Here is a 144,179-nt window from a genome sequence, read left to right as displayed (position 1 = left end):
TGGCTGCAACCTTCTGACGAACTGTACACTGCAAGGGCCAGGAAGCGAGTGGGTAAGATCATCTCTGACCCCTCTCAACCTGGTCACAAACTCTTTGAATCACTTCCCTCTGGAAAGCAACTCTTACTGTGAAAGCTCCCACAGCCAGACATAAAAACAAAATTTTCCCACAAGTAGTTGCTCTACTTAATAACCAAAAATCTGTAACCTCCTTTTGCTCTGATATTTTATTTAATTCACATGTTTAATCAATAATGTTTTATTATTAATGTTTAATGTTTTATGTTTCATTCTTAACTGTCACTGTATGTCATTTTGTCACTTGTGGGCGGAGCACCAAGGCAAATTCCTTGTATGTGAATACTTGGCCAATAACATATTAATTAATTCATTCATTCATTCATTCATTTGTGAAGCCATCATAGCCTAACCCAGTCCTTATCCTCAGTTAGATATGGTATTTTATCATCTTTAAGCTTGACACATTTATTTTTAATCTTCATATATTCCAATCCTCCACCTGCATAAACTGCAGCTTGTTCAAAATGTTGACTGTTACTTTCTTACTTTCTTACTTTCCAGGGTAGGGTGCTGGTCATAAACCAGCTGGTGGCCTCCATGTTATGGTACAGGCTGGCTACTCTTTTCCCGCCCTCTATCTTTGCAATTACATTACAGAAGAAGCTGGTGGATTTATTTTGTGGAAATAGAAAGCACTTGGTTTCCGCAGCGGTCCTGAGTCTCCCGTTAGAGGAGGGTGGCCAGCCCTTGGTATGCGTGTGTACCCAGGTGGCGGCTCTCACTCTCAGGACTCTGTGGAGGTAATGTATGTGGAGCACCCCCCCAGATGGCAAGCTCTGGCCATATAGTTTTTCCGCCGGGGCCGTGGCCTAAGGGGGGGTTTCGCAGCTCCCAGTGGTGGGCATCAGTCGACCCACCACACAGGGTCTGTCTAGCTTCTACCATGATGTGTTATGAGTGAGGAATCTGGTCTTTTTCAGTTGCTCCTCAGGGGGGTATTGTAACTGCAAGGGGGACCGGTCCTCACCCTGTCACGGTGGGTGTCGAGGAGAGGCGTGAGCCCGGAGCGATTCTGACCGAGTTTACCCCCCCACTCCACCGGAATTGCTCATCGCGCCCAGACTCCAGAATATTTCCCAGGCGCCGGCCCCACACTACATGAGCCACCTTTCCGAGATGCCCAGCGTACCGTTCCGTGACGCGGAGAGATGTACTGTACAGGACGCTCCTGCACACTCTACACATCCTTGCCTTCGTCTTCCATCCGGACACGCCTTGGTGGTCCGTGTTACCACCTGACGGTGGGGGTGGTCCCCAGTGGAGGTCTCTCTACAAGGGAGTGCTCCCCCTTTACATCGGGGACCTGGGGTGGAGAGTGTTGCAGAGCTGTGGTGTGTAATAAACATTTGAGTCGGTTCACGGGCTCGCCGGCCGCCTGTAACTTCTGCGGCGAGGAAGAGACCGTGTTCCACATGTATACGGAGTGTGTGAGGTTGCTGCCCCTGTACGAATATCTGAAGGGGCTGCTCCTCAAGTTTTGGCTGCATTTTATTCCCACGATCCTGGTGTTTAGACACAAGGGAGGGAGTGGGGAGGGCCGATCGAGGGGGTGGGATCTCCCTGTCGGTTTGCTCCTGGGCCTGGCCAAGATGGCCATTTGTGGGGTCCAGGCAGCGGGTGGTCGACGGTCACACCAGAGTCGGCTGCCTGCCCCACCTCCGGATCTATGTCCGTGCTCACGTGTCTCTAGAGAAGGAACACGCGGTGTCCACGGGGACGCTGGAAGCCTTCCGTGTTCGCTGGTCATCGCGGGGGGGGTCGAGAGCATTGTTTTTTTATTTTTTTTTAATTTATTTATATAGATTTATAGTCAATTTTCATGACCCCAAAGTGGACATATAAAAATGTTCCACTGCATTGATGGGTATTGTAACCATGTGAACATTCATCACTGTGGTGGAAGGTACAAGTTTTTTGGTCCACCATTGGATTATATAGACTGCTTGATGTATTGTAACCATTGAATGTTTATGTAGTTTTGGTACACTGTGATATGCAATTGCTGACTAAAGTCCTTGGACAGGAAAAAATAAGTGATAAAGGCAAAGAGACTGGAACAGTTGAAATGGGAGATGACAATGGTGTAGTAATGTGGAATGAATGGTCAATGAGTGTGGAAAGCATGTGTTGAAATGCAAAGCACGGAGGAACTTACAGATGAAGATGAGGTGGGAAATCACATTAGTGTATGACAAAACCAGGAGTAATATGAGAATGGTGAAATATGGTGAAATAAGATGCAAGCATTGGTAATTTAGACAAATCTGGCAAAGAATGTGTTTTATGGGGGCTATGAGTGTCCTTGATGGTCTACATTGTTATCTGCTGTATGTACGTGCATTAGAGGAATGTCACACAAGAAAATCAGAAATAAAAACAGTAAATGCAGGAAATCTTCAGACAGAGAAAAAGAGTTTGTTTTCAGATGGATGACCTTACACTAAAATGGTTCTGATGAACCTTGTACTGCCAAGCACATCTTCTGAAGGAGGAAGGGCTTTCCTTTCTCATATACACACCACTGTTAAAGGGAAAGTGCACAACTTTAACATTATTTGCTGGTTGATTTCTAAGATTGCTAAGATACTAGCAATGATTTCCTTGGCGATTGCTAAGATACTATTAGGATGTTTGTGCTTTCACGGGTTATCGAGTTACAAAAAGTTGTCGTGAGTGGCATGGCAGGAATTGAAGGATGTTGTTGCGACCAGGACTTCAATACCCACAAGCTGCCACACTTGCTGCCTGAACGATGTCAAGGAGCATACAAGGGATCTTCCTAAACACTTCCTTCTGCTGAGTTTAAAGTCCACTATTTCCAGGTGGAAATGGTGCCATCTGCCAAGGACATTCCCATCATCCAGTGGGTGAAGGAGTCGTACAGTTCCCATTGGACACAGCATCTCTCATTGTGCTCCTTTACAACGCCAGTGTAACCAGACAAGAAGCAGCTTAGAGGGAGGGAGCTAGTAGCTCTGTGGAACTAGAGAGTGCTGTCGTTCACACTTTAGACATACAGTGCGGAAACAGGCTTTTCAGTCCACCAAGACTGTGCCGATCAGCGATCACCCCATACACTAACACTATCCTCTACACTAGGGACAATCTACAATTTTACCAATGCCAACCAACCTACAAACCTGTACGTCTTTGGAGTGTGGGAGAAAACGGGCGCACCTGAAGAAAACCCACGTGGTCACAGGGAGAACATGCAGACTCCAAACAGACAGCACTCATGGTCAGGATCGAACCCGGGTCTCTGGCGCTGTCAGGCAGCAACTTACTGCTATGCCACCGTGCCACCCCTCTCCCGATCTAAATTACATCCTGCGTAGATGAATGTTAAAATCTAGGGGGAGGTGATGGGAGCGACGGAAGAATAAATACAACATTAATTAAGATTTGAGGTAAAGGGGTAGTGGAAAGTTGGCATGGAATTGATGTGCCGAAAGGCGTGGTTATGTGCTAAATGACTCATTGGCAGAATCCCTGCACGGATCCCTACACCTACTCCATTGTGTCAAATGAAACGGTACATTGCCAGCTGTCCCATTCATTACCAGACTGTTCGCATCTGGATAGTACTGTCACCTCCTTTTGCACTCACTGAACTGGAGCCAGACTTCCACCAGCCTGAGTGTAGTAACTGTGAAGACACTACATTATAAAAGTAGATTCCAGCGCTTGGGAAACTACCAATCGGGGCACAAATATGATTTGTCCCAAGGACAGCGTACTTTCTAAATTTCCATTCAGTAAGAGAGCCAATGTTTAATATTCTTGAAAATGTGACCAAGTTGTGAATTCTAAGCCATCCATGAAATATGCACATGGGGTGACAAGGTAGGGTTTGGAATGATGGAATTCTGCATGATCAATGTTTGTCAACCTTTACAGCATGTTTCCGATCAGTGCACAAGGATCAATGTCAGCTTCCAGTCACCTTTCATGGCAGTCCTCTGTCCTCCTACACTCAGACCTCTCTACCTTTGGCCACCCATACTGTTCTAATGATGCCTAATTTAAGTTTAGTTTAGTTTAGACACACAACATGGAAATAGGTCTCTTGCCCACTGAGTTCACGCCAGCCATCGATCACCCTTTCATGCCACATCTACGTTATCCCTCTGTCGCATCTACTTACACAGGAGGGGAGCAATTCACAATTAACCTACAAACCCGCACATCGTTGGAATGAGAGAGGAAACCGGAGCACCCAGAGGAAACCTACATGGTCACTGGGAGAACATGTAAACTCCAAGGTAGACAAAAATGCTGGAGGAACTCAGCCGGTGAGGCAGCATCTATGGAGCGAAGGAATAGGCGATGTTTCGGGTGGAGACCCTTCTTCAGACTGATGTGGGGGGTGGGAAATAGAAAGGAAGAGGCGGGGACAGTAGGCTGAGGGAGAGCTGAGGGAAGGGAAGGGGAAGGAGGGAGAAAGCAAGGACTACCTGAAATTGGAGGTCAATGTTCATACCGCTGGGGTGTAAACTGCCCAAGCAAAATATGAGGTGCTGTTCCTCCAATTTGCGGTGGGACTCACTCTATCCATGGAGGAGGCCCAGGAGAGAAAGGTCGGATTCGGATTGGGAGGGGGAGTCGAAGTGCTGAACCAGGTCGGTTAATGCGAACAGTGCAGAGGTGTTGGGCGAAGCGATCGCCAAGCCTACGTTTGGTCTCACCGATGTAGAGCAGTTGACACCTAGAGCAGCGGATGTAAAAGATGAGGTTGGAGGTGGTGCAGGTGAACCTCTGCCTCACCTGGAAAGACTGCTTTGGTCCTTGAATAGAGTCGAGAGGGGAGGTAAAGCGACAAGAGTAGCATTTCCTGCAGTTGCAAGGGAAAGTGCCAGGGGAGGGGGTGGTTTGGGTGGGAAGGGACAAATTGACCAGGGAGTTAGGAGGGAGCGGTCTCTGCGGAAAGCTGAAAGGGGAGGAGATGGGAAGATGTGGCCAGTGGTGGGATCCCTTTGGAGGTGGCGAAAATGTCGGAGGATTATCTGTTGTATGTGACGGCTGGTAGGTGGATGGTGAGGACAAGAGGGACTCTGCCCTTGTTATGCGTGGGGGCATGGGGAGTGAGAGCGGAGCTACGGGATATAGAGGAGATCCTGGTGAGAGTCTCATCTACAGTCGAAGAGAGGAACCCCCGTTCCCTAAAGAATGAGCACATCTCCGATGCCCTGCTTTGGAATACCTCACCCTGGGTGCAGATGCGGCATAGACGGAGGAATTGGGAGTAGGGGATAGAATTCTTACAGGAAGCAGGGTGGGAAGAAGAGTAGTCTAGATAGCCATGGGAGTCAGTGGGTTTGTAGTAGATGTCAGCCAGTAGTCTGTTACCTGCGATGGAGATGGTGAGGTCTAGAAACGGTATGTAAACTCCATGTAAGTCAAAGGAGCATTTCCTAATTTTCCATCTGGACAAGTAGGACTGAGCAATTTCAGGTAATCATCTTTTTTCCAATGGGATTTTACCATTATGTTTCCACATTGGCCTTGAACCTCGTGCAGATGTTCCCATTTTTCGCATCCCTGCCTGCAACTTAAAACACACATGGTTTCTCCTGATCTGAAACATCTCTCCATTGATTCTGCTTAACCTGCTGAGTGCTTTCAGCACTTTCCCTTTCTGTTAATTTTGCTGGTCATCTTTATCCTTCAATCATTGTGTATGTGTGTAATGGGCATATCAGGGAAGTGACCTAGCTTTGTATAATGGCCACAATTGAGGAAACTCCCAGAGCTCTCCTTTTCCACAATTGCTTGCATGTTGGACAGGAGCAACGTGCTAACCTTTTTCAGCCCGAAAAACCCCCCATCAGTCTGAAGAAGGGTTCTGGCGGAGGAGCGCTGTCTGTGCGATGAAGAGGAAGGTAAACGGTTGCCACAGAGTACCGTAAGTCCTTCAGAGAGAAAGGGAGAGAGAAGAGAGACAGAAGGGGAGAGAAGGTGGAGAGAAGAGGGAGAGAGAGGGGGGGGGGGTAGAAGGGGAGAGTAGGGGAGGAGAAGAGGAGAGAAGCGGAGAGAAGGGGGAAGAGAAGAAGGGAAGGGGAGAGAAGGGGAGAGAAGGGGAGGAGAAGGGGAGAGAAGGGGATAGAAGGGGGGGGGAGACACTTTTAAGAAGTTTAATAAAGTTAGCTTGTATTTTACCAACAAGTAGGTCTCCCGAGGTCGTGAAATTCCAATGAGTCATTCAAAATGGCCGGTCTGCAAAGAAGATGGCCTATGGCTGCCCTCAAGTGCCTGTAAGTAAATAGCGACCTCACTCCACTGCACTACGAGTGAAAAAGACCCAATCCGACCAAATATTACTCGCAGAAATATTTTCAATATCCTGAAAAAATATCTGCTACCTAGCTGAGGCTGCGAATAGGCAGGAACCTCCCTCGAGCATGAAAGAGAATTCCAGCCACCTCATACGGACCTCCTAGGACCTCGTATCGACCATGCTGTCAGTTTGAGTCCAGGGCAACCTCTTCCAAACTCGCAGCATAGGTCGCCCGTGGGACAGGCCCTTTACTTAGCGGGTCGGGCAGCATCTCTGGAGAAAAGGAATAGGTGACGTTTCAGGTTGGAACCCTCCATCAGGCTGTCTGTGGTCCATATAATTAAAAGTCTCATCTTGACCACTTCCTGTCTGCGCTGTATATTGATTTTAGAAAAAACGCTACCATATATTGCAATGATTTTTGGTCATCTTACACAGAGTCCTCCTCTGCTGAACAGGCCCAGAGGATTTTTCCCATCGATGAAAAATAAAAAAGTTATGAGTGTTTAAATAATCTTGAGATCCTCTCGCCTGTCAATCACTCAGGGGTGGGGGGGGGCAGGACTATAAAACTCTGGATGCCTGGACATGACTCGGTCACTCTGCAAGATCATGAGGGAGAGACCACGACTCTCATTCTAAGCTGCGAATCAACTGAACTGTGAGTCTGCAATGTACTTGCAATAAATGATTTGTTAGCCCTTAATGACAATGCCATGAGTTGTTTGGCCTGCTGCCCTGCCTGTGCTTGAAACTGCAATGCATTATTAGGTCTGACTGTGTTTGGTTCAAATGTCATTTCGTGACTTCCGCTTTGTGGACAGGTCGCCCTGATTGCGTAATTTCCGGTGAGTGCAGAGGTCACGCTGATTGCATAATTTCCAGTAAGTGCAGAGGTCACTCTGATTGCGGAGGTACCGCTGACTGCGGAAGCCCCAAAGGGGAGAGGCCGCGCTCAGCCGTGTGAGTATTCAAGAAAGTTTACTGCCATATATATGGTGTGTGAGTCAGTGAGTGTGTGTGTTTGTGTTTGTATGTGTATGTGTATGTGTGAGTGTGAGTGTGAGTGTGTGTGCGCGTGCGTATGAGTGAGTGAGTGAGTGAGTGAGTGAGTGAGTGAGTGAGTGAGTGAGTGAGTGAGTGAGTGAGTGGTCTCAGTGACTGAGCTGCCAGTCCAAAAATCCATTCAGACCCACAATATCCATACTGGCCTTCTGGAAACCACTCCCTTTGGCCCACAACACCATGCTAGCAGTCCAGATAGCCCCCCCCCCCCCCCCCCCCCCCCACCTCCCACTGGCCAGCAATAATGGAATTGGTGGAGAGGTGAAATATTGCGTTGGGGGACTAGCCCTCCCATGTGAAGCAGGGACCCAACGGGTCCCACATAGTCTAGTATATTTTAAGATGTTTCTCTATTCACATGAGAATGTTATAGACAATAGACAACAGAATCAAGGGCAGGCCATTTGGCTCTTTGATCCCGCACTGCCATTCAATGTGATCATGGCTGATCATCCACAATCAGTACCCCGTTCCTGCCTTCTCCACATATCCCTTGACTCTGCTATCTTTAAGAGCTCTATCTAACTCTCTCTTGAAAGCATCCAGAGATCTGGCCTCCACTGCCCTCTGAGGCAGAGAATTCCACAGACTCACAACTCTCTGTGTGAAAAAGTGTTTCCTCATCTCCGTTCTAAATAGCTTACCCCTTATTCTTGGAAATTTTGGAATTTTTGGGAAATTTTGAGGCTGTTTGGTTTGCTGGACCTCAGCTTCTCGTGTTGCCCCAGAATAGTAAGATTAAACGAGTACTTACCAGTACGAAGTTTGATCTGTATTTTATGAGGAGTTACGATGAGGGATTACGTGAAGAACCCACCCAGCGCGCAGGCGCGGCATACTTCCAAGCAGCGGTGTGGAATCACAGATAGACACTAGTTGAAGTAAAGATAGTGAAGACCAACGAGACATTAGTCCGAATTTGATCTATATAATGAGGGTGGGAGCGGAGGGCACGTAATCCCTCATCGTAACTCCTCATAAAATACAGATCAAACTTCGTACTGGTAAGTACTCGTTTAATCTTACTATTTTACTTCGGAGTCACGTGAGTGACTACGTGAAGACTTCAAAGGTCTGTGATTTCAAACCGTGTAACAGTTATATCACTCACTGCCGAAAGATCATCGAGGGAGGAAGTGGTAGCTAGAGACCAACAAGTTTGTTTAGTTATAAAAGAAATATTTATTAACTATAACAAAAAACAAAATAGCTCCCATGGGCTTTAAATCATAACTTTGCGGTTTTTAAAACGGTATCCGCAAAGACGTCCTGTTCCATCAGCGGTTTGTTGTAAAATCGTTGGAATGTCGATTCCCTTGACCATCCCGCTGCTCTGAGGATGTGGTCGAGGGGAACCTGCATCCTATCCGCCGCTGAGGTGGACGCTGCCCTGGTTGAATGGGATTTTAAAAACATTTGTGTTAATCCCTGCCATGCTGAGGACCTGTTTCAACCATCTGGATAATGTTTGGCTGGTTACCCGTCCAAAAGGCTTTCTGTGGCTAACCCATAAGGCTTTCTCTCTCCCTCTTAGCGTTTGGGTTGTGTCTAGATAATGATGAAGGTGGGTCACCCCACACAGCCTAGGTTCTGGAGGGTAAGCCCGGAAGATCAACGGGGTGTTTGATGTACCTGGTCTACTTTTGTTTTTTACCAACCCCGGCATGGTGAAAGTAATGGTATCTGGGGTGGTCACCATGTAGTTCAGATTAAGCTGATGGAGCGACTGAACCCTTTGAGCTGAGACAAGCGCCATGAGCATGAGGGTTTTGTAAGTGGCCTGTTCCAGGCTCAGGGATCCCACCGGAGGCCAACCTCGAAGGTGTGTGAGAACTACACTCACATCCCACATGTGAGTGTATCTAGGTGTAGGGGGTTTGGTATTAAAGATCCCCTTAAGGAGTCTGATGACTAGAGGGTGGGATCCCACACTATGCTGTTCTATCGGCATGAGGTATGCGGACAGTGCGCTCCGAGCCGTATTGATGGCACTGTAGCTCATCTTGAGATCATGGTGCAGGTGGGCCAGGAACTCCAGCACATCCGAGATCGAAGTCGTCGTGTAGGATGTCCCTGCGTCCAGACAGTACTGTTCCCATTTCCTGATGAAGGTCAGGTACTGTTTCTTGGTGGAAACTCTCAGGGATGCCGACATGGTGGTGATTGTTCTGTCTGATAACCCCAATCCCCGGTAAGGCCTGTTCAAAATCTGGAAACCAGGAGTTTCAATTTTTGGTGGCATGGATGGCTAATGCCAGTTACCGGGTGAGTCAATAATTGGGGGTGGTGTTGAAGGACCATTGGTGTCTCTACCACCATGTCGTGGAACATTGGGAACCATGGTTGGGTAGGCCAGTCGGGCACGACCAGAATGCCAGAGGCTGAGTCTGCCTGAATTTTCTGGAGTACCCGACTGATGAGGCAGAAGGGAGGGAAAGCATAGAAAAAAAAAAATTTCCCCAGTCCAGCGTGAAGGCATCTACCGCTGCTGCCTCTGGGTCTGGTTCCCAAGCCACATACATGGGTAGTTGGTGATTTAACCTAGACGCAAACAAATCTATATCTGGCGTACCATATTGCTTGATAATTTTAGCAAATAATTTTGGGTCCAACATCCATTCGATGTTGTCGTTGAATTTTCGTGACCTGGTGTCCGCCACTAAATTTAGTTTGCCTGGTAAATAGGCAGCTGATAGCCAAATATGTCTCTCGACACACCATTGCCAGATTATAGCAGTTAATTTGTCGCATGATACTGATTTAATGCCACCCATGTGCTGGATATAAGATACTGCCGTAGTGTTGTCGATCATAATTCTAACATGCACGTGTCGCATACCAGATGCATATGCTTTTAGCCCATAAAAGGCGGCGAGCATTTCCAAAAAGTTAATGCCCAGTGATTGTAGTAGCGATGCCTCTGAGTTAGTCCATCTGCCACCTGTGCTGTCTTTGGAGTTAGTAGCTCCCCAGCCTAAAGCACTGGCATCCGTTGCAATGGTTATGTTAGGATTGGTTACGGTGATAGGACTGTGACTGTGCCAAATATTGTCAACCCACCACTGAAGTTCTGATTTGGCTTCAGCGGGTAAATCCATTTTGCGATCATAATGCCCCCTATGAAGGCGTAATGCATGAGTCCTTGCTCTTTGTAAATTTTGATAATGCAAGGGCCCATGTTGGGCAGCCGGAAATGCTGCTACTATAGAGCCAATAACTCTGGCTACATGCCGTATTCTAGGTTGCGGTGTGGCAATTAAATGGCTACAAGCTTCAATGAGTGAAACTGTTTTGTTTCTGGGCAGAGTGACAGTCATGTGAATCGTGTCAATAGTGAAGCCTAAGTAATCCATGTTAGTAGTAGGCTCCAATATTGATTTATCTGGGTGGAGGATAAAACCCAAAGTTTCAAGGAGTTGTTTAGTGGCTAACACTCCTGCGACAGCTTGTTCCCGTGTTCTTCCTAATATGAGAACACCGTCCAGATAGGCCACTACTAAATGTTTTAGTTCTCTCAATTTCTTCATGGCCACTTTAAGAATTTTCGTAAATAGTCTGGGAGCTGTCGTTAAACCATTGGGCAAAGCTCGGTACTGCCATAGCTGGCCCCTCCAGATAAATTTCAGATATTTAAAGTAATCTTTATGAATGGGTACCAAATAGTAAGCATCTTTGATATCTATGCTTGCCATGTAGTATCCCTTGGAGATCAGTTGTCTGGCAGTGACAAATGTCTCCATTTTGAAATGTTGATACTCAACAGACTGATTGAGTGATGTCAGATCAATAATAATGCGACATCCACCATCTTTTTTGGTTTTGAGAAAAATATTTGATACAAATTCTTGCGGCTCGTGTGTGGTCATTTCTATGATGCCTTTAGCCACGAGCCGATCAAGTTCAGCTTGTCCTTCTACCTTCTCAACTGCCGAGGGAAGGAACACCCTTTGGGGCATGTGCTGAACTGGCGGGCGGTTCTACGCCTGGTTTGAATTCAATCTTGTATCCACTAATACTGTTGAGTATAAACTGATTGTTAGTAAGGGAGCACCAAACATGCTTGAAGAACCTCAAACATCCCCCTGTTAATACTACACCCTTTGTCTGTGTATGTTGACAGGAACCAGACCCACCTACCTCCATGTTCACTTGTGGGGTCGTTTCCGGTGGGTCTGGCCCAAGGTTGTCCGTGTTGGTGCTGCGGTGGGGCGGCGCATCTTCCCACGGCTCCGCCCTGGGCCCCGCTCTAAAAAAGAGCACTGGGGGTAGTGGGAGGCGGTCACCAGGCTTTCACCAGCTCGGTACCTGCTGGTGGATGCCGAGGCGTGCGGCCAACTGGGTGTCTTCGCCCTGCTCGGTCCTGGCCCTGCCCTCATGAGGCCTACTGGTTTTGCCGCCTCTTCCAACTCCTTGAGCCTTTTGGCCAGATCCGCACCAAATAGCAGCGCCTGTCGTTCGGGCGCTGGAGCTTTACAGAGGCCGGCATATGTTGGGTTGAGGGCAGGCCTGATGTTGTCCCGCCGTAGGTTGTTTAGCTCATACGTGGTGCTGCACATCAGTGCGAGGGCATCCTGCTGGGGTATGGTCAAGTCTTCATCCCCAACGGACCGAGCAAAGGCGGTGACGGCTGCTGAGTGGAGCTTCAGGACTCGCTGCATTTTGACCTCCTGAGCCCTTATGTGCTGCCCCAGCTGGTTCCAGATCTGCCCATTTACCGTCTTGACCCTCAGCGCCTCGCAATTTTCGGGCGCGATGTAGTTGTCAAGGGCCTGCTGGACAGCCTTGTCCTGCAGCGGGTTGTTGGACAGCCTGTTTATAGTTGCCGCCATTCTGGGTGGCAACACCATCCCAGTTGTTGGTGGTGCCGCATATCGGCCCACTACACCCAGTAGCTCTTCTTCCGGCACGCCCGGCATGCTGACGATATCCTCCGCCTGCCCTTGGGATAGGCCAGCCCAGTCCTGGCCTCCCTTACTGCCCTCGAATATAGAGGGTACAGAAGGGTGTGGAGAGGAGGAGGCCAAAGCCCGTCCTCCTGGGAGATGCCGCATCTCCTCATTAATCATACGCTCGAGGAGCTGCCTCATGCAGCTTATCCGAGCGTCTCCCCTTTTCGGTGGGGGAGAGTGTTCCCGTTCCTCCGAATCATCGGAGGACACCGGCCGGTCGGTTTTCTGTGTCGCCTTCCTCCCTGTGCGGGGCGTTGAGATCTGCAGCACTGGGGGCGGCTCGGTGTCGGGTGAGCGGGAGCGTTGAAAAAGCTCCTCCGCTGCGAGAGGCTGCCGTCCCGCTATGGACCCGTCCTCGGGTGGAGTAGGGCAGGCAGTCCTCCTGGCTGGTCGCTTGCGAGAGGCATTATTCTCTCTAGCGCGACTCTGTAACAAAAAAGGCACTTACCTGAGGTCTCGTCTTTATGCTGCAGCTGGAGAGCCTGGCTCCAGCTGCTGCCGCTGTTGCACTGCTGACGTAATGCCGCGCCTGCGCGCTGGGTGGGTTCTTCACGTAGTCACTCACGTGACTCCGAAGTAAAATTCACAGCCTGTGGCTGCTCCTGCTCTTTTAAAATTGGATCTACATTTTAAACGTAGTCAATTTAAAATGAGCGGACCTTCAACATAGTATCAAATCAATGTAGACTGCTCACAAATGCGAGGCAAAGCTAATTTTAAAATAAGCGTGGGACAGTTCATGCACATCTTAAGTGGACAATTGTTTCCCCTAAGCCAACTTTCTGTTGCTCTCTCTGTGCTGGTTCTGGTTTCAGTGTTCATTCTGTTCATTCTTTTTTTAAACAAGCCCTGCGGACTATCGGGGGGTGTTGATTGCAGGTGGTGCACTTCCTGTTCCTCTCCCACGCACAGACGCAAGTACAGCCACATCATTCATTGCACGACAGTCCAACAGTTGACCGCTGCTGACCCACTGACTGCAAGCAGATCCACCATCCAGATTTTTCAGAAAGTTTGCAAATTAAAGCAACTGCCAGAGGCAGATTTAATAACTTAACAAATAATTTCCACAATAGTGCACATGATACCACATAACTATTAAAAAAACAGTTATCTTATTGCAACTTAATTTACAGATACAGCATGGAAACGGGCCCTTTGGCCCACTGAGTCTGCGCCGCCCACCGATCGCCTGTTCACAGCAGTAATATGTTATCCCACTTTCACATCCATTCCCTACACATTGGGGGCAATTTTGCCGGTCAATTAACATACAAATCCGCGCATCGTTCTGATGTGGGAGGAAACTAGAGCACCTGGAGGAAATCCACAAGGTCACAGGGAGAACATCCAAACTTCACACAGACAGAAACAATGGTCAGGATCAAACCCAGGTCTCTGGCACTGTGAGATAGCAGCTCTACTGCTGCACTACAGTGCCACCACTGTGCTAATTCACAACTGATGGAAAAGTGTTGAGTTTGAAGGCTCCAGACAGTGTACTTCATTAAGAATGACTTACAATTCACTGAGATGTCATAAACACATTATTTCAGAAAGATGGGAGGAAATGATAAGGGGATACTTGGTTTAATTATGACTTATAACTAGCCTAGAACCGCAATGAAATGATTCCTTCCGAGGATAAGAACACTGTAAAACTGTCTTATAACCTCTAATTTTCCTAAAAGACATCACATGTGACCACGACCTTTATGAGTGTGGTCTGTCTGAACTCATATCCTGGTACAATGTACAGCCAGTTTACACTCTGATGACCTCCAATAAATTCAACTTCAACATGTGTAATCTTTCTCCCTAGTTCCTTTGACTCATTTTTCATTTTCTCTTCGGATTTCACAAATGAGAGATGGACTGAGAGTCAATAAAACCAGACCCCAGCAGGTAAAGTGAAATCCAAATAATGTAAGCTAAATGCAAACAATATGCAGCCAGAAAGACAGATGAGTAATAAATGTTAAGTGTTATTATAAACCTTAGAGAACATCAAAGCACACAAAAGTTTGCTTTTACATAGCCTTTTAAAAATACAATTCTGTTGTTTCTCGGAGCTTGATGGAACAAATTATCTAATGGAAAACAAGTGGAGTATTGTCATGGGACTCTATAGGAACAGCTAGTTCTGGTATTGACCGGCAGTAGGGGGAGAGGGGGGGGAGAGAGGGGAGTTGATACAAACCCCACATACCTTAAATGCACCAAAAAGTATGATCGCAAATCAAGTAAAATGATTTTTTGTGGTATTTATTATTAAAACATTTCAAGATAAATAACTCCCAAAAATAATGAAAATCTTTACTCTGTCTAGACTGAAACATGTTTGGATTTATTTTGTTAATTACAGCATAAGCCAAAGAACAACACAGTGAAATGAGTTGTAAAGCATTGTTGCACTTACTAACTTTTGGTCATTTTAAACACTTGCACAGTTTATACTGCTCCAAGCTGTCCTTCTTACTCAATGAGCTCCCTAGCATGCTTTAACTTAAAAATTCATAAATATGTTATATATGTTGCTTCATTAGACCTTCTTGTGTGGATGTGATGTGGTCTCACACTTGCTCTAGAGTATCCCTGGCAATGCAAGGTGGAATTATAGTGAATGTGGACTCTTGCACACCACTGGAATGAATCAATATCTATCTATCTATCTACAGTATCTATCTATCTATCTATCTATCTATCTATCTATCTATCTATCTATCTATCTATCTATCTATCTATCTATCTATCTATCTATCTATCTATCTATCTATCTATCTATCTATCTATCTATCTAATCATATCATATCATATACTTATTAGAAGTGATCTTGTACGTATGTATATGTGTATATGTGTGTGTGTGTGTGCATATGTGGTTGTCTTTACATCTTTGCAAAAACACTACGTGGTAACGATTACATTTTTACATATTCTGATTGGCATTTCCCCCTCTAAGCCAAGATCACCTTCACTGAACATTTTATGCTTTATTTCTCAACTTATTCTCGACTTATTAAAGATTAAAAGTTAAAAAAATCTAAAGACTTTGAATTTAAAACTGCCAGTTTCAACTGATGACATCACAATGGCTCGGCCACAGTAATTAGCATCACTGAAGATTTCATCCTATATTTGACAAGTTATTCGTGATTAAAGCTTTTAAAAATGCCAACTTTCACAAGATTTTTACATATTCTGATTCACATTTTTCCCCTCTAGGCAGAGATCACCTTCACTGAACATTTTTGCTTTATTTCTCAACTACGCAGTAACGATAAGATTTTTACATATTTTGATTCACATTTCTCCCCTCTAAGCAATCATCAGGTTCACTTAAGATTGGATCCTATATTTCACGTTATTCGCGATTAAAGCTTTAAAAATGCCAACTTTCACAAGATTTTTACTGTTAAAATCATCCCTTACAGCTTCCAACACACTTCAATACAAAGTTGCAAGACAGGAACACTCTGAACAGTCCTTCAACAGGAGGGGGAGGGGAAATTGAACAGGAGGGGAAGCGCCAATTGGTATTGCAATTGGAACTAGTGCAGCAGACAGGGGAGGTGCAATTGGAAATTCTTTTAAAATCCATTGCTGAGGGAGGCAGGGGAGTGCTGGAATCTTACATTCGGCAATTACTTTGGTTGGGGGACAACGCCTCCCGTAGGGGCTATGGGTTAGTGGTGCAATATTGCGTTGGGGAACGGGTTGCGTTGGGGGACTAGGTCTCCCATGTGACAGGGACTCAACGGATCCCAATTGGTCTAGTGATATACTGAAACTCTCATCTTGTATGTGTGTATATATATGTGTGTGTCTTTAGATTTGTGCAAAATCACTACGCGGTAACTGTAAGAATTTTACATATTCTGATTCACATTTTTCCCTCTAATCAGTAAACAGCTTCACTGACGATTTTATGCTTTATTTCACCACATTGCTGATTACAGCTTGGAGCCCATTGGAGAAGAATTGGCAATCTCAGCTCAAAAAGGCTGCCAACACCTCCCCGGAGGCTTCAAGACTGCAATGGTGAGGCCTGTCAGTTGGCCCGGCAGGGGTTGAACTGGGATTGCCACTTCTTCTCCGCGCTAGCTGTGGCTCCCACAGTCAGAACCGTGAAGAATCGGCAACCCCAGCTCAAAAAGGCAATCAACACCCCCCGGGCTATTTACACCCCCGGGGTTATTCCCAATCGCACCCCCCGAGTTATTCCATATCCCTCCCCCTGGGTTATTCACACTCCCCGGGTTATTCACACACTCCCCCACCGGGTTATTCACAACCCCCGCACCCCCCCCCCCCACCCCCGCAACCCTCCCCCCACCCCCGCAACCTCAGAAAGGCAGCCAACAACCCCTCCTCCCTCTCTACCCCTCCATCTCAATCCCCTCCCCCTCTACCGCCCTCCGTCTCCCTATCTACCCCCCCCCCACTCTCTCCCCCTCTCCCCCTCTCCCTCCTCCCCTCTCCCTCTCTGTCCCCCTCCCTCCCTGCCCCCTCTCTCCCTCTCTGCCCCTCTCTCCTCTCTGCCCCATCTCCCTCTCCCTCTCTGCCCCCCTTCCCTCTCTACCACCCCTAACCTCTCTAGGGAGTGGTGAGTATATTGAAATTGAAAGGCACTACTTACTGCAAATGGAGGAATGAAGTTGAAAGGCACTACTTACTGCAAATGGTGGCTTGGTTGCTTTGGCTTGAAGTTGAAAGGCACTACTTACTGCAAATGGTGGCTTGGGTGTGGCTGGAAGTTGAAAGACACCACTTACTGCAAATGGTGGATTGTGTGTTTTGCTTGAAGTTGAAAGGCACTACTTACTGCAAATGATGGCTTGGGTGTGGCTTGAAGTTGAAAGACACCACTTACTGCAAATGGTGGCTTGAAGTTGAAAGGCACTACTACTGGTATCGGTAGGCAGCGCGACTGTCGTCAGCAGCGGCCTCTGCAGCCCGTCTGCGTTTTTATTATTTTTTGTCTATGTTTTTATGTAGTTTTTGTTATTTTTTGTTGGGGTGTGTGTGTGTGTGGGGGGGGGGGGGGGGGTGGTGGGAGGGAGGGGGTAACTTTTAATCTCTCCCTGCACGGGAGACCCGAACTTTTCTTTGTCGGGTCTCCGTTGTCGTTGGGGCTGCAACGAGGAGCGGCCTCCAACAGGAGAAGACCGGGGGCTCTTGTGCCGACTACTCACCTCACCGTCGCGGAGCGGGCCGAGTCCGGAGCGGGTGGAGCGGTGGTGGAGCGCTGCTGCTGCTGCGGCCCAACCTCCGGAGATTCGGAGGCTGCAACTGCGGGTCTGGCGGATGGCGGCACCGGGAGCCCGCGGGTCACTGGAGGGAGACCGCTTTTCAGGGCTCCCGCAACGCGACTTCTTCCGCCCGAGTTGCGGGGTCGAAGAGCTCCTGGAGCGGGGCCTAACAGCACCGCCCCACGCGGCTTGGAATGGCCGCGGGACTCTGCGAGCGCACGCCGGGGGCTCCAACATCAAGACCCGGTGTGCGACCTTGCACCACCCGGCGTGGCTTTAATGGCCGCGGGACAATCGCCATCGCCAGCCGGGGGCTCTTGACTTTGGGGGGGGGACTCTGGGGGGGGGGGGGGGGGGGGGGGGGGGGGGGGGGGGGGGGGGGGGGGGGGGGGGGGGGGGGGGGGGGGGGGGGGGGGCAGTGGAGAGATAAGTTTTTTTTTGGCCTTCCATCACAGCGATGTGATGGATGTTTATGTAAATTATGTTGTGTCTTGGGTCTATTTGTTTGTAATGTATGGCTGCAGAAACGTCATTTCGTTTGGACCTCAAGGGGTCCAAATGACAAATAAATTGAATTGAATTGAATTGAAATGGTGGCTTGGTTGCTTTGGCTTGAGTTGAAATGCACTACTTACTGCAAATGGTGGCTTGGGAGCTTTGAAGTTGAAAGGCACTACTTCCTGCAAATGATGGCTTGGGTGTGGCTTGAAGTTGAAAGACATTACTTACTGCAAATGGTGGCATGAAGTTGACAGGCACTACTTACTGCAAATGGTGGCCTGGGAGCTTTGGCTTAAAGTTGAAAGGCACTATTACTGCGAACGGTGGCTTGGTTGCTTTGGCTTGAAGTTGAAAGGCACTACTTACTGCAAATGGTAGCTTGGGGGTGGGTTGAAGTTGAAAGACACCACACTGCAAATGGTGGCATGAAGTTGAAAGGCACTACTTACTGCAAATGGTGGCTTGGGTGCTTTGGCTTTAAGTTGAAAGGCACTGCAAATGGTGGCATGAAGTTGAAAGGCACTACTTACTGCAAGTGGTGGCTTGGGAGCTTTGGCTTAAAGTTGAAAGGCACAATTAACTCAAATGATGGCTTGGGAGGATTGGCTTGAAGTTGAAAGGCACTACTTACTGCAAATGGTGGCTTGGTTGCTTTGGCTTGAAGTTGAAAGGCACTACTTACTGCAAATGGTGGCTTGGGTGCTTTGGCTTGAAGTTGAAAGGCACTATTTACTGCTAATGGTAGCATGAAGTTGAAAGGCACTATAACTGCAAATGGTGGCTTGGGCGCTTTGGCTTGAAGTTGAAAGGCACTACTTACTGGAAATGGTGGCTTGGATGCAATGGCTTGAAGTTGAAAGGCACCACTTACTGCAAATGGTGGCAAGAAGTTGAAAGGCACCACTTAGTGCAAATGGTGGCATGAAGTTGAAAGGCACTACTTACTGCAAATGGTGGCTTGGGTGCATTGGCTTTAAGTTGAAAGGCACTACTTACTGCAAATGGTGGCATGAAGTTGAAAGGCACTATTACTGCAAATGGTGGCTTGGTTGCTTTGGCTTGAAGTTGAAAGGCACTACTTACTGCAAATGACAGCTTGGATGCAATGGCTTGAAGTTAAAAGGCATTACTGCAAATGGTGGCTTGGGTGCATTGGCTTGAAGTTGAAAGGCACCACTTACTGCAAATGGTGGCATGAAGTTGAAATGCACTACTTACTGCAAATGGTGGCTTGGGTGCTTTGGCTTGAAGTTAAAAAGCACCACTGTAAATGCACTTACTTCCTGTTTGCACTGTATATTGATTTTAGACAAAACGCTACCACTTACGGCTGTGATTTTTGGCCATCTTACTCAGTCCCCCTCCGCTGAGCAGGTGCAGAGAATTCTTCCCATAAAATGAAAAACAAAAGTGTTATTACTTTAAAAATAAATGTTGAGAATCTCTCTCCTGTCAATCACTCCATGAAAGCCACACCTTTTCTGGTGGGGGGGGGGGAGGGGTTATAAAACCCGGAAATGTGGGTGTGGCTCAGTCTCTGCAAGATGGAGGAGGGAGAGGTCACGACTCGCTGTCTTTAGTGGCCTTGCACCCTACTTCAAATGGTAAGAAACTGCACTTGAATTTGGTGGCCTTATACCCTGCTTGAAATAGAATTTCAAGGATTAGCCGTGAGTCAACTACCCGCCCACCAGCCGTGAGTGAGTGAGTTGCCAGCACAACAGGCTTGATTGACTGAGACGCCAGTCCAAGAATCAATTTGGCTCACAATTTGCATACTAGCCCTCTGGAAACCAGTCCCTTCAGCCCACAACACCCATACTAGTGCTCCAGAAAGCCCCCCTCCCCCCAACTGGCCACCAATATTAGAATTGGTGGAGAGGTGGAATATTGCGTTGGATGACCAGCCCTCCTGTGTGATGCTGGGACCCAACGGGTCCCACTTAGTCTAGTATTTATACTAAAACTCTTATCTTGTATGTGTGTATATGTGTGTGTAAATGTGTATTTATATATTCAAAAAACATTACACGGTAACGATAAGATTTTTACATATTCTGATTCACATCTTTCCCCTCTGTAGATTGGTTACTTCATACTAACCAATTGTAGTGCTCTATTAGTAGAAGGTTCGTCTACTACGAGGTTTATATTATCAGAATTCAGTTCATAAAGTTAGTCTGAGTAGCTGTTACACTTGCCTTAACACTGTGCTGAAGTGTACTGTGAGTAGACTTTAATAAATATTTTGTACCATGTTATGCGAGTGACTGACTTTATTACTTGGTGTCAGAAGTGGGATTCGAACCCTCCGATTGGAGAAACTGAATTGAACTGCATCGTAGAATCACAGGCTCACAGACTCAAGTTTTTTTTTTATTGTTCGGGGTATTCTGCAACTCTGCTTGGCATCAATGCATGCCAGGATCTAGGCCTGGTCTCCTTTGGGCCTGCTCTCCATCAAATCGCTCACTCTGAGGGCTCCACTCAGCAGATACTCTCACAATACAGAAAACTGTTAGATGATAAGGTTGGAAAGCTGCCCATCGTACAATATCGCCATTGATCCTTATATCACTCCTGTGGTCCAAGCTCCACACCCTATTCCACATGCCATGCGCGACAGAGTACACAATGAGCTCCAGTGGATGGTGTCCCTGGGTGTCATTGCTACGGTTATTGACCTATCTGACTGGGTTTACACCATGGTGGTTGCAACAAAGAAAAACAAAGACGAAATCCGAATCTGCATCAACCCCAGAGACCTAAACACAGCGATCAAACGCCCACACTACCCGATGCGAACGGTAGAGGAAGTTGCTGCTCAGATAGGCACTGCATCTGTGTTCTCCATTCTGGATTCTAACAGTTTGTTTTTGGCAGATCCCGCTGAACACTGACTTGTCCAACCTCACCACGTTCAGCACCCCCTTCGGCCACTACAAATTCCTGAGAATGCCCTTCGGCATCAACTCTGCCAGCGAGGTTTTCCAGCGCACAATGGAACAATTGTTTGCGGGGTATCTGTGCACCATCATTATCAATGACATTCTTGTTGCCGGACACGACATGGCTGAGCATGATGCCAATCTAAAAGAAGTTCGAGACTGTGCTAAAGACATTAATCCCAAGCTCAACCCCATGAAATGCAGATTGCAGGCCTCAGAGGTTAACTATGTCAGCCATGTTTTCACCAATGCCGGTCTCAGACTACTTCCAAGACTACTGCCATCAATGAGATGCCGGTTCCTACTGATGTTACGAGTTTACAGACATTCCTAGGAATGGTCAACTACCTGGGAAAATTCATTCCCAACCTCAGCGATATATCTGCCCCCCTGTGGGAAATTACACACAAAGACACTGCCTGGGCCTGGTATTCACAGCACCAAAGAGCTTTCAAAATCCTTAAGTTGCAGCTGGCCACTTTGCTTTAGAGTTGCCAGTGACACTCACATGTGCTGCGTCCCAGTATGGACTTGGCGCTGCTCGCCTACAAACCTCCACCGATGGCGACCACAGGCCTGTTGCATATGCCTCCCGCACCCTGACTGAAACTGAACAATGTTATGCACAAATTGAAAAGGAGTTACTTGCCGTGGTTTTCACCTGCACAAAATTCAAAGACTTTATTTTTGGAAAATCTGTGACTGTGGAAACAGACCACCTGCCGTTGGTCACTATCTTAAACAAATCCATCCACGCCGCCCCGGCTCACCTGCAACCATAGTCTACAAAAAGGGCATAGTCAACAAAAAGGGCAAGGACATCCACGTAGCTGACACACTATCAAGAGCCCCACGCAAAACCTACGAACAACGGCCCTCTGAACAGGACCAGTTCTCAGTAATGAATGTATTGTAAGTTCCCACTGAATGCCTAAGCAGCCTGGAAGAGCACACGGCTGCTGTCGAGACTCTACAATTGCTGTCTTCAGTTATCCAGTGTGGCTGGACGGATAAACAGAACAGTATACCACTCGGGATTCGCCCATTCTACCTAGTTCGCAATGAACTAGTACTACTAGTGGAACGACAGATGGCGCAATGGGCTAAGTGTTCGGCTGGCGACCGGAAGGTGGCCGGTTCGAATCCCACTTGGAGTGCATACTGGCGTTGTGTCCCTGGGGCAAGACACTTCACCCACCTTTGCCTGTGTGTAAAATGTAATGTAATTATGTGAAGCACTTTAGAGTCAATGAAAGTTGACTAAAAATGTGCTATATAAATAAGATTATTAATTATAATTAATTAATTAATTAATTACAGGACAGGATTATAGTCAAGGGTCACAAAGCACTCATCCCAGCCGTTCTTCGGGCCAAGTACTATGATGCCATCCACAGGGACCATGCCAGTGTGGAGGCAACTCTACAACAGGCGCAGAGCATGTTTTACTGGTCTGGTATGACCAAGTATATACGAGATAAAGTCGAAGTCTGCGCTATCTGCATCAACCTAGTGCCACACCAACAGAAACAACCTTGGCTCTTGCACCCGGTTCCTCCTCTGCCGTGGTCCACGGTCGCCACCGACATATTCGAATAGCATGGAAAACACTACCTGGTTCTCGTCGACTCGTATTCGGGCTGGTTCGAAATTGACCGACTCCAAACCATCACATCTGACACAGTCATCCAGGAGTTGTCACGCCACTTCTCCATGCACGGTTCCCCTGCACGTCTCCTATCTGACAATGGCAGTCAATCCACCAGTCAGCACTTCAAAAACTTTGCTTAATGATGGGATTTTCGACATATCACCAGCAGCCCTGAATTTTCACAGTCCAACGGACTTGCAGAATGGGTTGTCCGGAGCAACAAACAATTAATGGAGCATTCCTAACTTGCTAAATCTGACGTTTACCTGGATCTACTCAACCTAAGGAACATTACCCGCGATCCCATACTGGGTTCTCCAGCCCAACACCTGATGTCTCGCCAAACCTGTGCTGCCCTGCTCGTACCATAGCAGCTGCTGCAGCAACAGGTCCATTCACCTCCCGTTGTCCAGAAACAACTCCAGCTGAAACGTGATGCACAGAAACGATCTTTCGACAAGAACAACAAACCACTTAAATCTCTCTTCAGTGAACAAGTTGTTCACCTTCAGACCGGCAAGGGTTATGGCCATTTGAGTCACATTCATAGCCCTGCCAATAGAACCGCACTCTTACCTGGTAAGCATGGATGGAGGCCTTTACAGATGCAACTATCAACATCTCCTTCCTGTGAAGGAACCACGTCCTGCGGCTCCGTATCCAGAGGTCACACGTATGATGTCCCCTTCCACTGCCGGGCCGACTGCTCCCTCGTGCCCAGTTGCTGCAGAACAACCACTGACCGTGCCCTGTGCCTCCTCTCCACAGCGTTCGATGCCCTGCTCGCCAGCTTCGCCGCCTCCACTCTGCGGGTCTCTGGTGCTGTCCCCGGTTACTTCCCGGGTCACTTCCCCAGATTTATGCTGAAAGGAGGAGACCCAGATTTATGCTGCACGCGCGCCGAATGGGTCTGTAGGCCACCCCTTAAATATGGAGATTTTGTGTAACCATCCATACGTCACTGAATGCGTTATTAGCATTTCGGATACCGTACTATTTAGCCATCACTTATTAATGTGTTTCTGCTCATTGGCTCGCGTTTTAGTTGCGCTATATTTCATTTACACAAGGAAAGATGTAGATTGGTTACTTCATACTAAACAATTGTAGTGCTCTATTAGTAGAAGCTCTATTAGTAGAAGCTCCACCTACTACGCGGTTTATATCAGAATTCAGTTCATACGGTTAGTGTGAGTAGCTGTTACGCCTGCCTTAACACTATGCTGAAGTGTATTGTGAGTAGAATTTAATAAATATGTTGTACACATGTTATGCGAGTGACTGACTTATTACACCCTCTAAGCAGTGATCACCTTCACTGAAGATTTTATGCTTTATTTCTCAACAATGCTGATTAAAGTTTAAATAAATTTTAAAAAACTCCCTTTTAAAACGACCAGCTTCCACTGATGATGTTGGGTGGGCACAATGGCTCGGCTCGGAGTCCGTTTCACACACAAAATATTTCACGCACATCGAGTGATGTCACCCCCCCCCCCCGATCACTCTGCCCACTGGTTATTCACACTCCGACCCCCCCCCCCCCCCAACCCCCACCTGGGTTATCCACAACCCCCCCCCATCAGGTTATTCACACCCCCCCCCACATCATCCCCCCCCCCCCACCCCCCCGCTGCCGCGATGCCCCGGCTTGGGTTTTCCGCAGTGATCTTACGTTCGGGAATGGCTTCAGTTGGGGGACCACGCCTCCCATGGGTGCTATGGGTTAATGGTGGAATATTGCATTGGGGTACGGGTTGCGTTGGGAGACCAGGCCTCCCGTGTGACAGAGACCCAATGGGTCCCAGTTGGTCTAGTTGCCAATAAAATTAACTCCAGACCTATGAAAATCTACATAAGGTATAGATACATAGGGTATCTATGAATATCTATACAATGTATCATATGATCATTACTTTTTTTACTTGGTTCATACTCAATCCTAGTAAAGTAATCAGACTGCCAGCATGAAAATAGTATAAGGCAAACTGCCCAGGCAAAGTATATACCCAGTATTTAAGGAAGCGCTGTTGGTACTAGTCACATACATTAAGAAAAGGTTTGTAATCTGAACATTTACTAAGATCCATTTACCAAGTTCCTGATATTATGCAAGATCCAATGTAGTACTTGGATCCAATGTATACTGAACAGTGCAGCACAGGAACATGCCCATCGGCCCAAATATCTGTGTCGAACATGATGCCAAGACTAAATCTTATATGTCTACACATAATCCATATCCTTCCATTCCCTGCATTTCCATATGTCTGTCTTAAAGTCTATTAAATGCCACCATTATATCTGCTTCAACCACCGTCCATAGCAGTATATCTGTATTAAAAATAACTTGCTCTGCACATCTCCCTTTAACTTTGCCCTTCTTACCTTGAAGTTGTGACCTCTGGTATCTAATTTTTACAAAAGGTTCTGACTGTCTACCCTATCTATGCCTCTCATAATGTTATTATTCTACCAGGTCTCCTTGCAATCTCTGATGTTTCAGCCAAAACAAAGTGAGCATTACAATAAGTTTGGGGGCTATACTCACCAAAATATTGGACTGCATCTCAAAGGAAACAATAAAGAAGTGATCAACAGGATATGGGGATAAGATAATCACTGGTCGAATGAGAGAAATAATCAGTTCTGTTTTACTATCTTCTTTCATTCATTCTATGCTAATAGAGGATGGTCCATTACTCGATCTTTAGAGATGCAGCATGGAAACAGGCCCTTCGGCCCACCGGGTCCACACTGACCAGCAATCGCCCCATACTATCCTACAGACTAGGGACAACTTACAATTAGACAGAAGCCAATTAACCTATAAACCTGGATATCTTTGGAGTGTGGATGGAAATCAGAGCACTCGGAGAAAACCCATGCGGTTACAAGGAGAATGTACAAACTCCAAGCTACAGACAACAGCCATCGACAGGATTGAACCCAGGTCTCCGGCTTTAAGGCAGCAACTCTGTGCTTGAGGCAGTGCAGCGTAGGTTCACAAGATTGATCCCTGGGATGGCGGGACTGTCATATGAGGAAAGATTGAAAAGACTAGGCTTGTATTCACTGGAGTTTAGGATGAGGGGGGATCTTATAGAAACATATAAAATTACAAAAGGACTGGACAAGCTAGATGCAGGAAAAATGTTCCCAATGTTGGTTGAGTCCAGAACCAGGGGCCACACTTAGAATAAAGGGGAGGTCATTTAAGACTGAGGTGAGAAAAAACATTTTCACCCAGAGTTGTGAATTTATGGAATTCCCTGCCACAGAGGGCAGTGGAGGCCAAGTCACTGGATGGATTTAAGAGAGAGTTAGAGAGAGGTGCATTTCCTTATTGAGCCCCTACTTCTGGACAGGCAAACCAATTGCATCCAGTTTCACACTTATAATCACATTACATATGATAATTGTTAAAGTGCAATTCTTCCAATATTACATGCCACATGTAATAACGATGTACCCACATTTCCCATGTGTGCTTAATTACTTGCAGAAGTACATTGAGCCAGCTGTAACCACCTACCTCATCATTGATTGCAGGAATAGATTCAACATCATGTTCAGGACTTGTGGCCAGATTCTCGAAAGACACATCAGCAATGCCCAGTGGACCTAATATAAATGAAACGTTTGTAACATCTGTTGAAGTTGTACAAACTCCTTAATCCCAGCTGCTGAAATTTTGCAGACTTCACAAATCTATGTGTTTATACTGCTGCTTTCATAAACAAAATGTTTCAGCTTCTTGCTACGGAGTGTAAGAATGAGTCACTCTTGCCTAACGTATGCTAAGGTTTTTAGCATAAAGTTATTGAAAAGTTTTGCTAATTGCTTTTATACAGTGCACCGTCCAATCGCTTTGACAAGAATTGAACGTGCTTGTCCGGCTAACTTTATTACCTACAAACAGTCTCCAGTTTCACAGCATTACAGTGGTCATTATCTCCCACTATTTGATTTTAGAAATCATTCTTTTTGTGAATAAACATAGTTAATAGCTTAGCCTGTTAAGAAAATGGCGCTGTTGTCTTTTGGAGTGAATTGAAATGTAATAAAATCCTATGTGCTGTAAATAGATGTGCTCACAATAAAAGGAAGATTTTAAATACAGAATTCTATGTTACACACATCAAATACAACAGATTGTGGAATGCAGGCAAAGATGATTAAATTATTCTTAAAAATCGGTTTGGGTAGGAAATATTATTTAATGAGAGCTTCTTTCTGGAAATTCCATTTTAAAATAAAATCTATTATAAAGTATCAGGGGAAGCTCACATTGTAAAATTATTTTCCATGTATATAAAGGGCCTGTTGTAATTCAATACACCCTGCTGATTCCACAAAGAACATATTTGACATGGTGCAGAAATGTCATAGGGTTTTAATTATGAATTCTCTGTCAATTTTTTAACAGATACTTATCAGTCGAGCGCAGACTCCATTAAACTCAAGAATAAGTGAGATCCAATAGTTATTTAGTAGCAAATAGTACATTACAAAATTCTCTACATATGCAGACTTAAAAATTATGACCAGGCAGAGCTTGAATTAAAGCTAATGTAATAAAAAGATCTAAGACCATGGCATTTCATTTCTCAACTTTTATAGCTGTCTCCCGGAACCTGACACAGACAAAAGGGGACTGATGAAACATTAAAGGATTGAGAAAACAGGGAAGAATAATATATGTGTGACCGGCCTTTTTGGGTTAACAAGACATTGATGAGGAAGAAAGCTCATACAGTCAAGCAAGTCACTAATAAAAGTATATGAAATGTAAATAGTAGAAAACACTTTGGGTGAACAGTTCAAAGTCTAATAGCTTCAAAGTCTAAGATGCCGGCCTTTTTTTCTACCGAGAGAACTAACAGTAGTGATTGTCACGGCTGTGTATATTCCACCTGACGCCAATGTAAGAGGGAACACCACAGCAAGTTCTTGGCAACTTGAAGATACTGCCGTGGATCAACACAGGACTAGAGGGGTGAACATGGGAGATATGATTAGAGATCCCCCTGAAAGGAGACATCTCTCCCTCCTGCTCTCTCCAGGTGTTAGCCCACCATAAAGTCTGTTACAACCTGGCCTGAAAATGCACTCTCCAATCTACAGGAAACTCTCACATAATGACTGGGGAGGTCTATATCAAGTTCCTCAGCACTCAGAAGAAGTGAAATGTAAAGTTCCAGACTGTGGAAAAAGACGGGTTTTCCCAACCAGAAACCATCCAGGGGCTCCTGAGCCAGCCTTCAATATGCAGCTAATGCTCACATCAGTGGTAAAAAGCCAAGGCGGACCATAGACATAGAGTCCCACTTGGCAATAATACATGAGTCAGGATCTACAGAGGGTGCCACAAACGACCTTTTGGACGATTGTTTGACAAACCTGGGAGGCTCCTGTACTAACTAAGGGAGCAAGTACTTGGACAGTTAGGCTACCGAGATGGGTACCTGGTAAGGTGCTGAGAAGACTGCCATTTTTTACCTCTCCCTGAGCTGTAAGTAGCCACAATCGTCCCAGTTCTGGTGATCACCAGCCTTAATGAATACCGTCCTGGGGCCTACTCCGGTAATCACGAAGTGTTCCAAGGTCATCAGATTCACCACCAGACTTCGACCCCCACAAATGCTTAGCTAAGAAGATCCACGGGGATGGCTGGTAGTGGGCTGGGGGATCTGAGTTAATGATAGCTCAGGATACAATCATCATCATTTTCTGGATGCCTCCAACATTTTTTCTGCTCACTCTGCTGTAAATTGAGCAAGCAGCGTGACAAAGGCAAATTTGTGATGTAGGGTTTGACGAGATTTGGAGGAAGGTGAACACCAGGAAACAAAAACTGAATGTTGACACCATCACTGTACCTTCCACCTTCCCCGCTCTGCAGGATTCTCTAGACCGGTTCCCCACAACACAGCGGTCTCGCTGCTGCGTTATCTCCACGGTACATGGGCCTTCATACAGACAACGTCCATATCGCAAAGCCTGCGTTCGGCATCAAGAAGGTACACAAGAAAACAGGAGGAGGAGTAGGTCACTTGCTCCCTCAAGCAAGCTTCACCATTCAATATGGTCATGGCTGATCTCTGCTGGATACAACTCCATTTCTGTGCCATTGCCCCAAGACCCTCAATTCCTCAGTCCTTCAAATATTTCTCTATCTCTACCCTAAATATATGCAATGACGTGGCTTCCACTACCATCTGGGGTAGAAGATTTTTTGAGGATGTAACTAGGAAAATGGACAAGGGGGAGCCAGAGGATATAGTGAACCTGAACTTTCAGAAAGCATTTGATAAGGTCCCACATAGGAGATTAGTCGGCAGAATTAGGGCACATGGTATAGGGCGTAGAATGCTGACATGGATAGAGAAGTGGTTGTTTTTTGCAGACAGGAAACAAAGAGTAGTGGGATATCTTATACTATTTAGGTCCCTTTCAGAATGGCAGGCATGGGGTTTGGTGTAAAACTATGTGTATGTGTACACAAGAAAACGCAAGGCTTGCGGTGCTGCTGGGCAAGGCTCAATGCAGCTTAGGAGATTATGGGGCAGTTTATGGCCACTCCTTCGGCAATATTTCTCTCCATCTGGGCAATGACGTGGCTTCCACTACCCTCTGGGGTAGAATATTTTTTTGAGGAGCATTTGATATTTACAGAATTATACATCATATAGAGTTTAGATGAGAGGGATTCAAAGTAACATTAGTAAATTTGCAGATGACACAAAGCTGGGTGGCAGTGTGAACTGTGAGGAGGATGCTATGAGAATGCAGAGTGACTTGGACAGGTTGGGGGAGTGGGCAGATGCATGGCAGATGCAGTTTAACGTGGATAAATGTGGTAGCAAAAACAGGAAGGCAGATTATTATCTAAATTGTGTCAAGTCGGGAAAAGGGGAAGTATAGCAGGATCTGGGGGGTCCTCGTTCATCAGTCAATGAAAGTAAGCATGCAGGTACAGCAGGCAGTGAAGAAAGCTAATGGCATGTTGGTCTTCATAACAAGAGGAGTTGAGTATTGGAGCAAAGAGATCCTTCTGCTGTTGTATAGGGCCCTAGTGAGACCACACCTGGAGTATTGTGTGCAGTTTTGGTCCCCTAATTTGAGGAAGGACATTATTGCTATTAAGGGAGTGCAGCGTAGGTTCACAAGGTTAATTCCCGGGATGGAGGGATTGTCATATGCTGAGAGAATGGAGCGGCTGGGCTTGTATACTCTGGAATTTAGGATGAGAGGGGATCTTATTGAAACATATAAGATCATTAAGGGTTTGGACACACTAGTTGTGGGATGTTGGGGGAGTCCAGAACCAGGGACCACAGTTTAGGAAAAAGAGGTAAGGCATTTAGAACGGAGATGAGGAAACATTTTTTTCACACAGAGAGTTGCGAGACTGTTGAATTCTCTGCCTCAGAGGGGGGCAGAGGCCGGTTCTCTGGATACTTTCAGGAGAGAGCTAGATAGGGTTTAAAGATAGCGGAGTCAGGGGATATGCGGAGAAGGCAGGAACGGGGTACTGATTGTGGATTATCAGCCATGATCACATTGAATGGCGGTGCTGGCTCGAAGGGCTGAATGGCCTACTCCTGCACCTATTGTCTATTGTCTATAAGATTCCAGATATTTGCTACTTTCTGTGAAATTTCTTTTTTTTATGCACCTTAAATGACCAGCTCCTTATTTTGTAGCAATGTTCTGTTGTTCATAACTCTCTTACTAGTGGAAACATCCCTATATTTATCCTGTCAAGCCACCATATGGTCTTGTATGTTCTGAAATGTTTTGCAACCAATGAGTCCACATCGCCAGTGAATCCCTCCACAGATGCCGCCTAACCTGCTGATTTCCTTCAGCATTCTGTGTTTTGCTCAAGATTCCAGCTTCTGCAGTTCCTTGTGTCTCAACTTTAGTCACGGTGGAGCAGCGGTAGAGTTGCTGACTTACAGCAAAATGCAGCGCCGGAGACCCAGGTTCGATCCCGACTACGGGTGCTGTCTGTACGGAGTTTGGACGTTCTCCCCGTGACCTGCATGGGTTTTCTCCAAGATCTTCGGTTTCCTCCCACGTTCCAAAGACGTACAGGTTTGCAGGTTAGTTGGCTTGATAAAAATGTAAAAATTGTCCTGTATAAAATTGCCCAACTTCCAGTATAGTTCCTGGTGGATTCTTCAGAAGGTACAAGGTACAACGTATTCAGTACTCTTAGCAATAAATAACAACCTTTTGCCAGGCAGCCTAAATACTTTATGTACCTGTATGCTAGCCTTTCTTGAATCTTGCAGTAGGCACCTTGATGTCTCTGCAACCTCTAGCCCTACAATCTCCCACTACTTTTGGTAATGTGGTTCTCTTTTTTTCTGGCAAACAGGATGTAAAAAACTTTCCAAACGAAGCATAATATATTAATACATTATTTTATCTTCACACAGAGTTAACTCTTAATGTTCAAATTAAGTGCTCATAACTGTAGCTCTGCGCACACTACATATGAAAGACTGCAGCTTAAATTATTTATATAAAGTTCATCTCACTGAATCTGGCATTAGGAGTCATAAGGTCAAAAGGAATAGGAGTAGATTAAGGCCATTTGGCTCATCAAGTCCACTCCGCCATTCAATCGTGACTGATCTGTCTCTTCCTCCTGAGTAAACGGGTCCTTTTCACAATGGCAGGCAGTGACTAGTGGGGTGCCGCAAGGCTCAGTGCTAGGACCCCAGCTATTTACGATATATATTAATGATTTGGACGAGGGAATTGAATGCAACATCTCCACATTTGCGGATGACACGAAGCTGGGGGGCAGTGTTAGCTGTTTGGAGGATGCTAGGAGGCTGCAAGGTGACTTGGATAGGCTGGGTGAGTGGGAAAATGCATGGCAGATGCAGTATAATGTGGATAAATGTGAGGTTATCCACTTTGGTGGCAAAAACAGGAAAGTAGACTATTATCTGAATGGTGGCCGATTAGGAAAGAAGGAGATGCAACGAGACCTGGGTGTCATGGTACACCAGTCATTAAAAGTAGGCATGCAGGTGCAGCAGGCAGTGCAGAAGGCAAATGATATGTTAGCATTCATAGCAAAAGGATTTGAGTATAGGAGCAGGGAGGTTCTACTGCAGTTGTACAGGGTCTTGGTGAGACCACACCTGGAGTATTGTGTACAGTTTTGGTCTACTAATCTGAGGAAGGGCATTCTTGCCATAGAGGGAGTACAGAGAAGGTTCACCAGACTGATTACTGGGATGTCAGGACTTTCATATGAAGAAAGACTGGATAGACTCGGTTTGTACTCGCTAGAATTTAGAAGATTGAGGGGGGATCTTATAGAAACTTACAAAATTCTTAAGGGGTTGGACAGGCTAGATGCAGGAAGATTGTTCCCGATGTTGGGGAAGTCCAGAACAAGGGGTCACAGTTTAAGGATAAGGGTGGAAATCTTTTAGGACCGAGATGAGGAAAACATTTTTCACACAGAGAATGGTGAATCTCTGGAATTCTCTGCCACAGAAGGTAGTTGAGGCCAGTTCATTGGCTATATTTGAGAGGGAGTTAGATGTGGCCCTTGTGGCTAAAGGGATCAGGGGGTATGGAGAGAAGGCAGGTACAGGATACTGAGTTGGATGATCAGCCATGATCCTATTGAATGGCGGTGCAGGCTCGAAGGGCCGAATGGCACCTATTTGCTATGTTTCTATATTTCTATGTTTTTCCTAACCCCTTTCTCCTGCCTTTTCCCCATAATCTCTGACATGTAATAATCAAGAATGTATCTTTATCTGCCTTAAAAATATCCACTGACTTGACCTCCACAGCCACAGCAAAGAAATCCAGCTATTCATCACCCTCTGACTAAAGACATTTCTCCTTGTCTCCTTCCTAAAAGAAGCCTCAATATTGCATGTATAGGAAGAACTGCAGATGCTGGTCTGAAGAAAGGTCTCGACCCGAAATGTCACCCATTGCTTCTCTCCAGAGATGCTGCTTGTCCTGCTGAGTCACTACAGCATTTTGTGTCTACCCTCAACATTACATCCCTGTTTTTGTATACAACCCCTCTTGAAATAAATGCTTGCATTGATATTGCTTTATTTACTACTGAATCAACTTACAATTAACTTTTTGGGAATCCTGTACCATCACTCCCAAGCCCTATTGCCCTAAGTCCGATTTCTGAATTCTTTCCCATTTAGAAAATAGTCCAGGCCTTTATTCCTACTACTAAAATGCATTGCTACACTATATTCCATCTGCTACTTCTCTCCCCACTCTCCCAACCTGTCCAAGTCCTTCTGCAGAGTCCCTGCTTTCTCTACACTACCTAGCAATGTTACAACATTTTGAGATTTAAAAAATCAAGTCTGCAATTTATCTCATCAGATAAAGAATAAAAATAAGTTTAATTTGACACCTAATTCACTTTCATATCTTCAGTATTAAAAATGTTATGGCCATTTTTCATACTCAGAAATTAGCATCTTGTTCCCTATTGCTTTTCCATTGACTTAATACAAAAGCTGTGATCGAGGTCAGTCAAAAGCCCATACCTTTCTTAAAAATTAAGAGAACTGAATGACAATTGCAGTTATTATAGATTGCAGCATTCTGAAACAAATACAAAACATCTTACTTGGATGACCTGAAATTAAAGCATATAATTAGTTAATTACCTAATTGTAGCTAATTACAAAATTGACCGTTGTGACAAAAATAGTAATAAACACCCAGACTGCCTTGAAAATTCATAAATGTGATATTCTCAAGATCAGAACTTTAATATTATTGTATAATATGCTGGAAGTCTGTAACAGATAGGTAAATAAATTACAATTTCTAGCAATAGACCAAGTCTTTATGGAGAAGATCAGTTGATAGCTGGTATATTTGCATACCATAATCAGTAGCATCATCTTACTCCTCAGATTGTAACCATTAAGCAACTCTGTACACCTTGTTTTTCCTCAACTTTTTAATGTTGGCATTGTAAACTACATGTTTTTGCTCTTCAAACCACACACGACATGACTTTCTGCCCACTACTTTCCCATTAACAATGTCCTGTAGATTCAATTTCTTAAGAAAAGGATAATGTTTTTAAATAGCCTAAGTATCCAAATAACAAACTAATCCCATTCACACAAGAATTCACAATATAACATGATTTTTAAATCTCACTGTCATGAATTTATATGCCAGATGGAAGGAATTTAATGTTAAATTCCCATAAATTAATCTAGAAACATCCATCCAAAATATAATCAAATTATTGTTTTTTACACAATACATGTCTCAAACTGTTGTGAATACTTAGTTCGAAAATAACGATCATGGAGAGAGAGAATAACACAAAATATAGACAATTTAGACGGCTTATCTCCAAAAAAAATGGGCATTTTAATCATCTTGCTTCTGGAACGTGATCGATTGGAACGTTGCATTTGCGGTGAATTTGAACCCCATATCGGCAGGAAAAACACTGCCGGTTCGTATGGGGCCCAAATCACATTTTCGCTTATAGAGGATTGATTAAAGTCATCCCAAGAAGCAAGTTTATATGTAAAATATACGACTTACACCGTGTTTTGTCCCTTAAGTGAGATCCGTCACGTTGTAGGCGTTGACGGTGTTAGAAGTAGCTTTTTATTTTAATCCAGCAATTAAATTGTCCAGCGATTTAAAAAAAATATAGCGCGATCGGGAGGCGGATCGATTTTTCTGCAGCAGTTGGCAGCCCGAGGAAATCCGCCTCCGATAGGCAGGATAAAATGGCATTTTAATCCCGCCCACCCCCTCAAAGATGCCAAAGCGCCACTGAAGGTAAGTTTGTAACATCACTACACAACCTGCCCCTCCATCTATTTTTGTATAATCATCCGCAAACTTTGCCACAAAGCCTTCAATCCCCTCGTCCCAATCATTAATTGACGTGTTGAATAAATCCAAATACAACTATCCTACCTAAATCACAGCAGGATGACATCTTGCATTTCAAGATTATATTATTGTACCAGGGAATATTGGACAGATGAAGTGAACTAAATAATATCTTCAGATCATCTCAAGGATCAACACCATTGAGGCTTTATTTTCCATCGTAGGCCAGAATTTGAATATCCATGGCAACAAAACATTAACTGCTGGCTTACCCCTAAATATACAAGGTGCACTCTACAACATTGTTACAAATTCTGAAATGCACCTTCCAATGTTTGCATTTATTGATTATTTTATTATTCATTAAAATATGAAACTACCTATATGTCTCTTAATTCATTCTTGGTCTGTCTTTTCTTTTCTACATGACTAAGAAATAAGATTATTACAGATGTAACTATCCCCCATAACCTTTATAGGCCAGTCAGAACCTTTTTCCCAGAATGAATATGTCAAAGACTAGAGGACATAGCTTTAAGGTGAGAGCAGCAATGTTTAAAAAGAGTTGTGCAGGGCAATTTTATTTTACACAGAGGGTGGTGGGTGCTTGGAATACGTCAGAGGTGGTGGTGGAGGCAGATACAATAGTGGCGTTGAAAAGCCTTTTAGATAAGCACATGGAAATGCAGGGAATGGGACATGTGCATTTACCTTGGCCTCAAGTTTGGCACAGACACTGTAGACCAAAAGGCCTGGTACTGAGCTCGACTGTTCTATTATAAAGTTAAATCTAGTGAAACTTACCCTAAGAAATAATGTATAATTCTGCATTGTCATGACTATAGTTTTTTTTTTACAAAGTGCAATTAGTGTTCTGCAAATGAGAGCTGTGGTGAAAACATGGTACATATTCAATCATTTTGTTTTATTTTTTCATTCTGTCGCAGGGGGAAAGTACAAACTCCATATAGACAAGCACCCATAGTCAGGATCGAACCCAGGTCTCTGGAACTGTAAGGCAGCAACTTTACCACTGCACCACAGTTCTGCCCTAAACCTACAAACGTTGATCTTTTCAACCAGCAGAAGCATAACAACGTCATTTTTAATTCCATGTGTAGTGAGGATGGTATAAAACTGTTTGCGCGAACTTCCTGCACCATCGGAACGTCCTGAAATTATCTAAAGAAAGCCAATGAGGCAATCGGCCATATTTTAATCAAATGATCAAGTATTTTTGTATATATAAGGGATCATGAAAGTGGAAGCATGAAGCTGACCCGGACAGCCTGAGGAGCATTCAGTGTATTGTCTGGCACAGCTGTGGCCAACTGTTACAACCCAATATGTGCGAGTTTTCACCTTGTTCTCTATGAAGAGCAATGGAGAAAGTTATGTATTTCAGAGTTGCAAAATCATCAGATCTGGATTTATTATGCTTGTCATTTGGAACAAAATTTCTCTTACATTTCTCTGCCATAACAAAATACAATCATAGTTCATTTCATGCCTGTGCCAAATGACCTCATAATTTAACATGTCTGTTTCGTGGTAACAAATCAGCTCTGCATTTGCTTAAATTGATCTTCGGTGAGTGCTTCGGAGTGTTGCATCTTTATATTAATCACATTTCATTTTCTCAGGTTAATTAACTTCAGAAGTCATTGCTTGTCCAAGTGTTATCATGGATATAGAGATAGATTGAACTTGGATATTAATATTGGCAAGGATGTAGCTGGAAAATATGAAGCTTTGCATGATATGGTTCCAAATGCAATGAATGTACAAACCACAGGAGGTGATTGCACATAGCAGTCATTTTTTTTAAACTTTCTCAACATCCACCGTTTTTAATGATCTTGAATGCAAGGCACAAAATACAACAGAAACAGACCTTTCAGCTCAGCGCTTCCTTGTCAACCACGTTGCCTAACCAAGCTAGTTCCAACTGCCCGAGCATGCCTAATATACCTCCAAACTTTTCATCTTCATGTATCTGTCCAAGTACCTTTTAAATATTATAATTCATCTTTATCTAAGTGGTGAATAACAGTATTATCAAATCTCAAGCCCATCTAGATCCTAGGAAGCTCAGTTAGCTGCCTGTATAACTGAAAGTTAAAAAAAAGTTTAGCCAGTCATAGGACTATTTATATAAAGGGATTTTAATGATTTCAGAATGATATAGTGCAGAAATACTTCTGTTTGACTGAAAATGATAACTACTAAAGCCCGATTTTAAATGCCTGGTTGTGAAAAATGACTATCAATTATCTCTAGCCAAAATTAATTGAGTTAAAAGTACGTTTCACAACTATATTGTAGATTTCAACTGCAGATGAAGTGTTGTAATATAAAAAGTAGATAAATTGTCAGAGCACTGGCAATCAAATTTCAGTGCAATCATAAGAAAAATAATTACCTTTATCATTTTGAAAGAGAACAGGACTTGACAGTATTTACAGCAAAATTCACTTCATTTTAAGTATCTGCTGTAAGTTAAAAGATAGCTTCCACAATCAGGAGTAATTATAATTAAATATTTGCAAAGCCTTGTCATTAATATTAACATTCATCTGTTTAGTTTAGTTTAGGGACACAGCACAGAAACAGGCTCTTTTCCCACTGAGTCCGTACCAACCAGCGATCCCCACACATTAACACAACCCTACACCCACTAGGGACAATTGACACTTATTCTTACTTAGGCCCCCTTCGGTCATGGCTGACCATGGGTGTCTCCAGGGTGTTATTCCCTATATGGAGGACGCCTGTGCGTGACTTTGTTTAACGTGGGGAGACTTGTGCACAGACAGTCACCCCAGGGTCCTTGGCAGATCTGGGTCAGGGTCCAGTGGCATGGAGTCCAAGACAACCGGAGACTCTTTTCTGCTGCAGCCTTCATCCGCCTTCCCAGCCGTCGTGACGCTCCACTGAGGTCAGCCATCATCCTCCGCCTGTTCCACCGTCGAGGTCTTCGTTTGCCAGAGACCTCCCCCTCAACCTTACTACCATGGGTGGCCCTACCAGGAGCATAGCTCCAGGCGGCATCGCTCTCAGGATCTCAGGTCCACACAAGCTTCTCCACCACGACAAGGTGACAATCCACGGAGATGCTTATACTTATACCGGGCCAATTAACCTACAATCCTGTATGTCTTTGGAGTGTGGGAGGAAACTGAAGATCTCGGAGAAAATCCACGAGGTCACAGGGAGACTGTACAAACTCCGTACAGACAGCACCCGTAGTCGGGATCGATCCCAGGTATCTGGCGCTGCAAGCGCTGTAAGGCAGCAAATCGCCACCATGCCATTCCTGTGTTCATTTTTATTACACATTTATTTTTAAACTGCAAGTACCAGTGATATAACCAGAGCATTTGTTCCTGAATTAGATCTACAGCAATTGGAAATGTGAAGGACTGGGAACAGCTACTAATTTGAACTATGCATTTTCCCCTTCTCCTGAAGGAACAGATTCAAATTATGCTCTGGTTTCATGGTCACTGGACATCATTGTTTACCTCATCTTGTTTGCCCAAGTTACCTTTGGTGTGTATGGTTGAATGGTTCAACATGGATACTTCCAAACTCTAGTTAATAGATGATTGTGGCACTGTGACACAGTGGTAGAGTTGCTGCCTTACAGTGCCAGAGACCCAGGTTTGATCCTGACCACAGGTGCTGCCTGTGTGGAGTTTGTATGTTCTCCCTGTGATGGCATGGGCTTTTTCTGGGAGCTCGGGCTTCCTCCCACACGCCCTAGTGTGTAGGATGATCACTGGTCGGAATGGACAGAATGGGCCGAAGGGCCTGTTTCCACGCTGTATCTCTAAAGTAAAGAGAGTATGCAGACTAGCTTTCTTCCCCTAGTTTAGAAGGTTTTGCCTTTCTTGCTGGGATCAGCTAACACATTATATAGAAATCACTGCCAGTGTAAAGATAGGAAAAAATCAGGAATTTCAGCTGTGCATTGGATAGATTTTTGCCAAATAATTAACTTAAGAGGTCTCTGGAGAAAGAATGGGGGAATGAGCATTACCAGATCCTGCACGGACTCAATGGGTTAATTTTGACTGCCTCTCTCATGTCAAGTGGATCATAAGATTCGATAATTCCAGGAGAACAGTGTAGACTGATAGAAACAAAGAACTGCAAATATGGATTAAAAAAAAGACAAAGTTCTGGAGTAACTCAGCAGGTCAGGCACCATCTCTGTAGAACATGGATAGGTGACAATGGGTTTCATAGAAGAAACATAGTGCCCTCAAAGAAAATAGGTAAAAAGCAGGACTTGGAGGCCATTCGGCCCTTCGAGCCAGCACCGCCATTCATTGTAACTATATCATGGCTGATCCTTTTGCGACCGGGTCTTGCAGCGATTTTTCCCCTGTGGGCAGATTCCCAATGGCGATTCAGGTAGGTTTTGTCACTGATAGAAACAAAGAACTGCAAATATGGATTAAAAAAAAGACAAAGTGCTGGAGTAACTCAGCAGGTCAGGCACCATCTCTGTAGAACATGGATAGGTGACAATTCATAGAAACATAGAAAATAGGTTCAGGAGGAGGCCATTCGGCCCTTCGACCCAGCACCGCCATTCATTGTGATCATGGCTGATCGGCCCTATCAATAACCTGTGCCTGCCTTCTCCCCATGTCCCTTGACTCCACTAGCCCCTAGAGCTATATATAAATCTCTCTTAAATCTATCCAGTGATTTGGCCTCCACTGCCCTCTGTGGCAGGGAATTCCACATATTTACAACTCTCTGGGTGAAAATGTTTTTTTCTCAGCTCAGTCTTAAATGACCTCCCCTTTATTCTAAGACTGTGGCCCCTGGTTCTGGACTCGCCCAACATTGGGAACATTTTTCCTGCATCTAGCTTGTACAGTCCTTTTATAATTTTATATGTTTCTATAAGATATCCCCTCATCCTTCTAAACTCCAGTGAATTCAGATCAGGATCCTTTCATCAGACTGATTGGTTGACAACTAGACAACGGGTGCAGTGGTAGAGTTGACAATTTCAGCATCAGAGACCCGGGTTCAATCCCGACTATGGGCGTTGTCTGTTCGCTGTTTGTACATTCTCCTGCTTGAGTTTTCTCCGAGATTTTCGGTTTCAGAAAATTCCCACACTCCAAAGTATGTTGGTTAATTGGCTTGGTGTCAATATAAAATTGTTCATAGTGTGTATAGGATAGTGTCAATGTGCAGAGATCGCTGGTGGATGTGGGCTCGGTGGGCCGAAGGGCATGTTTCCGTGTTGCATCTCTAAATTAAACTAAGCTAACCTAAATTAAACAAGAACTCTGATGTTAGACTCCTATTTACCAACTATAGATCTATCTTCAACATCCCATCCAAACTCATCTCCAAGCTCCGGGACCTGGTAATTAACGCTCTCCTTTTGCCACTGGAACCTTGACTTTCTGACTCACATACCTCAATTAGTGAGGATAGGGGACAACACTTCCTCCGCGATAATTCCTAGCACTCTCAGTCCCCTCTACTGTACTCAATTTACACTCAGGACTGTGCGGCCACATTCGGCTCTCACCCCATCTACAAGTGTGCAGACAACAGCAAGTGATAGACCAAATCACGAACAATATTAAGACAGAGTACAGGAAAGAGATAGAGAACTTAGTGACATGGTGTCAGAATAATAACCTCTCGTTCAATCTCAGCAAGATGAAGGAATTGACTTCAGAAAGCATGATGGAGTATCTGCCCCAATCAACGTCAATGGTGTAGATGTGGAAATGCTTGAGAGCTTCAAGTTTCGTAGCATTAATATTACTTATAAACTGTCGTGGACCCAACCAGATTGATGTGACAGCCAAGGAGGCACACCAAGCTTCTACTTCCTGAGGAGGCTGAGGAAATTTGGCACATCGCCAGTGATTCTTACAAACTTCTGCCGATGCACTAGAGAAAGCATTCTGTTGGGTTGCATTACAGCTTGGTTTGGGGACAACTCTGCCCAAGACCACAAGAAATTGCAGAAAGTTGTAGATGTAGCCTAGTCCACTACACAGACCAGTCTCCCCACTATTGACTTTATTTGCACTTTACGCAGGCTCAGAAAAGCATGTAACAAAAACAAAGACGTCCAACCTTGGTCATTCCTTCTTCTCCCTCCGCATGTCTTAAAAGCTTAAAAGAGCACACCGCTAGACTCTGGAACAACTTCTTCCCCTCTTATCAGGCTTCTCAACAGCTCTTCCTTAAAGTAGGGTACTGTTCGATTCTTCTCTACTGCATGAGGACTTTGTCTATGGAACTGATGCACCACAATGCGCTTTTTTACTGAGAACTATATTCTGCACTCTGTGCTCTACCTATTGTACTTGAGTGCAAACTGATTGTATCTATGTATGGTATATCTGGTATGTTTGGATCGCATGCAAAACAAAGCTTTTCACTGTACCTTGGTACAAGTGACAATAATAAACCTAAATAACTTGTTACTTCCGGTCTGTATGCCTTAATGTTATACACAAGGAATAGTATAGTAAGTCATTATAGATTCTATCACCTCTCCCAAAGATATTGTGATAACATTTCCTATCATCTATTTAACAGATGATAGTGACAATACATTTGTACCCTTTAAAAAAAAGTATAACCATCAGTTGATTGTTACATTAACTACAAATGGTTAACAAATACTTGATAGAAAGACCAATACACAACTTTAATGGCAATCTCTCTGCAAAGCTGTAAAACATTACAATGCAGTTCATAAAACTTTGAAGCATCTGTAATGAATTTGAATTGCATGAAGGTTCTAGCACTCTATTTTGACAGCCTGAAATCAAAACCATTGTTCAAATCACACGGTACAGTATAATGTAAGTTCAGACCAAATTATCAGATTGGCAGCTTTTACTATCCAAGGTCGGCTTTTCAAAATACCAAAACAGACTAAACAAAAGCTTGCTAAAAACAGATTAAAGTTGCTTCAAGTAGTTGTTAATATTTCACATGGATATTTAGGTTGGAATGTGGTTTATTTTAAACAAAAATATTTTATTGTTTAAACATTATTGATAAACCACTTCACCAGCTCCTTCAGCCATCTCATTCATTTGCTGGGAGCTTGGATCCAAACATATTAGCATGGTAGAGAGTCATAGGTGGACAGTGGCGGGCTGGCCAGGGTGTCAGCTTGCCCGATGGCAAGTGGGCCCCTGATGAAGTGGGCCCCCTATATCAAGTGGGCCCCTGTTGAAGTGGGCCCCCTTTGTCTCCTGGCAACCAATGTTTTTAGACCCAGTCTGCCACTGTAGATGGATCATTTCAGAACTAGCAGACTGCTGCACCACACAATGGCTTTGGCAGGAGACGGGCTTCTCCCTCTAGCAGGTAGTTGCCAAAGTTTCTGCTGCTGAATGGTTATGAGTGTCTTTGATCACCCTGGACCTGCTAAAACATAAAAGTAACGTTAAACATTTTAAATTATTAATTTTTTTTTAAAAACTAAAAAAATGCATGTTTCAAAATAAATTAAAAAGCTCTACGCGTGATTCTCCCTGCACGATGTTTTCACTTTCACTGTTAGGGACTTAGATTTCCCAATCTGAGAACCACAGAAGTTAACCTAAATGCTTCAATGGAGCTGTTATTGTCACATGTGCGAAGTGCAAACACAGAGTTAAATTATTTCCCAACGAATGGTCCAGTAGTGGTGACGCCATCGAGTGTGGCAGCCGAGCCTGAAGCTGTTCGTACTTTCATCCTTTAAAAATTTTTAGTCCGTCAAAAGGTTTTGTTTTGGAGGTCTTTTAACCTTTTTATGTGGGGGGGGGAGGAGGTTTTTCACTGTCGCTACCTGGGTCGAGGATGCTTCTTTCCCTCGAGCCGCATCTTCGCCCCCTCCTCGCGGCCTACCATCTGGATTGGGGCGGCCTTTCCTGCCGGAAACCGGCCAGAGCTTCAGCGGCGGAGCACTGAAGTACCATCGTGGACCGGGCGATGCCTTACCAGGGTCGCCGTGTTGGAAGCTCCGGAGTGCTGGGACTGCCGGCTTTAACACCGTGGAGCTGTGGTCTGCGGAGCTTCCAACAGCGGGCAGCGCTGACTTTAATATCGTGGAGGCCTGGGATCTTTCGCCGAGGTCGCCGGTGTTGGAGCTCCGCCCAGCTCGGCCTGTGGACTTCGGGAACCGGGGTCTCTGGTAGTAAGCGGCCGATTCGGAAACTCCAAGCCACTGATAGTGTTCTTCCGGCGACGGAGTACCATCATCTGGCGAGAGGGCCTGAAACATCGGGTCGTCTGTAACGGCAACTGCGGAGGCCTCAATAGGCCCCGACCACGGGTGAACAAGAGGAAGAGGAATGAACTTTTATTGCCTTCCCTCACAGTGGGAAACGTTGATTCTGCTGTGGGGGATGTTTTATGTTTTATGATAAATTCTATAGTGTTGTGTTTATCTTATTTGTGTGCTGCATGGTAACTCAAATTTCACTGCACCAATTGGTGTATGTGACAAAAAATGCCCTTTGTTCTTTGTCTTTGTAGAGTATAGCCATATCTAAACACATCCCCTATTAGCAAAGTGTACAGAAAAAGTCTACTGATCATGCGTGCAAGAGGCTCCATATTTTGGCACCATTTAGCGTCTAGTCCACATTAGATAATATGAGCAGTGCCCATTCCGGGCAAGCCCAGGCTACTGCGGGCCTCCAGCTATCGCCTGAAACATGCGGGTCAACCTGCGAACTGACGCCCTCTCCTCGCCTATCCACCTTTGTTTTCCGGAGGCGCCTCCCGCAGACGATCTCTAGGGTGCTGTAGGCCAGACCTCTGTTCCTTATCTTCTCCCGACAGCATTGCTCCTCACTGGGTCGCGTCCATCGGGGTCACGGGCTCCATCCTTGTAAGGACGGGTCAGCTTGGCGGGCTCCCCCTTCCAGTCCGCCGAGTTCTCCAAGCTGGGGAAGGCTCAGTGGCCACTCCCTGTTGCCGGCCATTCCCTGTAGACTGCGGTCTGCTGGGTCTTGTCACCCCCGTTAGATTTTGGCGCTCTGGGAGTTTCTGCCACCACGTGCAGCACTCCAGTTTCACACTTCTGTTCTTATGTTTAGCCTTCGTTCCAACCAACTGTTGTAACAACCCCCCTCCACCCCCCCCTCGCCTTTGCCAATCTTTTACCTGCCACACTTTGTCTGCCTTTCCCCTCTCCTCTCCTCCCCTACAATCAGTCAGACGAGGTCTCAACCAGAAACATCACCTCTATGTTCTCCAGAGATGCTGCCTGAACCACTGAGTTACTCCAGCACCTTGTGCCCTTGTGTGCATCAGCAGTTCAACAGGGCAATTACATTTTTGCCCAGTTAGAGTCCTCACCTATGCTGATTTTTTTCAGGCTCAAAAAGATAAATCTAGAAAGCAGCAAAAGCACAGGTTCCGGACAGGTCTATCAGAGTTTTCAGATACAATGACTGAGTAATCCAAAACATGTCCTTGATAAATTGGCAGCAGTTACTGGAACTTAATGGAGCAAGGGTGGGGCGTACACTGATGCTGTTGGCCACCCTGTGATGTTGAGGCAGGCTGTAATTGGGACCAAGAAACCAAAAACCAAGAAAACAACCCAGCTGCCTGAAACAGTTGTAAGCTACTTGAAAATGCTATTCTAGCCTCAAACCAAAATCATTTGCAAATGGCCAGAACTAACGTTTTGCACCCTTTGTCATGTTGCATCAGTCAAATTTGACCTTGCCCCTAACAAACACAAAATGTTCTAATAAATTCAGCAAGTTAAACACAGCAGCAGCAACAAAAGGAACAACTTGTAACAATGGAATGACTGTTGCAGGGACATTGGCTGAGCAGCAAAATGCAAGATACTGTAAGTACATAGAAGGAAACAAGGAACTGCAGATGCTGGCTTACCAAGGAAAACACAAAATGTTCGAGTAACTCAGCGGGTCAGGCAGTATCCCGGGTAAACATGGATAGGTGATGCTTCGGAAGAATCAGGATCCCTATCCATGTTTTGTAGCGATGCTACCTGACCCGCTTAGGTACATATAGGTCAAAGAGATCGGTTTTAAGGTTCGTCTCAAAGGAAGAAACAGGTCTGACGGTTTAGAAAGAGAAGATGGAAACTTAGATGCTTGGGATGGGATATGGCAACCATTGGTGTAGTAATGAAGATTGAGGCTGAGGTGCAAGCATCTTAAACGCCACCAATTGCTCCCACCACATCCCCAGCAGCATGTTCCAGGTACCCACACTCTCTGTGTAAAAACTGCCATCGCTCATCTCCTTTAAGCTTTACCCTCTCACCTTAAACCCATGCCCTCTAGTCTCTGAAATATCTACTCAGAAAAAATGGTTCTTACCATCTACCTCAGCGATTCTTCTCATAAATGTACATTCAGGTCTCCCCTCAACCTCTACTATTTTATTGACTTCACACTTTGGATACCACATTTTCCCATCAACCTTCCAGAGAAAACTATCCACGAGTGACTCTTCGAAGACGTCTGCAGTGCAGATAGCTCTGAAAATTAAGAGATTGGAGAAAATTATGATTGGAGAAAAGGGTCTGAAGAAGGGATCCCACCTGAAACATCACCTACCCCTTTTCTCCATAAATACTGCCTGACCCACGGAGTTGCTCCAGCATTTTGTGTCTATCTTTGGAGAAATTTAAAATAGTGGATTAGATAAAGCACAGGTTCCGGACAGGTCTATCAGAGCTTTTGCCTAGAGGGAGCAGAAAAGAAGTTAAGGATTGTATAACCAAGGCATTGGTCCATCGAGAGCCAGCTGTGTGAATCAGTTGGAAAACATTTGAAAATACTATTCTGGTCTTAAACAATGCCGCCACATGGGTGATGAGTGAATCAGACTCACCATAAGGAAATGGGTGCCTCCAAAGATCAACAGTAACTTTTCTAAGTGTTATGTCCGATTTGCCTAGTGTTTCTAGGGCTTTCTGTCACGATTCAGATTGTCAACATCAACTGTAGTTTGGTTCAAGGTCTTAAAGCACAAAGAATATTTATCATTTTTAGTCATGACAATTTCCTATCCCGAGCCGGGCCTTCGCACAGGTTACTCACCTCATCCAGTCAGTGTCAGAACAGGGTATTGTCTCAATTCAAAAGAAACATAGGCCTTAGATTAATGCAGATTGGAGCCAGTGCACTTTCACCTTGTTTTGGTGCATGCTGAACTTCTGGCCAAAAGGACTGTCTATCCTCTTCCCATCCTGCAGAAATCAAGGATTTTGTGGAGTTAAAGGTGCGAATGATTTGTCTCCTAATTAGTGGTGTGGCTGAAGCTTATCTCTTCAAGTAAATTCTCATCTTGACATCTAAAATATCAAAGTAGTTACATTTTTGCAGTACATGCAGCTCCAGGGAGAGCAATCCCTTAACTCCAGTTATCTCAAACATCTGGTAATAATCTACACATAGCAAGAAGGAAACAAAAACATTCTCTTCCTGTTACCGTCATGCTCTTACAGTTTTTTTTTAAACTTTCTGCCTTGTAATATTCAGCCATATGGAAAAACTCAGCAGCTGTATTAGTGGCATATACCGATAGTAAGAAAATAGCAGGCAGTTTATAATGGAATATGCAAGTTTGCACAGTGAAACACAAAGAGGAAAAGATTACTGATGGAAAAATACAAAAACATGCATTTTATAAAGAATAAAAAATGTCTGGGAATGCATTCAAAACTAAGAGGCTCTCGGGTTGCATCTGATCTTGTTGCACATTGATTGCTCTGGCTTTGTACGTGTGGAGTGTGGACTAAAATGTACGGCATCAGCCACCGAAGGGAATACTCTGTTTCAGATCCAAACTCACAAATGAGCTGCAAGCAGTCATTGCCTCGGGACATTATTTAACCACTACCATCTAAATACCTCAAATAGTTCTCAAAATGTATTCAAGGCGCTACATAAAAGTAAGCTCTGCTTTAAAATGTTATTGTGTGGATGGAGAGTATCACAAACTGGAATTGAAAACCCAAAAGCTGCAGATGCTGCAAATCTGAAATACAAACAGAAAAGGCTGGAAACCTTCAGTATTCAGGCAGCATCCGTGGAAAGAGGTAGACAAAAATGCTGGAGAAACTCAGCGGGTGAGGCAGCATCAATGAAGCGAAGGAAATAGGCAATGTTTCGGGTCGAGACCCTTCTTCAGACCAAAAAGAGTTCTTATTTTTAGTTTTTTTACGGGCCTGTCCCACTTTCACAACCTTATTCACAACCTCTGCCGAGTTTGCCCTTGACTCATACTCACAGCACGGTTGTCACGAGGTCGTAGGTAGGTCGTGATGCTAGTCATAGGTACTCGTGGCATCAAGTAGGTCGGGGGGGGGGGGTTTCTAGCCTGATGAAAAATGTCCACGAGTAAAAAAGGTTGTGAATTAGGTCGTGAAAGTGGGACAGGCCCTTTAGTTATGTGTCAAGAGAGTCAAGAATGTTTGATTGTCATATCTACCGGCAATAGGAAATTCTGACTTGTGGAAGCATAACAGGCCCGAACATCCAAAAACATAGATAGATATATATAAAAATCAATAATATATTGATTACCACAATACAAGATAACCATAATTATGGTTGGTCCATAGAAGTTCATAGTGGCCGAGGTTAGTGTTGCGTAGTGTTTTAAGAGTCTACTTCTTGCGTATGGCGTCACAGCCTAAAGTTGTAAGACAACTTCTGTTTGATCTTCTGTTTGTGTACGCCAGGTTGATTGCATTCGTCAAAACAGGGTGGGCCACATGAAGGTTGCAATCTCCCACCCATTTTAAGAGTCTGATGGTTGCTAGGAAGAAGCTATTCTTGAACCTGGTAATCACGGTTTTCAGGGTCCTGTACTTATTCACTGAGGTGGTATTGAATTGAGAGTGCGGCAGGGCTGGTATGAATCTTTAATGATATTGGCTATGCTTTGCGGCAGTTCCTCGTTAGATGGTGGGGAGATGGCAATCCCTCGTTAGATGGTCCTGTGATGTACTGGACAACCAAGCCATGATGCACCGTCAGTATGCTCTCTGCCTGTATGAATTCAATAGACTATTCATTGGCATACCGCATCTCCTCAATCTTTCAATGACGTAGCGGTATTAAAGAACTGTGTTTGTGATTGCATCAATGTGTTGGGACCAGGTTAGATCTTCAGAAATATGCACGCCCAGGAACTTGAAGCTGCTGACTCTCTCCTCCACCATCCGTACGATAAAGATAAGCTCATGGATACCTAGCTTTCTCATCCTGGGAAACAGTTTTTCAGACCTTCATCAGACTTTTCAGACACGGTCACAGTGGACAAACAGATCCGGGTCTACCCCAACCAGAAGCCCTGGATGACCCGGGAGGTCCAGCGGCTGTTGAAAGAGAGGAACACCGCTTTTAGGTCTGGCGATAGGGCTTTATACAGCACGGCCCGAGCTAACCTGAAGAGAGGCATCAGAGAGAGGCCAAATCAAATTACAGGAGGAAGATAGAGGACCACCTGGACAGTAATAACAGCAGGCAGGTGTGGCAGGGGATCCAGTATCTCACCAACTATAAGACCAACCTTGGAGCTGTTGAAGGTGACGCCTCGCTGGCAGAGGAGCTGAACCACTTCTTTGCTCGCTTTGAAGTGGAGCCACCCGAGACAGCCACATCACAGCACATGGTCCACAGCAGCCTACCCCTCAAGATAGAGGAGCATGAGGTGAGGCGCACTCTGCGGGCCATCAATCCAAGGAAGGCCACTGGTCCGGACGGCGTATCTGGACGCGTGTTGAAGGACTGCGCAGACCAGCTGGCTGGAGTCCTTACAAGGATTTTTAACCAGTCTCTGGCCCAGTCCACTGTCCCACCCTGTCTGAAGTCCTCCACCATAGTCCCCTTGCCCAAAAAAACCAACATCTCCAGCCTCAACGACTACCGGCCAGTCGCACTCACACCAGTGGTGATGAAGTGTTTTGAAAAACTGGTCCGGGGTCATATCACATCACTTCTGCCCCGAAGCTTTGACCCCCACCAGTTTGCGTACAGAGCGAATAGATCCACAGAGGACGCTGTAGCCACAGCTCTCCATGCTGCACTGTCTCACCTGGAGCAGCGGGGGAGCTACGTGCGGATGCTCTTTGTGGACTACAGCTCTGCTTTTAATACTATCCTTCCCCACAAACTGGTGGACAAACTGGGGGACTTGGGACTTCCACACTCCACCTGTACGTGGATAAATAGCTTCCTGTCGGGTCGAAGCCAGAGAGTCAGAGTGGGCCATCACACATCCACGGCCCTCAGGCTCAGTACCGGCTCTCCACAGGGCTGCGTACTGAGCCCCCTGCTCTACACCATCTACACACATGACTGCACCCCCGCCCACCACAGCAACACCATTGTCAAATTTGCGGATGACACTACAGTGGTGGGACTCATCTCCGGGGGGGACGAGTACGCCTATCGGGATGAGGTGGAGCAGCTGACAGTGTGGTGCGAAGAAAATAACCTGCTCCTCAACACCTCAAAGACGAAGGAGGTAATAATAGACTTCAGGAAAAACAAAACGGACATGGTACCACTGACCATCAGAGGGGACTGTGTAGAGAGGGTGGCGGATTTCCGCTTCCTGGAAATCCACATTGAGGAGGACCTGACGTGGAGCGTGAACACCACTGCGCTGCTGAAAAAGGTCCAGCAGAGACTGCACTTCCTGAGGGTGCTCAGGAAGAACAACATCACTCAGAGGCTGCTGCTGTCCTTTTATCGGTGCTCCATTGAGAGCATACTAACATACTGTGTATGCGTGTGGTACACCAGCTGCACAGCGGCTCAGAGGAAAGCGCTCCAGAGGGCCATTGACAACGCCCAGAGGATTGTCGGCTGCCCTCTCCTTACCTTGGAGGACCTACACAGTTCCCGCTGCACCAAAAAAACCTAGAATATAATAAAGGACATCTCCCACCCCGGACACTCCCTGTTTGAACTGTTGCCGTCAGGCAGACGGTACAGATCCACAAGGACAAGGACAAATAGACTAAAAAACAGTTTTTACCCCACTGCTATAAAAGCACTAAATGTAGCCGCCAAGGAACGCAGGGGTGATACAGACTAAGGGACTGTGGTAACGGTGAAATCGACAGAAGGATGGAGGGTTGGGTGTGTATGCGTGCTTTGTCCGTGATATTTATTTAGTTGTTTATCTTTAATATTTTACCGTGGATGTTTCGTTAGCTTTAGAAATGTTTGAATGCTGCACTGACTGGCTGACATTTTAAATTTCGTTGTACATGGCCCATGTTACAATGACAATAAAGAAACTATTCTATTCTATTCTATTCTATTTGGAAATGATGCGGAATTCAAAGGGGAACATTTAAATTCTGCCTTTGGACAGACTCAAGGAGATGGCCCTAGAAATCGTGGATGCATTGGTGATCATTTTTCAATGTTCTCTCGACTGGATCAGTTCCTGTGGACTGGAGGGTAGCCAATGTAACTCCACTTTTTAAGAAAGGAGGGAGAGAGAAAAACAGGGAATTATAGACCAGTTAACCTTATCTCGGTAGTGAGGAAGATTCTTGATTCAATTATTAAAGATGTTATAGCAGCACATTTGGAAAGCAGTGATAGGATCGGTCAAAGTCAGCATGGATTTATGAAGGGGAATTATGCTTGACTAATCTTCTGGAATTTTTTGAGGATGTAACAAGTAGAATGGATAAGGGAGAGCCAGTGGATGTGGTGTATCTGGACTTTCAAAAAGCTTGTGACAAGGTCGCACACAAGAGATTAGTGTGCAAAATTAGAGCACATGGTTTTGGGGGTAGGGTATTGACATGGATAGAGAACTGGTTAGCAGACAGGAAGCAAAGAGTAGGAATTAACGGGTCCTTTTCAGAATGGCAGGCAGTGGCTAGTGGGGTGCTGCAAGGCTCAGTGCTGCAACCCCAGTTATTTACAATATATATTAACGATTTAGACAAGGGAATTAAATGTGATATCTCCGTTTGCAGATGTCACAAAGCTGGGTGGTAGTGTGAGCAGCGAGGAGGATGCTATGGGGCTGCAGGGCGACTTGGATAGGTTGGGTGAGTGGTCAGATGCATGGCAAATGCAGTTTAATGTGGATAAATGTGAGGATATCCCCTTTGGTGGCAAGAACAGGAAGGCAGATTATTATCTGGATGGTGTCAGATTAGGAAAAGGGGAGGTGCAAAGAGACCTGGGTGTGCTACTAAATCACACTGAAAGTAAACATGCAGGCGCAGCAGGCAGCGAAGAAAGCTAATGACATGTTGGCCTTTATTGCGAGAGGATTTGACTTTAGGAGCAAGGAGGTCTTACTGCAGTGGTACAGGGCCCTGGTGAGACTGCACCTGGAGTATTATGTGCAATTTTGGTCTCCTAATTTGAAGAATACATTCTTGCTATTCAGGCAGTGCAGCGTGGGTTCACCAGGTTAATTCCCGTGATGGCGGGACTGACATATGTTGAAAGAATGGGTTTACTGGGCTTGTATTCACTGGAATTTAGGATGAGAGAGGATCTTATAGAAACATATAAAATTCTTAAAGGATTGGACAGGCTAGATGCAGGAAAAATGTTCCAGATGTAGGGGGAGTCCAGAACCAGGGGTCACAGTTTAAGAATAAGGGGTAGGCCATTTAGGACTAAGATGAGAAAAAACATTTTCACCCAGAGAGTTGTGAATCTGTGGAATTCTCTGCCACAGAAGGCAGTGGAGACCAATTCACTGGATGTTTTCAAGAGAGAGTTAGAGTTAGCTCTTAGGGCTAAGGGAATCAAGGGATATGGTACTGATTTTAGATGATCAGCCATGAACATATTGAATGGCGGTGTTCACCCAAAGGGCCGAATGGCCCACTCCTGCACCTATTCTGCTATGTTTCTATGACTCATTTTAACTATCGTGTATTGTGGATTGAACAAAGGAGAAAGAATAGTTACACTAGGTTTAAATTTGTTCCAAGTTTAATGACCAACTGTAATACATGAAAACATCAGCGCGACTCTGGTCAGCAGCGGCCTCTGCAGTCTGTCCGCGTTTTATTATTTTCTGTCTGTGTTTTAATGTAGTTTTTGTTATTTTTGTTGGTGTGTGTGTGTGTGTGTGTGTGTGTGTGTGTGTGTGTGTGTGTGTGTGTGCGTGTGTGTGTGTGTGTGTGTGGGTGTGTGTCTGTGTGTGTGCGTGTGTGTGTGTATGTACGCGGGGGGGAAACTTTTAAAATCTCTCCCTGCACGGGAGACCCGACCTTTTCTCGTCGGGTTTCCGTTGTCGTTGGGGCCGCAACGAGGAGCGGCCTCCAACAGGAAGAAGCCGGGGACTCTGGTGCTACGACTCACCGTCGCCGTCGCGGGGCTGGCCGAGTCCGGAGCGGGTGGAGCGGTGGAGGAGCGCTGCTGCTGCTGCTGCGGCCCGACCGGAGAGTCGGAGGCTCCAACGGCAGGTCTGTGGACGGCGGCACCGGGAGCCCGCGGCTCCCTGGAGGGAGACCGCTTTTCAGGGCTCTCGCAACGGCGACTTCCCCCGCCCGAGTTGCGGGGTTGAAGAGCTCCTGGAGCGGGGCCTAACATCACTGCCCCGCGCGGCTTGGAATGGCCGCGGGACTCTGCGAGCGCACACCGGGGCTCTAACACCAAGACCCGGTGTGCGACCTCGCACCACCCGGCGTGGCTTTAATGGCCGCGGGACAATCGCCATCGCCAGCCGGGGGCTTTGACTTTGACTCTGACATGGGGGGGGGAGAGTGCAGTGGAGAGATAAGTTTATTAGGCCTTCCATCACAGCGATGTGATGGATGTTTATGTAAATTATGTTGTGTCTTGGGTTTATGTGTTTGTAATGTATGGCTGCAGAAACGGCATTTCGTTTGGACCTCAAGGGGTCCAAATGACAATTAAATGTATCTTGTATCTTGTATCTATCTTGTATCTTGTAAGCTCTGTTACACTGAACTCCAACTGAGTTTTGTTCAAACAATGGGTGGAATCATTGTACTGGAAAGGTGTATTTCCCTCCATTTGAGGAAACGTCAGTCCTTTGTAATAAGGGTTTCCTATTGCCACATTGAGATGGGGAAAATATATACATGTCACAGCATCAAAGCAAATTTGACCACGGGTTATGTATTAATGTGTCGGGAGGAACAGCAGATGCTGGGTTAAACTGAAGACAGACACAAAATGTTGCCGTAACTCAGCGGGTCAAGCAGCATCTCTGGAGAAAAGGAATAGGTGACGTTTCGCGTCAAGACCTTTATTCAAGGTAGTTTTTAATAATCTTTACAAAAAAAAAACTTCTAAAGCTCCCTCAATCAAATAATCAAGATGTCAATCCAAGCTAGTCCCAGTAGCCTGTGTTTTGCCCATCCCCATCTGAATCTTTGCATCTGTCCATGTATCCATGTATCTATCAAATGTTGCAATTGTGCCCTTCTCTACAATTTCCACTGGTAGCTTGTACCATATACCCACCACATTCAGTGTGTAAAAGTTGCCATCCTGCCCCTGATAAATCTTTCCGGTTTCACCTTAAATCTATGTCCTACAGTTTTAGACTCCTCCAGCCTGTGGGAGTTCCTGTACCCTCCTGTTCTCTGTATGTTCTATGTACCCTAATCAAGCTAACATCGCTGCTGAAACGGTTCTCACTGAGAACAAGCAGTTTTTTAATTAACTTTACCAGCACGATCACACAACAGTTAGTGCTGTTGCCTCACAGCTCCATAGATCTAACCGAGGAGTGATTTACACAGAACAAATAACCTACCAGCATGTCTTTGGAAGGAAGGAGAAAGTCAGCACCCCAGGGAAACCTACCTTATCACAGAGAGAATGTGCAAACTCCAAGAGAAAAACGCCCTGAGATCAGGTTTGATTCTGGATCCCTGGAACTGTGAGGCAAGTGATTAAACCAATTAACGTAAATGCAAATTAAATACATTACTTTAAAATATATTTGGGTACAGTATGATGCAGTTGAGACAGATGGAGTAAGCGTAGCTAACATTCTCACAGCACTCCCTCTCTGAAGGCCTCTTTATGTCACATCCAGATATGTTCATAAATTATTGCAGAATTAGACCATTCGACCCATCAAGTCCACTACGCCATTCAATCATGGCTGATCTATCTTTCCCTCACTCCCGCATTCTCCTGCCTTCTCTCTATAACCCCTTACACCCATACTAATCAAATATATTGGAGACTAATTGGCAGTGTATTGCTGATACAATTTTTCAACAAGTCCAGTGTTATTTTGCCAACTGAATATCAGGATGATAGTAGGTCAACCAAATACAAGAAAATGAGAAAAGAGGAGCAAGATTTCAGATTCAGATTCAATTTTAATTGTCATTGTCAGTGTACAGTACAGAGACAACGAAATGCATTTAGCATCTCCCTTGAAGAGGGACATAGCAAACGATTTGAATTAAAAAAAAAAAAAAAATAAGTGTCGGGGGGGGGTGGTGATTGGCAGTCACCGAGGTACGTTGTTGAGTAGAGTGACAGCCGCCGGAAAGAAGCTGTTCCTCGACCTGCTGGTTCGGCAACGGAGAGACCTGTAGCGCCTCCCGGATGGTAGGAGGGTAAACAGTCCATGGTTGGGGTGAGAGCAGTCCTTGGCGATGCTGAGCGCCCTCCGCAGACAGCGCTTGCTTTGGACAGACTCAATGGAGGGGAGCGTGGAACCGGTGATGCGTTGGGCAATTTTCACCACCCTCTGCAATGCCTTCCGGTCGGAGACAGAGCAGTTGCCATACCATACTGTGATGCAGTTGGTAAGGATGCTCTCGATGGTGCAGCGGTAGAAGTTCACCAGGATCTGAGGAGACAGATGGACCTTCTTCAGTCTCCTCAGGAAGAAGAGACACTGATGAGCCTTCTTGATCAGAGTAGAGGTATTGTGGGTCCAAGAGAGGTCATCGGAGATGTTGACTCCGCGGCCACGGCCCCATTCAATCATTGGCCGATCAATGCTGTCTTCAACTCTTCCAATGTGCCGCAGCCCCATAACCCTCAATCTTTCAAATATTTATCATTCTGCACCTTAAAAATATCTGATTATCTGGATTCCTACAGGGTAGAGAATTGCAGGAATTCTACACTCAAACGTAAGATATGTCTACGCACCAGTTTTAAATGACCAGCCCCTTTTGCTGCAGATATGTCACCTAGCTTGTTATTCTCCCACTAATGGAAACATCTCAACAGAACGTTACCCTTTATTCTTCTCAACTCCAAACATTACAAGTCAAAATTGTTGATCCTCCCTTGCAAGGACAAACTACTCATCCCAGGAATTAGTTGTAATGGTGCTGAATCAGAATGCACGACATCCAATCCCTAGTTTTGATGGCCTTAAAATGTCAATGGATAGGACATTGTTTAAGAAAGTATTTTACATGGGTCTTGTCAGTTTCCAAAGAAACTCTCCTAAGTACCCTCCTCCAGTGAACCAGCAGTTGTGTTCTTAAGGACTATGTATTTGTTTGATTAAAACAGGGACGTAACATGTTTTATATTAGAAGACTGGTTCGCTTTTGAACTAATTAGCCACTCTCCCTATTCCATAACGCTTGCGAGATGTTTGCATTGCTGCAATTGACTTCCCCTCCTGTGAATGCTTAAAAATATTTTGAGACAATTTGTAAGGTTGGATTTCCATAAGTTAGATCTTCCATAGCCTGGGAATTCCTGGAGTATACAATGTTAATCTTGTGAATTTCAAGATGCCTTTGATAGTGTGACAAACTTAAATGTATTGTATTGACATTATTCCATTTTAATTATTGCTGCATGTTTTTTATTTATTATCTTAGGAACTAATTTGCTCAGATATTCACTTTGTTGATCATGCTAAATGGACTGTATGGCAGTTGTGTTACTTCAAAGGAGCTAGAGTAGTATTTATCAGTCAGATGTGGAGAGAAAACAAAACGTTTTTGTACCAAAATCAGATTGAAACTTCTGCAAATGAGCAATTGTGCCAGAATTAATGGGGTGGAGTTTACTGAAAAATGCTGGCAGATCCAGAAAGAACTGTAACTGAAGCAACATAGCAATTAGCAAGTTTGCATCTGAAAATGCTGGAAGAACTCAGCACGCCGAGCAGCATCTATGGAAAGTGAAACTGGTTAATATTTTGAGTGAGGGAGCCTTCCTTAGAACTTAATGCTAGTTTGAATCAATGAATTGTAAATTGTCAAAATGGCAAGGGGCATCAGATTTGCCACAGATGCAAGTCATAGTCAGAAAATCATAGAGGCATAGTACAAACAGGGCCTTCGGCCCAACTTGCCCACACTGGCCAACATGTCCTAGCCACACTAGTCCCACCATCCTGCTTTTGGCCCATTTCCCCCAAAACCTTTACTATCCATGTACCTGTCTAACTGTTTCTTAAATGTTAGGATTGTTCCAGCCTCAACTACCTCCTCTGGCAGCTTGTTCCATACACCCACCACCCTTTGTGTGAAAAAGTTACCCCTCAGATTAAATCTTTTCCCCTTCACCTTAATCCTATGTCCTCTCATCCTTGATTCACCTACTCTGGGCAAGAGACTCTGTGCATCCACCCAATCTATTCCTCTCATAGTTTTATACACCTCTATAAGATCACCCCTCATCCTCCTGCGCGCCAAGGAATAGTCCATCAGCCTACTCAACCTCTCCCTATAGCTCAGACCCTCTAGTCCTGGCAACATTCTCCTAAATATTTTCTATGCCCTTTCCAGCTTCACAATATCTTTCCTATAACATGGTGTCCATAACACAACACAATATTCTAAATGCGGCCTCACGAACATCTTATACAACTGCAACATGACCTCCCAACTTCTACACTCAATACTCTGAATGATGAAGGCTAATGTGCCGACAGTCTTTTTGACCACCACCTGCCGACTCCACCTTCGGAAAATCATTCACCTGCACTCCTAGATCCCTCTGCTCCACAACACTCCCCAGAGGCCTACCATTCACGGTGTAGGTCCTGCCCTTGTTAGACTTTCCCAAATCCAACACCTCACATTTCTCTGTATCAAATTCCATCAACTGTTCCTCAGCCCATCTGGCCAATTAATCCAGATCCTGCTGCAATCTTTCACAACCATCTTCTAACTATCTGCAAAACACCCACTTTTGTATCATCAGTAAACTTGTTAATCTTGCCCTGTATGTTCTCATCCAAATCATTGATATAGATGACAAACGTTTACCGTCCCAGCACCAAACCCTGTGGCACAACACTCGTCACAGGCCTCCAGTCCGAGAAGCAACCTTCCATCACCACCCACTGCTTCCATCCATGGAGCTAATTTTCTATCCACTCATCTATCTTTCCTTGGATCCCATGCGATGTAACCTTCCAGAGCAGCCTACCATGCGGAAGTGGAAAAGAACTGGACCGGGGTGGGGCAACGAATGTCATGTGAGTACAAGCTGTCCCTGGGGTATGCAAGGGTTTTATTCCTGAAAATCGATTCTTCCACTGATCAGATCAGACTTTATGAAGCAAACTGATGATCTGCTCCAGGTAATTGAAGCTGTAGCTGCTAAAGGGATAGAAAGCAAAATAAATCTGGACAATTATCTGATATTTTTTGAGTGGTAGGGATAGAGCTCACCCAGCCAACTTCTTGTTATTTGTATATAGGGAATCTAAAATGTATGCAGTTTTGGTAAACTGACCCTTGACAAAGAGTTATAATTGGACCAGAGGAAAACTAATTGAATTCCATTGTAAAGTGGGAGACTTCGAAAATTCACCCAAGGCATGTTTAGTTTATTACTGTCATATGTACTGAGGAACAGTGAAAAGTTTGTTTGTGGTGTGCTATCCAGTCAGCGGAAAGGCCATACATGATTGGAATCAAGCCATCCAAGCCAGTGTATAGATACAGGATAAAGGGAATAACGTTTAGTGCAAGCTAAACTCTAATAAAGTCCAATTAAAGACAATCTGAAGATCTCCAATTAGATAAAAGACAGGCCAGTACTGCTTTCTAATTGGTGATAGGATGGTTCAGTTGCATGATAACAGCTGGGATGAACCTGTCACTGAATCTGGAGGTGTGCGTTTTCACACTTCTGTACCTCTTGCCTGATGGAAGAGGGGGGAAGAGGGAGTGACCAAGTGACTTGTCCTAGATTCTACTGGTGACCTTGCTGATGCAGTGCAAAGTACAGATGGAGACAATGAAAGGGAGGTTGGTGTGATGGTCTGGACTGTATCCAAAACACCAATGGCCGTCATTTTTGGCCACCTTGCTCAGAGCTCACCTCCGCGTTCTGGGGCCGGAGGATTTTTCCTATTGATGAAAAATCAGAGAGATATTAATGTTTTAAAAAAAATCCCCATTCTCTCTGCTGCCCCCGATGGCGGCAGGGGGAGGGACTATAAAACCCGGAAGTGTAGTACCTCATTCAGTCTCTGCCAGACCCAGGAAGTGAGAGGGTCATGGCTCTCTGAGCTGCGAATAACACTGAATGCACGTCTACTCCATGGTGAATCCCCTCGATGCGGCTGTAAAGTGGCTGCAGCCCAATAGATTTCCTCACCTTTTTTAAAAGTTTGTGTTCACAAAATGAATTTTGGTTGTCAGGTGGCTACAGCCCAATTGTTTGCCTCACCTTTTTAAAAAGTTTGTGTTCACAAAATGAATTTTGGTTGTAGGGGTGGCTGCAGCTTAATTGTTTGCCTTGGCTTGGCTTTTAAAATTGTTGCAACAGTTGGATGCCAGCCCAAGAATCCATTCGGCCCACAATGTCTACACTAGCCCTCTGGAAACCAGTACCTTCGGCCCACAACACCCATACTAGCGCAACAGACAGCCCCCCCACTGGTGAGCAATATTGGAATTGGTGGAGAGGTGGAATATTGCATTGGTGATCAGCCCTCCCATGTGATGCTGGGACCCAATGGGTCCCACTTAGTCTAGTACCCTGATAAAATGCTATCTGTGTCGCATCCGTTGACATTGGTGAGAGTTGCTGGTGACATGCCGAAATTCCTAAGTCTTCTAAGGAAGGTTAGTTGTCTGCGTGTTTTCTTGGCCATTGTTTTGATACGGCTGGTCCAGGACAAGTTGTTGGCTATATTGACTCCTAGGAACTTGAAGCTATCAACCACCTCTACTTCGGCGCTGTCATTGTATACCAGGGTATGTGTATCACTTCGCTTCCTGAAGTCAAACACAATCTCCTTTATCTTGCTGACATTGAAAGGTTGAAAGTAGATAAAAATGCTGTAGAAACTCAGCGGGTGAGGCAGCATCTATGGAGCGAAGGAATAGGTGACGTTTCGAGTCGAGACCCTTCTTCAAAAAAGGGTTAGTTTCTTGGCGCCAGGTTACAAGGTTCTCAAATCTCCTTCCAGTACTCCGTTTTGTCATTATTTGATATCTGGCCCACTGCGATGGTGTCGTCTGCGAATTTATGAATTGAGCTGGATATGTCATCTGTACTCCTTATACACACATGAACAGTCATGGGTGTATAAGGAGTACAGAAAGGGGCTGAGAACACATCATTATGGGCCACCAGAGTTGAGAATTATTGTAATATGTGAAGTTGTGAATGCCACAACAGATGAGCATCGCATTCTGATTTTGAATATAATATCTGGTCTTAACCATCTCTGCACTAGGCAGAACATTCTGATCTTCAGTCTCTCCACATATCCGAGGACATGGATGCTTTTCCTAAAATATGGTGTGAGGCTTCATTAGTAATTAATAAATTATTAAACTACTTTCAATTTATTTTGAAATAGTAGTAAAATAAAATACTTGTATTTATAGTGTTCTGAATTTGTTTCCTCTAGCATTTAGTTCAGAGCTTTTTTTTTTGTCATTTTTTTGTTAGAAAAGGTAAAAGGGAGTGGAACATAAATGGTTATTGGACAAAACGGCCCATTTCTGCCTTTTTTTTTTATCTTCAGCAATTCCATGAGTCTGTGCAAACTTTAAAAGTATATACAGACTAGAATTATAAAACGATTAATGTAAATTTTTACTGGGTTCACAATATCCCACAATGCCGACATAAAAGATGAAGTGAGATCCTTCATTTTATTGCCATTGAAACTGAAATTGGTAATCTTATATTAATGCATGTTTCGATTATTTATACACCATAGAGCAGTACAGCATAAGAACAGACCCGTCGGCCCTCAATGTCTATACCAAATATGATGCCAAGACCATTTCTTACCGACCTGTGCATAATCCTTATCCCACGGTTCCCTGCATATCCATATGCTTATCCAAAAGTCTCTAAAATGTCACTATCGTAAGTCCGCCATATCTGTCTATTATGGACAGGAAACTGAATGATGTACTTTCATGATTACATAATTTAAATTAACCTACCTTTTGGTGCATTCACATTGTTCGATAGCCAAATAATTAGAATTGCGTCATGTCAAAAAGTAACCATGGTGGCTTGGGTCAGCTGCTATCTGGGAGGAAGGGTCTGGAAATTTAATACTGCAATCAGACCAGTATATGCATGGCTTTGCTCTCGTGGAACATTTTTAGAGCATCAATTTTTTTCCAGAGGACCATCTGAAACTTGAGCTGAAGTGGCCTGGGAGACAAGATGTGCACACTGCAGAATGTCAGTCAAAGGGAAATGGTAAACATGTGAACACCAGCTACCCTTAATGACTTCCGCTTTCCGAGCCCCCACTCCCTCATCTTTACTACGGATGTTCAGTCATTCTACACCTCTGCCCCCATCAAGAAGGCCTTGAAGCCCTCCATTTCTTCATCTACCACAGAACCAGCCAATTTCCCTCTACTAACACTCTCCTCTGCCTTGCTGAGCAAGTCCTCACCCTTAACAAATTCTCCTTTGACTGCGCCTCCTTCCTCCAATTCAAAGGTGTAGCTATGGGCACTCGCATGAGCCCCAGCTGTGCCTCCTCTTTGTAGAGTACTTTGAACAATCCCTGTTCCAGGCCAGGCCCTATCCCTAAACTCTATCTCTAGAATTACATTTGTTACATTGACTACTGCATCAGTGCTACCTCCTGCACCCATGCTGAACTCATAGACTTTATTAATCACCACCAATTTCCATCTTGCATTCAAATTCACTAGGACCATCTCCGACACCTCCCTTTCTGGATCTGACCGTCTCCATTGCAGGGTATAAATTATCAACTAATGTCTATTACAAACCCACCGACTCCCACAACTATCTCGACTACACATCTTCCCACCCTGCTTCCTGCAAAGATTCTATACCCTACTCCCACGATGAGGTGTTCCATACCAGGACATCCAAGATGTCCTCATTCTCTAGGGAAAAGGGGTTCCCCTCTTCTTTCAAAGACGAGGCCCCCACATAAGTCTTGTTAATACCCTGCAGCTTTGCCCTTGGTCCCCTTCACCCTACTCGCAACAGACAGAGTCCCCCTAGTCCTTACCTTTCACCCCTTCAGCCGTTACATACAGCACATCATCCTCCGAAATTTCCACCACCTCCAATGGGATCCCACCACTAGTCACATCTTTCCATCTACACCCCTTTCCGCCTTCCACAGAGACCAATCCCTCCGCAACTCTGGTCAACAACCCTTCACACCCAAAGCATTCCCTCCCCATGCACCACATGTCCCTATACGTCTCCCTTCGACTCTGCCCAGGGACCCGACCAGGGCCGGATTTACTTATAAGCTAGACAAGCTCAAGCTTAGGGCCTCGAGATATAGGGGGGCCTCGGCCCGCTCTACCAAGGTGTATAAAACTTTTGACATAGTGGCATTGTTACGAACCCTACCAACAGTGGCGCTGTGCTTGTGATTCCAGATGCTTTGGTGGTGTGGGGGTGGGATTAAAATGCAGGTGAGGTTAAATGCAGGTGGAGAGGACCTCCTACTCTTTGCCCGCTGATCCTGGCCACTCCACCGCCCTCCAGCAGCCCGCAGCCGTCGCCTTACCTGCAGCCTGGACTCAGCACCGGGTCAGAAGTTCCCACGCAGCAGACTCCAACTCCCCTGAGTTTGACTGCGCTGGGTCCTAGTGCTAGTCCCCCCCCCCAACCCTGGTAACATTAGTGGCTGTTCCACTGGGTCTTCCCCAATCCCCTCAAACCATGCGACCCCAGCTCTACCGACACTATAGTCCTCATACCCCCCTACCCCCTGACCACCCACCACCCCCACCACCAGACATCACGTCGGCCTCAGTCCATTCACCTGCCTTCCTCCGGCCCCAACCCCCACCTATGCCGTGTGTTCACCATCCCCCCTGACCTCCTCAGATACCGAATGATCTGTCCACAGCAGAGGTCTCACCTTCGTTCCCTCCCTCCTCACCTCAATGAGTTCCGAGCCCGCCACGATTTGGAGCTCTTCTTCCATCGTCTCTACCTCACACCATTCTTCCATGCCAAGGAGTTCTGGCCCCCATTGATGATCCGTTTTCCCGTCTCCAACGGACCCCCTCCTCTTGGACCCCCCTCATGGCCATTGGTACAATGAAATTTGGGGTCACCATCCGCCGTCGGAACAGGAAAACATTCTCAGTGGCTTGGATTTCCAAATTGCCACTTCTTACCGGAGATCGCGGCTCCTGAAGTCCACAGGCTGAGCTGGGCGGAGATGCACGTTGGCGGCCCTCGGCAAAGGGATCCCAGGGCTCAGCGAAATTAAAATCAGCGCGGCCCGAGGCTGGGAGCTCCGCAAACCACAGCTCCATGATGTTGAAGCAGCAGGCCCAACACTCCAGCGCTTCAAACAGTGATCCAGGTAAGGCATCGCCTGCTCGGCGATGAATCCAATATGTATTTTAAAACCAACTGTTTAATGACAGCATAGTGTCATAGTGACAACATAGATCTAAAAGTGTCACACTGTCACTGTCGGGTAGCCATGGCCCTCAGATGGAGTCACAGATGGAGCAACAGGACACCAGACGCCTGTGGCAGGGGCTACGGACTGTAACCAACTACCGGAGCTGCCCCACCTCAACCAGCTGGGGAGGTGCTGGCACCTCCCCAGCTGATAACCTGAACTCTTTCTATGCTCGTTTCGAGATGAGCAACATCACCCCTGGTCTGCCGACTAACGACAACACCGCCAGCGTGCTGGCTAACGAAGCTGAAGGGAGGTCCATCGCTGGGGATGTGCAAACATTCTCGTTGTCCGAGCATGACGTGAGGTGGGCTCTGACACGTGTGAACACAAGGAAAGCTGTAGGCCCAGATGGCATCTTGGGGCGAGTTCTTAAGTCTTGTGTTATGCAGCTAGCTCCGGTGCTCACTGCAATATTCAACCTCTCCCTGGCCAAGTCAGCGGTCCCTGCCTGCTTCAAAAGATCCTTCATTGTACCTGTACCAAAAAATGCCTCCCCAGCCTGTCTGAATGACTACCGTCCGGTGGCCCTCACCTTGGTAGTCATGAAATGCTTTGAGAGGCTGATCAAGAAATACAGCTGCGCCTTCCTCCCTCACAACATGGACCCGCTACAATTCGCATACCGTCCGAACAGATCCACGGACGATGTGGTCTCCCAGGTTCTGCACACCGCTCTCTCTCATCTTGACAGCCAGAAGGGGGGCTATGTGAGGATGCTGTTCATAGATTTCAGTTCAGCCTTCAACACGATAGTCCCCACCAGACTTGCTGAGAAGCTGCTGGAATTGGGGCTCAACACCCCCCTGTGTGCCTGGGTCCTGGACTTTCTCACCGCCAGGCCCCAGGTAGTCAAGATGGGAGGAAATACATCGAAGTCCCTCACCCCGAGTACAGGATCGCCCCAGGGTTGCGTCCTCAGCCCCCTACTGTACTCCCTGTACACACATGACTGTGTGGCTAGGTTCAGCTCCAACTCCATAATCAAGTTTGCTGATGACACAGTGGTGGTGGGCCTGATCTCAGATAACGATGAGAAGGCCTACCGGGAGGAGGTGGCTGATCTGGCACTCTGGTGTCAAGACAACAGCCTCCTCTTGAATATCAAAAAAACTAAGGAGCTGATCGTGGAATTTTGGAGAGCACATCATCTGAGGACGTACACACCACAGGATAAATGGGGATACTGTGGATTGGGTGAACTGTTTTAAATACCTGGCAGTCCACATCTCCGAGGATCTGACACGGACATCACACGCTGCCGCACTCGTGAGTAAGGCAAGGCAGCGTCTTTACCACCTCAGGCAATTGAGGAAATTCAGAGTGTCTCCGAGGATCCTCCAGTGCTTCTACGCAGCGGCTGTGGAAAGCATCTTGTCCGGCAACACCACAATTTGGTTTGGGAACTGCTCTGCCCAGGACAAGAAGGCTCTGCAGAGAGTAGTGTGTTCGGCCGAATGCACTATGGAAACTACACTCACCCCTCTACAGGAACTATTAGATTAGATTAGATTAGATCCTTTATTTGTTATTCAGACCTTTCGGTCTGAACGAAATGTTGTTGCCTGCAGCCATACATGTAATAATAAACAACAAAACACACAATAAACACAAATTAACATCCACCACAGTGAGTTCACCAGGCACCACTTCGCTGTGATGGAGGCAAAAGTCCTAAGGTTACTGTTTCTTCCCTCCTCATTCTCGCTCTGTGCTGAGGCGATTTGTTGTTACCCCACCAGGCGATGGTAAATCAGTCCCGCGGCTCAACCAAGCTCCGCGAACGGGCCGGTTCAAGCTCCGCGGCTCGGGGTGGTCGAAGCTGCCGCCCTCCAGTCCAGCGGACGCAGCTGTTGCCGCGGGAGCTACGGAAAACAGGCACCAGCCTGTGACCCGCGAGCTCCCGACGATGTCGTCCACTGGCCCGCGGCCGAGCTCCGGATTCAGGTCGCCGCCGCCTCAGCTAACGGAGCACCGTCTCAGCCCCGCGCCGGGCCACCTCAGCCACCGAAGCACCGCCACAGCCCCGCGCCAGGCCGCCCTCACCCAAAGGGAGAGACAGAAAACCATGTTTCAGCCCCCCTTCAACCTAATAACCAAAAAATCACCTATACATCAGAAGGTGCAAATCCAGGGCCAACAAGATCATAGGGGACCCCTTCCAGCAACGGACTGTTCCAGCTACTACGGTCAGGCAATCGCCTCCGCTGCCATGCTGTGAAAACGGAGAGGATGAGAAGAAGCTTCTTCCCACAGGCCATAGGACTGTAAACTCCTATCTCACCAGGGACTAACTTACTGTTGTGTGGTGTCTTTTTAAAATTGCAGTTTTTTTCTCTTTTTTCCTCCCACAAATATGTACTATGTGAATATGTGAATATGTGATTCAGTTCCATTCTGTTTTTTTTTTTTTTTTGCACAATCCGCAAGCATTGCTACTTTTCATTTCACTGCACATCTCGTATGTGTATGTGACGAATAAACTTGACTTGACTTGACGAGCCGTGGGGGTTGGGGATTGGGAGGGGGTGCTCACAAGTGAAGTAGCTTTGCGCCTCTCTTCATCTAAATCCGGCCCTGACCCCGACAGTCCTTTCAGGTTAGACAGTGGTTCACTTGCGCCTCCTCCAACCTCTACTATATCGTTTGTTCAAGATGTGGACTCTTATACGTTGGGGACACCAAACGTAGACTGGGCGATCGTTTCGCTGAACACCTTCAATTAGTCTGCATAGACCTACCTGATCTCCCGGTTACCAAACTCTTTAATTCCCCTTCCCATTCCCACACTGACCTTTCTGTCCTAGGCCTCCTACATTGCCAGAGTGAGGCTAAATGCAAATTGGAGGAACAGCATCTCATATTTTGCTTGGGCAGTTTACAACCCAGTAGTATGAATATTGATTTCTCTAACTCCAAGAAACCTCTGCATTCTCTCTCCATCTCTCCCCCACCTAAGTCACACCAGCTTCTCGTTCTCACCTAGCAAACAGTTAACAATGGCTTGTTCCCTTTATCTTTGTTGCTTTTTTTTGCCTATCTTTCATTAATTTGTTCTATAATTCTCTCTACATCTCCGTTTATATCTCTCATTTCCCTTACCCCTGACTGTAATCAGAAGAATGGACTTGACCCAAAACGTCACACATTCCTTCTCTCTGGAGATGTTATCAATCCCGCTGAGTTACTCCAGCATTTTGAGTAAACAGTTTAAACTAGTATCTGCAGTTCCTTCCTACACAAATAAATAATGGTCATTTTCTGCTTTTGCATGTTGGAAGTCAGAAGAGTATCTGACAACACACACAGTGCCCTCCATGCTGTTTGGGACAAAGACCCATCATTTATTTATTTGCCTCTGTACTCCACAAGTTGAAATTTGTAATAGGAAAGATCAAATATGGTTAAAGTGCACTATGCCAGATTTTAATAAAGGCCATTTTTATACATTTTGGTTTCACCATGTAGAAATTACAGCAGCATTTATACATTGTCCCCCATTTCAGGGCACCATAATGTTTGGGACACAACAATGTCATGTAAATGAAAGTAGTCATATTTAGTATTTTGTTGCATATCCTTTGCAAGCAATGAAAACAGAGAGGATGAGAGAGTTTCTTCCCACAGGCCATTAGGATTGTAAACTCTTATCTCAACAGGGACTAATTTACTGTACCAATTTACTGTTGTGTTGTGTCTTTTTAAATTGCTGTTTTTTTGGGGGGGTTTCTAATAATGCAAATACTGATTCTGTTCTATTCTGTTCTGTAGTTTTTTGCACAATCTGCAGGCATTGCCACTTTCATTTCACTGCACATCTTGTATGTGTAAGTGACAAATAAACTTGACTTGATAATGACTGCTTGAAATCTGCGAGTCATGGACATCACCAGTTGCTGAGTGTCTTCTCTGGTGATGCTTTGCCAGGCCTGTATTGCAGACACCTTTAGCTTATGCTTGATTTGGGGGCTAGTCCCCTTCAGTTTTCTCTTCAGAATATAAAAAGGCATTCTCAATTGGGTTCAGATTGGATGCCTGACTTGGCCCCTTAGCCATTTTTTAGCTTTGAAAAACTCCTTTGTTGTTTTAGCAGTATGTTTGGGATCATTGTCTTGCTGTAGAATGAACCACTGGCCAATGAGTTTTGAGGCATTTGTTTGAACTTGATAGGATTAGGTTGAACAGATAGGATGTGTCTATACACTTCAGAATTCATTAAGCTACTGCCATCAGCAGTTGTATCATCAACGAAGATAAGTGAACCAGTACGTTCAGCAGCCATACATGCCCAGGCCATAACACCCCCACCATCGTGTTTCACAGATGAGGTGGTATGTTTTGGATCTTGGGCAGTTCCTTCCCTCCTCCATACTTTGCTCTTGCCATCACTCTGACATAAGTTATTCTTCATCTCATCTGTCCACAAGACCTTTTTCCAGAAAAATGGTTGCTCTTTTAAGTACTTCTTGGCAAACTGTAACCTGGCCATCCTATTTTTGCAGCTATCCAGTGGTTTGTATCTTGCAGTGTAGCCTCTGTATTTCTGTTCATGAAGTCTTCAGCAGACAGTGGTCATTATCAAATCCATACCCGACTCCTGAAGAGTTTTTCTGATCTGTCGGACAGGTGTTAGGGAATTTTTCTTTATTATAGAGAGAATTCTTCTGTCATCACCTGTGGAGATCTTCCAGTTCCTTTGTGATTAGTAAGCTCACCAGCGCTCTTTTTCTTCTTAATGCTGTTCCAAACAGTTGCTTTTGGCAAGCCTAAGGTTTGGATGATGTCTCTGACAGTTTTATTCTTGTTTCTCATTCTCATAATGGCTTCTTTGACTTTCATTGGCACAACTTCGGTCCTCATGTTCATAAACACCAATAAAAGTTTCCAAATGTGATGGAAAGACTGGAGGAAAGACTAGGTGCTGAGAGCTCTCTTATACCTGCATTAAGGAGCCAATTAAACACACCTGAGCAATTACAAACACCTGCAAAGCCATGTGTTCCAAACATTATTGTGCACAAAAATGGAGGGACTATGTACAAACACAGCTGTAATTTCTACATGGTGAAACCAAAAAATGTAGAATACCCTTTAATAAAAATACCCTTTAATAAAATCTGACAATGTGCACTTTAACCACATGTGATTTTTTTTCTATTACAAATCTCAAGTTGTGAAGTACAGAGGCAAATAAATGATGTGTCTTTGTCCCAAACATTATGGAGGGCACAGTACACCCATTGTAAAGCTTAGTATTATGCCATTTTAGCATTTTTGTTCCATTGCTTTCCAGCTGCTACATCTGTAAACATTGGACACAATCCCAATAATGCACATCAGTTTGTACCGAGGCAAAGGTTAATATCATGTTTTCAATCCTTGGTGCCAGAGGATAATCTGGTTATGTCCTTATTTATGACCAGATATCTAGTTACACATTTAATTCACACTTATTTTTTAAGATATGCAATTTTGTATATTTATCATGTTCCTTATTTTGATCTTTGTCAATGATTCATTTGGTTGCAAGAAAATGTGGGTGCAAAAAAAAATGACTACTGCAACTTATTATCTAAATGGTGGCCGATTGGGAAATATTATCTAAATGGTGGCCGATTGGGAAAGATGCAGCGAGACCTGGGTGTCATGGTACACCAGTCATTGAAGGTAGGCATGCAGGTGCAGCAGGCAGTAAAGAAAGCGAATGGTATGTTAGCTTTCATTGCAAAATTATTTGAGTATAGGAGCAGAGAGGTTTTACTGCAGTTGTACAGGGTCTTGGTGAGATCACACCTGGAGTATTGCGTACAGTTTTGGTCTCCAAATCTGAGGAAGGACATTATTGCCATAGAGGGAGTGCAGAGACGGTTCACCAGCCTGATTCCTGGGATGTCAGGACTGTCTTATGAAGAAAGACTGGATAGACTTGGTTTATACTCTCTAGAATTTAGGAGATTGAGAGGGGATCTTATAGAAACTTACAAAATTCTTAAGGGATTGGACAGGCTAGATGCAGGAAGATTGTTCCCGATGTTAGGGAAGTCCAGGATAAGGGGTCACAGCTTAAGGATAAGGGGGAAATCCTTTAAAACCGAGATGAGAAGAACTTTTTTCACACAGAGAGTGGTGAATCTCTGGAACTCTCTGCCACAGAGGGTAGTTGAGGCCAGTTCATTGGCTATATTTAAGAAGGAGTTAGATGTGGCCCTTGTGGCTAAGGGGATCAGGGGGAATGGAGAGAAGGCAGGTACGGGATACTGAGTTGGATGATCAGCCATGATCATATTGAATGGCGGTGCAGGCTCGAAGGGCCGAATGGCCTACTCCTGCACCTAATTTCTATGTTTCTATGTTTCTAACTCAGTAAGAAATAATAACTTTCAAATTATGTCTGTGGCTTCTACAGGCTGACGGCTATATGACAAGACATATGACTACGAGTGAGTCATAAGGTTCCTTAAACCTCCTTTGCAATTCTACATTGTAGTCGAACTACATCAGATTTGCTTTTGAACGCCAGCTCTAATCAAAATGAGTACCAGAACTCTATCAATCTCTCTTAAATGCATTCATCAACAGATCATCTGCATTCTAGAGAAATCCAATAATTCACAACCCTCTGATTTCAGTTCTTTAATAGTACCATGTTGTCTCAGCCTTTCAGCTTCAACTGTATTGATCCTGCTGATTTTCTTTATACATACACCTCAAGGACTATCAAAAAAACCGATGCAATTAAGATCCTGACCTCTAGGACTGTTTTGGGTGGAATTCACAATATCCCCCACCGAAGTCATGGTACTAGTTTCAAAGTCGTCTTGTTGAGTCTAATTGTCTGTAACTTATTTTCACCTATCCCACAGCTTGCAATGGCCTGTTTCCTTTATCAACGATACTTTTTTGCATATATTTCATTTATTTGTTCTATATCTCTCTATATCATTGTCTAGATCTCTCGTTTCCCTTTCCCCCGAGTCTCAGTCTGAAGGATCACGACCTGAAATGTCACATTCCTTTTCTCCAAAGACGCTGTCTGGCCCGCTGAATTATTCCAGCTTTTTGTGTACATCTTTGGTTTAAAACAGCACCTGCAGTTCCTTTCTATGCCTCATTGGGATGTGGCAGGAAATTGGAGCGCCTGGAGGAAACCCACATGGTCACAGTCAGAACGTGCATTCTGACAGAACCCAATTTCAGGATTGAACGTGGGATTCTAGCACTGTGAGGCAGCTGCTCTACCAGCTGTGCTGTTCTTTTTTTTAAAGTTTAGTTTAGTTCACAAAGTTGTTGCCTTTGTGGTGTTTGCATCTTCTTCTTTACCACTCCATGGGTTGCCCCCCCCCCATCGCCCCAATGTCTTGAGATATTGGTAGATTAATTGGCTGCTATAAATGATCACTGGTGTAAGTGCGTGCCAATAGAATATAGGGTGGGGCAAGGGGTTATGGGCATGACAGCATTTGTAAGTGAGTAGGCTTCAAGTGGGCAAACAGGACTGACAGGAATGCTGTCAAAACTGGCAATCGACTAGAATAAACAATGTTTCACAAACCATGTCTGTTTAGCTACAACACTGACACCTACCCAACAATGTGCATGTCTTGAGGATAGTTGGCATTACAGTAGAGGCACTGGGCGTCTTAAAATGTATGAAGGTAGAAAAATCTCCTAGAACTGATCAGGTCCAAGAACACTGCGGAAAGCTAGAGAAGAAATTGCATGAGCCCTGGATGAGACATATCCATCATCATTAGCCACGGGATGTGTTAGTACAGTACAGATATAGCCTTCTACCGATTAAGCCTGAACAATGGATCAAGCACAAAAGTTTAATACCTGTCTATGTCCTTTAGTTCATCATGGTTGTGTGCTTCCCATTACCCAGGATCCAATTACTGATTTTTCTACTTTAAATAATCTTCCTCTCTGGTTGTTTACCTCCCTCTCTGTTTTAATGACGCATCATTTACCAACATTTTGCTCCTCTCCTTGTAGCTCTTTGTTTGGCTTAGCTTCCGTTTTCAGGCCTCACTGCTGCAACTTCTGATAGCCTTCGATATATGCAGCAATATGAATGTAAATTACTGTTTTTAAGCAGTTGAATAAGCGTTAAAAGCACACAAAATTAAAAACACAGATATCTGATCACCCAGGCTAATATTCACAGCATAAAGGCACCAATAATACTCAGTTAGCACTAATGATCAGAACACAGTTTGAATGCCAAACACAAGACCCCTGAAACAGATAGTCTCCGTTAAGATTCCAATGCTGGCAGAGGAATCGATCCAAGAATGTGCTCCGTCTCTCTTAAAAAGCGTGACACCCCCAGTTCATAGGAATCCTGGCCTTGACCATTGAGAATAGAGATGGAATATTCTCCAGTCCATTTTCTTGGGAGGACTTACCCAGAGTAGGTGAATCAAGAACCAGAGGACATAGGTTTTGGGTGGGGGAGATTTCATAGGAATCTGAGGGGTAACTTTTACACACAAAGAGTGGTAGGTACATGGAATGAGCTGCCAGAGGTAGTTGAGGCAGGAACTCAATGTTTAAGAAGCAATTAGACGGGTACGTGGATAATACAGTTTTGGAGGGCTATGGGCCAATGCAGAAAGGTGGGACTAGTTTAGATGGGACATGTTGGTCGATGTGGGCAAGTTGGGCCGAAGGGCCTGATCTACGCTGTGTCTCGATGACCTGGAAGCATAGCGTGCATGCCTTTTTGCAAGCTCCACACTGGCTGCTGTGCCACCTATTTCCTGCACCACCCATAGCATAGTGCAACCCCCACATTGCTTCACCTGGAACCCACAGACCCAAATGGAAGCAATTCATCCTTGACCACACGGGAAGGCTTAAGGAGGGAACAGATTTCCCACTAAATTCACAAGCAACTTCCACAATTAAAAATTCACTGAAAGAAATCAGAGCCCATTCTTGGTATCAGGAATATCCATATTTGGAAGCTGTAGAATGGACTGATTATCAGCAGTCCTACAAAAGGAGATTCGCACTCTCAGCTTAATACAGTTTCACTCTGTTAATTAAAAAAATATATAAACAGTAGTGTAGGCGAACCAAATGGGCTCGCAGTTTGGTTTCCCCAATACATTGTCAAGGCGATACTAATGATTTTCTGCAGAGTTTGAGTAAGTGGGTGGTCGGCGGTGATGGAGGCGCTCGACCAGCTTTTCTCCCCCTCTCGCAGCTGATAGTGAACGCTCTCAACTCAACAGCAGCCTGCAGCTCACTTCATTTCTCACATGAGTGCCCTTCTTTAGCCTCTTTTCTCCTCCGCACTTTATATCGGCTTCATTACACGACCGATTCATTTGTAATGTAAATTCAGAAACTTAGGAAAGTTTTCCTTCGCCCTTGTCTGAAAGAATACTGAAAGGTATTCAATACGTATTAACACAAATCAGTGGTAACATTAAAGCAAATCTCCTTAGCAACATAATCTTGATTGCAAAAGGCGAGCCGAGTGTCACGGCGAGAGCATTTAAGATCCAACAGCCCACATGGAATGGGCATTTATCTGTGAGAATGCAACACAATACCTAGCAGGCAGACAGACTATGAAAAATTCAAAATTAACTCACGGAATTGTTACTCTTTTTCACACGTTAGACAATCGGCTACATTAAATCGATCTCAGCATCATTCCGCCACTCCCCGGCTAACCGAGAGCTGGGTTACTAATGAATATGTTTCAGCAGCTTTTCTCCTGAACGGTGTTTGATTTCCAACAGGGTCATCCCGAAGGACGTTATCGGAAGGTGCAAAACCTCCCAAACTTTTAAAAACAAGCGTTCACTTATCGTAGCTGAACGCGCTGGCGAAATCTCTTTGTGCCACTCAATCGTTCGTGTTTTCCTTGGAATATTTCAACAGTGGAGGCAATTCATTGTGCGTCCAAGGAAGGGCTTCATTGGAGATGGGTTAACGAAATAAAAATAAACAATTCACGTTTCCCAAAACGTTGCAATTAAAAACGCTTGCTTGAAAATGTGTGCAAATGGTGCAGCTTTACAAATTAAGTGACTATACAGTTTTAAGATTGCTAATGACTGGCGAAGATACTCGCTGGGGGCTGGAAATAAATCCACCGTCTTTTACTTTTGGAAAAAGGGATGAAACAGTCAGCGCGTAATTTATTTTTGATTACAAAAAGTTATTTCGCTCAACTCGCGATTAAAGTTTCAAACAAGCTCGAGTTCCTTCCCCCATTTCCGATTTAAAAACAGCGCAGGAGAAAACTACCGAATGACAAGCATATTACCTACCCAGTGGGAGAATTTCCTTCATCGGCAGCATGAAAACCTTTTTTAAATGAACCTGGAGAACTTGTTGTTTCAATGGACTTCAGCAAGGCAATTGATAAGGTTCAGCATAGTAGGCTGCTCTGGAAGATTAGATTGCTTGAGATTCAGGAAGAGCTAGTTGGCTGGATAGATAGTTGACTTCATGGAAGGGACCAGAGGGCGATGGTGGAAAGTTGGGGAAGCCTGTGCCCGGTAGTGTGCCTCAGGGATCCATTGCTATTCGTGGTTTATATCAAAGTTGAAAAAGTAGAAGGCAAGATTAGTAAATTTGACACCAAGATCACACTAAAGTGAGTGGTATGGAAGACAGCAAAGAAGGTTGTCAGAAATGTCAGTAAACTTCTGCAAGTGGGCTGAGGAATGGTTACTGGAGTTCAATGTAGATAAGCACCATGTGTTGCATTTTGGTAAGTCAAACCAGGGCAGGACCTTAACAGTGGATGGCAGAGTTGTAGAGCAGAGGGATCTAGGAGTGCAGATACATAGTTCCTTGAAGGTAGCAACACCGGTAGATAGGGTAGTGAAGACAGCTTTCGGTATATTGGCCTTCATCAGTCACAGTACTGAGTATAGAAGTTGGGATATTGTTACAGTTGTACAAGACGTTGGTAAGGCCACATTTAGAGTATGGTGTTCAGTTATGGTCACCCTGCTACAAGAAGAATATTGTTAAGCTAGAAAGAGTGCAGATTTACGAGGATGGTGCAAGGACTTGAAGGCCTCAGCTATAGGGAGAGGTTGGGCGGCTAGGTGTTTATTCCTTGGTGCGCAGAATGCTGAGGGGTGATCGTGTAGATACATACAAGATCATGAGAGGAATAGATAAGGTGAATACACAAAGTCTTTTACCTGGAGTAGGGAAATCGAGAACCAGAGGAAAGATTTAATAGGAATCTGAGGGGCAACTTTCTCACAGAGGGTGATGGATATATGCCAGAAGAGGTAGCTGAGGCAAACATTATACCTACATTTAAAATACATTTGGACATCGACAGGGAAAGACAAAGTGAAGAGGAATATGGGCAAAATGCAGGCAGGTGGACGAGTGTAGATGGAGCATCATGGTTGGCTCCAAGCTTAACAAATGATAGAATGATACCAATAAATTAAACAAAGTTAGACCGTTTGGCTCCTAAATTTCAGAATGCATCTGAAAGTCAGAATATTCAACACCTGCAACTAAAATGTATGTTCAACAGATATTTAACATTTCAGGAGGAACAGTAAGTAAGTAAATTTTATTTATATAGCACGTTTAAATCAACTCGCATTGAAACCAAAGTGCTTTACATAAAATAAATAATTAAGTTTCTGTACATCCATAGAAAAAAAAAACCAGGGTATATAAGAGTTGGTCCTGGCATCACGTTCAGCATCAAAGTGGACCGAACGGCCCATTCTTATGCTGTGGTGTTCTACATTTTATGTTCCACGTTCAAACATATGGTGCAAAGTTATTATGAGAAGAAAGTGCGCCCACTAACTGATAATAGTGAGCCATCTTCTATTCAGGACAGAGCCCCTAAAAAAATGCATGTTTGATTTTGTTTATTTTTCAGTGAATCTGTTTCTTTACCAGACTTCAATGACATAAAACTCACTTTAAAAACACTCTAATATGGGCCTGTCCCACCAGGTCTTCCTGTTGCACTACTGTGCTGTATCATATCTACTTCCACCACCACTCCCGACAACTCGTTCCAAGCACCCACCATGATTTAAACAAAAATTGCTCCACATATCCTTTAGCATTCTCACCTTAAAGCTATACCCCCTTCTTTAATCAGTCTCATTTTTCCATAGCTGCCCTGCTCTTTCACCCATAGAGTGAGAGTTTGAACACCAGTTTTAATGCACATTAAATTTAGCGGTTGGCAAATTTAAAACCCTCCAGGTCACAAAACACGTTTTGACAATGCGTTATAATATAAAGAAGACATTTTAATCTCGATATATATATATATATATATATATTATATAAAATCCCAATTTTGAGTCGGGCTTCGTAACAAACTATAATTATATGAATGATTCCAAATGTGCAGTAAATTAATATATTCCAAAGTTTCCCATTTATACAAAGCCTTCACAGTAGATGATGATGAAAGAGTTTTGACCTGTAACAAAAGAGCCACGATTTCCTGAATTTAAATGAAACAAATCATTTCTAAGTTAGAAGTGGACTTCAATAAACTTGAAAAACAATTGTTTCATACTCAGTTAAATTGTTTGAAATTAACTTGAAACAACAAAAGGGAAACACTGATCAGTCCATATTTCCCCCCATTCAACAGCCAGTGACTGCGTCAGTGTATTTACAAGACACCTCCAATGATTTCTTTCATATCATAAGTAGAATGTTTATACAGTGAGGTAGCTATCTTCAGGCTGCAAAAAGTATAAATTGCAGATGAATACTCAATTTCCAAACATTGCAAAAGTTAATTACCAGATTTCCATAGCATTAATACAGCAGTGTTAATTATTTTTGATCAGTCTTTTATTTCAGAAATAGCCAGTTCTTATTTAACCATTGCAGAAATGCTTTCTTTGTATATGTATCCCTAAAAGGCATGCAGCAACATCATTCAACAGAGTTTGAAGTAAATGAGTACAAATAGAAACAGATCAACAAAAACATAGTAAACACACAAGCAGTACACATATTATCCGACTGAAAAATAGGCAGCAAACAGCTGCAGACAAACTAAACCAATAGAAATACTACTGATTATAGAATGGCAATGCCATCAATCCACCAGTAGAGTTGGGAGACGTTAGATAGACGCCCTTTACCACAGAGAATGTTTAATTGGAACAACAAAAAATTATGACAGCATTGATTTTGGTTTATAAGGTTGCTGTAACCTTGAGACAGATTAAACCAAAACATCTTTACCTCTTTATCAAATCAGGATAAAGCCTCTGTTATTAAAATTAACAGGAATGTGAAGCAAATTTCTGATCTCACCTCAACTTAAACCTTTGATCTGGATATCAAAATCGTGTGGATGCACACTGAATAGGATAACACAATAGAAGGCAGAAAGTGACTTCTTTGTCATTCAACAGTTATATTATGAGTTGGATAGTCTCACACACAAAAATAAATTTTATACAACCTTTACACATTACAAACTGAATGTCACTGTTGGATATTGGGTGCAAATATAAGAAAAAGTTAGTTGTGTGCAATTTTTCACCTGCAACAAGAGATACTAAGTAGGAAGTGAAAAATTATTAAAGATCATTCCTAATATTCCAGTTCTTTTATTTAATAGTAAAAACTGGTCCTTCAATCCCAAAGACCTACCTTAAAGAAATAAGTTGGTTTTCTAAAAGTTCGAGCAAAATTAATATTAAAAAAGCTAAAATAATCTGCACCATAATTTCTGCCAGTATGCAGTGAAGTACTAAAACTGAAATCACCTCTTCAAATACAATGACAGGTTCCACTATCTGAGGTGCAGAATAAAATAATATTTGGCCTGACCCAAGAATCTGTTAATGTACAATCTACATTATCACTATGTACAGGAAAAATCAAAACATCTACATGTAAACCTAATTTGTTCAAGGAAAAGTAAACATAGTAGCAGAGTCAAAATAACCATCACACGTGATAGTTAATGAACAAAATGTTCATTTTACGGTGGTAATTCAGTTGCATTTTCCATGGTCCTGGCTCCTAGTGACCTTACAATGCACGCAAAAGCCTTCATTTTATTATTCTTTGTTATAAATTCAGTATTCTTTTCCATTTGCATGTTAAATATTTAGAGAGTAGCAAGAGCCAGTAGATGTGGTTTCTTCACTCAGATTTCTTCGTATTTGGTGACTTCGATATCGCAGTAGAATTTGTGTTCCTGAATACGTGCACAGTAGGTCTCGAGTTTAAATTTAATGGGCAGAAAAAATTACAATAGAATAATATAATGTGACAACACTGTACACAACTTTGTTCCGCATGTATTGCCTTCAGAATTCAACTTAAAAGTGTTGATTCTAATAACTCCAACTAGTGATTTCGATCCTTCATGGAAAAATTCTGGGATAATTCACAGACATGATTAAAATCAGTTTGGTAATCTTTTCATACATAATTTCAGTGATTGTTTTAAAGCTATTGTGTGTACACTGGCCAATGTGTGCCAAGAATCATTAAAGAGCAAAATGACAAAGTGAAGGATTTTGCCAGAGGTTGGCGAGAACAAATTACAAGATCAGAATTCTGGAATGCAATTGTTACTAGAAAAAAAGCTAACAAAAAATGTGGCGGACTAATAAACAGATGGATGGAAAAACTGGATAATAAGCATTAAAGGCGTCTGATTTACACAATCTTCACCAGGAGAGTACCAAGCAAGGCACCATTGGAAGGACAACGCACTAAGATAAGTCTTTGAAGACAAAATCTTATTCTAATCTGGTCGAAATATTGGTGTTTTCGGTAAAAACTCTATTAAGATGACCTGGAAAGGAAACAATGAAAAACAAAATAATTATAAAATTATACATTTTTCTTAGTTTCATCTTAACATCATTTAAAACAAAGAAAAATCTTATTGTTCCTCAATAATAAGATCAACAAATGGAGAATGCACAGAATATCTCAGCAGGTCAGGCAGCATCTCTGGAGAAGGGGGATAGGTGACGTCACCAACTTCATCGATGAAGGGTCTCAACACAAAACATCACCTTTTCCTTGTCTCCAGAGATACTGCCCGAGCCACTGAGTTACTCCAACATTCCAATGTCTATCTTCGGATAAATCGATAAACCAGCATCAGCAATTCTTTCCTACACAAATGGAGATAGCAGTTCTCTAGCCTAAAGACCATGGAGATAATAGACTGCAGATGCTGGAATCTGATGCACCAAACCATTTGTTGAAGGGATTGAGCACATCTGTGAAGAGAAATGGACAGATGAAGTTTTGGGTCGGAACCCTTCATCTGGATTGAGAGAGCAGAGGGGAGATAAGAGGGGAGGGAAAGGGTGTAGCACTCATGAGCAAGCCACAGGATCCAGGTGAAGAGGGTTTGTCTGTCAGGTTGTCTGTCTCCCTCTCCCAACCAATCAGCACCTGCTCACCTTGATCCACCTGTCACTTGCCAACTCTTATTCCGCCTTCCCCCTCGTTTCTTCATACTGGCATTCTCCCCTCTATACTTTCAGACCAGATGAAGGGGTTTGACTAGAAATGTTAACAGTTCATTTCCCTCCACAGATGCTGCTAGACCCGCTGAGAGTTTGTGTTGAGCAAATTATACTAATCTCTATATAAAATAGCTCGTGGATTAGCTCATTTCTGACTTCAGTGCCTGCGCAGTGCAATGTGCATGTCGAATGAGTAAGACCTCCTGTGCCACTTCTGGGCTCACCACAAGCCCCAGAAAATATATATTTTTCATGATTTCATCCGTGTTTACGTGATTCCTATTTCATGAAAAGCTTTGTTTTGCATGCTATTCAATCAGTTCAGATATTAATAAATACAATCAAGCGAAACCTAAATACAATAGATAGAACAAAGGCAAAGATACAGAGTGAGGAATATAGTTCCCAGCATTGTAGCACATCAGTTTCAAAGACAAAGTCCAATGTCCACAATGGGATAGAGGTGAATCAGACAGTGCCTTAGCTTAGGAAGGACCATTCCTGTCAGGCCTGATAACAGAGGAAGAATTCATTCCCGAGTCTAGTGGTGTGCTCTTTCAAGCTTCTTTACTTTCTGTCTGACTGGAGCAGGAAGACGCAGGAATGTTTGTTTAAAAAATGTTCCAATGTCTTTGACGGCGTCAAACTACCAAAAGGCTATCAGAGACTACGGATCTGCGCTTCAGGATTAGTTGCCGCCCATGGAGTTTGGTTGGAACCGCAGAACTGGAAGTAGTAAATGTGATTGTGGGGAATGTGATTTAAAAACTGCCATCAAATTTTAATACATAAGCAATGTCACATATACCAGAGGCAAGATAACTCTTTCAAAAGAGTTTAAACTACACATCAGTCATCCAACACTAGTAAGCTTAAGAGTCTGGAGACCATAATGTGGTATTCAATTAAAATTCAAAATGACACAGAAACTAATTTTGGGAAACGAGCCAGAAAGCATTTGTAAATCAAAGTGTCCCAAGTAAAAAAATAGTATAGTTATTTGTGGCAAATAACAAAAAAAGAAATATGAAAGAATTCCCACGTTTCGCTATCTAATTTTATTCACAGGGAAGGTTGCAAAGAAATCTGCCAAATAATCAAACACAAAGCATAAATTGCAAAATAATATTTCCACAGGCTTGGTATTCAATAACTATAGAAAATAAGTTCCATTCAAAAAATGAAGGGCATAAAGATGCAGAGGTTTTAAATGCAGCTTGTTGTTAGAATTTAAAATGTACCTGGAAAGATTACATCTCAAGAAGAATCTATCTAAAAATAGAAAAACCTTTAACAACTTACTTAGGTCCTTCTGCCTTTGCATCACAAAAATCTCTGCTTCTGCATTTCACATTTTGATAAATCATCATATTTTATATAAATGCTGAAGTTACAAATAATCTCTAACAACCAATTGAGTGAATGGATGCTGTTCCAGACGGAAAAAAAGTACCTTGAAAGTCCTTTATTATCTCATAGGCTTTAGTTTCAAATAGAGTTCTCAATAAGGTTAAAAGCAAGAAAGATGATGGGAAACGTTTCTGATTAAATACTCAATTAAATAGAAATTAGCTAAGGGTTTTAAGTTCCATAAGAAAATAATTTGAAAAGTTTGAAACTGCTGCTAAGTTCTTAGTTTTCACAATTTTGAGAAATGCCTTGTACCAAAGAGGCAGTATTACAAGAGACATGAGAAAATCTCCAAAATTATTCTGATTTTAAAACTGCATATGAAAACTAAAGAAGTAATCTGGTAAAAGTTAGGATAGATTGAAACATTGTGTCACCCCTGATCCTTGAAAAAAACCCAACAACTGAGTCCATGACCATATAATTGCATGCAATATGGACACTGCACATTATAAACAAACAGATCATTTTGTTTTTATTTTCATTTAATCTTCATTTAAACTGCACGACTGGACAATATCTTTTCAATGCCAGTCATTTATCTTCAGGAGTTAGTACAAGCAGTTGGCCTTAATCTGTTCTTCAATTTTGTCTGCCCTGCTATGTCTTCCCATGTCACACCAATGGATGTTAAAATAATAAACTAGATATGCAATTTGTTTCATGGAACAAGCCATTTTTTATGGGGACTGAGACAGGGGTATAACAATAATGTTGAGTATAGGAGCAAAGAGGTCCTCCTGCAGTTGTACAGGACCCTAGTGTGACCACACCTGGAGTATTGTGTGCAGTTTAGGTCTCCAAACTTGAGGAAGGACATTCTTGCTATTGAGGGAGTGCAGCTTAGGTTCACGAGATTAATTCCCGGGAAGGCGGGACTGTCATATGTTGATAGACTGGAGCAGCTGGGTTTGTATACTCAGGAATTTAGAAGGATGAGAGGATATCTTATTGAAACATATAAGATTATTAAGGGTTGGACACGCTAGAGGCAGGAAACATGTTCCCGATGCTGGGGGAGTCCAGAACCAGGGGCCATAGTTTAAGAATAAGTGGTAAGCCATTTAAAACGGAGATGAGTAAAACGTTTTTTACACACAGTTGTGAGTGTGTGAAATTCTCTGAGAGGGTGGTTTGCTGGATGCTTTCAAGAGGGAGTTAGATACAGCTCTTGGGGATAGCAGAGTTAAGGGATATGGAGAGAAGGCAGGAACGGGGTACTGATTGTGGATGATCAGCCATGATCACATTGAATGGTGGTGCTGGCTCGAAAGGCCAAATGGCCTGATCCTGCACCTATTGTCTATAATAAAGTATTTATGTGGTACATTAACACAGCAAAATATCCTAAGGTAGATCATGAGAATGTTCTCAAACAAATTTGACACTACGGCAACAATGTCCCAAACATTGGTCAAAGAGGGAGATTCTACCGAGCATCGTAAAAGAAGAGAATGATTGAGATGTGGAGAAATATTGGGAAGTTTCAGATATTAGAGACTAAGAAACTGCAGGTATGGTCATGAGTTACAGACTGATTAAATTTAGAGGCATTCATGATGTCTGACATAAAGTTGCACATGCTTTGTAGGGTTGAAGCACAGAAGGGAGTTACAGACATTGAGATGTTTAAAAATGTGTGAAAATGGTGAAATTGCTTTAACTGGATACCAATCCAAGTTTAAAAAGTGAGTGAATGCTGTGGTTCTGGAATTTTGGAAGATTTCACATTTCTATACAGTGTAGCCAGAAGTACTTTGGAATAGTAAAGTCCAGAGTAACAATGACAATGATGAGGGTTATGGAGCAGATGATGTGAGGGAGAGGTGGGTACATAATGTTATAAGTCGAAATTGGTCATCTAAGTGATCGTGAAAAGTTACAACCCTTATGCGAGTTAAATAATACGATTTAGTGCAACAATTATGGGAGTCAAACTTCTTCTTAACCACTCTATAATAATGTGATGTGCCACAGGTTTTATTGACTGTGCAACTTTAATTCCACATAGTGCTCTAAGATTGCAAACACAAGTTTCAGAAACACTTCAGACACCAGGCTGGTACTTTATAGACATTTTACCAGATTAAGTGATGAGGCAGTTTTCTTTGAGTTTTCATAGCATAGCAAGCAAACAAAAATTGAATTTTGTTCAGTTAAGAATTACATTTACTTTATAAGATGATGCATATTTTTGTTAAATCTAATCGCTAAGCACAATAATCATGTTACACGGTTTTCCTGGAGTGCGTAATTTATCCATAATATATTGTCCACGCTGCTGCTAATTTATTTTCCTGTGCCTTTTTACGTGTGTAGGTGAAATAAATATAATCTTATTTTGTAGAATTAAACTAAAACAGGTTGAAAGATTTGTGGTGAACTCAAAAGATTCTTCTCTTTAGACACACACAGTAACCCTTCAATACATTTCAGTTAATGCATTCTGGCAATTAATTTATTATTTTCTGAACACAGTGCCAGCCTTGTTTTCAGGCCATTCATAACTATATAAATCTGCCTTGCACGTGAATACGTGCATCTGTGGACCGTAATAAATTTTTCCACTCAAGCGACTAAGTAGCCTGACACCTTTCTGATTAATAACTGCTAAAAGAATAAGATCAGAAGCAAAATAAATGGTCATTTAATAGAGAAAGTAACAAAACAGCCCTTTAACTTACATATTCCATCATGTTATTGGTTTCACATTTCCTTTTGCTCAGTCTCCAGTGCAAGCACAGCTGGAAAAGAAACAGAGAATAGAAAGAAAAATGACTTCCATTTTATTCTTGCATCCAGACAAACCATTTATCCATCTTTCATATTTTTCTACCAACAAAAGCATCTGTTTCCATACTGTGCAATTCAGACCCCAATGGTCTGAACCCCATGCTAACGTTGCTCTCTGCGGCACTCACCTTGTGGTATAACCTATTGTTTTCCCATTCTAATAACTTCTCGATCGATCTTCGTGTCTGGAAGACAAATGAGGTAGAATTTTACTCTTGACTGACTTCTGAAAAACTTTGTAGTGCAGCTGCTTGTGTGAATGGGAAATACAGAGGTGTGGGGACAGTGACTGAATACAGGGTGGTCCTGTAACATAGGCTGTGTGTGCTGTCAAAGCACCTTTTAGCGTTAAACAGTAACTAAATATAGTTCTTTCATCCTCTCCCTTCCACTTTCCATGAACAACATTTTAAGGGGTTTTTAGTTATGGTAAAAGAGAAAATTATTATTAAGTACCTAATGTCACATTACAAAAAGACAAAAAAAAACGATGCATACTACAAACAATGTTAAAGGCAAAATTACAATCACAAACAAATTGTAAGATTAGCACATGCAATAAACTTAGTGCCAAAATCTACAGTCAGAATATTAGACTTCTAGTGTGCATGTTTCATTAATGTCATAGTAATTCTCAAATTGTGGATTAAATAAAAAATTGGTTAATTTTATATCTTTAAAAATATTGCACAATTAAGGATATATACTAAAATGGAACAACGGAATGAATGCAAAGTTAACAGTGAAATAAGATACTATAATTACAATTACCATCTCATTCCTTGTCCCAGCCACACTCAAACCAAATAGCATCATTCATTTGATTTTATACAAAAACAAGAGTTAAAAACGAGGTTACTTCCTGAAACTTGTCAAAATACTTAATTTTATGGGTTCTAAAGTTCTGTATGCTTCAACACAGAGAAGTAAAACTAATGGACTATGAAATTTGTATTTAATATAATTTCTCAAAACAAACCCATTTATTTTGTGTTCATTCATCCGGTTTAATTGTGCAAAGTGAAAAGAATGCATCTTCTTCATTGGTGCCCAAGTCCATCAGAGCTAAGGCGAAAAACCAGTGCTCACACTTTGTTTGAACCAAAGTTAGTGCATAACACCGGCGATATTGCTTCCAATAAAGCAGGAGTGACAAAAGAATCCCTACTGACTATCCCTTTTCATATCACTAACATATCTATATATCAACAGGAATTGGACTCGGAAAGGAGAGAAAAATTGGTCTTTTTAAAAAGGAAGGGGGAAGGGTAAATAAATGATGATGCCAGGTGTCAAAATAAGCTTCTATAGCTGCAGGTGCAGAAAAGCCATTAAACATTGCCCTGCAGTTCAACTGCATCAGTGATGCAGCTGCTGCTCAGAAACCAAAATGCGTCAGTGTTTAAAAGGACGTCAGGAAACAAAACAGGTAAGAGTTATACATTTGGTCTTTCCTGTTCTGACATAACTGCGGAGTAATAATTACAAAAAAATATCATCCTATAAACTTGATCACATTTATTCTCATAGCAATCTGTAAGGAGTAACTTTCTCTTAAGGCTAAATTTCGATCAATCCATAAAACTGTCCATCATATGATTTGATGTGCTCATCATCCCTGCTTATTACGGCAAGATTCAGACTCGAGGCATTAACCAAACTAGTTTGACAGCCATTTGTATTTTTTTTAATCTCCTGATTTGTAAAATCACATTTGACGATATACATATTTAACAACACAAAATCATGATACAGACGCAACAAGGCCTTTATTTTAAAATATATTGTTACTAATCTGATTCCATGATTTGACTATCAAAAGTTCCAAGACCCATTACCAATTATTATTTACACCAGTAAATGCAATGGACTGTGGTAAAATAATATTCAAAATTTGTAACATGGAACACATCACAAACAAGTTATGTTACTTTTAGGCAAGGAAATAAATGCCACGAGATGTTCAAATATAATTCTTTTTCAGAACTTTAACAATCGGCATCCATTACTCAATATCATAATCTTAAAAACTATGGGGATGGGGAAATCAACATTAGACACAAGGATATGGCAAAATAATTAGATTTTTTGCCCTACAAGAAGTTAATTTTCATGTGTTTAAAAAAGATACATTTACAGATTCCTATGAGTTCAATTTTCACCACGTGTTGTGTATGGTAAGTTAATCATGTTTCAGAAGTAGATCATTATTTTTTGGAAACAAAAATATCCATGAGGGTTGTTTAATTGCCTATTTAACCATACATTGGATGTCCAGACGTACTTTTTAGTTACTAAACTGTTGAATGAATAATACTTTTTTTGCAGCACCTGTAAGATAAACAAACTCTGAACAAAAAGAACTAAAGAAGGCACAAAATATTTTACCCCCAAAATTGAGTATGATGTATATCAAACCTAAACTTTTTAAATGTTCCCAGCACTATTTGTAAATATAACAGTGTATGTATTTTCAGATCAACCACAGCTATTTTGAAGTTGCTCTTTTCCAAGGCCTGCCCATTCTTATATGTATATAACATAGCAGTTTATAGTCACACTTTTAATTTTGACTACTAGTCAATGTGGAAAAAAATAAGTTTGTGGAGTGTAATTAACATTCACTTCAGTCATTTTGGCCCTTGTCTAGCCCCAAAGCTTTGTTAAAATTTACCATTCTGAAGGCTGAAGGGAAATCGATTTGATTCTAATGGTACCATGAAAAGAACATGATCTAACTGCTTTCAGCCCTCCGTAAATCTGTACTTGGTCTTTATCACAATGCTACCCCAATTTAAAAAGCACTGAATGTCTCGTCAATGACTTTGTGAAACAGACAAGGAGCGGACATAAAAATTCCAATAGTTGTTTAAGCAGCAAAGTTCATTTGCATCACAGGGAATTTGAAAAGGCCTGACCTCTCAAACCGCCTCTCAGGTCTATGAAGTTGTAGCCTTGACAAGCTTGCATTGACAGAGCTCATTGACTCTGAAAGGCTACTTTATCAATGGAAAAAGACGGTATTGCGTTCTTCTACTTCAAACTGGCATCTGCCTGCCCACCCGCTGCTGATTTGAAGGTGACACTAATGCAAAACTAGATTTTACTCTCCAACTTTCCTTTGGTGCAGACATTAAGTGTGGGATATACTTCATTTTTGTTTTTTTTACCCCAATGCTGCCTGGCTGCGTTCTGCAATGGTTGTACTACTTAACAAAAGCAAATACCAATGGAACTACTGGGTGTGATCACATTATAGACTAGAACAAAAACTTTGAACACAAGCTGGAAGACTGCTCAGCCTTGTTAACAGAAGCTATACAAATCATAAATTTCAATGTCAAGCCCTCAAAAGGAAGTTTCACAAATTAAGGTTTTGTTTCCAGCAAAGCTGCAACAACTCTTATACTAAGGTCTAAACTAATGTAAAAAGTTATGAGTTTACTATTCAATTATCAAAAATATTTTTTTTTTTTACTGACAGCAAATTTGAATCCAATGTTTTTTTTCCCTCAAATTACAACCAAGCTAAAATTTTCTTGAAAGTAAATGTATTTCTGTACTATTTAGTTTTTGTTTACCATTATCAATTTCTCCCCAGAAATATACACGTTTTATTGTGGGAAAGTTTAATCTTCAGGAGGACCCTGACACATTCACAATGTTATAATCTCAAGACCATTATACTGGAATCTTGCTTCTGAAATGATTAGGAACAGGGGAAAAATATTGCTTCTCTTGCATCAATGGCTGTGATCAGATAACTCAGAATTAAAAGCTTGCTGCTCTCCAGGTTTCAGTGATGGATCAAGGAAGCTAAAGTAATCTCTGAAATAAGCCTAAAATGGGTGTCCAAGGAGCTGTGTGCAGAGAATGCTGTTGAGGGAAACACCATTTGGATTGCACAAATATTTTCAATTGGCTGCCAGGGTGCTCAGCTTTGTTATACATTGTTCAAATATTTGTGCATACATTTCAACCAGCTTTCAAATATGCTCCAAACAGAGAAACAATAAAAGTCCTGGATGCTTGGAGAATTATACATGCTGCATCATCTCAGGAAATGGAGATGAGAAGGGAAATTGGGGAACAATGAGGAATGATGTTTCGTCCTCTCAGATTTGCACCTCCTGCCCCCAAATTTATATCAAATGTGCATTACTTAGGCAAGTAAGGAGGTTCTTCATTTGGCAAATTGAGACCTGGATAACTTATTTCCTTTGTTCTGTACACCCATTTCCCCCCTCTCTCTTTCCAAATTCTCTAGAGAGGTGACTGATCCACTCTCTTTCCCAATTCTCTAGAGAGGTGACTGATCCACGGATGCTGCCTGACCTGTTGAGAGTTTCCAGCATTTTCTGCTTTTGTTGCAGATTTCCAGCATTTGCAATTTTATTTTGATTTTCGAGACTTGGGTAAGGCTAGGTAAAAATTCAACAGATATTTTAATGGCTTTGCACCATAGTAATTGCTATGACCGACGGGATTTATCTCGCATTTGGTATAGAGAAATTTCCAATTAATGCTGAACATCATGAAATATGAATACAAAATTTCTAATAATCAGACATGATTCACCATCAAAATCTAGTCTGAAAATTACCAGCCAATTCGTACCTCCGTAACTCCCTGATCAATTCGCCCCTTCCCACCACCTCCCCTGGTACTTTCCATTGCAACCGCAGGAAATGCTACACTTGTCGCGTTACCTCCCCCCTTGACTCCATCCAAGGACCCAAGCAGTCTTTCGAGGTGAGGCAGAGGTTCACCTGCACCTCCTCCAACTCCATCTATTGCATCCGCTGCTTTAGGTGTCAACTGCTCTACATCGGTGAGACCAAGCGTAGGCTTGGCGATCGCTTTGCCCAACACCTCCGCACAGTTCGCATTAACCAACCTGATCTCCCGATTGCTCAGCACTTCAACTCCCTCCCATTCCGAATCCGACCTTTCTGTCCTGGGCCTCCCCCATGGCCAGAGTGAGTCCCACCGCAAATTGTAGGCGCAGCACCTCATATTTCACTTGGGTAGTTTACACCCCAGCAGTATGAACATTGACCTCCATTTTCAGGTAGTCCTTGCTTTCTTCCTCCTTCCCCTCCTCTCCCCTCCCCTTCCCAGCTCTCCCACAGCCCACTATCTCCACCTCTTCCTTTCTTCTTTCCCCCCCCCACCCCAACATCAGTCTGAAGAAGGGTCTCGACCCAAAATGTCACATATTCCTTTTCTCCATAGATGCTGCCTCACCCGCTGAGTTTCTCCAGCTTTTTATCTACAGCCAAATGACCGAAAGGTATTAGTCCAGAATTTGCAAATTGCAGTAGCCCAAGGGATAAAAGATTGCACAACTCTTTCACATCTGCCCCTATTTAGCTTCAAAGATCATTGGCCACGACGGCGTGCTGATTCTTGCATATGCATCCCGTTGCAGGGGCTTATCCAGAACAAATTCTACCTAGAAAACAGCTGAGAAAATGTAATGACAGGCAACCAAGTCACCCTATGATTTAGCCAGTGCCAAAGCTGCCAAAAAAATGTTTAACATTCTGAAACATTATAAAACTATTTCAAATTTATCCAAAACTAAAATTTTTTTAATTCTAAAAATAATCAATATTTTGCTTAATTCCTTACATTTTTTCTTAAACACTGATATTAATACAGGAGAACATCCCTTTATCAGGTCAAACCTGAACCAGATACTTTGAGTAAAGTCCAGCATCAGAGAGTAGCTAACCACATCACATCAGGACCCTTACACTTGCATAATCACATATAGAAACTGCCAACACATGTTTGGAAAAAAACTTGAGACGTTTGTGCACAATTGCAAATGCTTCCTTGCAAACAACATCCCATTGTTTTCTCAAGCTGTTATTAGGTCACCTTAAGAAGCACCATTTCTCTCCTGCCCTCACCCCCATGTGCGGACGTGGCTTTGCAGGACTAGAAGCCGAAGCAAAGAAGTGGAAGCCAAATAACGGAACGGAAACAAAGCCGAAAAACCAAATAACCGAAAGCTTAGAAGCCGAAAAGCCAACCTACTGAAAGGGCGGGACGCCTAAAGGCCAACTAATCAAAATGGCGGGACGCCTAAAAGCTAACTAACAGAAAGGGAGGCAAGGCGGAGGGCGGCCGTGGCCGAGTGGGGGCTGTCCCGAGGGATGCATTCCTTCGGCCGCTTGGTGCTCGGGTTCAGTGCCCAGTTACTCTCCAGCCCAGGGTGGTCTTGTGTGGGAAAATGAACCCCACCCTCCCGTCTCCCCCGGCCAGTGATGTGATGGACACGAGGGTCTGGACCAATCGCTGACAAGTCCCGCCCCCCCCCCCCCGTTACTTCATGTCCGTTATTTGGCTTTTCGGCATAGCGACCTATCGGTGAGTTGGCTTTTAGGCGTCCCACCCTTTCCGTTAGTTGGCTTTTAAGCATCCCGCCCTTTCGGTTATTTGGCTTTACGGCTTCGTTTCCGTTCGGTTAATTGGCTTCCACTTCTTTGCTTCGGTTTCTCGTCCTTCAACACGTCCGGGTACCGCTCACACCTAACCCTATCTTGCAATTTAGCCATAAAAAAAGAAATTGGTTAGATACAAGTGCAGTGCAGACAACTTAAAGAATATTTTAAATTCCTTTATTAAGTTTTACGAGCTTACGTTTTAATTTATTAAGTCACTGGACAGTTTTTGTATATGCAGTTCCAGAGCACACAATAGGAAGGCTGGGACTGTGCTGGGGCAAGAGAAAGGGAACTTTGATTATGCAAAGGGATGGGATAGGCTGGGCTCATTTCCTGCCCAGTAATGTTTCCTCACATATCCCAAGACATGTGTGTTAGCAAGTTAATTGGCCACTGTAAATTGCCCCTGGTGTACGGGATTAGATGAGAAAGTGGGTCAGTATGGAGCAAGTGATTGATGGTCGACATCAACCTGGTGGGCTGAAGGGCCTGTTTCCACACTGTATGGTCCTATGACCTTAAATGTCACATTTAAGTGGCATTTTAATAGACACCAAAACAGTCAAGGCATCAAAAGGTCCGGTCCTAATGCAGGTAAGTGGCATTAATGCAGATGAGCAAAAAGGTTGACATGAACATGGTACGCCAACGGCTTCTCTGCTGTTCAACTAATATTCTATAATTACATAATTTAAGAGGAAGGAATAACACGGACACTAACATTTTGGCAAGTTAGGTTAGGTTAAAGGCAGGATAAAGCAACGCATCTGGTGTGAGGGAAGTGACTATGTCAAATTAATGTTGTGATTAATTTAATAATGTATCTCTGGGGCAGCGTTCCAACGGCAACATCGGAGCTGTGGCGTTCCGGCGGCAGCGGCGACCCAGCATCGGAGCTGTGGCATTCCGGCGGCAGCGGCGGCCCGGCATCGGAGTTGTTGCGTTCCGGCAGCAGCGGCTACCCGGCATCGGAGTTGTGGCGTTCCGGCGGCGGCGGCGACCCGACAACGGCACTGTGATGTTCCGGCAGCAGTGGCAGCGGCGACCCGACATCGGAGCTGTGGCGTTCTGGCGGCAGCGGCGACCTGACCTTGGAGGATCGGCCACGGGCCCGGTGGACTACAGCGTCAGGAGCTCACAAGTCGCCTCGGAGCAGAGGGAGAACAAGGAGGGATGGATGAGGACTTTAAGATTTTTGCCATCCATCACAGTGAGGAGGTGCCTGGTGAACTCACTGTGGTGGATGTTAAATTTGTGTTTATTGTGTGTTTGTCATTTTTATTATATGTATGACTGCAAGGCAACAACATTTTGTTCAGGCCGAAAGGTCTGAATGACATTAAAGGACACTTTACTTACTTTACTTTACTTCATCCGCATTGGTTACTGGTCAAAAAAGAATTAAGTCTTTGAGAGGATATACTTGCAGTTGAAAGTCAAGGCCAGAATGATACATTGTGGTTTTGATTTATGTTATTTTATCTTGAACTCAAGTGAGAAAAGTTAACTGGTTGAAAACTATGAAGTTCAATGGAAACTAATCGAGGCAGTTAATGTGAGCCAATATTTCTCCAAAGTGTTATACAATATACAAATTTCAGCATAAATGAAGTAAGGAAATCATACTGTTAATTGTTTTAATCAACCACCGTTCTTTCTGACCTTACAAAATGTTTTAGTCTGCACCTGAAAGTACTAAAAACAAAGATAATGTGTATAAACCTCTCAATATGTCCTCTGAGAAATCTTGAAATGAAAGGGATCTCAGCCTCCATTAATGCACCTTCTTTACAATATGACAGGTGACAACAAAAAGCACTTGCATGTGCAGCCTAATTAACAACACTTGATGTCTTAGTGATTTACAGTGAGAAGCAGGTGAAAAGTACAAAACAAAATAGGAAACATTTGGTTTTCAGTCAATAGGAGGGAATGTCATTAAATCACAGCCAATGGCATGGTGAATTTAAAAATAATTGTCAGACATAAAAGAGATTCTCAAAGATATTAGACTTTACCAAGAGGATAAACGTTTAACCTGCACCCTATTGCTTTAAAATGCTAATGCATGGAAAGTAAAACTTACTATTACCAATGTATAGTCAGGGTGAGTAGCTTGCCAAGTTTTTCTGAAGTCTCTGAAGTTTGTTTTATATGGAATATCTATGATTTTTGTTATCATTATGTCAACATGATATGTTCTACACCCTATTTTGCTACCACATTAAAAACCAGAACATCTAACAGGAGGGTGTAAAATATAAAAAAATATTTAAGTTTTCATTTGAACAATCAACATTGCACTTTATTGTATGTTTAAATCAATGCAACTTTATCTCAGAATTTGTCCCAAATAACTTAAGGTGATTAAGAAGGCATATGGGATACTTGCCTCCTTTAACTAGGAAATACAAAGCAAGAGTAGGTAGGTTATGGTACAACTATATATATTAATTAGGCTGCTGCAATACTGCAAGCAAATCTGGTTACCACTCCACAGGAAGATGTGATTATATTGGTGGGGGTGGAGGAGATTCACCAGATGTTACCTGGGATGGAGCGTTTCAGCTCTGAGGCTAGACCTCACAGCTGTAATGCTCTGTTTTCTGTACAGCAACAAAGCTCAGGCATGATGCAAATGAGGTCCACCATCAATTTTTCGGCAACTGATGGTCCGGCCCCTCCTTTAATTGGGACAAAATTACAAGCACGCTCTTGAAATCTTGGAAGTACCCCATAAAATATGGTGGCGAGGTAGAGTGAGATAGCCAATCTCGACCCTGATCTCATCGGGTCTGCTGGGGTCAGCCCAGTAGTCCTGTCTGGAAAGCTGCACCTCAGCCCCAAAGACAGCTACTGATCCAACGCTCATCAGGACCTCCAAGGGCAACTCGTTAACCTTCGCCTGGGTTGCCCTTGCAAGAAATGCAATTTTCACTATAAATTTAATATCTGGTTTATTTAAGTTTCTAGCAGTCCGTGGTGCTTTAGACACGAGAGGGGATATAAATAACAGGTTAGAGGTGTATTGTTGTATCATTATTACATGGCCTCTATTGGTCTGGCAAGGGTGCTAGAAAGTCAGTAGTGGACCTGGGCGTATATAATGTATAGTGTAACTGTGCAGGGGTATCCATTGCTAGAGGTTAAATAAATTAGAAGGGATTCGAGGAATCTTTTCAGTCAGTTGTAATCTGGAACTCGCATGCCAGGAACCGTTGGTGGTGGCAGCTATTCTCACAAGATTTGTGTCTTTAGTTGAGCTGTTGAAACACCATAGCATTGAAAGCTACAAATTAGTATGGACATAATGGGGTCATGGGCATGATTCTATGCTGCTTGACTCTACAAGTAGTATTGCTTGATATCGTGACTCGCTCTTTTTGCCCTCTGTCCAATCTCATTACAATTACATCTGAAGCCTTCTACTACTGTTGACAATTTTCTCTTTCCAACTGGCTCACTTTTACCAAATTCAACTCCCAAGCCCATACCAGGATAATCTGACAGTGCTTTACCTCTTCCTTGAAAAAAAGTCCCAACATGTTCCCCACCCCCATCACCACCATCCTTCATTGAACTTATTCGTAGATAGAGCTTGTGTTAACTCTACTCACTTCCACAAAATCAAAGATGTAGCTATCGAATCTGCATAGGGCCAAACTATATGGAAGTGCAGAACATCCCTTCTTTCAGGCCGACTCAACCTGCCTCCTTCATTTCATCAAGTACATTGACGGCTGTATTAGTGCCAATTTCCTACTCTTCTACAGTATGTAAAGGTTCCACCTAGTTTGCTGTGAATTTCTACCCATCTTTCATATGGTTCTTCTGATCTTTCAGTTCATCTACTTTATCTCCATTTCAGCAGATAGGTGAGTGACCAATATTCATTACAAGGCAAAAGATTCCCATAGTTACCTTGCTTATCCTTTCTCTCCCCACCTTCTGCAGACTCATTTCCATTCTCCTAGTTTCTCTCGCTCCATCATATCTGGGCTGATGACAACATAATCCACATGTGCTTCCAAAATGTTTTTCCTTTTTGTTAACAGTGGTTTTCACTCCATAGTTAATAAGGTTCTCAGTTATGTCGATTCCATTTCTCACTTCAGTTCTCATCCCCTCTCCTCCCACCTAAAGCAGGGATATTATTTACTCTAGTTTCTGTTTCCATCCCACACATTTTCACATTTTGTAATTTCATCACCTTCCACCTGACCTTTGCACCCCCACCTCATCTTTTCCTACTCTCCCAGGATTTGGAGGGGCCATATCTTCTATAATTTTCCAAATTTATTCTTCTATCGCTAACATCATAAACTTCTCCACCCCTCCGTATAAGAAGTTGGTGAGGCCGCACCTGTAATATTATGTTTAGCATTGATCACCCTGCGATAGGAAAGATGCCATCGAGCTGGAAAGAGTACAGAGAAGATTTATGATGATATTGCAGGGCTCGAGGGCCAAATCTATAGGGAGAGAGGAGACAGGCTAGGACTTTATTTCTTGGAGCAGAGGATGCTGAGGAGTGATCTTCTGGAGCTGTGTATAAAGTCATGAGGGGAATAGATAGGGTGAATGTACAGTCTTTTTCTCAGGACAGGGGAATCAAGAACTAGAGGGCATAAGTTTAAAGTAAAAGGGGAAAGATTTAAAAGAAATCCAAGGGGCAATTTATCCACAGAGGGTGGCGTGTATATGAAACAAGCTGCCAGAAGTAGTTGTTGATGTACGCACAGTTACATTTACATTGGGCAGATACATGTACAAGAAAGGTTAAGAGGGATATGGGCCAAATGCAGGTAGTAAAGAAGGCTTGTGATACGCTTCAGTTGGGACATTAAGTGAAAAAAAGTCAGGAAGTCATGTTCCAGCTCTATAGGGCTCTGGATACGCTACATTAGGAGTATTGTGTGCAATTCTGGTTGCCCAATTGCTGGAAGGATGTGGAAGTTTTACATACTAGAAGACATAGCTTAACGGTCAGAGTGGGAAAGTTTAATAGGGTTGTGCTGGACATATTTTAAATATAAACAGATGGTGGTAGATGCTTGGATAGTTTGCCTGGGGTTTTGGTAGAAGCAGATATAATGGCCTTCAGACTGAAGAAGGGTTTAGACCTGAAACGTTGCCTATTTCCTTCGCTCCTGATGAGTTTCACCAGCATTTTTGTTTACTTTCGATTTTCCAGCATCTGCAGTTCCTCCTTAAACAGATATAATGGCCTTTAAGCTGCTGCGCAAGCATGACTCTGCTGGGAATGGTCTGATATGGATCACGTGCAGGCAAAAGGGGTTAGTTTAATTTGGAATCATGTTCGACACAGACATTGGGGCCTGTGCTATACTGTTCTATGTTCTATGTAAAAGTTCATTTCAAAACTAAGACTAAAAGCTATATATTTTATGAAAGCTTTCCCATTTCCTGCCAGAGAAATCCTATTGGGAACACCTGCCAAGCTTCATTATTCAGTAGAATATGCCTCATTCTGGTTGTTACTAGAGATTACCTTCATGTCCTTTAAGTGCTTTTAAATCGCAAGAAGTTTTTTTTTTATTACATTGAAAGCAATTTAAGCTCCTTCCCTCTACAAATCTCTTGAAAATGTGGATTAGGAAGAGGGATGTGGTCAGAGCAACAATGGTATACTATGCGTAATGGTACAGATTTTTTTTGTAGGGTGGATCAGATTTACATTCCAAACTTGGAGGGGCCATCACCAAAACACATTTATTTTTATCATGTGACAAAATACACAAGTGTCCAATTTCTTGCACTACTATTTTCTCAACCCCCCCCCCCCCCCCCCAATGCCCATCATGCCAACCAACCTCACTCAGCAAACTTGTGCATCAACTTGGAATGGACAGCACACCCCTCTGTATCAAGGATCCTAGAATGTACTGACCCAACATAGCACAAGCAGTCCGAAGATAGGTGACAAATCATCCTCTATGATAATGTTATAATCGAAGTCTCTTGTGAGAGATAGTTCAGCTTGAAGAACCCGCAACCCCGCATGCGTCCAAACTACGTGGACGCATGGCACGGAATTCGGAACTATTCTAGAAATGCTGACCGGCATAGGCAGCAGTGCATTTTTCTTTCAAAACAGCCCGCTGGATCCGATAATGTTAGATCGCAGTGGGTTGAGAGACTGCGTGCTGACAGCCCTCCCGCGGCCTGTACAGCTACGCCGTTGATGGCTCCGGAAGGGATTCTAAAATGCTCCGGCAGGCAAGGAGTCTTTCAGGAACAGCCTGCAGGATCCGAACTAGCTGCAACAAGGCTGCGAAGGAGCAGCCTGTCAGCTACCGCCGTTGAGGCTCCGGAAGAGCAGGCTGGCAGGCCGCGACCAGCAAAGTAAGCTCCACCAAGGCTCCAAAGGAGCAGCCTGTCGTACCAAGCTCGGATTAACTGGCAGGCGCGACCTGCACAGTAAGCTCCACCAAGGCTCCAAAGGAGCAGCCTGTCATACCAGGCTCAGATTAACTGGCAGGCGCGACCTGCACAGCTATGTCCGTTTAAAGCTCTGAAAGGGAACAGTTTGGCAAGCCTGGGGCTGAAGATGTGGACAGGCATGGCCTGCAAAAGGAACTTCGCTGAAGCTCCAACAAGGAGGTCGACCTGGGCTCGGATAGGCTGGCAGGTAAAGTCTGCTTACTAACCTCCGTGAAAGCTCCGAAATGGAGCAGCCTGGCGACCCGGGCTCGGCAACACTGGCAGCATAGTCTGCTAGTACCTTCCACTGGCTCTGAAAAAGAGCGGGTTGACAACCCGGGCTCAGAGACGCTGGCAGGTTGGTCTGCACAGCAACTGCTGAAAGTTCCGAAATGGAGCAGCTTGTTGGAACCGGGCTCAGAGACGCTGGCAGCGTGGCCTGCACAGCAACCTCTGAAAGCTTCCAGAAGGAGCAGCTTGTCTACCCTGGTGCAAGGTAGACCAACTCGAAACTGGCTGTCCAAATGGATCATATTGGCCAGGGAAGCACTGTCTCAACATCTATGCTTGAGGTTATCAGGCTGCCCACAAGAGTGAGAGATATCTCCTGCTTAGAGGCAGGGAGTTTGAGGAATCCCTCAACACATGCGAAATGTGTAATCAGTATAATATTTTAATACAAATTATCATCAGCTGTATCCCAAACGTTGGAGCAGTTACTCTTAAGTTAATCATGCTCATGACACTGATTTCAGCACGAAGAGCACAGTCTTTATACAATCCCCGTCTGAATCTCTCGGTCATATCTGACAAGAGGGTAGCATTTTATGTGAATGAACTCATAAAGCAAAACAGGCACGGTTGGGTACAAGTTGGAGTTGACAGCATACCCACCAGATCGGAGATTGGGGGGGTGTTTATTATGTAAAAAGGTACACTGAAGTTACTAAGAACCTGTGCGATGAAAGAAAAGTTTCTTCGTAGTTATATAATAGTTTCACAAGAGATTGTTGGTGCAGACTATTTCAAGATGGATAAAGTATAAGCAGCTGAAAGCAGGAGTGATTACAAATCATTTCAAGTCTCACTCACTCTACCAGGGCGGCTGGATCGTCAGCAGCCAATATAATGGATATTTTCCTTTGATCACTTTCTTGCAACAGCAGGAGGCTCAGATAAGCGCACTTTCACAAGTTATAAAATTTCGTTGAACATGTCTGGACGGTTGCAGATAGAATTCTGAACAGTGTTGCATGAGCTATTGTCTAACCCAAAGGCAATTGGGACTGTGGTCCAATTAAGGGTGATGTACATGTATGTAAAGTTAGCATCATGTTGTTAATGGCCCATGTCTTTTCTACCATTTATGGTTTATCTGTTTTATGAGAAGTTGGAGTGAGAGACTACGTGCCCTCCACTCCCAACCCTGAATCTCATACAAGATCATTCGGTAAGTCAATCGTTATTAATCTTTCTATAGTTTAATTTGGTGCAAGTGATCTGTGGTTTCATACAGTTGCTTTGAAGATTGACGCGCAGCGGGCTGGCGGGTTCTTCACGTAGTCTCTCACTCCAACCTCATAAAATAAAGATCAAACGGTAAGTTCTCGTTTAATCTTTCTATTCTAAAAACTGATGCCCCGCAAGGATGCATTCGTAGCCACCTATTATACTCCTTATACACTCAAGAATGTGTAGCTAATTACTAATCCAACTCAATTTACAAGTTCGCAGACAACACCACCATAGTGGGCCTGATATCAAATAATGATGAGACGGAATGCAGAAAGGTGTTTGAGAACCTTGTAACTTGGCGCCAAGAAAATTACCTCTCCTTAAATGCCAGCAAGACAAAGGAGATTGTGATTGACTGCAGGAAGCAAAGTAGTACACATGTCCCAGTATACACTAATGGCGCCAAAGTAAAGATGAAAGAAAAGAGAAAATATTTAAATATTGTTATAGGAACCCCAAATAAAATTTACAAGCACTATATCAATGGGATTTTGGTATATGCTAACATATTCCTAACAGCATCAGATATTATTACATTTGTACAATTATTTTGGTATCAACAATTCTCTAATGTATGGCTGCATTATTATATACATAAAAAATAGAATCTTGCTGCAACAGTTGCATTGAACAATAATGATGTAATTTAATTTACAATGTAACATTTCATGGCTGCGCACATCTATCTCAAGAATAAGTCAATGTCATGACGATTGTTAACCTACAAAATAAAGCGTCAATTTTCATGCTAATGCTATTAAAGCATTTCCAGACACGGTTTATTGCATTATTTTTGTTGTTCCCGGTCTTTTCAATGGCTGGATTCGAATGTAATCCAATGTGTGAATAATTCTATGCTATTCTCATGCAGGCTCTTCTTGTTCAAAAGTTAATTGACAGCCAAATAAAACTGGTCATTAATTATGGTCAATACATTCTGACAAGAAGGTTAAATTTTACATAAAAGAAGCATTCAGAACTTTAGAAATAAGTAGAAACAACTGAATTGAATTTCTTTTAAGGACTTGGTTATCTGCTTGAAAGACTAATTATACATGGTGAACAATTAAAATTTAAAACAAGAAATGTTCCTTAAATAATCAGAGTTTTACCAGAGTTTATATTCACAAGTGCACATGTTCAAATAATCAGCGCATTATTGTAAATGGAAAGAACGTTTATATGGGATGCCACTTTCTCAGTAAGTTTCCTGTTCAATTTAAGTCACATTCACTCACTAATAAAAAATTGTAGACAAAAAAATGTTTACAGTGGAATACTGAACTCAGACCATTTTGTGTTGTCCAAGAAGAGCCCCTGTAGAAAGAATAAATATATTCTTAGCCTTTGGAAGAGATCTCTGTCTCCAGCATTCATTTTTATTTCACTGGTGCTGGGCAGGCTGGGACTGTTACTCAGTGTTTGGATGTGGGGCTCAGAACAGCATTCTGGCCAACATAGTGAGTCAAGGCCATTGCCGAGATGATCAGTGACTGCTGTGTACATTGATATTCTACTGAATTCCTCGTCACCTCTTGGATGCGATGCAAGCTGCCGTCATCTCTTTGTTTTGCTACACACATCATCCCAGCTTGAAGATTCAACAGTAACAGGGTCAATGGTAGCTCCTGGCCAGCCTGCCTGCTATCCATAAGGCAAATATTGAACATTGTCCGTGTTGTTCACATCAAGCCACATAATGAAGAAATTACTTTAACCACATCATTGCTGGAGAAGTGTCTGCAGATGGCAGAGTCTTCTTCCATGCCCTCATTACCTTGGATGGAGTAGATGGGAAGAGGATGTTTCCACTAGCGGGAGAGTCCAGGACTAGAGGTCATAGCCTCAGAATTAAAGGACGTTCTTTTAGGAAGGAGATGAGGAGAAATTTCTTTAGTCAGAGGGAGGTGAATCTGTGGAATTCGTTGTCACAAAAGGCCGTGAAGGCCAAGTGAGTGAATATTTTTAAGGCAGAGATAGATAGATTTTTGATTTGTACATGTGTCAGAGGTTATGGGGAGAAGGCAGGAGAATGGGGTTAGGAGAGGGCTATAGATCAGCCATGATTGAATGGCGGAGAAGACTTGATGAGCCGAATGGCTTAATTCTACTATCACTTATGACCTTACAATATGGTCAGTAACGCATCTCTAGGTATAATGCTCTAATCACATCTTTTTAGGGCTGAATCCAATGACACTGTTTTTCTAATGGAATTCAAGCTGAGAGCTGATATACTGCAAACACATATCTGAATAACAACTCTGGCTATTCTTGAAAATAATTTCATAATTGAATGAAACAGAATTTCATTCAAATCTAATGTTAGTAATAAAGATTCGTCTGCATGACAAGAGTATACATTTGATTTAATGTTCAATTTGATTTTTAACTCCTGAAAAATGAGGAGGTTGCAGTCAGGGATGAACTTGACACATTGAAAAGTTAACATTCAATTGCAAACCAAACTATTGGATTTAACCATCTACTTTCAGCATATCCACCCATTCAAGAGGATGGTTTAACACTTCCAATATAGTAAATAGCTGCGGTCCTAGCACCGAGCCTTGCGGTACCCCACTAGTCACTGCCTGCCATTCTGAAAGGGATCAGTTTATCCCTACTCTTTGTTTCCTGTCTGCCAACCACTTCTCTATCCATGTCAGCACACTACCCCTAATACCATGTGCCCTAATTTTGCCCACTAATCTCATATGTGGGATCTTAAAAGTATTTTCCATTTTGTAAATATATCCATCTCCACCACTTCCTTATTAAAGTATTTTGGCACCTATAAATCAAGGATTATGTATGTTTAGCTACATGGTTCAATCTACAATTCGTAACCTTCAGCCTAAAAGCTTCTTGCAAACATTTGCATTTGCAATGAAGCCGAATGGATATCTTAAAATTAGTTTAAAAGGTATTTGGAATATTTGTTTTAATGCTGGAATTTATCTTTAACTGCAAAGATTTCAGGTGGAAAGTAATCCACATAATTTAAAAGAATGTCTTTTCAAATCCATCTCAATCCGTTCGTAATTAAAAAAATAGTTTAAGCCTCCATACTCTAGAATTCCATAACTTCCCACGCATGTTAGAATTTATTTCTGGTGAGAGAAGGAATTTCAAAAAATCTTATCGTGCAAAAAGCACGATAAGTCCTTTATAGAGCAGGGGGCAGGGGGGAGGGGGGGGGGGGGGGGGGGGGGGGGAGAGGAGGGGAGAGAGGAGGGGAACATAGAAGACGGCTCGACTACGTGGAAACCACTTTCGACCATTAGGGAGAATTTTCAAAACCTCTGGGAACCTCAAGGAAACCTTGGGTGGGGCGCAAGGTCACCAGAGGTTTCCGTTCAGGTTTCCGAAGTGGGACAGGGGCATTAGTCTTAGCTTTCCACTTCGTAAAACTCGATTTATTTTGGCAACAAGTAGGACAAATTGAGAATTTCTGACAGGATAGTCAACTGGGGAAAATCTCACATTGGTGGAAGTTGAGTTTTTCTTTATTGTTGGGATTAAGACATTTTGTTAAAATGGGGTGGAGGAAGCATTGCTCTGCGTTTTATCGTGCTGTAACAAGAAAGGTAGTACTTGATACTGATTGACAAGAAACAGCAGTTTACAATCAATGATTTAGATGAGAACATACATGGCATGATTAGCGAGTTTGCAGATGACATAAAATAGTGATGATAGTGAAGATGGTTGTCAGAAATTGCAGCAGGATCTTGATCAGCTGGGCAGGTGGGTTGAGGATTGATTGATGGAATTTAATACAGAGAAATATGAGGTGTTGCATTTTATTAAGTGCAACATGGGCAGGACCTAGAGTGAATGGTAGGGCTCTGCGGAGTGTTGAAGAGCAGAGTGCAGGTACATAGTTCCTTGGTAGATAGGGTGGTCCAAAATGCTTTCACCTCTTTGGCCCTCATCACAGAGTACCGAGTATAGAGGGGCCATCAAAACATAGAAAATAGGTGCAGGAGTAGGCCATTTGGCCCTTCGAGTCAGCACTACCATTCCATATGATCAGGGCTGATCATCCAAAATCATCCCGTTCCTGCTTTTCCCCCATATCCCTTGATTCTGTTAGCTCCAAGAGCGAAATTTAACTCTCTTAAAAACATCCAGTGAATCGGCCTCCACTGCCTACTGTGGCAGAGAAATCCACAGATTTACAACTCTCTGGGTGAAAATGTTTTTCCTCATCTCAGTCCTAAATGGCCTACCCCTTATTCTTAACCCGTGACCCCTGGTTCTGGACTCCTCCAACATGGGGAACATTTTTCCTGCATCTAGACTGCCCAATCCCTTTGGAATTATATATGTTTTATAAGATCACATCTCATCCTTCTAAATTCCAGTGAATACAAGCCCAGTCGACCCATTCTTTCATCATATGTCAGTCCCGCCATCTCGAGATTTAATCTGGTAAACCTACACTGCACGCCCTCAATAGCAAGAATGTCCTTCCTAAAATTAGAAGACCAAAACTGCATACAATACTCCAGATGTGGTCTCACCAGGGCCCTGTACAACTGCAGTAGGACCTCCTTGCTCCTAAACTCAAATCCTCTCGCAATGAAGGCCAATTAGCCTTTAGCTTTCATCACTGCCTGCTGTACCTGCATGCTTACTTTCAGTGACTAATGTACAAGGACATCCAGGTCTCGTTGCACCTCCCCTTTTCCTAATCTGACACCATTCAGATAATAATCTGCCTTCTTGTTCTTGCCACCAAAGTTGATAATCTCATATTTCTTCACATTATACTGCATCTGCCAACTCATCCAACCTATCCGTCACCCTCACACTGGTCCAGCTTTGTGTAATTCGCAATCTTGGAGATGTTACGTTTAATTCCCTCGTCTAGAAACATAGAAAATAGGTGCAGGAGTAGGCCATTCGGCCCTTCGAGCCTGCACCACCATTCAATATGATCATGGCTGATCATCCAACTCAGTATCCTGTACCTGCCTTCTCTCCATACCCCCTGATCCCTTTAGCCACAAGGGCCACATCTAACTCCCTCTTAAATATAGCCAATGAACTGGCCTCAACTACCTTCTGTGGCAGAGAATTCCACATTCACCACTCTCTGTGAAAAATGTTTTTCTCATCTCGATCCTAAAAGACTTCCCCCTTATCCTTAAACTGTGACCCCTTGTTCTGGACATCCCCAACATCGGGAACAATCTTCCTGCATCTAGCCTGTCCAACCCCTTAAGAATTTTGTAAGTTTCTATAAGATCCCCCCTCAATCTTCTAAATTCTAGTGAGTACAAGCCGAGTCTATCCAGTCTTTCTTTATATGAAAGTCTTGCCATCCCAGGAAACAGTCTGGTGAACCTTCTCTGTACTCCCTCCAGGGCAAGAATGTCTTTCCTCAGGTTTGGAGACCAAAACTGTACGCAATACTACAGGTATGGTCTCACCAAGGCCCTGTACAACTGCAGTAGAACCTCCCTGCTCCTATACTCAAATCCTTTTGCTATGAAAGCTAACATACCATTCGCTTTCTTCACTGCCTGCTGCACCTGCATGCCTACTTTCAATGACTGGTGTACCATGACACCCAGGTTTTGTTGCATCTCCCCTTTTCCTAATTGGCCACCATTCAGATAATAGTCTACTTTCCTGTCTAAATCATTAATATTGTAAATAACTGGGGTCCCAGTACTGAACCTTGCGGCGCCCCACCAGTCACTGTCTGCAATTCTGAAAAGGACTGGTTAATTCCTCTTTGCTTCCTGTCTGCCAAGCAGTTCTCTATCCATGTCATTACCCTACCCTTACCATGTGCTCTATTTTTGCACACTAATCTCTTGTGTGGGACCTTGTCAAAGGCTTTTTGAAAGTCCAGATACACCACATTCACTGCCTTTCCCTTAACCATTCTAGTTGTTACATCCTCAAACAATTCCAGAAGATTAGTCAAGCATTTTTCCCCTTCATAATTCCATGCTGGCTTTGACCGATCCTGTCACTGCTTTCCAAATGCGCTGCTATTACATCTTTAATAATCGACTCAAGCATCTTCCCCACTACTGATGCCAGGCTAACTGGTCTATAATTCCGTTTTCTGGGTTATGTTGCATTTATATAAAATGTTGGTGAGACCACATTTTGAGTATTATGTTCAGCTTTGGGCATCAAGATATAGCAAAGATGTCAAATTGGAAAGGGTGCAGAGAAGCTTTCCGAGGATTTTGGTAAGAAACAAGGGTCTGAGCTACAAGGAGCAGTTGAGCAGGCTAGCATTCCTTGGAGCGCAGGGGGATGAAGGGTACAAAATCGTGAGAGGAATAGATCGAGTAAATACACAACGTCCCTTGCCCTGAGTAGGGCAATCGAGAACCAGAGGGCATAGGTTTAAGGTGAGGGGTGACTTTATTTATTTTTTTACACAAATATGGGTATATGGAATTAGCTGCTTGCTGGAGGAGGTTGTTGAGGTAGGTACTATCGCAATGTTTAAGAAACATTTAGACAGGTACATGGATAGGATAGATTTAGAAAGATATTGGGCAAACGCAGGCAGGTGGGACTAGTGTAGATAGGACATGTTGGTCGGTGGGGGCAAGTTCTGCGAATGGGCCTATTACCACACAGTATGACTATAACATTCTTTACCTTCACTCAAACTGAAGTTTGTTCTGACCGAGTGATCCAAAGGATTATTAAAATACTATGGAAACTTACTCTTTTACTGAGGCAGATTACTGGCCACATGCTGCAGCCCAACGTACAACAACAGCACAAGCAGCCACAGAGTAGCCATCGCACATTGACGGGGAGATTCTTCTTTAAACAGCCATTAATGCGATTAATGCTGGCTTTGAATTCCTCTGGTGCAACCTGTTGAAATAAAATAGTTACAAATTATTGATCAATGTAAAAATGTCCCCAAAAAAGCATGAATTGCCTTACACAAAACTAAAATATTATGGATTGTGCAATTTATGTGCAATCAAGCAGTTTGTGAGAAGAGAGAAAACCCTCACATTCAAGATGGTGAATAGATAGACACAAAATGCTGGAGTAACTTAGTGGGACAGGTAGCATCTCTGGAGAGAAGGAATGGGTGATGACCCTTCTTCAGATTGATGTCAGGGGAGTGGGCGGTGCAGAGATAAAACGTAGTCGGAGACAGTAAGACTGGTAGGAGAACTGGGAAGGGGGAGGGGATGGAGAGAGAGAGGGAGGGAAAGCAAGCTTTACTTGAAGTTAGAGAAGTGAATGTTCATACCACTGGGGTGTAAGCTACCCAAGCAAAATATGAGGTGCTGTTCCTCCAATTTGGGCTGGGCCTCACTTTGACAATGGAAGAGGCCCAAGACAGAAAGATCAGTATGGGAATGGGAAGGGGAGTTAAAGTGTTGAACAACCAGGAGATCAGGTAGGTTTAGGCAGACTGAGTGGAGGTGTTCAGCGAAACGATCGCCAAGCCTACGCTTGGTCTCGCCGGTATACAGTATACACCTGGAACAGTAGATGAGGTTGGAGGAGTTGCAAGTGAACCTCTACCTCATCTGAAAAGACAGTCGGGGTCCTTGGACGGAGTCGAGGGGGGAGGGATAGGAACAGGTGTCGCATCTCCTGCATTGCAGGGGAAAGTACCTGGGGAGGGGACTGGTTTGGGTGGGAAGGGACGAGTTAACCAGGGAGTTGCTGAAGGAACGGTCTCTGTGGAAAGCAGAAAGGGGTGGAGAAGGGAAGATGTGGCTAGTAGTGGGATCCGGTTGGAGGTGGGAAAAATGTTGGAGGATTATGTGCTGTATGCGACGGCTGATGGGATGGAAGGCAAGGACAAGGAGGACTCTGTCCTTGTTACGAATGGGGGGGGAGGGGGAGCAAGAGCAGAGCTGCGGGATATCGAGAAAACCCAAGTGAGAGCCTGATCTGTAATGGAAGAGGGGAATCCCTGTTCCCTAAAGAATGAGGACATCTCCGATGGCCTGGTATGGAACACCTCATCCTGGCCGCAGATGCAGCACAGACGGAGGAATTGGGAGTAGGGTATTGAATCTTTACAGGAAGCAGGGTAGGAAGACGTGTGGTCTAGATAGCTCTGGAAGTCAGTGGGTTTGTAATAGATGTCAGTCGATAGTCTGTCTCCTGTGATGGAGACGGTGAGATCTAGAATCGGTAGGGAGATGTCGGAGATGGTCCAAGTGAATTTGAGTGCAGGGTGGAAATTAGTCGTCAAGTTAACGAAGTCAGTGAGTTCTGCATAGGTGCAGGAGGTAGCACCGATGCAGTCGTCAATGTAGCGGAGGTAGATTTCCGGGATAGGGTCAGTGTACGCCTGGAACAGTGATTGTTCGACATAACCTACAAAGTGGCAGGCAGAGCTTGGGTCCATGTGAGTGCCAATAGTTACGCCTTGGATTTGGAGGAAGTGGGAGGAGTTGAAGGAGATGTTGCTAGGGGTAAGGACCAGCTCTGCTAGGCAGAGGAGAGTGTTAGTAGACAGAAATTAGCTGGTTCTGCGGTTGAGGAAGAAACGGAGCGCTTTAGGACCTTCCTGGTGGGGGATGGAGGTGTGTAGTGACTGTTCAAGATGGTGAACTTCACTTCGCACTGCAGAAAGTAAGTGATCTGTGAAGGGGCACAAAACAGATAATTGTCTACGTCTATCACAGTAGTGGTAGTATAGTATAGAAAACCAGGGATGACTGTAGCAAGGGTACCACAGTATTAATGGACAAAATAGAAATGATATTTTTGTTGTAGGAAGGAACTGCAGATGCTGGTTTAAACTGAAGATAGACACAAAATGCTGGAGTAACTCAGTGGGGCAGGCAGCATCCCGATAGGAGTGGGTGACGTTTCGGGTCGAGAGCAGTCTCGACCCACTCATAATGCCAACTTTGCCCTCCTCAACACCAGGTCGCTCAACAACAAAGCGCCTTGCCCTCCATGAACTAATCCTTGACAACACCCTGGACTTCCTTCTGCTCACTGAAACCTGGCAACAACCCAAAGTCTTCTTCTCCCTCAATCAAACATCCCCACCTGGATTTAATTACATCTCCAAACCCCGCCCCTCCCACCATGGAGGTGGCCTCGCTGTTATTTTCAACCAGAACTTTTGGATCACTGAACTCACCCTCCCCCCAGTAGCATCATTTGAATTCCTCGCCTTCAAAGCCCTTTCCTCCACGACAGTCATCCTCATTTACTGGCCACCTAAACCAAACCCCTCCTTCCTATCTGACTTCACTAAACTCCTCACACTTGCCTCATCCCTCTCCCCACGTCTCCTGCTACTTGGTGACTTAAATATTCACATGGACTCCCCCACCTGCAAGCTCGCATCTGAATTCGCCTTTTTACTTGACAACTTCTCTCTCACTCAGCACGTCACCTTTCCCACCCATGACAAAGGTCACATCCTTGACCTGGTCTGCTCCACAAATCAACCGGTACTCGAGCTCCATCCATGCCTCTTCCCCCTCTCTGATCATAAGCTTATACGGTTCACCATCTCTTCTTCGACACCTCGCCCCCGCTTCCTCCGAGAAATCACCTTCCGTAATCTAAAATCCATTGATCCCCACCATCTCTCTGACCTGCTCTCCACCACTCTCCCCCTGGACTCAGCCCATATCTCACAAACCATCTCAACTCCACCTTGTCTACCTCCCTTAACACTATGCCCCCCCTCAAAACAAGAACCGTAACTTTCAACACATCTTCACCCTGGTACACACCTGCACTTCGTAAACTGAAACAGACTGGTCGCCGACTTGAACGACTCATAAATAAATAATCTCTCACAGTCCACCTTGAAGCTTACAAACGCCACCTCAATGACTACAAAGATGCCCTCATTGCTGCAAAATCTGCCTACCTCTCCTCCACATTCACCGACCCCTGTATAAACCACAGAACCCTCTTCTCCACAGTGGGCAACCTCCTCAAGCCTCGAGCCAACACTCTCCCTACCTCTACTCTGGATCTCTGCAACTCATTCCTCCACTTTTTCACTGATAAAATCAGCACCATCTATCAATCTTTATCCCCTGTACCCGACTCCCCAGCATCTACTCCACCACCTACCAAGGCCCCTCCTTTCAACATCTCCACTGACCTCTTTACCCCTCCTCCACACTGCTTCCTCTCCCAGTTTGACCTGGTCACCCCTACTGAAATCTCCAAACTCATCAGCTCTTCCAAACCCACTACCTGCTCCCTCGACCCTCTCCCCACTCCTCTGCTGAAGTCCTGCCTCCCCGTTCTCTGCCCCTACCTCACTAATCTCTTCAACTCCTCATTGTCCCAAGGAATTGTCCCCTCCGCTCTCAAAACTGCTGCTGTCACACCAATCTTAAAGAAACCTGGTCTTGATCCCTCCTCTCTCATTAACTACCGCCCAATCTCAAACCTCCCCTTTCTTTCAAAAACCCTGGAGCGTATCGTTGCGTCGCAACTTCATTCCAACCTCCTTGCGTATAACTTACTTGAACCCCTCCAATCTGGCTTTCACCCCCTCCATAGCACAGAAACTGCTCTCCTCAAAGTCCTCAATGACCTCCTCACCTCTGCTGACACTGGTTCCCTCAACATCCTCATCCTCCTCGACCTGAGCGCAGCCTTCGATACAGTGAACCATAACATCCTGCTCACCAGACTCAAAGACCTCGGCATTGAAGGCTCTGCACTCAGCTGGCTGTTCCTACCTTTCCAACAGATCCCACTTCATCTCTCTCCACAACCACACCTCTGTTACAGCCACAGTCACTCAAGGCGTTCCCCAAGGCTTCGTACTCGGCCCCCTCCTCTTCATCATCTACATCCTCCCCCTTGGTCAGATACTCCGCCATTTCAACCTGGACTTCGACTGTTACGCCGATGACACCCAGATCTACCTCGACACCAAATCCCCCCACAATCCCCCCACCCCCCCCCCCCCCCCCCCCCCCCCCCCCCACCCTCCCATATCAACTCCTGCTTGTCAGTTATAAAAACCTGGATGCAACATAACTTCCTCAAACCCAACAGTGATAAGACAGAATTCCTCCTCATAGGCTCCAAAGCCACACTCAGCAAAATCAATAACCCCACTCACACCATCGACAGCACCACTGTCTCCCCATCTCCCCAGGCCCGCAACCTTGGCGTGATCTTTGATTCCACCCTCTCCCTTGAGCCTCACATCCACCATGTCATTAAAAACTCCTTCATTCATCTCCACAACATTGCCAAACTCAGACCCTCTCTCACACCTCCCGCTGCTGAAATACTCATCCATGCCTTAATTTCCTCCCGACTGGACTATTGCAACTCACTTCTCCTTGGCATCAGCTCCACCTACATCAACCGACTCCAACTGGTCCAGAACGCAGCCACCCGACTCATCACCCACACCAAATCCTGGCATCACATCACTCCAGTCCTCAAACAACTTCACTGGCTTCCCATCTCCCACCGGATCACCTACAAAATCCTAGTCCTCACCTACAAAGCCCTCCACCATCTGGCCCCCCCATATCTCACTGACCTCCTCTCCCCCTACCAACCCTCACGGTCCCTCAGATCCACATCAGCCGGTCTCCTCTCCATCCACAAGTCCAACCTCCGCAGTTTTGGGGACAGAGCCTTCTCCAGGGCAGCTTCCCAGGCTCTGGAACTCCCTCCCCCAACTGATCCGCAATTCCGTGTCCCTCACCATCTTCCAGTCCCGCCTCAAGACCCATCTCTTCACCTCTGCCTATCCTTAGCCCCACGTCCCCCTCCCTTTTCATCTGTGCATTAATTGCCTCATATTGTGTTTTGAATTGAATTCTGTCTTTACTTTGTGTACTAGTCATGTCTCTACTATTTATTTCATTCCCCTTACATGTTTTCCCTCTACCTGCTAAATTTTTGTAAGGTGTCCTTGAGACTCTTGAAAGGCGCCCATAAATAAAATGTATTATTATTATCCAGAGATGCTACCTGTCCCACTGAATTACTCCAGTATTTTGTGTCTATCTTTAGAAATAACGTTTTGTTCGATGAACGCCTAAATAGTGGTCAGATGTTCTTCAAACAAACACATAGAGGAGCCAACTAAGAACAAGCTCTCCTAGATTGGGTACTGTGCATTGATGGAGGGGGTTGAGCAATAATGTTGTTGTATGAAATCCTTAGGGCAAGAGTAGCCATAACATGATAGAATTCTTCATTAAAATAGAAAGTGTATAGGGGCTGGAGGCCCTTGGTAAAGATGAGGCAATGGGGTCCATGGACTTGTAAATTGTTAAATTGGTAGAGAGCGTTCAAGGTGCCTGGATGTACAACTGCTGGGGGTTGAGGGGGTTGGGTGGGGGTTGAGCAGGAAGGTAACAAGATAGAGTAATTGTGCGAGGAAATAAGTTAACACAAAAACTATTAATGGATCTGTTTTCAGGAGAGCAGTCAGTAACCAATTGGGTATTACGGGCACCAGTGCTTGAGCCTCAACTATTAATATCAATAATTTATATACAGAAATCACATTAATATTTTGAAGTTTGCTGAAAACACTGTACTGAGCGAGGAGGACACAAAACAAGCTTCCAGGCTCTTTAAAATCAATTGAGTGAATGGGTGTGGTAGATGTTTGAAATTATCTACTTCGGGAGGAAAAGGCAAGAATATTATTTAAAAGATGCTCGACTGAGAAATTTTATTGTCCAAAGAAACTTAGGGCCCACAGTGCCCTCCATGATGTTTGGGACAAAGACCCGTCATTTATTTATTTGCCTCCGTATTCCACAACTTAAGATTTGTAATAGGAAAGATCACATATGGTTAAAGTGCACTATGCCAGATTTTAATAAAGGCCATTTTTATACATTTTGGTTTCACCATGTAGAAATTACAGCAGTGTTTATACATTGTCCCCTCATTTCAGGGCACCATAATGTTTGGGACACAACAATGTCATGTAAATGAAAGTAGTCATATTTAGTATTTTGTTGCATATCCTTTGCAAGCAATGAAAACAGAGAGGATAGAAACATAGAAACATAGAAATTAGGTGCAGGAGTAGGCCATTCGGCCCTTCGAACCTGCACCGCCATTCAACATGATCATGGCTGATCATCCAACTCAGTATCCCGTACCTGCCTTCTCTCCATACCCCCTGGTCCCCTTAGCCACAAGGGCCACATCTAACTCCCTCTTAAATATAGCCAATGAACTGGCCTCAACTACCCTCTGTGGCAGAGAGTTCCAGAGATTCACCACTCTCTGCGTGAAAAAAGTTCTTCTCATCTCGGTTTTAAAGGATTTCCCCTTTATCCTTAAGCTGTGACCCCTTGTCCTGGACTTCCCTAACATCGGGAACAATCTTCCTGCATCTAGCCTGTCCAACCCCTTAAGAATTTTGTAAGTTTCTATAAGATCCCCTCTCAATCTTCTAAATTCTAGAGAGTATAAACCAAGTCTATCCAGTCTTTCTTCATAAGACAGTCCTGACATCCCAGGAATCAGTCTGGTGAACCGTCTCTGCACTCCCTCTATGGCAATAATGTCCTTCCTCAGATTTGGAGACCAAAACTGTACGCAATACTCCAGGTGTGGTCTCACCAAGACCCTGTACAACTGCAGTAGAACAGTACTGCCATCAGCAGTTGTATCATCAATGAAGATAAGTGAACCAGTACGTTCAGCAGCCATACATGTCCAGGCCATAACACCCCCACCACCGTGTTTCACAGATGAGGTGGTATGCTTTAGATCTTGGGCAGTTCCTTCTCTCCTCCATACTTTGCTCTTGCCATCACTCTGATACAAGTTAATCTTTGTCTCATCTGTACACAAAACCTTTTTTCAGAACTGTGGTTGCTCTTTTAGGTACTTCTTGGCAAACTGTAACCCGGCCATCCTATTTTTGTGGCTATCCAGTGGTTTGCATCTTGCAGTGTAGCCTCTGTATTTCTGTTCATGAAGTGTTCTGCAGACAGTGGTCATTGACAAATCTACACCCGACTCCTGAAGAGTGTTTCTGATCTGTTGGACAGGTGTTTGTTTTTTTTTCTTTATTATAGAGAGAATTCTTCTGTCATCAGCTGTGGAGTTCTTCCGTGGCCTGCCAGTCCCTTTGCGATTAGTAAGCTCACCAGTGCTCCCTTTCTTCTTAATGATGTTCCAAACAGTTGATTTTCGTAAGCCTAGGGTTTAGCTGATGTTTCTAACAGTCTTATTCTCGTTTCCCAGTCTCATAATGGCTTCTTTGACTTTCATTGGCACAACTTTGATCCTCGTGTTGATAAACAGCAATAAAAGGTTCCAAAGGTGATGGAAAAACTGGAGGAAAGACTAGGACTATAGCTGCATTAAGGTGGCAATTAAACACACCAGAGCAATTACAAACACATGTGAAGCTATGTTATGTTGGCAAATATTATGTTGGCCTTCGATGAAAGATGTTTTCCAGTACATAAGAAGTTTTATAGGGCTTTGGTACGACCATACCTGGAGCATCACATGTACAATAGTCATCCTTAAAGTAAGGATATATTTAATCAGAAAAAAGTGTACCGAAGGTTCAGCAAGTTGATTCTCATGATGCCAGCACTACCATAAGAGGATAAATTGATCAAACCATAATTTGATTGGTTGATCAAACCAAACTTCCAACTAAGAGTTTAGAAGGATGAAAACAAAAAATTATTGAAATGTGCAGAATTCTTACAGGGCTAAACAAAATCTGGATGCAGGCAGGATGGTTTAGCCTTGCTGGGATGCAGGGAGGGGGATGGGATGGAAAGAGTTGTTTACTCATGGCATGAATAAAGCATTTAGGGCTGACACAAGATGAAATGTCTTCACCAGGGTGATAAACCCGTTGAATTCTCTGCCATACAATATGCTGAATGCTATATCACTGAATGTGTTGAAGGTGGATAGGTTTCTGGATAAAAGGCTTCAAGATGTCTGGGAGAAAGCAAGAATGTGGTATAAAAATAGAAGATTACTCATAATCAGTTTGAATCGTAGAGCATGTTAAAGGATTAAATGGCCTTTTCCTGTTCTTGTATTGTTTAAGTTAGCTCTACAGTACACTATTTACTATTCCAGTAAAATTTAGTACAACCAGATTAGTCCGTTTATTCTAAAACCATATCAGGTTATTTAAACATTACTATATACAAATATCACAGGAATTTCACTTGAAGGAAATCAGAAAAAAAGCAGCTATTTTGTAGGGAATTTCTTAATGACCAAATACCAATTCAAGGACACAAAGTGCTGGAGTAACTCAGCGGGTCAGGCAGCATCTTTGGAGAACATGGATAGGTGACATTTCAGGTCGGAACCCTTCTTCAGATTATTAGCTGAATTACTCCAGCGCTGTCTTATTTGTATATCAACATCAGCATCTGCAGTTCCTTGTTGCTACTAAGTCAAGGAGATGGCTTTTAAGGGGCACTTTATAAATAGAAGAAGATGGAGGAGAATGATCAAGTCTGAGGAAATTTCAGATCATGCATCATAGACAGTTGAATCAACAATGAAGAGAATGCAGAATATGGCAGAGTTGGGTGAATGCAAAATTCTCAGAGAAATTTAAAACTAGGAAAGGTTACAAATATGATCATGATCATAAGGAACAAAAATAATCTACCTGTGGAACCATAAACTCATAAAAATCAGTGAGCAGAGTGATGAGGACCGAGCGGAATTTGGTGGGTTGTTGGTGGAGGAAGGAATGTCAAAGGAACACAAATGTAGCAGTACAATAGTGATGATCATATCTAATACGGTATGAATGTTAAAGTACCCACATTTATAACACAAAATAGTTGGCAAGTCAAACTTAGTGATGTTAATGCACCCGATAAAAAGCACGTCATCCTACATATCACTCAGAAAATACTTTAAATGATGTAACAATGTTTTTAAACAACTGCAATAAAACAGTGCAGAATAAATACTTTCTAGATATTTGCATCAATAATTTAGTGATGATGCCACAATTTTTTTAAATAGTTGCACAACTTGTGGCAGAGTAAATTAGTTTTCAGATGTGCAAACCTTTGAGGAGCAAATAGAAAACAAGGTATCGAAATATACCACAGTAATAATTAAGATCCATTGTTCCAATGCTGGTATATTTTACATCTGCAATTTACCACAAATGGTGTAAAAACATGCAAAAAAGATTCTCAATAACTACTATTAATACTACAATATGTAGGCAGATATTTTTGACCTAGTGACTCAAGGAATGTAACTCTTAAATTAGTGTATGGTGGGTCTATTGCTGAAAATCACCACGTTAAACCCCACCATTAGAAGGCTTTGCTTCCAAAAATGTTAGCACTGGCCACGTTTTATGTACGTTTGTTAAGTAATAAATTCTTACGTTTTTTCACTTGTTCATTTACAGTTTTGACTCTCATCAACAGCAAAAAGAAAACTAATTCAAGGGGAGAAATAAAGGATTCACCTTTCCTGTTAATGGCGAAGGAAATTCAAATTCAAATTTGTTGCTCAGACCAAACCTGAAATTACAAAAAAAAATTAGACAATGTCACATAATTCTGGCATTCCAATTAAAAGCTAAGTTTGGCTTCATAGTATGAATTAATAGGTTCAAAACATACATAATAATAATAAATTAGATTAAATTGCTTGGAGTGTAGATGCCAACATTTCATTCTATCAGCATCAAGCACTTCTTTACATTACAGCACAGCTTCACTCAACTTAGTTAACGCAGGACTACTTTATTAATTGCTCCACGAGGAAGTGGATTACATAGAAACATAGAAAATAGGCGCAGGAGTAGGCTATTCAGCCCTTCGAGCCTGCACCACCATTCATATGATCATCCAACAGTATCCCGTACCTGCCTTCTCTCCATACCCTCTGATCCCTCTAGCCACAAGGGCCACATCTAACTCCCTATTAAATATAGCCGGATATAGTTGGATTAAGGCTTTCCAACTGAAATTAATTGCGACATTAGTGAAGATAAAAAATAAACCATTTGCCTGTCCTGCCATTGAATATGATCATACATTGATCCAACTTTCCTCAAGTCCACTTTCCCCATCCTATCCCCATATCCTTAACATTAATTTAATTCATTGTTAGCTGGCTCAGACAACAAAGAACATTCAAATACATAATTCCAAATACTATCTGAAGTGAACATTTCTTCAAAGTCTATCTCAAGGTTCTAATGGAACAAAGCATCCCACAGTACTTTACAGGATCACTATTAAACAACATTTGACACCAGGTCACAAAAGGAGATATACAAGAACAATAAGAAAAACATTAGGTTGTAAGGAATGGATTTAAGAAAGAACAGGAAATGAAATAATCAGAATTGAAGCATAAATATCAAAATTGGAGGGTGGATAGCGAGACAAGAAGTATTTGAAAACATGGATGAGAATCTTAAAATCAAAGTGTTGAGGACTGATGCAAGTCGATAAGCATCAATTGATGTGATCAAAGTCTTAGTAGAAGATTAGAATGATTTACAAGCAGGAGGTAGATCAAAGAAGTGTGGTTGTCCACTGGGATAGACAAATACACAGGCAGCAAAGGCGTGGATGAGGGTGTCATCAACTGAGATGCAGCAGACATGGAGCCACGTAGGGTTATGGAAGAGCTAAATGATAACAGAGGTGTGGTCTTAAGTTTATCTCAGGTCTGTCCACACAGTTTCTCTCTCCCCGATGCATATCAAACTGAAATAAAAGCAGAAAGCACTGGAAACACTCAGCAGGTCAGACAATGTCTATGGAGATAGAAATAGTCAATGTTCCCCATATTAACCTCAAGGTGTTAGGTAAATTGAATGCCAATACCAACTTTTGTCTTTTACCCCTTTAACATGCTGCAGCCTCACAATTTCATACCCATCTTTCTCAGAACTATTTGTCTGAATCCCTCCAAGCTAGTTTCTGACTGCCACAAAATGACACCTATTAAACATATGTGTGGAAGGAGACTATTTATTTTCAGATGATCTTGCTAAGGAAATGAACATGAATAAAGAGGAAGAAAATTTGGGTCAAGAGGAAGCAAATCCACTGCAGGTAAATCTCAGCCTATGATTTCCTTTACTTTATAGATACAACGTGGAAACAGGCCCTGTGCCGACCAGCGATCATCCCGTACACTAGCACTATCCTACATACTAGGGACAATTTACAATTTTACTGACGCCAATTAACCTACAAACATGTCCAGGAAACTGGAGCACCCAGAGAAAACCCTTAAAGTCACAGGGAGAATGTACAAACACCATACAGACAGCACACGTAGTCAGGATCTCTTATTTTGTAAGGCAGCAACCCTACCACTGATTGATGCACAAAAATATAACGTCAAGTGCAAACACAGTAGTATGACAGCAGTATAGCATCAAATGTGGATGTTGTGGTGACCATGACAAAAACTCATTCCTAATAATTGAATTAAAAAAATTGTTTTGTACCATCGCTCAGCATCTTTTTCTCTGAAGGTGTTTAAATTATTCGGAAGAAACATCTGAAGAGTCAATTCTACAAGAAGACAAAGCAAGTTACACCACATTCTCATGAAGTTTCCATCACTTGCTTCAGTGATTACATCTTTGCTGACCCATCACACCCAATCCACCACAACATGGAGGGCATACCAATATAATTTTCAAATCACAAACCACCACAGAAGGGACTATAATAACAATCTCATCAATCACAAGGAAAAATTGAGGTATTAATAGAACAACAACCATGTCCTAAACAAAGGGCTTAACCTTACAGATCTGGTTGCTGTACTAAACTTTCAAAGCAATTAATAGACATCGATGAACACTGCAGAAAAACCTGGCCATCTATTGTACTGAAGGAAATACAATTCAACTCCCAGTGGACCACATCAATATGAACCCGCAACAGCCTATATTCAAGCACTTGTCCAATGCTCACGTTGCCATCCATATAACCATATAACAATTACAGCACGGAAACAGGCCATCTCGGCCCTACAAGTCCATGCCGAACAAATTTTTTTCCCCTTAGTCCCACCTGCCTGCACTCGTACCATAACCCTCCATTCCCTTCTCATCCATATGCCTATCCAATTTATTTTTAAATGATACCAATGAACCTGCCTCCACCACTTCCACTGGGAGCTCATTCCACACCGCCACCACTCTCTGCGTAAAGAAGTTCCCCCTCATATTACCCCTACACTTCTGTCCCTTAATTCTGAAGTCATGTCCTCTTGTTTGAATCTTCCCTATTCTCAAAGGGAAAAGCTTGTCCACATCAACTCTGTCTATCCCTCTCATCATTTTAAAGACCTCTATCAGGTCCCCCCTTAACCTTCTGCGCTCCAAAGAATAAAGCCCTAACTTGTTCAACCTTTCTCTGTAACTTAGTTGCTGAAACCCAGGCAACATTCTAGTAAATCTCCTCTGTACTCTCTCTATTTTTTTTTTTTTTTTTTTACAAAGTGACATCCCAGTCACTTTGTAAAAATAAAATAATTTAGCTCATTTTTTAGTTCTGGGTGTCACTAGCAAAGCAGCACAATTTCTCATCTTCAAATGCTATTGTGAAGATGATGGCGAGCCATGCTCTTAAACATGTGCAGTCCTTCTATATCAGGTAAATCCCACAGGCATCTGTGGGCAAGGAATTGAAGGATTCAGACAGTGAAAATGAAAGTTTAGTGATATATTTCCAAGTTAGACCGGTGTGCGAGTTGAAGGTTAATATCAGTAACAAGTTGTTATCATAATCATGTATCTCAATTGTACACTCAGCAAGCAATCATTCTTTCTTTAAGAACCAAGGCATGAAATATTCGCTCCATCTTGCCTTAACAATCAAATTACTTCAAACTCAAGCCCAATCCTGTTCTAAACACACATTCATCATACATTAGTCATATAATGTGGTCACTGGTAGCATTTTATTTCAGAAACCCTAGCTAATTTGTTTTATTTGCAAACGATGACAATGCTCCATTAAGGCCTTTGTTTAATTAACTAATATTACAAATCTGGGAATTAACCAAGTTATTTTGCACTAAAAAGTTTGAATTTAGTTATTTCGATCCAGACAGTAACCTCGAACAAAGCTCACCTTCGTAATTAAATTATACATTTTTCATGTTTTTTTTCTTCAATATCTTTCTGCCTGCTCCTTTTGGCAATTTTACATAATATCTTGGGAGTTCCTTCATAAAAGCTGAAAAAGCACTGTATTCTTCACTTAAAATCCTTTTAAAGAAGTGTGTTGGTTCATTTGTCATGTCTGCAGAGTACCTACTTTCACTATAAACACGCATTATACCAAATACTGAAATGATATTCATTTCTTCCAATACCACAGCAACGGATTTCATGATTTTTATTTCTTTGCTTTCCAATTATTAGGATTAGATACTGATCCCAATCCACAGTTAAATTGATGAATATTTCAGTCAAAATTGTTTGGATCTTCAAAGTGCAAATGATAACGGTGATGATTGCAAAATGATCGACGATATCATCATTGTGGGCCGGATATCAAATAATGATGAGAAAGTACAGGAAGGAGAATGAGAACCTTGTGACCTGGCGTCAAGACAACAACCTTTCTCTCAATGTCAGCGAGACAAATGAGATAGTGATTGACTTCAGGAAGCGAAGAGCTATACATACCACAGTATGCATTGATGGCACCGAAGTAGAGACGAAAAGCTTCAAGTTGCCAGGAGTAAATATCACCAGCAACTTGTCCTGACCACCAATATCAAACCAATAGTCAAGAAAGCACATCAACGTCTTTACTTCTTGGACAGCTGAGGAAGTTCCACATGTCCCCAACAACTCTCACCAACTTCTACGGTGCATCGCATCACAGCATGGTTTGGGAACAGCTCCATCCAAGGCCGCAAGAAATTGCAAAGAATTGTGGACGCAGCCCAGACCATCACACCAACCAACCTCCCTTCCACTAACTCTGTGCACACTTTATGCTGCTTCGGCAAGGCCACGAGCATAGTCAAGATCAAGTCCCACCCCGGTCACTCCCTCTTCCCCTCTCCCATCAGGCAAGAGGTACAATAGCCTAAAAATGCACACGTCCACATTCAGGGATAGTTTTTTCCTGAGCTGTTATCACCCGAACCATCCTATCAATAACTAGAGAGCAGCCCTGAGCTACTATCTACTACATTGGAGACCCTCTGGCTATCTTTAATCGGACTTTACTGCACATTATCTTGCACTAGATGTTATTCCCTTTGTCATCTATCTGTACACTGTGGATGGCTCAATTGTAATCATGCAATAAACTAAACTAGGTTGTATAATCAACTCTTGAAAGATGTTCATTGTTTTGGTTACAATCTAAAGAATTTCCCAAATATTCTTACATTTGCGTCATTTTCCTTTTCCTTTCACGGAAGGAATTAGTATATGTCATCCCATTTCTGCAAAAATATATTTGTGGTAGTTCTAAGTTTCATTCTCAATTCTCAGCTCTTGTCAATTTGCCCATTTTCCAAAACTGACTTACTCTTGGAAGACAGGGGTGGAAGGGTCTTATTCCGCTGGAGGTCTGTGACCAGTGGATTTCTGCAAGGATCTGTGCTGGGACCTCCGTTGCGTGTGATATATACGAGCTGGACATAAATGGGTAGATGCGTTGACTGGTATGTTTGTAGACCAAAATTGGCGGAGTTACAGACAATGAGTAATGTTGTCAAAGTATACGGTGAGATATAGATCAGCTACAGAAATGGGCAGAGAAATGGAGTTTAATCGGAGCAAGTATGAAATATTACACTTTGGGAGTTTGAATGCAAGGGGAAAGTATGCAGTTAATGGCAAGACCTTTAAAAACATTGATGTTCAGAGAGGTTGTGGGTCAAAGTGCATAACTCCCTGAAAGTGGCATCACAAATTAGATAGAGTGGTCACAGTGTAGAGTATAAGAGCGAGGAAGTCATGTTCCAACTTTATAGGACTTTGGTTAGGCATCATTTGCAGTATTATGTGCAGTTCTGGTGATCCCATTACTGGATGGATGTGGAAGGTTTTGAGGTAGGATGCAAACCTTTTCCCCCCAAAGAGTGGTAATATCAGGAGGCTTTTAGGTCAGATAACTTAACAGAGAGGTGCAGAGTATTTTTTTTACACCAAAAGTAGTCTGGAATGTGCAGCCAGGGGTGTGGTGGAGACCGTTATAATGGCATTTACGGTATGTACATGGTTATGCAGTGAATGGAGGAGTATTGGCAGGCAGAAGAGATTAGTTTAATTTGACATCATGCTTGGCATGGACAATATGGACTGAAGGACCTTTTCCTGTGCTGTGCCGTTCTATGTTCCAGGCAATACTCAAATAACAGTACTTTCATTAAGTAAAATTTGCTATATTAACCACTTCATACAACAGGGCCATTAAAGATATTGCTTTTTACAAGGCTATCAGCAGGAATTTTATTCAATTCAAAAGATGAAATCGTATTCAAACTTTCACACAATTTTCTAATTTCTCACCAACTATTTCTTTACAAGCCAAAGGACAACAATCTTACGACATAAAATTTTCAAAGCTTTTAAAATGGGCACTAATTTCTGAAGATGAATAAAGCTATGTGCCAGTGTGTGCATCCGTCAGAAAAGATGATAAAATATGATGAGTGATTAAATACAAATTTTGGCTTCCTAGCTAACATAATTATTTTTAATCGTTTTAAATGACAAGTTGCATTCATGAAAATACTAAATATATCTCACAAGTTATAACTTATCTATCAACGGTCAACATGGGGAGACCAAGCTGATACAACCATTCTCTTCCCGTTGTTATAAGTGGGTGTTTGACAGGGTCATGTTGGTGATATAATTTCCCTTTGTTAAGATAGTGACACCACTTCAAAAGTATTTCTTTTGACATTAAGTATTCCAAGATTCCATACAGTGCTATAGAAAGACAAGATATTTCTATCTATGATGTAAAAAAAGCTTTTTTTTGTAAAATAAGGAAGCATAGAGTACACAAGCAATGGCAATATCCTGAACCTTTCTGGTTGGGCTTTGGAATAAGGTTTATATTTACCATCAGCAACAAGCCACCTGTGCATGCCTATACACTAGGGACCAAGTGACACACCTACAATAATATTTACTGTTAAACTGAAGGTTAACTTCAAAAAAAAAAAACTGCTTCTCCTTGAAAATGTACAGTTGTGTACATGCACAGAGTCTCTCTTGCCGTAGGTGAATCGAGGACCAGAGGAAGTCAAGTCAAGTGAGTTTATTGTCATGTGTCCCTGTATAGGACAATGAAATTCTTGCTTTGCTTAAGCACACAGAAAATAGTAGACATTTACTACAAAACAGATAAATGTGTCCATATACCATGATATAAATATATACACACATGAATAAATAAACTGGTAAAGTGCAAATAACAGAAAGTGGTTATTAATAATCAGTTTTGTCCGAGCCAGGTTTAATAGCCTGATGGCTGTGGGGAAGTAGCTATTCCTGAACCTGGTTGTTGCAGTCTTCAGGCTCCTGTACCTTCTACCTGAAGGTAGCAGGGAGATGAGTGTGTGGCCAGGATGGTATGGGTCTTTGATGATACTGCCAGCCTTTTTGAGGCAGCGACTGCGATAAATCCCCTCGATGGAAGGAAGGTCAGAGCCGATGATGGACTGGGCAGTGTTTACTACTTTTTGTAGTCTTTTCCTCTCCAGGGCGCTCAAATTGCCGAACCAAGCCACGATGCAACCGGTCAGTATGCTCTCGACTGTGCACCTGTAGAAGTTAGAGATAGTCTTCCTTGACAATCCGACTCTCCGTAATCTTCTCAGGAAGTAGAGGCGCTGATGAGCTTTTTTGATAATTGCGTTAGTGTTCTCGGACCAGGAAAGATCTTCAGAGATGTGCACGCCCAGGAATTTGACGTTCTTGACCCTTTCAATCATCGATCCGTTGATATAAATGGGGCTGTCGGTCCCCCTCCTACTGCTTCCAAAGTCCACAATCAGTTCCTTGGTTTTGCTGATGTTGAGGGCCAGGTTATTGCGCTGGCACCATATAGAAATAGGTTTAAGGTGAAGGGGAAAAAGATTTAATGGGATTCTGAGGGGTAACTTTTTCCATACAAAGATTGGTGGGTGTCTGGATCATGCTGCCAGAGGAGGTAGTTGAGGCTGGGACTATCTCAATGCTTAAGCAGTTAGACAGGTACATTTGATGGGACAGGTTTGGAGGGATATGGATCAAAGTCAGACAGGTGGGACTAGTGTAGCTGGGACATGATGGCCGGTGAGGGCAAGTTGGGCCGAAGAGCCTGTTTGCACACTCTATGAAAACAATTTTATTCTCTCCCTTGATTGGGCAGCTTTTCAACTCTGCCTAAATGCATTTGTGATGTTGCCCTTTAGACAAGGTAGGAGAAATTGCTGCTTATCAAATAATAAATAACTTTAAATGAAAACAATTGAAACAAGGCAGAAACAGCCAATACAATTTTGGTTGTTGACAATTCTAAACATTAGATGATTCCGCAACTTAATTTGCCAGGATGCCCCCACGTCAGGATACCTTGTGAAACTCTCAGTCATAAACTTAATCATAAGAATTATTTGGTGAAATTATTTTAGATCCTACAGAGCACCACACTTACATCGTCTTTTAAACAATTGCAGTGAATTTTGGGGTGAACTAATTAAAAGTAACTAACTACACTTTCACATTTGTTTTTCTAATACATAGTTCCTCGAAATAAGGCACAAAAAGTTCAATCTATCAAGTTATTTTTCATATATATTTTGGTACACAACTGCTGCAGTCCCTTGAAACTGCAGGAACCCACCATATTACTCTTGAAACTTCTCAAAGGCTCAATAAAACATCTATTAACTTCATTAGTCGCTGATAATTTATATTACTAAAATTCCTGACTCCTTGCCAGGGTTTGCTAGATTTAACAAAAGACATATGGTTCTGAAACAAAATCCCAGATGCCATATACATAACAGAATCAAACTGCATATTCAGATGAAATACTAGGCTTGAACAAGACTTGAAATACCTGTATTATGTTTAATACAACTCCAGCTGGTTGGTTCATTTAAAAACTCACTATATATACTGGATCTGAAACAATAGCCATGTGGTAAAATTTGATTTTTGAGAAAATTATCACAGGAAATGTATGCCTCTCTTGTAAAATTTAAATGCTTTCCCAGCACAGGAGCGGGCATTTCGACCCACCATATTTTTGCCAAATATGATGATGCCAAGTTAAAATGATCTCATCAGCCTGTAAATAATCCATATCTCTCTATTCCTTGCACTGCCCCGCACATCGTCATTAGACTTTCTCCTTCTCACCTTATCTGTGCCCTCGAGCATTGGATATTTCCACTCTGGGAAAAAGGTTTTGACTGTCTACCCTTTCTACGCCTTCTAATTTTATCCGACTCTATCCTTAACCTCCGAGTTCCAGAGAAAAATAATTTCTCAATTGTTTTTGGTGAAATCTCTTTCATGTACAGTATCTATTAGTAAGGACAGCAGGTGGCTAGGAAAATTCTACTCCTCTAATTCACGTAGTTTCCCCATACACTTTTCTGATCAATTAAAGCCAAAGATGTTACCCATGCTTAGCAAGTTTTCTTTTTGAAGTCAGAAGTCATGAGTTCTTTTAATTAAAAATGTACTCATAAGATAATGTCCTATGATGCAGAATCAGCATACCTTGTTATTTCCACCAGCTGTCCAACACCTGGCACTTTCCCCTGCAATCATAGGAGTTACAACACATATTCCTATATCCACTCTCTCGCCACCATCCAGGGACCTAAACAGGCAAAGATTCACATGCACCTCCTCCAACCTCATCCTTTGCAGCCGCTGCTTGTGGTGTAGCCTCCTCTACATTGGCAAACCCAAGCAGATTAGGTGACTGGCTTGCAGAGCACCTACTCTTGCCCATAACAGCACCTCATATTATGCCTAAGAGTTGTTTAAGAAAGAACTTTCATTTAAAAATAAATTGGATAGGCATATGGATGGGAAGGGAATGGAGGGTTATGGTACGAGTGCAGGCAGGTGGGACTAAGGGGAAAAAAATTTGTTCGGCATGGACTTGTAGGGTCGAGATGGCCTGTTTCCGTGCTGTAATTGTTATATGGTTATATGGTTAACTGCATATGCTGGAAAAATCGAAGGTTGACAAAAATGCTGGAGAAACTCAGCCGGTGAGGCAGCATCTATGGAGCAAAGGAATAGGTGACATTTCGGGTTGAGACCTTCTTCAGTCTGCCTCACCCGTTGGAAGTTTCTCCAGCATTTTTGTCCACTTCATATTATGCCTGGGTAGTCTCCAATCCGATAGTATTAATACTGAATTCTCTAATTTCAGACAAACCTTACCAACTTCACTCTCACCATCGACGGCACCACTGTCTCCCCAGGTCCGCAACCTTGGCGTGATCTTTGATTCCACCCTCTCCCTTGAGCCTCACATCTGCCATGTCATTAAAACCTCCTTCTTTCATCTCCGCAACATCACCAAACTCAGACCCTCTCTCACACCTCCCGCTGCTGAAAGACTCATCCATGCCTTCATCTCCTCCCGACTGGACTACTGCAACTCACTTCTCCTTGGCATCAGCTCCACCTACATCAACCGACTCCAATTGGTCCAGAACGCAGCCGCCCGACTCATCACCCACACCAAATCCTGGCATCACATCACTCCAGTCCTCAAACAACTTCACTGGCTTCCCATCTCCCACCGGATCAACTAAAATCCTGATCCTCACCTACAAAGCCCTCCACCATCTGGCCCCCCCATATCTCACTGACCTCCTCTCCCCCTACCAATCCTTACGATCCCTCAGATCCACATCAGCCGGTCTCCTCTCCATCCACAAGTCCAACCTCCACAGTTTTGGGGACAGAGCCTTCTCCAGGGCAGCTCCCAGGCTCTGGAACTCCCTCCCCCAACTGATCCGCAATTCCGTGTCCCTCGCCATCTTCCAGTCCCACCTCAAGACCCATCTCTTCACCTCTGCCTATCCTTAGCCCCACTCCCCTCCCTTTTCATCTGTGCATTAATTGCCTCATATTGTGTTTTGTATTGAATTCTGTCTTTACTTTGTGTACTAGTCATGTCTCTACTATTTATTTAATTCCCCGACACGTTTTTCCTCTACCTGCTAAATTTTTGTAAGGTGTCCTTGAGACTTGAAAGGCGCCCATAAATAATATTTATTATTATTATTATTATTAACTTCTTCTCCCTCCTTCTGATCATGGCCTTCCCATTTTTGTCCCTTTTTCCATATCCATCCTCGTATTCATCTCCATGGTTCCATCCACCTAATATACCCACTTAAAAATGTGTCAAATTGTGTCAGGAAAGTTTCCTCAAACAATATGTAGAGGGCCCTGCAATGGGGACAGCGTAGCTTGAACTACTTATAGGGAATATGGTAGGGCAATTGACTGAAACATCAGTGAGTGAGCCTACTGGGAGCAGCGACCCATTCCATTAGCTTTAAAATAGTTATGGATAAGAATAGGCCTGGTCTACAAGTTAAAGTTCTAAATTGGGTCAAGACCAACTTTGATAATATTAGATAGGAGAATTTAACTGGAGGAGGTTGTCTGCCAGCAAAGAGGAACCCAGAAAGTGGGATACTTTTAAAAGTGTGACAGAGAGTTCAAGGTGTGCATGTTCCTGTTAAGAGTGGTTTTGCACATGGGAGATCAAAGATTGACAAGAGCAGGGTCATAGATGTAGTCTGTGTGGACTTCAGCAAGGCCTTTGGCATAATAGGCTGCTCTGGGAGGTTAAATCAAAAAGATCCAGCATGAGCCAGCTAACTGGATACTGAAATGACTTCATGGTAGGATCCAGAGAGTGGTGAAAATTTATTTTACTCACTGGAGGCATTTGACCAGTGGTGTACCTCAGGGATCGGTGCTGGCCCAATGCAGTTTGTTATCCAGATTAATGATTTTGATGAATATGTACAAGGCATGATTAGTTAGTCTGCAGATGACACTAAAATAGACAGTGAAGATAGTTAAAGAATTACAGCAGGATCTGTATCAGCTGGACAAGCGGGTGAAGGAATGGCTCATGAAGTTTAATAAGTGTGAGATGTTACATTTTGGTAAGTCATTAGACAATAGGTGCAGGCGTAGGCCATTCGGCCCTTCGAGCCAGCACCGCAACCTGGGCAGAACCTTGGCAGTAATAGGCCTCTGGGGAATGTAGAGCAGAGGAATCTAAGGGTATAAGTACATAGTTCTCTCAAATAGAGATGAAAAAAGTGGAGAATACGAAAACACTAATTTTTAAATCAAGATGTTAAATAACTTCCTAACCAGAAGAGGAATGCACAAGATTTACAACTGCAAATACTTCTAAATGCTTTTCAAAATAACAATAGAAAAATAGTTACACTTTTATGGAGAATACACTGATGTTTGATGACTAAAACAGTATGATTATGGTCAAACTTTATTACACTGAAGCAGACAAAGAGTAAGCTAAGCATTACATTAATTTAACAAAGGTACATAAGTGAATTCAATTATATAATTTCAGTTTAAAATTCAGGTGATGAAGAGTTACTCAATTATACCTCCTGTGGCTGATGTTTGCAACTGCGCTCTTCCTCTATTTACATATCAATACATTGACAATTGTTTATCGTTTTTCATTAACTATTTTTATCAATCCTTGAAAGTTTAACTATTCATGCAGCTTTATGCTTAATGACCATTCACATGAATTATTATTCAAGCAGATCCGCAAAATTAGCGAAAAATACTTTTTTACAAGTTTGCAATTATAAGCTTTGAAATGTAAAACTTGAGATCAGATCATGAAATGCAAGATACTCTTGGTATGCAGTGAAACAAGAAACCAACATACACCAAGCGATATCAAAATTCTCATGTCCTTGGAATAATGTATGGAATATTTTAATAGAATATCTATGCCAATGACAGTGTAGTGCTTTAAAACATATCATTCAAAAGATAACACATATTGCAATCATTCAATTTTTCCCAAAGTATGTTTTTGAAGTAACTGCACATATTTGTGCCAAGCAAAATCTATCATGTTTAGATTGTTCTTGCCTCAATTGCTTTCTTAGTGGGGAGGGGGCAGTGGAAACAGTAGCACCCAGATGGAACCCACTTGGATACAGGCAAAATACACAAATCCATGCAGCCAGTATTCGAAGTCAGGTTTGAACCTGGATCTCTAGTGCCACGAGGCAGCAGCACTACTTGCTGCGCCTTTCACAAGACCGTTCAGGACCGTCTGTTTCCAAAAAATCCTTATTCACTCTTCTAAACTTGAGCATATACATACCTACCCTGCCCAACCTTCCCCCCTTAAAGTTTACTTAAATAACTTTCTCTGAAATGCATTCATACTCTTCCTTAAAATAAGGAGAACAATATTCAAAGTTAAAGCCTAGAGCATGGAAACAGATCTCTTTGTACATAATTCTCCAGATATGGTCTCAACAAAGCCATGTATAACTGGAGGACAATCTTCCAACTAGTGTATATAATTACCAAGCAATGAATAGGAACATTTTCTTAGAAGTTGCTAAAATCAGCAATGGGAAATGGTTTAAATCTTATAAATGCTGCATTTTAATGGCACCTGATATAAATTAATCCAATTCCACTAAATCATCGTAGACAAAAGGAACTTGAGATGCTCGTTTACAAAAAAGTGCCCGTGTAACTCATTATGAGTAAGAAGGGTCCCGATTCAAAACATCGCCTATCCATGTTCTCCAGAGGCGCTGCCAGACTCTGTTATTCCAGCACTTTGTCATTTGTTTACTAAATCATCCTTTGAAACCACTCATTTAAAGACCAAAGTAGGCAATAATGAGAATCCCATTGTGAATAAATTGTACAAGACAAGTGTCAATGGAAAATTCAATTACTAAATTGTAACATAATTAGGCTATTCACGGCTCAAAATAAGTACCAAATATGATGCATTATGAAAACCAGTAAGTGCATTAAAAATTGCAAATTTGCAATGCTACTCAAGGCAAACATTTTTTCAGTACTGAGTGTAATCACAGTCATACAGTATAAAAATAGGCCCTTTTGCTCTATTTGCCCATGTCGACCAAGATCTATGTCAATGATTTGGATGAAAGCATACTTGGCATGATTAGCAAGTTCGCAGATGGCATCAAAGTCAGTTGGTAGTGAAGACGGTTGTGAAAAATTGCAACAAGATCTTGATCGGTTGGTCAGATGGGCTGAGGAATGGTTGATGCAATTTAATACAGCGAAATATGAAGTATTGCATTTTGGGAAGGCCAACATGGGGAGGACCTAAACAGTGAATGGTTGGACTCTGGGGAGTGTTGCAGAACAGAGGGATCAAGGAGTACAGGTACATAGTTCCTTGATCGCAGGTAGATAGGGTGGTCAAAAAGGCTTTCGGCACATTGGCCTTCATCTGTCAGAGCATTGAGTATAGAAGTTGGGAGACGGGGTCATGTTGCAATTATACAAGACAGTGAGACTATATTTAGAATATTGGGTTCAGTTTTGGGCACCATGTTATAAGAAAAATGTCGTCAAGCTGGAAAGGGTGCAGACAAGATTTACACGGATGTTGCCAGGGCTCGAGGCTGAGGTTGAGCAAGCTAGGATTCTATTCCTTGGAGCGCAGGTAGACGAGGGGTAATCTTATAGAATTGTACAAAATCGTGAGAGTAGAACAAGTAAATGCAATCTCTTTCCCAGAGTAGGAAAATTGAGAACCAGAGGACATAGGCTTAAGGTGAGGGGAGGGGGAATGAAAGATTTAATAGGAAGCTGAGGCGTAATTTTTTTTTACACAAAGAATGGTGAGTATATGGAACAAGCTGTTGGAGGAGGCAGTTGCGGTAGATACTATCGCAATGTTTAAGAAATATTTAGATGGGTACATGGATAGGTTGGGTTTAAGGACCAAATGCAGGCAGGTAGGACAAGTGTAGATGGGATATGTGGTCAGTGTGGGCAAGTTTTGCCGATGGGTTTGCTTCCACATTGTATGACTATGCCCCATTTATGCACAATATGTTATGCACCTTGAGAAGATCACCCCTTAGCCTCTTGTGCACCAAGGCATAAAGTCTTAACCTGCCCAACCTATCTCTACAGCTCAGGCCCTCTAGTCCAGGTAACATTCTTGTAAAACTTCTATGCCACTCTTTCTAGCTTATCAACATATTTTCTCTCGCAGAGTGGCCAAAACAGAATACAACACTCTAAAAGCAGCCTCATCAAGATCTTGTACAATTGCAACATAATATCCCAAAACACTCTAGGTTCACCAAACTGATTCTGGGATTCTAGCTTATGAAGAAAGACTGGATAGACATACTCTCTAGAATCTAGGAGCAGAGTGGCCAAAACAGGGGTTGGACAGGCTAGATGCAGGAACACTCTAAAAGCAGGGGTCACAGCTCATCAAGATCTTTGTACAATTGCACACATAATATCCCAACTTCCACAGAGGGTAGTTGAGGCTAATGGCTTTAACTGAGTTAGATTGTGGCCATCAGGGTATGGAGAGAAAACCTTCTTGACTACCCTATTGAATGGCGGTGCACATCGAAGGGCCGAATGGCCACTCCTTCTAATTTCTATGTTTCTATGTTTCTAATGCTCCAAATGATGTCAACATACCAAAAACCTTCTTGACTACCCTATCTACATGTTACGCCACTTTCATGGAAATATGTACCAGCACTCCTGGAACCCTCTACTCTACAACCCTCCCCTGGGCCCTACCATTCCAGGTGTAGGTTCTGCCTCGTTTCACTTCCCAGACAAATTGTATTCATGAGTTTTTAATCCAAATATAAATTTGAGGTTGGGTTGACGGGTTCATTTTGGTGCTGTACAACTTTGTAAACAGTGCAACTTAATTCTTTAATTCTTCCTGCTGCCCACTTATTTGATTGCCCCAATGTGGATGTGGAGAGGATGTTTCCACTAGAGGGAGAGTAGGACCAGAGGCTATAGCCTCAGAATAAAAGGATGTGCCTTAAGGAAGGAGATGAGGAGGAATTTCTTTAGTCAGAGGGTGGTAAATCTGCAGAAATCATTGGCACGGAGGCCGTGGAGGCCAAGTCAAGGGATATTTTTTAAAGCAAAAATTGATAGATTATTGATTAGTATGGGTGACAGGGGTTATAGGGAGAAGGCAGGAGAATGGGGTCGAGAGGGAAAGATAGATAAGCCAGGATTGAATGGTGGTGTAGACTTGATGGGCCGAATGATGAGAGGGGATCTCATTGAAACATACAACATTGTTAAGGGTTTGGACACGCTAGAGGCAGGAAACATGTTCCGGATGTTGAGGGAGACCAGACCCAGGGGCCACAGTTTAAGAATATGGATAGACTGGATAGACTCGGCTTATACTAGCTAGAATTTAGGAGATTGAGGGGGGATCTTATAGAAACTTACAAAATTCTTAAGGGGTTGGACAGGCTAGATGTAGGAAGATTGTTCCCGATGTTGGGGAAGTCCAGGACAAGGGGTCACAGCGTAAGGATAAGGGGGAAATCCTCTACGACCGAGATGAGAAAAACATTTTTCACACAGAGAGTGGTGAATCTCTGGAACTCTCTGCCACAGAGGGTAGTTGAGGCCAGTTCATTGGCTATATTTAAGAGGGAGTTAGATGTGGCCCTTGTGGCTAAAGGGATCAGGGGGTATGGAGAGAAGGCAGGTACGGGATACCGAGTTGGATGATCAGCCATGATCATATTGAATGGTGGTGCAGGCTCGAAGGGCCGAATGGTCTACTCCTGTGTATCTATGGAGTAAGCCATTTAGAATGGAGACAAGGAAACACTTTTTCTCACTGAGAGTGGTGAGTTTGTGGAATTCTTTGCCTCAGAGGGCCATGGAGGCAGGTTCTCTGGATGCTTTCAAGAGAGAGCTAGATAGGGCTTAAAAATATCGGAGTCAGGGGATATGGGGAGAAGGCAGGAACGGGGTACTGCTTGGGGATGATCAGCCATGATCACATTGAATGGCAGTGCTGCCTCGAAGGGCCGAATGGCCTACTCCTGCACCTATTGTCTATTGAATGGTCTAATTCTGCTCCTATCACTTAGGAGCAGCAATTTCCACAAAACAACTAACTCAATAGACAATAGATAATAGGTGCAGGAGGAGGCCATTCTGCCCTTCGAGTCAGCTCCGCCATATTGAAACCATGCATCAATCCTGAGAGTAGAGAGGTTGGTAAGGATAGTGGAGATCTGGCAGGGGTTGAGCTAGGGCGAAACATGGGGCATTTGGAAAGGGAGATTAAGTGGGGAAAGTACTGATGTGCTGGCAGTTCATCCAATATGCCATTCATTACCAGTAGATAAACCTCACTCAACAAACAGCTGACAAGATATCTGACCATAGTTTGCATCACATTCATTTTAAATCATTTTGTCATTTGACTTGTGCAATGTAGATACCAACCAATCGACATTGTAGGTTAGTCCACAACACGCTGAGTATTGACGCAATATTTACTAATTCATTTCACGGTGGTTTGGAGCGCTGTTACGTCCAAATGATCCACAGCAATGAGACACCGCTGAACAAAATCGAAACTCAGACGCGTTAATGGAACATCGCGATCCAATCAATATTTTTAATCTACGTCAAGCTGGGTGACATCCTACTGCTCTCATGGTCAGTTTCCAGGCTACTCCTCCAGGAGTAACGATGCTGAACAACCCATCGCGTGGAGCTGCGAGAAGCCCCACTGCCCGGGAATTGACAAGCAGAATCGCATCACTCCACATACCTCACTGTTTAAAGCAGCGTCGTATTTCCCATCCACAACTTTTTGTTTAATTTCCTGCAAAGAAATCCCTAAGGGAAGGGAGGACATGATTCTGACCATCTGGTGGCACGGAGTGGATTGTCACCATCGCCACCCAGGATCTGTGTTACACGTTGGCTCCAAGCACTTGAGTCACTGCCCAGGTGGATTGTACCCGCACCTGCGGCCTGGTCTGGTCTGGTCTGGCCCGGCTCCGGGTCACCAGCCGCGGCTCAGCTCAGCTCACTACCTCCATGCCCGCCCGCCAGCCCGCCCCACCACCGCTCCTCGCTCGGCCTTACACAGTGACGTGTCCCGAGCCCCGGACCACCACCGGGTCGGGAGCGTACTTCAGCAGCTGCTCCTCCAGCGCCCGCTCCTCGTCTTCTTCTTCCTCCTCCTCTTCCTCGTAGATCGCATCGAAATCCGCCATCATGCCGAAGGCCGCCGACTCCATCGAGACACCGCGCGCGCGCGCACGCGCACACACACACACACGCGCGCGCTCGCGCTACGTAACCGGGAGGGGAGACCAACATCGCGAGAGCAGCGGCGCTGACAACCAAAGTTCCGCTCGCTATATGATCGTCGCTGCTGGCAACCAACCACAGATACTGGAGGAAACTCATGCAGTCACAGGTAGAACGAACAAACTCTGTACAGACAGTACCAGTAGCAATGTTACAACATTTTGAGATTTTAAAAATCAAGTCTGCAATTTATCCCATCAGATAAAGCATAAAAAGAAGTTTAATTTGACACCTAATTCACTTTCATATCTTCAGCATTAAAAAAAGTTATGGCCATTTTCATACTCGGAAATTGGCATCTTGTTCCCTATTGATTTTCCATTGACTGAACTCAAAAGCTGTGATCAAGGACAGTCAAAAGCCCAGAGCTTTCTTAAAAATTAAGAGAACTGAATGACATTTTCAGTTATTATAGATTGAAACATTCTGAAACAAATATGAAACAATCTTACTTGGATGACCTGAACTTAAAGCATATAATTAGTTAGTTACCTAATTGTAGCTAATTACAAAATTCAATTACTAGATCTAAACATTTATCCATTTCTTAAGAAAAGGTTAACATTTTTTAAAAACCTGTGTCCAAATAACATTCACATAAGAATTCACAATATAACATGATTTTAAAATCTCAATGTCATGAATTTATAGGCCAAATGGTAGGAATTTAATGTTTAATTCCCGTAAATTAATGGGCATTTTAATCATCTTGCGAGTGGGTTTATGTGGAACGCGATCGATTGGAACGTTGCGGTTGCAGTGAATTTGAACTCTATATCGGCAGGAAAAACACTGCCGGTTCGTATGGGGCCAAAATCAAATTTTCGCCAATGAAATTTGGATTAAAGTCATCCTAAGAAGCAAGTTTATATGTAAAGTAAACGACTTACCTTATGTTTTGTCCCCTATGTGAGATCCGTCCCGTTGTCGGTGTTGACGGCGTTAGAAGTAGCAGGGATTAAATTGTCCCGCAATTTTTTTTTAAACTTCCGAGAACGGAAGTCGGAACGATTTTTCTGCAGCAGCTGAACAGCCTGAGAAAGTTCAACTCCGACAGGCAGGCGCCGCTGAAGGTAGGTATTGTAACATCGCTACACTTCATGCGTCTTTTCTTGCGAGTCATTGTTGACTTCATTGAAGCATACGAAAGGGTAGCCGTTACACAAAACGTGCAAAAACAAAGCCTTTTGCTAACATGTCCCCAATATATGATGTAGAAATGAGGATCTGCAGATGCTGGTAAATACACAAAAGGACACGAAGGGCTGGAGTAATTCAGCACATCAGGCAACATCTCTGGAGAACATGGATAGATGACATTTTGGGAGTTACTCCAGCACTTTGTGTCCCAATATTTTATGTCTCCTCCAATAAAAGTCTTATTATAGCCCAATAATAATCCTATGACCAGCCTCTAGACTGATAGAAAGCATTTTATCGGGATGCATCACAGCGTGGTTTGGAAACAGCTCCATTCAAGACCGCAAGAAATTGCAGAGAATTGTAGACACAGCCCAGACCATCACACAAACCAACCACTCTTCCATTGACTTCATCTACACTTCACACTGCCTCGGCAAGGCCACCAGCATAATAGTAAGATTAAATGAGAACTTACCAGTTTGAAGTTTGATCTTTATTTTATGAGGAGTTATGATGAGGGACTACGTGAAGAAGACCCCGTCCAGGCGCACACGCATCAGTCTTCAAAACAGCGGTGTGAAATCACAGATGATTAATTTACCGAAGCATAATAGTGAGCTACGTGAGACAAACATAACTTCCAGTTGATCTTTATGAGGGTGGGAGCGGAGGGCACGTAGTCACTCATCGTAACTCCTCATAAAATAAAGATCAAACTTCAAACTGGTAAGCTCATTTAATCTTACTATTTTACTTCAGAGTCACGTGAGTGACTACGTGAAGATTTCAAAGCTTCTGTGATTTCATGCCATAGATTCAAATCCAGGCGTCTCACTGCATTGATTGACTAAATGAGTGAAAACAATCAATAATATACAACCATAACATTAATGTAATCAGTTACTGGTTTTTATTTATCATAACAAAACATTTCTGTCCCCTTTTTTTTATCACAGGGGAACATTTAATACTGAATCCAAAACAGCACCACCAAACACACCAGGGTCTGCAATCTCTTTATGGTAATACTTGTGAAACATCCGTTCACTTGCCCATCCTGCGGCCGCGAGGATATGGTCTATTGGAACGTCCAAATCCTTGGCCGCCGATGTTGCTGCCGCCCTAGTGGAATGAGATTTAAATTTGTCAGTATTAATCCCTGCATCTAACAGCACCTGCTTCAGCCACCTGGAAATAGTCTGTACTGACACTTTGTTATGTGTTTTTTAATGGCTGATAAACAATGCTGATTCTGCACCTCTTAAGTCCCTGGTGGCCTCAATGTAACATTTTAAATGTGCCACTACGCATAGTCTTGGGTCCGTAGGGTATGCTGCAAAGACCAATTTACACCCCGTGACTCCTGGTCTGCTCTGTTTGAGTAAATCATAGACATAGAATGTAATTGCCTCTGTTGTCATTCCCATTCTGGCTATATGTAATTAATGTAATGTCTGTACTCTTTGTGCTGAAACTAATGCCATTAGGATGACTACCTTCATGGTAATTTTGTCTAAAGACAAATTTGAAATGGGACTCCATTCCCGAAGTAACATGAGCACACCCCTCACATTCCAGATATCTGTATATCTGGGTCTAGGAGGTTTGGCATTGAAGATTCCCTTCATGTACCTACAGACCAATGGGTGTGATTCTAGAACCTGTTGTTCTGATGCTCTCCATAAATATGCAGAGAGGGCACTCCTTGCACTATAATATAAATTTACATCAAAATGTAGTGTTGACAGAAATTCTAAAACATTTGAGATGTCTGCAGTGTGGTATGAAATATTCTGTCTTGAGCGAAACACCTCCCATTTCTTAATGTAAGAAATGTACTGCTTCTGGGTACTATCCCTCCAGGCTCCTGCACTTACATCCATAGTGCGATCTCAGATTCAGATTCAGATTCAACTTTAATTGTCATTGTACAGTACAGAGACAACAAAAGAGTGATTGGCAGTCACCGAGGTACATTGTTGAGTAGTGTGACAGCTGCAGGAAAGAAGCTGTTCCTGGACCTACTGGACCGGCAACAGAGAGACCTGTAGCGCCTCCCGGATGGTGGGAGGGTAAACAGTCCATGATTGGGGGTGAGAGCAGTCCTTGGCGATGCTGAGCGCCCTCCGCAGACAACGCTTGCTTTGGACATACTCAATGGAGGGGAGCGAGGAACCGGTGATGCGTTGGGCAATTTTCACCACCCTCTGCAGTGCTTTCCGATCGGAGACAGAGCAGTTGCCATACCATACTGTGATGCAGTTGGTAAGGATGCTCTCGATGGTGCAGCTGTAGAAGTTCACCAGAATCAGAGTAGACAGATGGACCTTCTTCAGTCTCCTCAGGAAGAAGAGATGCTGGTGAGCCTTCTTGACCAGAGTTGAGGTATTGTGGGTCCAAGAGAGGTCATCGGAGATGTTGACCCCCAGGAACCTGAAGCTGGAAACACGTTCCACCTCCGTCCTGTTGATGTGGATGGGGGGGGTGCGTGCCGCCCCTAGACTTCCTGAAGTCTACAATGAGCTCCTTGGTCTTCTTGGAGTTAAGGGCCAGGTTGTTGTCAGCGCACCATGCTGCTAGGAGCTGGACCTCCTCCCTATAGGCCGACTCATTGTTGTTGCTGATGAAGCCAATCACCGTTGTATCATCTGCATACTTGATGATGGTGTTAGTACCATGTACAGGTGTGCAGTCGTAGGTGAAGAGGGCGTAGAGGAGGGAGCTCAGCACACAGCCCTGTGGAACACCGGTGTTCAGGGTGAGGGTTGAATAGGTGTGCTTGTCTAACCTAACAGACTGGGGTCTGTTGGTTAGAAAGTCCAGTATCCAGTTGCAGAGGGAGGGGTCGATGCCCAGGTTACCGAGTTTGGTGATCAGTTTAGAGGGTACAATGGTGTTGAATGCTGAGCTGTAATCGATGAACAGCATTCTTACGTAAGTGTCTTTGTTGTCGAGGTGGGAGAGGGCGGAGTGAAGTGCTGTTGAGATGGCATCCTCCGGTAGGCAAACTGATAGGGATCCAATGTGGGGGGTAGGCAGCCTTTGAGGTGTGCCAGGACCAGCCTCTCGAAGCACTTGGTGATGGTGGGGGTAAGTGCAACTGGGCAGAAGTCATTGAGGTTTGCCGCAGTGGAGCGTTTTGGCACCGGCACGATGGAGGTGGTTTTAAGGCACGTGGGGACAACTGCTTGGGCAAGTGGCAGGTTGAAGATGTCAGTCCAGACGTCTGTCAGCTGCGCAGCACAGGCCCTGAGGACGCGCCCGGGGATGCCGTCAGGGCCAGCAGCCTTACGTGCATTAGTCCTACTCAGTGCCACGTACACGTCGTAGGGGGTGAGTGTGAGGGGTTGGTGATCAGTAGGGAGCACAGCCTTGATGGCTGTCTCTAGATTGTCCCTGTCGAAGCGGCCATAGAGGTGGTTAAGCTCCTCAAGGAAGGAGGCGTCGCTGGACGTGGGGGTGGTGTTGGTGGGTCTATAGTCTGTGATGGCCTGGATGCCTTGCCACATGCGTCGGGGGTCGTTGTTGTTGTTGAAGTGGTCCTCAATCCTGAGCTTATGGCAGTGCATGGCCTTCTTGATGCCCCTCTTCAGGTTAGCCCTGGATGAACTGTAGGTTCGAGCATCGCCTGACCTGAAAGCGGTGTCCCGTGCTTTCAGCAGTAGCCTGACCTCGCTGTTCATCCATGGCTTCAGATTCGGGAATATGGTCACCCGTTTGAGGGAGGTAGGACGACAGATAGCACAATGGGCTAAGAGTTCGGCTGGCGACCGGAAGGTAGCCGGTTCAAATCCCGCTTGGAGTGCATACTGTCGTTGTGTCCTTGGGCAAGACACTTCACCCACCTTTGCCTGTAATGGAATGTTATACAAGTCCAGAACAGAGGACTGTGTAGGAATCAATGTCCGATGTGTGGGAGTCGTGTGGGAGTCAGGGTGGCCTGGGCTGCAAACGCCTTCCAGTCAGTGTTTCCAAAACACTGCTGAAGTGTGGAGTCCGCTTCCTCTGACCAGACTTTAACTGTCCTCACAGTGGGTTTAACCCGTCTGATGAGTGGGGAGTACTTAGGGAGCAGGAACAATGAGAGGTGATCAGACTGACCAAGGTGGGGGAGGGGGATGGCTTTGTAAGCTTCAGCCATGTTAGTGTAGACTTTGTCCAGTGTCTTGTCTACTCTAGTGGGGAAGGATACATGTTGGTGGAATTTGGGGAGTACAGTCTTCGGGTTGGAGTGATTGAAGTCACCCGCAACAATGAAGGCTGCCTCGGGGTTGTGCGTCTGTTGTTTGCTAATGGCAGTATGCAGCTCTCTCATTGCAAGCTTGGCATTAGCATCAGGAGGGATATAGGCTGCAGTCACAACAGTGGAGGTGAACTCTCTGGGCAGATAGAACGGTCTGCATCTAACCAAGAGGAACTCAAGGTTAGCTGAGCAGTGACTCTCGATGTTGGTGGAGTCCGTGCACCATGCTTTATTTACATAAATGCACAGACCCCCACCTCTGGTCTTACCGGAGTCTGTTGTCCTGTCCGCTCGGAGTAAATGACGCCCCGTTAGCTGGATGGCGCTATCAGGAATGTCGATGTTGAGCCAAGTTTCCGTGAAGGTCAGGATGTTGCAGTCTTCGATCTGATAGTCCTCTTCCGAAATATGGCCTTTTTAGAATCTGCAAATCAACAAATCAATACGATCATGTAAAGGATGAAAATCACCAGTTACAGGGTGCACAAGTAGGTTTTCTTGTCTTGGAATATGCATAAGAGGTTCTGTGACCATTTTTAGCACTAGTGGATACCATGGTTGTGTAGGCCAATCTGGGACCACCAACAATCCTGAAGCATCATCCTGCTTGATCTTTTGTAGAGACCAACTAATAAGACAAAAGGAAGGAAATGCATATAAAAATATTCCACCCCAATTTAGCGAGAATGCATCCACCGCTGTTGCACCTGGATCTGGTTCCCATGAAACATATTGAGGCAATTGGTGGTTCAGTCTAGATGCAAACAAGTCAATTTCTCGCCTTCCAAATTTTTCAACAATATTATAAAAAATGTCACGATTTAACATCCATTCTGTATTATCATTAAATTTTCGTGACCTGTTGTCTGCAATTATATTGAATTTACCTGGTAGGTAAATCGCCGAAAGGCAAATGTATCAAATAATACACCAGTGCCAGATAACGTTTGCCAATCAGTCACAAGCTTCTGACTTGATTCCACCCATATGATTGACATATGCTACTGCCATTGTGTTGTCAATCTGAACCTGCACATGCAGATTTTGCACATTAGAGCAATAAGCTTTAAGCCCATGAAATGTACTTAATAATTCTAGATAGTTAATTCCATGTGCTTCGAGCAAAGGTTCCTCTTCCACATTCCATCTACCTCCATAGCTGGTAATGGTATCAGTAGCGCCCCAACTTAGCGCACTTGCATCAGTCTGTAGAATGATAGCAGGTGATTCAACCAGAATTTACATGGAAGAATAGGAGACACTCTTAATCCACCATTGTACATCAGCAATTGCTGTTGCTGATAATTGCATGGGCCTATCAAAATGCCCCAAATGTCTTTTTAATGCTTGTACCTTTGCTCGCTGCAGTTGCTGATAATGCAGTGGACCGAACTGCACAGCTGGAAATGAAGCGATAAGTTTGCCAAGTAAGCTTGCCACTTGCCTAATTGATGGTTGATGCTCTGTAATGAGTTTGCTACAACCCTCAATTAACTGCAGCTTTTTGTCCTTGGGTAAAGTCACTATCATGTGTTCTGAATTAATAGTGAACCCCAAGTAATCAATTGTTTTATTTGGAGACAATCTAGATTTATCTGGATGTATTAAAAAACCCAGCCTTTGAAATGTGAGCTTGACTTCTGATACTGAGGCTTCTGTTGTAGTTTCAGTATCACCCACAATTAAAATATCATCCAAATAAGCCATTCCCAAATGGCCCTGGGCTCTTAGCAATGCTAGGACTGGTTTTCACAATTTTGTAAACAGTCTAGGGGCTGAGGGTATCCATTAGGCAATGTTTTGAACTGCCATTATTGATTCATCCAGTTAAATTTCAAATATCTTCGGTCATTACCATGCACAGCCACAGAGTAATATGCATCTTGCAGATCTATGCTGGCCATATAGCATTCTCTTGAAATTAGCTGCATAGCATTAGTAAATGTCTCCATTTTGAAATGTTTATACTGTACAAAAGGGTTAAGACTTGTTAGATCAAGAATGATTCTACAACCACCATCCTTTTTTGCTCTAGAAAAAATACTAGATATAAATGGGTGGTTTTGATAAACTGGCTTTTCAATAACCCCTTTCCTACTTAATATGTCAAGTACTGCTTGAATGTTTCTATTCTCTTCTTTAGAGAAAAAACATGCATTCGCTTTGGACCATGTTGAGTAGGAGGATTCAAATGTGGGTAGAATTCAACCCTGAACCCCATAATACTGCACAGTATAAATGCATCAGATGTTATATTTCGCCATTCTTTTAGGAAGAATTGTAACCTTCCCCCAATTTGCAAATATGAAACATCTAATATGTTTCTTTCAGAACCAGACCCACCTACCTCAGGGTTTGCTGGTGTCACATGTTGTACCTTGCCCCTTGTGGGAATGCCATGTCCTCCATGCCCTGGAGCGGTGCACCAATAACGCATATACGGGTACGAACGACTTGTTCCTTCACCAGCTCCAGCCACCCTTGGGTATGGATATTGCCTTCAAACTGATCTGCTAAACATCGGTGGTTTAATCATACCCACGGTTTTTGCTTCTTCATTCAGGACTTTCACCCTTTTGGCTAGATCTTCTCCAAAGAGTAAGTTCGGCAATTGTATATTTGTTGGTTTACAGAGCCCTGCAAACTTAGGATGTATGTTAGGTCTTATAGCACTTTTACGAATACTGTTAATTTCGAAGTGTGCATTACACATTAGTGCCAAAACATCCTGTTGTGACATTGTCGCATGTTCTTCTTCCAGGTCTCTGGCAAACGCCGTAATGCTTGACCCCATTAATCTCAGCACCCGCTGTAACCTCATTTCTTGTGCGCGTACTGCGGTGCCCAAATAGCCCCATATTACATTGTTTACTGCTGGGACTGCTAGCAGTGCGCAATTCTGCGGGATTTCATATTTATTGATAGTCTCATCCATCGTTAGTTCTTCTAACTAATGGGAAAGCAGGTAATTTATAGTTGCTGCTAATTCTTCTGCCAATGGTTGTCCCTTCAGTCTGGGACTTGAGAATCTTTGGGCCAGACCTGGTACTTTGAGCTCTATTATTGGGCTCTGGTCCTCATATGATTCATTATCAGAATCTTCTGGATATTCCTCCTCATAGTGGGGTTGACCTGGTATTTCTTCTTCAGGTGTTTCGTGTGCTGGCTCTCTTCTAGGCCAACGTTTCCCAGGACCTCTCCTGGGTGTTCCATACGCTGGTGGGGTGTGCCTTTGTAAATCATTTTCCCCATGAGGAATTCCAATTGTGCGACCCGATCTGACATGACCTCTTTCTGAGGTGGAACAATCTCCGGGTCTGACTCATCCGAGTCTACTGGCCTGTTTGTTTTCTTTTTGGCCTTACACCCTGTGGGTGTTACAACGGTACTTTTTTCTACCGTTTCTGTAGTCACTGGTTTTTCTACAGCAGACTTTTTAACGGGGCGCCCGCTACTCTCAGACACTCTGTCCTCTTGAGTTTTAGCTGCGGTGCGCTTCCCTTTACTTTTCCCACTTTTCTCCATAGTTTAGACTTGCCTGTTGCTCAGCACACAGTCTCCACGGAAGAAAAATGGCCTGAAAGTGAAAGTACATACCTTCAGGTTTTCTTTCACTCATCGCTTGGAGGGCTCTGCTCCTCCCAACATGGTCGCAGCCGCTAAGCGTCTGACGATATGACGCGTGTGCGCATGGACGGGGTCTTCTTCACGTAGTCACTCACGTCACTCCGAAGTAAAATCAAGGACGAGTCTCACCCACTTTTCTCCCCTCTCCCATCAAGCAAGAGGTACAGAAGCATGAAAACGCATAACTCCATAATCAGGAACAGCTTCTTCCTAGCTTCTTCTTCTTGCGTATGGCATGCACAGCCTAAAGTTGTAGGACAACTTGTTCTATCTGATTTTATTTGATTGTGCACGCTGAGTTGATTGCATTCGTCGAAACAGGGCAGACCACGTGAAGATTGCAATCTTCTACCCCTCTTCCTAGCTATTATCAGGCAAGTGAATCATCCTATCAACAACTAGAGAGCAGTCCTGAGCTATATCTACTTCACTGGAGACCTGCTGATGACAGTATCTTCAATTGGACTTAACTGGACTTTATCTTGCAACTCCATTTTCTTCAGCTAGGCCACCAGCATAATTAAGGATGTCACACCCCAGCCACTCCCTCTTCTCCCCTCTCCCATTGGGCAAGAGATATAGAAGTGTGGACAGTTCTTCCCAGTTACTATGGCAACTGAACCATCCTACCAACGACCAGAGAGCAATCCTGAGCTACTATGCATCTCATTGGGGACCCTCGAACTATCGTTGATCAGATTTTGCTGGACTTCATCTTGCACTAAACGTTATTCATGTTATACCCTTTATCATGTATTTGTACACTGCAGGTGGCTCAATAATAATCATCTATTGTTTTTTCATTGACTGTTTAGCATGCAACTAAAGCTTTTCACTGTAACTCAGCACATGTGACAATAAACTAAGTTCAACTAAATGTTACTACTTTTGTCATGTAGACTGTCAATAAACTAAACTAAACTAAACTAAAAACTAAATATCTTCAAAGATGACTCTCAGCAAAGACAAGACTCGAGTGTTCAATTTCCATATGTTCCGACAAAAGAACAATCAATTTCTTACTTGCAGTTGCATAAAGGGCCTGTCCCACTTGGGCGACCTAATTGGCGAGTATAGAAGAGTTTTAAAAAATGACGTTGAAGACCTCCTTCGACTATGTTGAAGACTAGCTACGACTAACTTCGGGGAAATTGGACACCGAATGGTGGAGAGTGAAGACGACCTCCTTCGATCTCCTTCGACCTCCCTTCGACTATGATGAAGACTATCTACGACTACCTTCGACTACCTATGACTAACATGGCGACATACTACAACTAAGCCTACGGGTAAAAAAAGTATTGATAAAAAAAGTGGCGACCTTTTTTACTCGTGGGCATTTTTTATCATATTGAAAAAAACTGCGCGACCTAGCTGAGGCCTCTAGTACGCAGAGACCACTCTCGAGCATGAAGGAGAGTTACGAAGACCTCCTACAACATCGTGACGACCATGCTGCGAGTACGAGTCAAGGGCAAACTCGCCCGAACTCGCCAATTAGGTTGCCCAAGTGGGACAGGCCCTTAACAGGCCTTTAAACCCAATGCACATAGTTAATACAAAATAAACAAAAGTTCAATTAATTCATTATCGTAATACTAGACAGTGATAATAGTGTAAAAAACAAAGTCTTCAGTACAACTAAAGACACAATTCATAGAAGTTCATAGTAGCTATTAGTGTTATGTTATGTTCAAGAGCCTGATGATTGCTGAGAAGAAGCTATTTGGAAAGGAAGGACATTAGTTTGGAGGATGTGGAATCGGTATGGGTAGAGCTGCACAACACTAAGGGGCAGAAAACGCTGGTGGGTGTTGTGTACAGGCCACCTAACAGCAGTAGTGAAGTTGGAGATGGTATCAAACAGGAAATTAGAAATGCGTGCGACAAAGGCAAAACGGTTATAATGGGTGACTTCAATCTACATATAGATTGGGTGAATCAAATTGGCAGGGGTGCTGAGGAAGAGGATTTCTTGGAATGTATGCGGGATAGTTATCTAAATCAACATGTAGAGGAACCAACGAGAGAGCAGGCTATTTTAGACTGGGTATTGAGTAATGAGGAAGGGTTAGTTAGCAATCTTGTTGTACGTGCTCCCTTGGGCAAGAGTGACCATAATATGGTTGAGTTCTTCATTAGGATGGAGAGTGACATTGTTAATTCAGAAACAATGGTTCTGAACTTAAAGAAAGGTAACTTTGAGGGTATGAGACGTGAATTGGCCAAGATTGACTGGCAATTAATTCTAAAAGGGTTGACGGTGGATATGCAATGGAAGACATTTAAAGACTGCATGGATGAACTACAAAAATTGTTCATCCCAGTTTGGCAAAAGAATAAATCGGGGAAGGTAGTACATCCATGGATAACAAGGGAAATCAGGGATAGTATCAAAGCGAAGGATGATGCGTACAAATTAGCCAGAAAAAGCAGCATACCGGAGGACTGGGAGAAATTCAAAGACCAGCAGAGGAGGACAAAGGGCTTAATTAGGAAAGGAAAAATAGATTATGAAAGAAAACTGGCAGGGAACATAAAAACTGACTGCAAAAGTTTTTATAGATATGTGAAAAGAAAGATTAGTTAAAACAAATGTAGGTCCCTTGCAGTCAGAAACAGGGGAGTTGATCATGGGGAACAAGGATATGGCGGACCAATTGAATAACTACTTTGGTTCCGTCTTCACTAAGGAAGACATAAATAATTTGCCGGAAATAGCAGGGGACCGCGGGTCAAAGGAGTTGGAGGAAATGAGTGAAATCCAGGTTAGCCGGGAAGTGGTGTTGGGTAAATTGAATGGATTAAAGGCCGATAAATCCCCAGGGCCAGATAGGCTGCATCCCAGAGTACTTAAGGAAGTAGCTCCAGAAATAGTGGATGCATTAGTAATAATCTTTCAAAACTCTTTAGATTCTGGAGTAGTTCCTGAAGATTGGCGGGTAGCAAACGTAACCCCACTTTTTAAGAAGGTAGGGAGAGAGAAAACGGGGAATTACAGACCAGTTAGTCTAACATCGGTAGCGGGGAAACTGCTAGAGTCAGTTATTAAAGATGGGATAGCAGCACATTTGGAAAGTGGTGAAATCATTGGACAAAGTCAGCATGGATTTACGAAAGGTAAATCATGTCTGACGAATCTTATAGAATTTTTCGAGGATGTAACTAGTAGCGTGGATAGGGGAGAACCAGTGGATGTGGTGTATCTGGACTTCCAGAAGGCTTTCGACAAGGTCCTACATAAGAAATTAGTATACAAACTTAAAGCACAAGGCATTGGGGGTTCAGTATTGATGTGGATAGAGAACTGGCTGGCAAACAGGAAGCAAAGAGTAGGAGTAAACGGGTCCTTTTCACAATGGCAGGCAGTGACTAGTGGGGTACCCCAAGGCTCAGTACTGGGACCCCAGCTATTTACAATATATATTAATGATCTGGATGAGGGAATTGAAGGCAATATCTCCAAGTTTGCGGATGACACTAAGCTGGGGGGCAGTGTTAGCTGTGAGGAGGATGCTAGGAGACTGCAGGGTGACTTGGATAGGCTGGGTGAGTGGGCAAATGTTTGGCAGATGCAGTATAATGTGGATAAATGTGAGGTTATCCATTTTGGTGGCAAAAACAGGAAAGCAGACTATTATCTAAATGGTGGCCGATTGGGAAAGGGGGAGATGCAGCGAGACCTGGGTGTCATGGTACACCAGTCATTGAAGGTAGGCATGCAGGTGCAGCAGGCAGTAAAGAAAGCGAATGGTATGTTAGCTTTCATTGCAAAAGGATTTGAGTATAGGAGCAGAGAGGTTCTACTGCAGTTGTACAGGGTCTTGGTGAGACCACACCTGGAGTATTGCGTACAGTTTTGGTAACCAAATCTGAGGAAGGACATTATTGCCATAGAGGGAGTGCAGAGACGGTTCACCAGACTGATTCCTGGGATGTCAGGACTGTCTTATGAAGAAAGACTGGATAGACTTGGTTTATACTCTCTAGAATTTAGAAGATTGAGAGGGGATCTTATAGAAACTTACAAAATTCTTAAGGGGTTGGACAGGCTAGATGCAGGAAGATTGTTCCCGATGTTAGGGAAGTCCAGGACAAGGGGTCACAGCTTAAGGATAAAGGGGAAATCCTTTAAAACCGAGATGAGAAGAAATTTTTTCACGCAGAGAGTGGTGAATCTCTGGAACTCTCTGCCACAGAGGGTAGTTGAGGCCAGTT

At 43.4% G+C, this 144,179-nt stretch overlaps 1 protein-coding gene and 1 long non-coding RNA gene across 4 annotated transcripts; both read right to left on the bottom strand.

Moving 5' to 3' along the window:
* Positions 1 to 41,298: 41,298 nt before the first annotated feature.
* LOC129697617 (uncharacterized) lies at positions 41,299 to 46,269 on the bottom strand. 2 transcript variants are annotated; one of them, XR_008723553.1, is made up of 4 exons: positions 45,698 to 46,269; positions 45,489 to 45,617; positions 44,972 to 45,132; positions 41,299 to 42,047 (listed from the first exon to the last, which is right to left on the bottom strand). It is a non-coding gene; the product is annotated as an uncharacterized LOC129697617 (long non-coding RNA). The 2 variants fall into 2 exon arrangements; XR_008723552.1 differs by lacking the exon at positions 45,489 to 45,617 and having other exon boundaries at positions 45,698 to 46,216.
* Positions 46,270 to 75,290: 29,021 nt separating this feature from the next.
* Positions 75,291 to 130,929, bottom strand: LOC129697601 (cysteine-rich hydrophobic domain-containing protein 2). 2 transcript variants are annotated; one of them, XM_055636294.1, is made up of 6 exons: positions 130,721 to 130,929; positions 113,015 to 113,069; positions 103,291 to 103,446; positions 82,300 to 82,356; positions 82,063 to 82,122; positions 75,291 to 77,280 (listed from the first exon to the last, which is right to left on the bottom strand). In XM_055636294.1, exons 1-6 carry the CDS (start codon positions 130,873 to 130,875, stop codon positions 77,230 to 77,232), a joined length of 534 nt encoding a protein of 177 aa, XP_055492269.1. In that variant the 5' UTR covers positions 130,876 to 130,929; the 3' UTR covers positions 75,291 to 77,229. The 2 variants fall into 2 exon arrangements, with proteins under 2 accessions (XP_055492269.1, XP_055492275.1); XM_055636300.1 differs by having other exon boundaries at positions 130,769 to 130,926.
* Positions 130,930 to 144,179: the final 13,250 nt, after the last annotated feature.

Source organism: Leucoraja erinacea, chromosome 1 (genome assembly GCF_028641065.1).
Source record: "Leucoraja erinacea ecotype New England chromosome 1, Leri_hhj_1, whole genome shotgun sequence".
In the NCBI taxonomy this organism is placed as follows: Eukaryota; Metazoa; Chordata; class Chondrichthyes; order Rajiformes; family Rajidae; genus Leucoraja; species Leucoraja erinaceus.
Note: the sequence above shows the minus strand (reverse complement) of the source record. Positions and strands in the feature narration are given on the sequence as shown.

Excerpts from the sequence above, each read along its gene's own strand:
- LOC129697601 (XM_055636294.1), bottom strand. The coding sequence starts at position 130,875 with ATGGAGTCGGCGGCCTTCGGCATGATGGCGGATTTCGATGCGATCTAC. Across the intron at positions 113,070-130,720 it reads GGCTCGGGACACGTCACTGT|GTTTGGTCTGAGCAACAAAT; the intron begins GTAAGGCCGAGC and ends TTGTAATTTCAG. Across the intron at positions 103,447-113,014 it reads CTTCGCCATTAACAGGAAAG|GTTGCACCAGAGGAATTCAA; the intron begins GTGAATCCTTTA and ends TTATTTCAACAG.